Below are 144,179 nucleotides of genomic sequence, written 5' to 3'. Positions count from 1 at the left end.
ATGCTCTGTGTTATGCTATGTATACTTACATTGGAATAATACTATTTAATATGAATTTGATACTTATACTATTATACTATGTATATATACTACTTACATTGGAAGAATACTATTTACTATGGATATGCTACTTATATACTACTTACTATGGATATATTACTTATATACTACTTACTATGTATATACATTAAAATGATACTACTTACTATGGAAATCCTACTTACTATGTATATACATCGGAATAATACTACTTACTATGTATACATACATTTACTATGTATACACTACTTACATTGAAATAATAATACTTACTACATTGGAATAATAATACTTATTATGCATATGTTAGCATTCATCTCATGTCTGTACCTTATCGAGTGAGGGCCATTGGGGGGTTGTTTTTTCCATGGTCGGCCTATAGGACTTGGCTAACCAAGAGGGGCCATTTTTGATCGGCTGACCAAGTCATATTTGGTCCTGTTGGTCATGGACTGGCTGACTAGGATAGACGTAGTCATGGGCCCATTTTGGGGCCTGCCAACATGTTTCTACTGGCCAACTGCATGCCCCTTGCGCATATATATTGGGGCTCTTGCCCCCCCCACATGTACCGACTATCTTGTGTATATAGCAAAGTTTACACCACTTCTCCTATCTTGCACCTTTGTGTCTTTATGCTCTCAAATTTTTGTTTCATTTATGCTACACATTCCGATATGGTATTAAAGCCCAAGGTGAGGCTTTGGAGATGTTGAGAGCTTTCGGGGCTCCTGTATACTTGGTGCTGATTGGAGTGTGTTTGGCCCGTGCGGGATGTGGAGAAGTGGGTAGAAGGCGAGTAGCATTGCTTGACAGCCACCTTGCAAGAAAGTGCAGCCTCTTCTTCAAAACATTTTCCCACCCGTCTCTCCCTTCACAAGACCACGTGAACCCCTGAGATGACAGATTTACTCGAGATTACAGAAAAACCTATGAAGATCCCCACCCTCTTGACGTTCTTGGTGGACCGACAATTGGATAGGAAAAACTATGGCATTTGGAAGGTGATGATGGAATCGATTTTAGAATCTTATGATTTGGCTGACTTTGTCAACGGTTGGAGTTTCGAGGCCAGATTCGATAGAGTAGGACTCTTCACAATTAGTAAAAGAGCGGGAGGCCCAAGCACAATTGTGGGAGCATGTCAATGCCCATGTGCAATCAATCATCTTTATCAATTGCACACCCCAAGTGATCAATCATATCAAACACATGACATTGGCTCGAGGGATTTGGCAACACTTGGCCTCTCTCTATAATCGGGTATCACCCATGAAGAGAGTTTCCTTGGAAGTGCAGATGCGAGTGATGAATCTTGCAAAGTCTTCGAGACGGTGCAGTAGCATATCAACAAACTTTAGGCTCTTCACTAAGAGGTTCTTAAAGCTAAGACGGTTATATCATCAAAGGACATGGCCATCACCCTACTGTCTCATCTGTCCTCTCAATACTCATCTTTCTATTCGTCTTCGATCACCAGTATATAAATTGATTACTTTTCACATTGGGTTGGCCAAACTTAAAAATGATCATGTCTCTATTACTAGTCTTAAGCGAGTATATACATGGAGTGTGCAGACTTTCCCTATTTGACATTAAGCATTGGGTAAGGCCACTTTATATGCTCATGCAATGTTTTATAAAATAATAGTGTTCGTTTGAGGTTGTAAGATGGCTTATGATAGGTCGGGCAGGTTAAACCATGTTAACCTACAAAGTGGTTTACAAAGCTTATGCAAACACTATGGTGGTAAAAAAAAGGTGAAAGGGTGCCTTGAAAACTCCCTTGTGCATGCGTTTATTGCAATTTTTGTAATAAACCCGTGTTAATGGCAAAAGAAAGGGGGTTGCTAATACACATGTATAATTTTGTTAAAAACATTAATTAAAAAAGAGATTATTAATCTTACAATCATGTTCTTAAGTTTAAACATATTATTATTGAATATATTGATTTATTCTAATTTTCATCTACTTTAAACATTTAACTACTACTATATGTTAGTTTTTTGAAATTGTAATAATATGTAATATATACAAAGTTTTATCTATCTCCAACTACTATATAAACTATATAGTAGATTGGGTTCAATGAATTGCTATGTAGTATTGATGTTTGTATTTATCTATCTCCAACTACTATATAGTAGATTGGGTTCAATGAATTGCTATGTAGTATTGATGTTTGTATTTATAGTATTTAATTTTGAGATTTTAACTTTAATTTAAAACTCATTATATTTATTATTTTTTATATAACCATTATTTACCTTGAAATTCATGCTAGCTTTTATATACTTATTTGAGTGTGTTTATTTTAATTACATATAATTTATTTTGTGATACTACCTATGCTACTTATTATGCTCTGTTGTTATGCTATGTATACTTACATGGGAATAATACTATTTACTATGAATTTGATACTTATACTATTATACTATGTATATACTACTTACATTGGAGGAATACTATTTAGTATGAATATGCTACTTATATTCTAGACATGGTATTAAAGCCCAAGGTGAAGCTTTGGAGACGATGAGAGCTTGCGGGGCTCCTCTATACTTGGTGCTGATTGGAGTGTGTTTGGCCTGTGCGGGACGTGGAGAAGTGGGTAGAAGGCGGGTAGCATTGCTTGACAGCCACCTTGCAAAGTAAGTGCAGCCTCTTCTTCAAAACATTTTCCCACCGTTCCTCCCTTCACAAGACCACGTGAACCCCTGAGATGACAAATTTACTCGAGATGGCAGAAAAACCTATGAAGATCCCCACCCTCTTGACGTTCTCGGTGGACCAACAATTGGATGGGAAAAACTATGGCATTTGGAAGGTAATGATGGAATCGATTTTAGAATCTTATGATTTGGTTGACTTTGTCAACAACGGTTGGACTTTCGAGGCCAGATTCGATAGAGGAGGACTCTTCACTGTTAGTAAAAGAGCGGGAGGCTCAAGCACAATTGTCGAATCGTGTCAATGCCCATGTGCGATCTTTCATCTTTATCAACTGCACACCCCAAGTGGTCAATCATATCAAACACATGACGTTGGCTCGAGGGATTTGGCAACACCTGGCCTCTCTGTATATAATGGGGTATCACCCATGAAGAGAGTTTCCTTGGAAGTGCAGATGCCAGTGATGAATCTTGCAAAGTCTTCGAGACAATGCAGGAGCACATCAACAAAATCTAAGAGGTTCTTCAAGCTAGAAAGGTGATATCATCAAAGGACATGGCCATCACCCTACTGTCTCATCTGTCCTCTCAATACTCATCTTTCTATTCGTCTTTGATCACCAATATATAAATTGATTACTTTTCACATTGGGTTGGCCAAACATTAAAATGATCATGTCTCTATTACTAGTCTTAAACAAGTATATACATGGAGTGTGCAGACTTTCCCTATTTGACATTAAGCATAGGGTAAGGCCACTTTATATGCTCATGCACCATTTTATAAAATAATAGTGTTCGTTTGAGGTTGTAAGATGGCTTATGATAGGTCGGCGGGCAGGTAAAACCATGTTGACCTACAAAGTGGTTTACAAAGCTTATGCAAACACTATGGTAAAAAAGGTGGAAGGGTGCCTTGAAAACTCCCTTGTGCATGTGTTTATGGCAATTTTAGATGGAAAAAGAAAGGGGGTTGCTAATACACATGTATAATTTTGTTAAAAACATTATAAAAGAGATTATTAATCTTACAATCATGTTCTTAAAATTTAACATATTATTATTGAATATATTGATTTATTCTAATTTTCATCTACTTTTAAAAACTTTTAAACATTTAACTACTATATGATGTTAGTTTTCTAAAATTATAATAATATATAATACATATAAAGTTTTTATCTATCTCCAACTACTATATAAACTATATAGGTTATTGGGTTCAATGAATTGCTATGTAGTATTGATGTTTGTATTTATAGTATTTAATTGAGATTTTAATTTTAATTTAAAACTAATTATATTTATTATTTTTTATAGGTTATTGGGTTCAATGAATTGCTATGTAGTATTGATGTTTGTATTTATAGTATTTAATTGAGATTTTAACTTTAATTTAAAACTAATTATATTTATTATTTTTTATATAACCATTATTTACCTTGAAATTCATGCTAGCTTTTGTATACTTATTTGAGTGTGTTTATTTTAATTACATATAATTTATTTTATGATACTACCTATGCTACTTATTATGCTCTGTTATGCTATGTATACTTACATTGGAATAATACTATTTACTATGAATTTGATACTTATACTATTATACTATGTATATACTACTTACAATGGAAGAATACTATTTACTATGGATATGCTACTTATATACTACTTACTATGCATATACATTGGAATGATACTACTTATTATGGAAATACTACTTACTATGTATATACATTGGAATAATACTACTTACTATTACGGATATACTACTTACTATGTATACTACTTACTATTATGGATATACTACTTACTATGTATACTACTTACTTTTATGGATATACTACTTACTATGTCAAAAATCCATTTTTTCAGAATTCCTTTGGTTCTTAGTCCACTCTTCATCTTATGTGAGTATTTACTCATTTTTGGGGGGATTTTCTTTTTTTCTTCTATTTATCTTCTCCATACATTTGGATGAATCTGATTGGCCCCTTAAAACCTTAATTTAAAATTTTCTGAAAATCTGGACCCCTAGGGTAAGGCCTCTTGAACAGATTTACTTGATTTCTAATGCACCTTCCGTTTGAACTTCTGTTTCGGGGGAACTTATTTTAATAAGAAGAGATATTTTTTCGTCCAAAAATATTCAAAATCTGAATAATCTCTCTCTAGAATATTTTCTCTCTCTAGGCCAAAACAGTTAGAAACAAGATCTTTTATATTTTTGAAGAGGGATTTGATTACAGGGGAAGATGCTGGACATCTTGAGAGGCTGGGGGAGGAATCTTACATTCTCTCCCACTTGAAAAATGCGAGATGTCCTCATCTCGCAAACTGGGGGTCGGCTTCTTTCTCCCAGGTGGCATCTTCAAAAGTATAGAACTTCCATTTGACCAATAATTCTCTCAGAATTGTGTTCCTGAGAACCTTTTCTCAAATATCAAGGATTTCTTCAGGTTGGAGTTCCATCTTCCCTTGGGTTGAAGAAGTTAAGATTTCATCACATCAAGTACATGATTCGGGCTTGGTACATACTTTTTAAGAAGGCTGACATGAAATACATTATGTACTTTGAGATGAGGAGGTAGAAGAAGCTCGTAGGCGAAGTCACCTACTTTCTTTGTAATTAGATATGGCCCACAATATCTGGGGGATAACTTCTTGTACTTCCCAAGAGATAGAGAACTTCTTTTGGGGCGTACTCGAATGAAGACCATATCTGCTTCTTTGAATTCTCTGTCTGTCCTCTTCTTATCTCCATACTGCTTCTGTCTATCCTGGGTAGCTTTTATATCTTTGCGAATTAACTGCATCTGGTGCTCCATGTCATCAAGCATCTGTCTAGACATCTCGACCCTAATCAATGGGTCGGACCAAGTTAATGGAGTTAAGCAATCTTGTCCATACAAAGATTTGAAAGGGCTCATCCCAATACTTCTGTGATAAGAAGCATTGTAGGCAAACTCGACTAGGTGCAGATAGCTTAGCCACTTCTTGGGTTCCCTGCCACCACAGCATGACCGAAGTATATCTTTGATTACTTGGTTTACCCTTTCTGTTTGACCATCGCTCTCAGGGTAAGCTATGCTGGGATCCAAGAAAGTTCCTACTGCTTCAAAAAATGCAGTCCAGAATCTTGATGTGAATTTGGGATCTCGATCACTTACTATTCTTCTGGGTAGGCCATGCAATCTGAAGATTTCCTTGAGGAACACTCTGGCCACATCCACTGCAGTGTAGGTTTCTTTTACTGGAATCAGATGGGCAATTTTGGTTAGTCTATCAACTACCACAAAGATGGAGTTGTAACCTGATTGCACTGAAGGTAATCCAGTAATAAAGTCCATACTGCAGTGTAGGTTTCTTTTACTGGAATCAGATGGGCAATTTTGGTTAGTCTATCAACTACCACAAAGATGGAGTTGTAACCTGATTGCACTGAAGGTAATCCAGTAATAAAGTCCATACTGATGCATTCCCACTTCCTCTAAGGGATGTCTAATGGATGCAATTTCCTAGGCATTTTTACTCTCTCGGCCTTGACTTTCTGACAGGTCAGACATTGACGTACATGATTAAGCACATCCTTTTTTAGACCAGGCCAAAAGAAGCTTTTCTTCACAGCCATGTAGGTTTTGATGAAACTTGGATGTCCTGCCAATAAGGCTGTCATGGGCTTCATTCAGAATTTGACCCTTAGTTCCGTCATCATTGGGAATGCATAGCCTGCGATTATAATACATAATTCCATCATCCAGGCTGTACCCTTGAACTCGGTTCAACTCCTATGGAGTTTTGCTTTCCTGCATAAGTAGGGTAGCAATAGGGCCAAAGAATCTGTCTTGCATGATCTTCTCTCTTGCTTCAATAATCAAAGGATTTGACACTACAGTAATTGCAAGCAAGGAGGCTTTTCTGCTGAGAGGGCATCTGCTACCACATTTTCTTTGCTTGGGCAGTACTTGATTTCAAAATCAAATTTCTGTAGGGTTTGCATCCACCTTCTCTGGTGCATGTTGAGATCCTTCTGAGTGGATCCACTTTAAGCTCTGATGATCTGTCATCAAAGTGAATCTTTGACCCAGTAGGTAATGTCTCCATAGCTTCAAGGCATAAACTACTGAAAGTAGTTCCAGGCCGTGGACAGCATAATTCCTCTCATGCATTCTGAGTTTTCAGGATTCATAGGCTACTGCATGACCTTCTTGCCTGAGTGCACCTCCCAGGGCAAAACCACTAGCATCAGTTACTACCTCAAAGGGTAGAGAGAAATCTAGCAACTTCAGAACGAGATTGGTTACCAAGGCGGTCTTTAGTTTATCAAAAGCACTCTAGCACCTGGCAGACCATTGAAACGGGATATTCTTCTTGAGAAGATTAGTCAGGGGGGAAGCTATGAGAGCATACTTTGGTATAAAAATTCTATACCAACCAGTCAATCCCAAGAATCCTCTGACTTCTTGAACTTTTGCAGAGTCTGGAGAAATTCCATCTTTGGATACCAGAAAGCCCAAGTATTCAACATGGTCGGCAGAAAAAGTGCATTTTGCTCTTTTTTGCAAAGAGAATCTCAAGAACTTTTCTGACATGAGCTTCATGGTCAGCTGCGTTCTTTGAGTAGATCAGAATATCATCAAAGAAAACAAGAACGAAGTCATCCAGGTATTCTCTGAGAATGTCTTGCAATAAGTAATTGAATGTAGCTGGGGCATTTGTCAACCCAAACGGCATGACAGTGAATTCATAATGCCCATACCGAGTATTGATGGCTGTCTTCGACATATCTTGCTCATTAATCCTGATTTGATAATACCCTGATTTGAGATCTATCTTTGTGAAGATCTGGGCTCCACACTTAGCCTGTCTAGAAGCTCATCAATTATGGGATAGGATACTTATTCTTAACTGCCAGCTGATTGAGACCTCTATAGTCCACACAGAGTCTTAGCGTTCCATCTTTCTTTTTCTAGGCTCCACACTTAGCCTGTCTAGAAGCTCATCAATTCTGGGATAGGATACTTATTCTTAACTGTCAGCTGATTGAGACCTCTATAGTCCACACAGAGTCTTAGCGTTCCATCTTTCTTTTTCTGAAAGAGAACTCGTGCACCCCAAGGTGAAACACTGGGTCTTACAAACCCTTGTTTCAGCAGTTGTCTAAGCTGTTCCTTGAGCTCAGTGGCTTCAGGAACTGGCATTTTGTATGTGCACAAGGCTACTGGCTGAGCTCTGGGGGTCAATTCTATGACATGATTTACTTCCCGAATTGGAGGCATCTATGTTAGCTCTGTTGGGAATAAATCATGATATTCACTTAACCATTCAGGTTCTTTAGCTTTTAACTTTGAGTCTACCGGACTCATTTTGACAAGATAAATGCGCTGCTTCTTTCTAAGTCCTTTTAGTAATTTAGAAGCCTTTACTAACTGCAGATTTGGGGATCCTGAATTTTTGGTTCCTTGAACCTTGTTTCCGTGAAGGTCATGGAAGGAAATGGTTCCATTGTGACAGTGAATGTCAGCTTGATTTTTGTGGAGCCAATCCACTCCAAGGATCCCGTCAAAAACTCCCAAAGGTATAACTCTGAACTGACAGTCAGTTAAATTCCCATCTAGATTGAACTGAATACGATCTGTCTCAAGGTGAGTGAAAAGAATCTTCCCACTTGCTAATTCAACCTGCATAGGTTTCCCTGATTTTTGATCTAAGACTAGCTTATGCAAGCATCCAGGGGAAATGAAAGAATGAGTACTGCTTGAATCAATCAAAAGCTTAAAAGGCTTACCCTGATACTCAGCTGGAGTATGAATGACAGAGAATTGACGGTTTGGCCCTTGGTTTTCAATTGTGACTGCTCTGGCTACTACAGTCTGAGGTGAACTCTTTCTCTTTGGTTGCCCCATTTCTGGGAAGGAGTTCTGAGGCTACTCTGGATAGAGGCAGATGGCTGAGCTAGAGTTCTCTTGGGATTTCCCTGATTTGGGCGAGATGGACCTTGATTTGACTGATAGGAAGGGGTTGGTCTTTGCACTCTCGGTCTTTGGCTTTCCTGTTCGCTTGACATGGCAGGAGTCGGGCAGTCTTTCAGTTGGTGACCAAAACCCTAGCATCCAAAACACCAGTTCGCACTTCTGAGCTCATCCCTCTAAATCCTTGAAATAGGTGGGGCTCCTGAGAAAGTGTTATGGGGGAAGGGTCTTCCTTCACTTCTGAATCTTCCCGCATCCTGATTCTGAATTGGGCCCTTGCTGCCTCTTTGGGGAAGGAAAGTTTGAAGTACTTCCGGGGTTTGGAATCTTTTAAAATTTGAGGGTGCAGGCTTTGGCGGGACCTTAACAACAAAGGATTTAGCAAAGTCCTTTGCCATTCTTACTGCTTCAGCCATTGAGACAAGTTTGGCATTCTTCACTAAGGTGTCCAATGGCTCGTTAGTTCCTCGAATGAACTTGGCCACCATCAGCTGCTCTTCATCCAACTAAGGGGAATATTTGAGGAGAAGGGCAAAAGCTTGATGGTACTCTTCAATTGTCTGGCTATCCTCCTTTAGTTCCAAGAACTCATTCATCTTAGTTTCAAGGAAGCCCGGAGGACAAAACCTCTTTCTGAGGTAAGCTTCAAGATCGGTCTAGGTCTGGGTATTACAATCGAGATGGTTAGTTCGTAGTGATTCCTCCAAGCGACCCTGGCCGTTTCCACAATCTTTAACCTGGTGAGAGCCATCTTGCTTCTCTCATTGTAGCCAGTTACATCAAAGTATTCCTCCATTGCTTCAATCCACTTTTCCACTACTTCACCTAACTGTTTCCCTTCACCCTTGAAGGGACCAGGTTGGGATCTGTGCAGGGCTTTTCGAACATCCGGATCTAACTCTTCGTCACATCGGTTAGAGGATTCGGTTGCCTTGCACGAGCTGCGTGCCTCATGATTCTCACAAAACGAGATTTTCGTCAACTTAACTTTGACAACAGATTTATGATTATTTAATTTTTACGATTTATTCTTTAAACAGATAATTATTTCATCATACTTTATGAAACAAGATTAACCATATTCACAATCATGAAAACAATTTAGATTTTTTTTTTTTGCAAAACATCATTTACTATCAAAAGTTTTCGATATATACATAGAGCATCACGGCTCCCAAAAATCACTGCCTCAATCATATTCACATAAAGAAGCGAAACTGTGAAGGAGACATACCATGGTACACACGATTCATTACAGAAAGAGGTCTGTAATTCTATCTCTAGGGATAAAGCGGCTAAGAAGCCTAAAAACTCGGCGTGAAGTTCTGAAGTTCCTGGGTGAATAATCAAAGAGTTGCACATGCTGAACAAGCCCTAGCCTTATCAGAATCATGGCTAAAGAAATATTCTACCTGAGCCTCTGACACTGACTGGTACTGACATTAATACATTGCCCTCCACACAGAACCACATATACCGACGTCGCTCAAGAGGATCAGGAAAGTAAAGACTCTCAAAATGACGTGCGAGTCTCACTCTACTTACTCGGGTCGTAGCAGAGTTAATGAGGTGGTCGAATGCAAAGGCTATCATATCCTGACTCTGGGAGAGTTCAGGAATGCCAGATAGATTCGGGGTATTCATCTATAAATTCCCAATTCAATTTATGAGTTTTCCATTTTTTAAGTTCATTCAACATAATATAAACAAGTGAAAACATTATTTCTTAGATTTACTTTAAAATTCTTAAGCAATTTCTGTTGTTGTTACGTAGATTATAACAGCGCTCTGATACCAACTGTGAGATCCCACTGCCCCCTCTGTGCACCGGCGGATTCCCAGCGGAAGCAGCTCCCTCTTGCGCGGGGCAGGGTTTCCCACTCGGGGCCTTGCCCTCGAATGTCCGGGCACAAGACTAAGCTGGCGGTCATTCCAAAAACCGAAACCGGGAAAATTTCCCATGCCCGGAAAGCGGGGACGATTCCACCATTTTGACTTTCTTAACGAATTTTTCTAACAAAGTCAAGGCTGATCTAACCTTTATTAGAATAAACCAGATAGAAGGGAAACTATAACAGACTTAACTTGAAGGAATCAACACTTTTTTCCTAATTGAACTAGGCATAGCCGTTGATCTATTCATTTGAGAAGTCTTCAGGCTTTAATTAACTAGTCGAGTTCTAAGCGTAATCCTATTAATCAATTTTATTATTAAAACTCTACCGATTCCAGCCTACCCCATCCGGCCCATGGGTTAGCCACCGCCCAACCACTGGAATAGTAGAACCAGACAAGTACTCACCCACCCATAATTGAAAGCTTTTCTTAACTTATGCTTTAGAAAACAAATACTCACACACTCCTCTTTAAACTTTAATTTATAAAACAATCCATTGACAAAGGTACAGATGTCACAACTAAAAATTTCCATTCAATCCTTGATTCTCACAAAACAGTATCACTCTGGACTCTCCATTGAGACCAGCAGGTCAACAACGAGATCCAGTAATAGATTACAATAAATTTCTCATCATCATACATATATATCTTCCACGACATACGCATGGGTGTCCTCGGCACCGCAAGCCCATGCATTGCCTGGTCAGAACCCTCTAGGATCCTCCTTAGGTGTCCTGGCACTTCACTCAGGGACCACTTCGTCGGCCCTCGTCCATCGTACTGGAAGCACACCAGTTTAACCATACCAAGGCTAGTCAAGACCTGGGCCAAGGCTTTGTCGCGTGAGCCGTCCTTTGAACACTCCCCGCCAGCTGTTGCAACCAAACTTCCCTTAGAACACACATATACCAAATGCTCCCTCCAGCATTCTAGCGTAAGATAGTCCTTTAAGAAAACAGGGTTTCTATGCAAGTTTTCAGTTTTGATTTTCTTTTGAATACAATGAGTATATCTTAATTCTGTATCCCAAGACTTCTAGATCACAGGTCTGGATTCCCAAGCAGAATTCCTTGTATTTTGAATTCTTGATCCTCAAATCAAAATCAAAGGTCTCAACTTAGTTTCAAATTTGGTTGGTGATCTAAGTGTAGATTACTGAACTGGTCACATCGTCATTTCTTGAAACTGACGAAGGAGTTACGTCTTGGTCATAGTCTGATTCAGGGTTTGAGTCTAGAAAGGTTCTCCCTGAACTATCTTTCTCGAAGGTAATATTTCAATTACTACTTTATTGAATTCAAAACTAAACACAAATTCCTATGAGGAATAAATTAGTCATTTATCTAAAATCCGACTTCGATAGTTTTTCTAAATTTTCTCATTACCATCCTAGAGAATATAAAACGGTATAATTTTCCTCATTGAGTATTTACTTATTCATTTTTTCAATATTCATGGGATTTAAACATAGGATTAAAGTGAACTCTTATTTTGATTAAAAAATTTCTTTTATGCATAAAAAATCAATAATGATGAAAGTAACACTTTTATAATAAAAAATATTCTTTTATGCAACTATTTATGCATAAAAATCCATAATGATGAAAGTAACACTTTTATAATTAAAAATTTTCTTTTATGCACCCTTTTATGCATAAAAATCAATAATGATGAAAGTAACACTTTTATAATAAAAATTTTTATTCTTTCATGCATCTATTTATGCATAAAATCCATAATGATGAAAGTAACACTTTTATAAATTAAAAAATTATTCTTTTATGCATAAAAATCCATTTTGATAAAAGTAACACTTTTATAATTAAAAAAATTCTTTTATGCATAATAATCAATAATGATGAAAGTAACACTGTTATAATAAAAAAAATATTCTTTCATGCATCTATTTATGCATAAAAATCCATAATGATGAAAGTAACACTTTTATAATAAAATAATATTCTTTTATGCAACTATTTATGCATAAAAATCCATAATGATGAAAGTAACACTTTTATAATAAAAAAAATATTCTTTTATGCATCTATTTAAGCATAAAAATCCATAATGATGAAAGTAACACTTTAATAATTAAAAAATATTCTTTTATGCAACTATTTATGCATAAAAATCCATAGTGATAAAAGTAACACTTTTATCATTAAAAAATTATTCTTTTATGCATCTATTTATGCATAAAAATCCATTTTGATGAAAGTAACACTTTTATAATTAAAAAATTTCTTTTATGCATCCTTTTATCTATAAAAATCAATAATGATGAAATTAATATTTTTATAATAATAAAAATATTCTTTTAGAATTAAAAATAATAATCAGTATGCATCTTTCTATGCATAGAATTCAATTCTATTAAAAATCACTCTTTTATAATTAAAAAAATAATCAATATGCATCTTTCTATGCATAGAATTCAATTCTATTAAAAATCGCTCTTTTATAATAAATAAATAATCAATATGCATCTTTCTATGCATAGAATTCAATTCTATTAAAAATCGCTCTTTTATAATAAATAAATAATCAATATGCATCTTTCTATGCATAGAATTCAATTCTATTAAAAATTACTCTTTTATATAAAAATAATAATCAATATGCATCTTTCTATGCATAAATGAAAATGACACTTTTAGAATACACTAACGATGGGGATTACTCTTTTTTATTAATAAAAGATAAATTTTATTTCACAATTTTTTAGAAAATTTTACCATAACCTCCTTTGTATATGGCTGACCATTTTTCGATTTTTCTAACCTTAATCTACTTAGGAATTATCCCCAATTGGTTTAAATCATTCTAAATCATCAATTTTTATTTTTAAGAGAGAAACAATATGAAAAGATTAATTCCAATAATTAGATCACTTAACTAGGATAAAGAAGGGCTGATTTTAAGAATGAGAGAGGGGGAAAGCCTTTCCAAGAAGGCATAGCATTTGTTTATCATTTTAAGATAACAAACAATTTAGAAAACCATTAAAAGAATAAAGAAAAATATAATATTTCTAACTTACATGAATTCTGGGAGCTTTCCTTTGGCTTGATGGTTTGAGGGTTCTACTCTTGTTTGCAACAAGAGTGGCCACCAATTCTTTAGAAGAGGGAATGGTCAAAAACTAGTGAATTATTAAGAAATTCACAGTTCTTGGCTCTTGGGAGGAGTAGAGTAACAGTGCATAAAACACTATTAAGCTTCAACAAAGGGGGAGGCTTCTATTTGTAGGAAAAAGTGAGCTCCTAACCAAGCAAACTGATTCTAGAATTTTTCAGTTCAATTTGGTCAATTTTTGACCATTTTTAGGTCAGTTTAGCTTACTTCTTGGAACTAGACTTGAATTAGGGCAATTTTTGACCATTTTTAGGTCAGTTTAGCTTACTTTTTGGAACTAGACTTGAATTAGGAGAGAGGAGAGATGAATTATCTCAATTTTTGATGATTTAAAACTCCACCACATGTGTGAAGTAGGCGCCTCATTGATGAGGGGGGGAATCCCTATTGTGAGGTGTCAAAATTTCATTTTTTAGAATTCCTTTGGTCCTTACTCCACTCTTCATCTTATGAGAGTATTTACTCATTTTTGGGGGGATTTTCTTTATTTCTTCTATTTATCTTCTCCATACATTTGGATGAATATAATTGGCCCCTCAAAACCTTAATTTAAAATTTTTTAAAAATCTGGACCCCTAGGGTAAGGCCTCTTGAACAGATTATACTTCATTTCTAATGCAAGCATACTTTGGTATAAAAATTCTATACCAACCAGTCAATCCCAAGAATCCTCTGACTTCTTTCACTGTCTTTAGTTCAGGCCAATCTATGACTGCCTGGACTTTTGCGGAGTCTGGAGAAATTCCATCTTTGGATACCAAAAAGCCCAAGTATTCAACATGGTCGGCAGAGAAAGTTCATTTGCTCTTTTTTGCTGCTTCCTTAAAATCTCAATAACTTTTCTAACATGAGCTTCATGGTCAGCTGCATTCTTTGAGTAGATCAAAATATCATCAAAGAAAACAAGAACGAAATCATCCAAGTATTCTCTAAGAATGTCTTGCATTAAGCGATTGAATGTAGCTGGGGCATTTGTCAACCCAAACTGCATGACAGTGAATTCATAATGCCCATACCGAGTATTGATGGCTGTCTTCGGGATATCTTGCTCATTAATCTTGATCTGATAATAGCCTGATTTGAGATCTATCTTTGTGAAGATATGGGCTCCACTGAGCCTCTCTAGAAGCTCATCAATTTTGGGGATAGGATACTTATTCTTAACTGTGAGCTGATTGAGACCTCTATAGTCCACACAGAGTCTTAGCGTTCCATCTATCTTTTTCTCAAAGAGAACTGGCACACCCCAAGGTGAAACACTAGGTCTTACAAACCCTTGTTCTAGTAGTTGTCTAAGTTGTTCCTTGAGTTTGATGGCTTTAGGAACTGGCATTTTGTACGTACGCAAGGCTACTGGCTGAGCTCCGGGGGTCAATTCTATGACATGATCTACTTCATTGGAGGCATCTCTATTAGCTCTGCTGGGAATAAATCATCATATTCACTCTACCATTCAGGTTCTTTAGATTTTAACTTTGAGTCTACCGGATTCATTTTGACAAGATAAATGCGCTGCTTCTGTCTAAGTCCTTTTAGTAACTTAGAAGCCTTTACTAACTATAGACTTGGGGATCCTAAATTTTCGATTCCTTGAACCTTGTTTCCATGAAGATCACTGAAGGAAATGGTTCCATTGTGACAATGAATGTCAGCCTGATTTTTGTGGAGCCAATCCATTACAAGGATCCCGTCGAAAACTCCTAAAGGTATAACTCTGAACTGACAGTCAGTTAAATTCCCATCTAGATTGAACTGAATATGATCTGTCTCTCAAGGTGAGTGAAAAGAATCTTCCCACTTGCCAATTCAACTTGCATAGGTTTCCCTGATTTCTGATCTAAGACTAGCTTACGCAAGCATCTAGGGGAAATGAAAGAATGAGTATTGCCTGAATCAATCAAAAGCTTAAAAGGCTTACCCCGATACTCATGTGGAGTATGAATGACAGAGAATTGACAGTTTGGCCCTTGGTTTTCAATTGCAGCATAAATCTGTCCTCTTTCCTCTTCCACTACTTTTGCAATCGTGACTGCTCTGGCTGCTGCAGTTTGAGGCTGAACTCTTTCTCTTTGGTTGCCCCAATTCTGGGAAGGAGTTCTGAGGCTACTCTGGACAAAGGTAGATGGTTGAGCTAGAGTTCTCTTGGGATTTCCCTGATTTGGGCGAGATGGACCTTGATTTGACTGATAGGAAGGGGTTGGTCTTTGCACTCTTGGTCCTTGGCTTCCCTGTCCCCTTGACATGGCAGGAGTCAGGCAATCTTTCAGCTGGTGACCAAAACCCTAGCATCCAAAACACCGGTTCTCACTTCTGAGCTCATCCCTCTGAATCCTTGAAATAGGTGGGGCTCCTGAGAAAGTGTTATGGGGGAAGGATCTTCCTTCACTTCTGAATCTTCTCGCATCCTGATTCTGAATTGGGCCTTGCTGCCTCTTTGGGGGAGGAAAGTTTGAAGTACTTCTCGGGGTTTGGAATCTTTTAAAATTTGAGGGTGCAGGCTTTGGCGGGACCTTAACAACAAAGGCTTTAGCAAAGTCCTTTGTTTTACACCACTTCTCCTATCTTGCACCTTTGTGTCTTTCTGCTCTCGGATTTTTGTCTCATTTATGCTACACATTCCGACATGGTATTAAAGCCCAAGGTGAAGAATTGGAGATGATGAGAGCTTGCGGGGCTCCTGTATACTTGGTGCTGATTGGAGTGTGTTTGGCCCATGCGGGACGTGGAGAAGTGGGTAGAAGGCGGGTAGCATTGCTTAACAGCCAACTTGCAAAGAAAGTGCAACCTTTTCTTCAAGAAATTTCCCACCGTCCCTCCCTTCACAAGACCACGTGAACCCCTGAGATGACAGATTTACTCGAGATGGCAGAAAAACCTATGAAGATCCCCACCCTCTTGACGTTCTCGATGGACCGACAATTGGATGGGAAAAACTATGGCATTTGGAAGGTGATGATGGAATCGATTTTAAAATCTTATGATTTGGCTGACTTTGTCAACGGTTGGAGTTTCGAGGCCAAATTCGATAGAGGAGGACTCTTCACTCACTGTTAGTAAAAAAACGGGAGGCCCAAGCACAATTGTGGAATTGTGTCAATGCCCATGTGTGATCTTTAATCTTTATCAATTGCACACCCCAAGTGATCAATCATATCAAACACATGACGTTGGCTCGAGGGATTTGGCAACACCTGGCCTCTCTGTATAATCGGGTATCACCCATGAAGAGAGTTTCCTTGGAAGTGCATATGCGAATGATAAATCTAGCAAAGTCTTCGAGATGGTAAAGGAGCACATCAACAAACTCTAGGCTCTTCACTAAGAGGTTCTTCAAGCTGAGAAGGTGATATCATCAAAGGACATGGCCATCACCCTACTATCTCATCTCTCCTCTCAATACTCATCTTTCTATTCGTCTTTGATCACCAGTATATAAATTGATTACTTTTCACATTGGGTTGGCCAAACTTAAAAATGATCATGTCTCTATTACTAGTCTTAAGCAAGTATATACATGGAGTGTGCAGACTTTCCCTATTTGACATTAAGCATAGGGTAAGGCCACTTTATATGCTCTTGCACTGTTTTATAAAATAATAGTGTTTGTTTGAGATTGTAAGATGGCTTATGATAGGTCGGGCAGGTAAAACCATGATTACCTACAAAGTGGTTTACAAAGCTTATGCAAACACTATGGTAAAAAAGGTGGAAGGGTGCCTTGAAACTCCCTTGTGCATGTGTTTATGGCAATTTTAGTAATAAACCCGTGTTGATGGCAAAAGAAAGGGGGTTGCTAATACACATGTAAAATTTTGTTAAAAACATTAATTAAAAAATAAATTATTAATCTTACAATCATGTTCTTAAGTTTAAACATATTATTATTGAATATATTGATTTAATCTAATTTTCATCTACTTTTAAAAACTTTTAAACATTTTTCTTCTACTATATGTTAGTTTTTTTAAATTGTAATAATATATAATATATATATAGTTTTTATCTATCTACAACTACTATGTAAACTATCTAGTTGATTGGGTTCAATAAATTGTTATGTAGTATTGATGTTTGTATATTTATAGTATTTAGTTGAGATTTTAACTTTAATTTAAAACTCATTATATTTATTATTTTTATATAACCATTATTTACCTTGAAATTCATGCTAGCTTTTATATACTTATTTGAGTGTGTTTATTTTAATTACATATAATTTATTTTGTGATACTACCTATGCTACTTATTATGCTCTATTATGCTATGTATACTTACATTGGAATAATACTATTTACTATGAATTTGATACTTATACTATTATACTATGTATATACTACTTACATTGGAAGAATACTATTTACTATTGATATGCTACTTATATACTACTTACTATGTATATACATTGGAATGATACTACTTATTATGGAAATACTACTTACTATGTATATACATTGGAATAATACTACTTACTATGTATACACTACTTACATTGGAATAATAATACTTACTACATTGGAATAATAATACTTATTATGCATATGTTAGCATTCATCTCATGTCTGTACCTTATCGAGTGAGGGCCTTTGGGGGGTTGTTTTTTCCATGGTCGGCCTATAGGAGTTGGCTGGCCAAAAGGGACCCACTTTTGACCGGTGACCAAGTCATATTTGGGGCTACGGGCAGCACATGGTTGACCAGGCCATTTGCTGGCCGACTAGGATAGATGTAGTTGTGGGCCCATTTTGGGGCCTGTCGGGCCAGTTTCTACTAGCCGATTGCATGCCCCTTGCCCATATAAATTGGGGCTCTTGCCCCCCCCCCACAGTTTGTACAGACTATCTTGTGTATATAGCAAAGTTTACACCACTTCTCCTATCTTGCACCTTTGTGTCTTTCTGCTCTCAGATTTTTGTCTCATTTATGCTACACATTCCGACATGGTATTAAAGCCCAAGGTGAAGCTTTGGAGACGGTGAGAGCTTGTAGGGCTCCTGTATACTTGGTGCTCATTGGAGTGTGTTTGGCCCCTGCGGGACGTGGAGAAGTGGGTAGAAGGCGGGTAGCATTGCTTGACAGCCACCTTGCAAGAAAGTGCAGCCTCTTCTTAAAAACATTTTCCCACCGTCCCTCCCTTCACAAGACCACGTGAACCCCTGAGATGACAGAATTACTCGAGATGGCAGAAAAACCTATGAAGATCCCCACCCTCTTGACATTCTCGGTGGACCGACAACTAGATGGGAGAAACTCTGGCATTTGGAAGGTGATGATGGAATCGATTTTAGAATCTTATGATTTGGCTGACTTTGTCAATAGTTGGAGTTTCGAGGCAAAATTCGATAGAGGAGACCTCTTCACTGTTAGTAAAAGAGCGGGAGGCCCAAGCACAATTGTGGGATCGTGTCAATGCCCATGTGCGATCGTTCATCTTTATCAATTGCACACCCCAAGTGATCAATCATATCAAACACATGACATTGGTTCGGGTGATTTTGCAACACCTGGCCTCTCGGTATAATCGCGAATCACCCATGAAGAGAGTTTCCTTGGAAGTGCAGATGCGAGTGATGAATCTTGCAAAGTCTTCAAGACGGTGCAGGAGCACATCAACAAACTCTAGGCTCTTCACTAAGAGGTTCTTCAAGCTGGGAAGGTGATATCATTAAAGGACATGGCCATCACCCTACTGTCTCATCTGTCCTCTCAATACTCATCTTTCTGTTCGTCTTTGATCACCAGAATATAAATTGATTACTTTTCACATTGGGTTGGCCAAACTTAAAAATGATCATGTCTCTATTACTAGTCTTAAGCAAGTATATACATGAAGTGTGCAGACTTTCCCTATTTGATATTAAGCATAGGGTAAGGCCACTTTATATGCTCATGCACCATTTTACAAAATAATAGTGTTCGTTTGAGGTTGTAAGATGGCTTATGATAGGTCGGGCGGGTAAAACCATGTTAACCCACAAAGTGGTTTACAAGCTTATGCAAACACTATGGTAAAAAAGGTGGAAGGGTGCCTTGAAAACTCCCTTGTGCATGTGTTTATGGCAATTTTAGTAATAAACCCGTGTTGATGGCAAAAGAAAGGGGGGTGCTAATACACATGTATAATTTTGTTAAAAACGTTAATTAAAAAAGAGATTATTAATCTTAGAATCATCCTCTTAAGGTTAAACATATTATTATTGAATATATTGATTTATTCTAATTTTCATCTACTTTTAAAAACTTTTAAACATTTAACTTCTTTATGTTAGTTTTTTTAAATTGTAATAATATATAATATAAACAAAGTTTTTATCTATCTCCAACTACTAGATAAACTATATAGTTGATTGGGTTCAATGAATTGCTATGTAGTATTGATGTTTGTATTTATAGTATTTAATTGAGATTTTAACTTTAATTTAAAACTCATTATATTTATGATTTTTTATATAACCATTATTTACCTTGAAATTCATGCTAGCTTTTATATACTTATTTGAGTGTGTTTATTTTAATTACATATAATATATTTTGTGATATTACCTATGCTACTTATTATGCTCTGTTATGCTATGTATACTTACATTGGAATAATACTATTTACTATGAATTTGATACTTATACTATTATACTATATGTATATACTACTTACATTGGAAGAATACTATTTACTATGGATATGCTACTCATATACTACTTACTATGTATATACATTGGAATGATACTACTTATTAAGAAATACTACTTACTATGTATATACATTGGAATAATTCTACTTACTATGTATACATACTTCTACTATGTATACACTACTTACATTGGAATAATAATACTTACTACAATGGAATAATAAAACTTATGATGCATATGTTAGCATTCATCTCAAGTCGATACCTTATCGAGTGAGGGCCTTTGCGAGGTTGTTTTTTCCATGGTCGGCCTATAGGAGTTGATTGGCCAAGAGGGGTCCACTTTTGATCGGCTGACCAAGTCATATTTGGTCATGGGCTGGGGCTGGCCGACTAGGATAGACGTAGTCGTGGGCCCATTTTGGGGCCTATCGGCCTGTTTCTAGTGGCCGCCTGCATGCCCCTTGCCCATATATATTGGGGCTTTTGCCCCCCCCCCCCCCCCCCCCCCCCCCCAGTTTGACTATCTTGTGTATATAGCAAAGTTTACACCACTTCTCCTATCTTGCACCTTTGTGTCTTTCTGCTCTCAGATTTTTGTCTCATTTATGCTACACATTTCGACATGGTATCAAAGCCCAAGGTGAAGCTTTGGAGACGATGAGAGCTTGCAGGGCTCCTATATACTTGGTGCTAATTGGTGTGTGTTTGGCCCGTGCGAGACGTGGAGAAGTGGGTAGAAGGCGGGTAGCATTGCTTGACAGCCACCTTGCAAGAAAGTGCAGCCTCTTCTTCAAAACATTTTCCCACCGTCCCTCCCTTCACAAGACCACCTGTTGAACCCCTGAGATGACAGATTTACTCGAGATGGCAGAAAAACCTATGAAGATCCCCACCCTCTTGACGTTCTCGGTGGACCAACAAGTGGATGGGAAAAACTATGGCATTTGGAAGGTGATGATGGAATCGATTTTAGAATCTTATGATTTGGCTGACTTTGTCAACGGTTGGAGTTTCGAGGCCAGATTCGATAGAGGAGGACTCTTCACTCTGTTAGTAAAAGAGCGAGAGGCCCAAGCACAATTGTGGGATCGTGTCAATGCCCATGTGCGATCTTTCATCTTTATCACTTGCACACCCCAAGTGATCAATCATATCAAACATATAATGTTGGCTCAAGGGATTGGCAACACTTGGCCTCTCTGTATAATCGAGTATCACCCATAAAGTGAGTTTCCTTGGAAGTAAAGATGCAAGTGATGAATCTTGCAAAGTCTTCGAGACGATGCAGGAGCACATCAACAAACTCTAGGCTCTTCACTAAGAGGTTCTTCAAGCTGGGAAGGTGATATCATCAAAGGACATGGCCATCACCCTACTGTCTCATCTGTCCTCTCAATACTCATCTTTCTATTCGTCTTTGATCACCAGTGTATAAATTGATTACTTTTCACATTGGGTTGGGAAACTTAAAAATGATCATGTCTCTATTACTAGTCTCAAGCAAGTATATACATGGAGTGTGCAAACTTTCCCCATTTGACATTAAGCATAGGGTAAGGCCACTTTATATGCTCATGCAGCGTTTTATAAAATAATAGTGTTCGTTTGAGGTTGTAAGATGGCTTATGATAGGTTGGGCGGGTGAAACCATGTTAACCTACAAAGTGGTTTACAAAGCTTATGCAAACACTATGGTAAAAAAGGTGGAAGGGTGCCTTGAAAACTCCCTTGTGCATGTGTTTATGGCAATTTTAGTAATAAACCGGTTTTGATGGCAAAAGAAAGAGGGTTGCTAATACACATGTATAATTTTGTTAAAAACATTAATTAAAAAAGAGATTATTAATCTTACAATCATGTTCCTAAGTTTAAACATATTCTTATTGAATATATTGATTTAATCTAATTTTCATCTTTTTAAAAAAACATTTAACTACTATATGTTAGTTTTTTTAAATTATAATAATATATAATAGAAACAAAGTTTTTATCTATCTCCAACTACTATATAAACTATATAGTTGATTGGGTTCAATGAACTGCTATGTAGTATTGATGTTTGTATTTATAGTATTTAACTGAGATTTTAACTTTAATTTTAAAGTCATTATATTTATTATTTTTTATATAGCCATTATTTACCTTGAAATTCATGCTAGCTTTCATATACTTATCTGAGTGTGTTTATTTTAATTACATATAATTTATTTTGTGATACTACCTATGCTACTTATTATGCTCTGTTATGCTATGTATACTTACATTGGAATAATACTATTTACTATGAATTTAATACTTATACGATTATACTTTGTATATACTACTTACATTGGAAGAATACTATTTACTTTGGATATGCTACTTCTATACTACTTACTATGTATATACATTGGAATGATACTACTTATTATGGAAATACTACTTACTATGTATATACATTAGAATAATACTACTTACTATGTATACATACATTTACTATGTATACACTACTTACATTGGAATAAAAATATACACTACTATGTATACATACATTTACTATGTATACACTACTTACATTGGAATAATAATACTTATTATACATATGTTAGCATTCATCTCATGTCTGTACCTTATCGAGTGAGGGCCTTTGGGGGGTTGTTTTTTCCATGGTCGGCATCCTATAAGAGGGGCCCACTTTTGATCACTGACCAAGTCATATTTGGTCATGGTGGGCTGCTGGCCGACCAGGCCATGTACTGATTAGGATAGACGTAGTCATATTTGGTCATGGTGGGGACTAGGCCATGTGCTGGCCGATTAGGATAGACGTAGTTGTGGGCCCATTTTGGGGCCTGTCGGCCTGTTTCTACTGGCCGACTGCATGCCCCTTGCCCATATAAATTGAGGCTCTTGCCCCCCCCCCCAGTTTGTACCGACTATCTTGTGTATATAGCAAAGTTTACACCACTTCTCCTATCTTGCACCTTTGTGTCTTTCTGCTCTCAGATTTTTGTCTCATTTATGCTACACATTCCGACATGGTATTAAAGCCCAAGGTGAAGCTTTGGAGACGATGAGAGCTTGCGGGGCTCCTGTATACTTGGTGCTGATTGGACGTGCGGGACGTGGAGAAGTGGGTAGAAGGCGGGTAGCATTGCTTGACAGCCACCTTGCAAGAAAGTGCAGCCTCTTCTTCAAAACATTCTCCCACTGTCCCTCCCTTCACAAGACCACGTGAACCCTGAGATAACAGATTTACTAGAGATGGCAGAAAAACATATGAAGATCCCCACCCTCTTTACGTTCTTGATGGACTGACAATTGGATGGAATAACTTATGGCATTTGGAAGGTGATGATGGAATCGATTATAGAATCTTATGATTTTGCTGACTTTGTCGACGGTTGGAGTTTCAAGGCCAGATTCGATAGAGGAGGACTCTTCACTCTGTTAGTAAAAGAGCGGGAGGCCCAAGCACAATTGTGGGATCGTGCCAATGCCCATGTGCGATCTTTCATCTTTATCAATTGCACACCCAAGTGATCAATCATATCAAACACATGACGTTGGCTCGAGAGATTTGGCAACACCTGGCCTCTCCGTATAATCAGGTATCACCCATGAAGAGAGTTTCCTTGGAAGTGCAGATGTGAGTGATGAATCTTGCAAAGTCTTTGAGACGGTGCAAGAGCACATCAACAAACTCTAGGCTCTTCACTAAGTGGTTCTTTAAGCTAAGAAGGTGATATCATCAAAGGACATGGCCATCACCCTATTGTCTCATCTGTCCTCTCAATACTCATATTTCTATTCGTCTTTGATCACCAGTATATAAATTGATTACTTTTCACATTGGGTTGGCCAAACTTAAAAATGATCATGTCTCTATTACTAGTCTTAAGCAAGTATATACATGAAGTGTGCAGACTTTCCCTATTTTGACACTACGCATAGGGTAAGGCCACTTTATATGCTCATGCACCGTTTTATAAAATAATACCGTTCGTTTGAGGTTGTAAGATGGCTTATGATAGGTCGGGCGGGTAAAACCATGTTAACCTACAAAGTGGTTTACAAAGCTTATGCAAACAGTATGGTAAAAAAGGTGGAAGGGTGCCTTGAAAACTCCCTTGTGCATGTGTTTATGGCAATTTTAGTAATAAACCCGTGTTGATGGCAAAAGAAAGGAGGTTGCTAATAACTATGTATAATTTTGTTAAAAACATTAATTAAAAAAGAGATTATTAATCTTACAACCATTTTCTTTAAGTTTAAACATATTATTATTGAATATATTGATTTAATCTAATTTTCATCTACTTTTAAACATTTAACTACTATATGTTAGTTTTTTTAAATGGTATTAATATTAATGTATACAAAGTTTTTATCTATCTCCAACTACTATATAAACTATATAGTTGATTGGGTTTAATGAATTGCTATGTAGTATTGATGTTTGTATTTATAGTATTTAATTGAGATTTTAACTTTAATTTAAAACTCATTATATTTATGATTTTTTATATAACCAATATTTACCTTGAAATTCATGCTAGCTTTTATATACTTATTTGAGTGTGTTTATTTTAATTACATATAATTTATTTTGTGATACTACCTATGCTACTTATTATGCTCTGTTATGCTATGTATACTTACATTGGAATAATACTATTTACTATGAATTTGATACTTATACTATTATACCATGCTAGCTATACTTATTTGAGTGTGTTTATTTTAATTACATATAATTTATTTTGTGATACTACCTATGCTACTTATTATGCTCTGTTATGCTATGTATACTTACATTGGAAGAATACTATTTACTATGAATTTGATACTTATACTATTATACTATGTATATACTACTTACATTGGAAGAATACTATTTACTATGGATATGCTACTTATATACTACTTACTATGTATATACATTGGAATGATACTACTTATTATGGAAATACTACTCACTATGTATATACATTGGAATAATACTACTTACTATGTATACATACATTTACTATGTATACACTACTTACATTGCAAAGTCTTCAAGACAGTGCTCTTCACTAAGAGGTTCTTCAAGCTGGGAAGGTGATATCATCAAAGAACATGGCCATCACCCAACTGTCTCATCTGTCCTCTCAATACTCATCTTTCTATTCGTCTTTGATCACCAGTATATAAATTGATTACTTTTCACGTTGGGTTGGCCAAACTTAAAAATGATCATGTCTCTATTACTAGTCTTAAGCAAGTATATAAATGAAGTGTGCAGACTTTCCCTATTTGACATTATGCATAGGGTAAGGCCACTTTATATGCTCATGCACCGTTTTATAAAATAATAGTGTTCCTTTGAGGTTGTAAGATGGCTTATGTGATAGGTCAGGCGGATAAAACCATGTTAAGCTACAAAGTGGTTTACAAAGCTTATGCAAACACTATGGTAAAAAAGGTGGAAGCGTGCCTTGAAAACTCCCTTGTGCATGTGTTTATGGCAATTTTAGTAATAAACCTATGTTGATGGCAAAAGAAGAGGGTTGTTAATACACATGTATAATTTTGTTAAAAATATTAATTAAAAATGAGATCAATAATCTTACAATCATCTTCTTAGGTTGAAACATATTATTATTGAATATATTGACTAAATCTAATTTTCATCTACTTTTAAACATTTAACTACTATATGTTAGTTTTTTTAAATTGTAATAATATATAATATAAACAAAGTTTTTATCTATCTACAACTACTATATAAACTATATAGTTGATTAGGTTCAATGAATTGCTATGTAGTATTAATGTTTGTATTTATAGTATTTAATTGAGATTTTAACTTTAATTTAAAACTCATTATATTTATGATTTTTTATATAACCATTATTTACCTTGAAATTCATGCTAGCTTTTATATACTTATTTGAGTGTGTTTCTTTTAATTACATATAAATTTTTTTATGATACTACCTATGCTACTTATTATGCTCTGTTATGCTATGTATACTTACATTGGAATAATACTATTTACTATGAATTTGATACTTATACTATTATACTATGTATATACTACTTACATTGGAAGAATACTATTTACTATGGATATGCTACTTATATACTACTTACTATGTATATACATTGGAATGATACTACTTATTATGGAAATACTACTCACTATGTATATACATTGGAATAATACTACTTACTATGTATACATACATTTACTATGTATACACTACTTACATTGGAATAATAATACTTACTACATTGGAATAAAAATACTTATTATGCATATGTTAGCATTCATCTCATGTCTGTACCTTATCGAGTGAGGGCCTTTGGGGGGTTGTTTTATCCATGGTCGGCCTATAGGATTTGGCTGGCCAAGAGGGGCCCACTTTTGATCGGCTGACCAAGTCATATTTGGTCTTGGGCTGCTGGCAGCACATGGCCGACTAGGATAGACGTAGTCATGGGCCCATTTTGGGGCTTGTTGGCCTATTTCTACTGGCCGACTGCATGCCCCTTGCCCATATATATTGGGGCTCTTGCCCCCGCCCCCCACAGTTTGTACCAACTATCTTATGTATATAGCAAAGTTTACATCACTTCTTCTATCTTGCACCTTTGTGTCTTTCTGCTCTCAGATTTTTGTCTCATTTCTGCTACACATTCCGACATGGTATTTAAGCCCAAGGTGAAGCTTTGGAGACGGTGAGAGCTTGCAAGGCTCCTGTATACTAGGTGGTGCTGATTGGAGTGTGTTTGGCCCGTGCGGGACATGGAGAAGTGGGTAGAAGGCGAGTAGCATTGCTTGAAAGCCACCTTGCAAGAAAGTGCGCCCTCTTCTTCAAAACATTTTTCCACCGTCCCTTTCTTCACAAGACCACGTGAACCCCTGAGATAACAGATTTACTCGAGATGGCAGAAAGACCTATGAAGATTCCCACCCTCTTGACGTTCTCGGTGGACCGACAATTGGATGGAAGAAACTATGGCATTTGGAAGGTGATGATGGAATCGATTTTAGAATCTTATGATTTGGCTGACTTTAACGGTTGGAGTTTCAAGGCCAGATTCGATAGAGGAGGACTCTTTAGTAAAAGAGCGGGAGGCCCAAGCACATTTGTGGGATCGTGTCAATGCCCATGTGCGATCTTTCATCTTTATCAATTGCACATCCCAAGTGATCAATCATATCAAACACATAACGTTGGCTCGAGGGATTTGGCAACACCTGGCCTCTCTGTATAATCGCGAATCACCCATGAAGAGAGTTTCCTTGGAAGTGCAGATGCGAGCGATGAATCTTGCAAAGTCTTCAAGACGGTGCAGGAGCACATCAACAAACTCTAGGCTCTTCACTAAGAGGTTCTTCAAGTTGGGAAGGTGATATCATCAAAGGACATGGCCATCACCCTACTGTCTCATCTATCCTCTCAATACTCATCTTTCTATTCGTCTTTGATCACCAGTATTTAAATTGATTACTTTTCACATTGGGTTGGCCAAACTTAAAAATGATCATGTCTCTATTACTAGTCTTAAGCAAGTATATACATGAAGTGTGCAGACTTTCCCTATTTTGACACTAAGCATAGGGTAAGGCCACTTTATATGCTCATGCAGCGTTTTATAAAATAATACCGTTCGTTTGAGGTTGTAAGATGGCTTATGATAGGTCGGGCGGGTAAAACCATGTTAACCTACAAAGTGGTTTACAAAGCTTATGCAAACAGTATGGTAAAAAAGGTGGAAGGGTGCCTTGAAAACTCCCTTGTGTTATGCTATGTATACTTGCATTGGAATAATACTATTTACTATGAATTTGATACTTATACTATTATACTATGTATATACTACTTACATTGGAAGAATACTATTTACTATGGATATGCTACTTATATACTACTTACTATGTATATACATTGGAATGATACTACTTATTATGGAAATACTACTCACTATGTATATACATTGGAATAATACTACTTACTATGTATACATACATTTACTATGTATACACTACTTACATTGGAATAATAATACTTACTACATTGGAATAAAAATACTTATTATGCATATGTTAGCATTCATCTCATGTCTGTACCTTATCGAGTGAGGGCCTTTGGGGGGTTGTTTTATCCATGGTCGGCCTATAGGATTTGGCTGGCCAAGAGGGGCCCACTTTTGATCGGCTGACCAAGTCATATTTGGTCTTGGGCTGCTGGCAGCACATGGCCGACTAGGATAGACGTAGTCATGGGCCCATTTTGGGGCTTGTCGGCCTATTTCTACTGGCCGACTGCATGCCCCTTGCCCATATATATTGGGGCTCTTGCCCCCGCCCCCCACAGTTTGTACCAACTATCTTATGTATATAGCAAAGTTTACATCACTTCTTCTATCTTGCACCTTTGTGTCTTTCTGCTCTCAGATTTTTGTCTCATTTCTGCTACACATTCCGACATGGTATTTAAGCCCAAGGTGAAGCTTTGGAGACGGTAAGAGCTTGCAGGGCTCCTGTATACTAGGTGCTGATTGGAGTGTGTTGGCTCGTGCGGGATGTGGAGAAGTGGGTAGAAGGCGGGTAGCATTGCTTGAAAGCCACCTTGCAAGAAAGTGCGCCCTCTTCTTCAAAACATTTTTCCACCGTCCCTTTCTTCACAAGACCACGTGAACCCCTGAGATAACAGATTTACTCGAGATGGCAGAAAGACCTATGAAGATTCCCACCCTCTTGACGTTCTCGGTGGACCGACAATTGGATGGAAGAAACTATGGCATTTGGAAGGTGATGATGGAATCGATTTTAGAATCTTATGATTTGGCTGACTTTAACGGTTGGAGTTTCAAGGCCAGATTCGATAGAGGAGGACTCTTTAGTAAAAGAGCGGGAGGCCCAAGCACATTTGTGGGATCGTGTCAATGCCCATGTGCGATCTTTCATCTTTATCAATTGCACATCCCAAGTGATCAATCATATCAAACACATAACGTTGGCTCGAGGGATTTGGCAACACCTTGCCTCTCTGTATAATCGCGAATCACCCATGAAGAGAGTTTCCTTGGAAGTGCAGATGCGAGTGATGAATCTTGCAAAGTCTTCAAGACGGTGCAGGAGCACATCAACAAACTCTAGGCTCTTCACTAAGAGGTTCTTCAAGCTGGGAAGGTGATATCATCAAAGGACATGGCCATCACCCTACTGTCTCATCTATCCTCTCAATACTCATCTTTCTATTCGTCTTTGATCACCAGTATATAAATTGATTACTTTTCACATTGGGTTGGCCAAACTTAAAAATGATCATGTCTCTATTACTAGTCTTAAACAAGTATATACATGAAGTGTGCAGACTTTCCCTATTTGACATTAAGCATAGGGTAAGGCCACTTTATATGCAGACTTTCCCTATTTGACATTAAGCATAGGGTAAGGCCACTTTATATGCTCATGCACCGTTTTATAAAATAATAGGGTTCGTTTGAGGTTGTAAGATGGCTTATGATAGGTCGAGCGGGTAAAACCATGTTAACCTACAAAGTGGTGTACAAAGCTTATGCAAACACTATGGTAAAAAAGGTGGAAGGGTGCCTTGAAAACTCCCTTGTTTATATAGCAAAGTCTACATTACTTCTCCTATCTTGCACCTTTGTGTCTTTCTGTGCTCTCAGATTTTTGTCCGATTTTTGCTACACATTCTGACATGGTATTAAAGCCCAAGGTGAAGCTTTGGAGACGATGAGAGCTTGCGGGGCTCCTATATACTTGGTGCTGACTGGACATGTGGGACGTGGAGAAGTGGGTAGAAGGCGGGTAGCATTGCTTGATAGCCACCTTGCAAGAAAGTGCAGCCTCTTCTTCAAAACATTTTCCCACCGTCCCTCCCTTCACAAGACCACGTGAACCCCTGCGGGCGATGAGACAGATTTACTCGAGATGGCAAAAAAACATATGATCCCCACCCTCTTGACGTTCTCGATGGACCGACAATTCGATGGGAAAACTTATGGCATTTGGAAGGTGATGATGGAATCGATTTTAGAATCTTATGATTTGGGTGACTGTCAATGGTTGGAGTTTCGAGGCCAGATTCGATAGAGAAGGACTCTTCACTGTTAGTAAAAGAGCGGGAGGCCCAAGCACAATTGTGGGATCATGTCAATGCCCATGTGCGATCTTTCATCTTTATCAATTGCACACCCCAAAGTGATCAATCATATCAAACACATGACGTTGGCTCGAGAGATTTGGCAACACCTAGCCTCTCTGTATAATCGGGTATCCCCACCATGAAGAGAGTTTACTTGGAAGTGCAGATGTGAGTGATGAATCTTGCAAAGTCTTCGAGACGGTGTAGGAGCACAACAACAAACTCTAGGCTCTTCACTAAGAGGTTCTTCAAGCTGAGAAGGTGATATCATCAAAGGACATGGCCATCACCCTACTATCTCATCTCTCCTCTCAATACTCATCTTTCTATTCATCTTTGATCACCAATATATAAATTGATTACTTTTCACATTGGGTTGACCAAACTTAAAAATGATAATGTCTCTATTACTAGTCTTAAGCAAGTATATACATGGAGTGTGCAGACTTTCCCTATTTGACATTAAGCATAGGGTAAGGCCACTTTATATGCTCATGCACCGTTTTATAAAATAATACCATTCGTTTGAGGTTGTAAGATGGCTTATGATAGGTTGGGCGAGTAAAACCATGTTAACCTACAAGGTGGTTTACAAAGCTTATGCAAACACTATGGTAAAAAAGGTGGAAGGGTGCCTTGAAAACTCCCTTGTGCATGTGTTTATGGCAATTTTAGTAATAAACCCGTGTTGATGGCAAAAGAAAGGCGGTTGCTAATACACATGTATAACTTTGTTTAAAACATTAATTAAAAAAGAGATTATTAATCTTACAACCATGTTCTTAAGTTTAAACATATTATTATTGAATATATTGATTTAATCTAATTTTCATCTACTTTTAAAAACTTTTAAACCTTTAACTACTATATGTTAGTTTTTTTAAATGGTATTAATATTAATGTATACAAAGTTTTTATCTATCTACAACTACTATATAAACTATATAGTTGATTGGGTTCAATGAATTGATATGTAGTATTGATGTTTGTGTCTATAGTATTTAATTGAGATTTTAACTTTAATTTAAAACTCATTATATATTTTTTATAACCATTATTTACCTTGAAATTCATGCTAGCTTTTATATACTTATTTGAGTGTCTTTATTTTAATTACATATAATTTATTTTGTGATACTACCTATGCTACCTATTATGCTCTGTTATGCTATGTATAATTACATTGGAATAATACTATTTATGATGAATTTGATACTTATACTATTATACTATGTATATACTACTTACATTGGAAGAATACTATTTACTATGGATATGCTACTTATAAACTACTTACTATGTATATACATTGGAATGATACTACTTATTATGGAAATACTACTTACTATGTATATACATTGGAATGATACTACTTATTATGGAAATACTACTTACTATGTATATACATTGGAATAGTACTACTTACTATGTATACTACTATGTATACACTACTTACATTGGAATAATAATACTTATTACTACATTGGAATATTAATACTTTTTATGCATATGTTAGCATTCATCTCAGGTCTGTACCTTATCGCGAGTGAGGGCCTTTGGGGGGTTGTTTTTTCCATGGTCAGCCTATAGGAGTTGGCTGGCCAAGAGGGGCCCACTTTTGATCGACTGACCAAGTCATATTTGGTCATGGGCTGGCCGACTAGGATAGACGTAGTCGTAGGCCCATTTTGGGGCCTGTCGACTTGTTTCTTCTAGACGACTGCATGCCCCTTACCCATATATATTGGGGCTCTTGTCCCCCCCAGTTTGTATCGACTATCTTGTGTATATAGCAAAGTTTACACCACTTCTCCTATCTTGCACCTTTGTGTCTTTTTGCTCTCATATTTTTATCTCATTAGTGCTACACATTCCGACATGGTATTAAAGCCCAAGGTGAAGCTTTGGAGACGATGAGAGCTTGCGGGGCTCCTGTATACTTGGTGTTCATTGGAGTGTGTTTGGCATGTGCGGGACATGGAGAAGTGGGTAGAAGGCGGGTAGCATTGCTTGACAGCCACCTTGCAAGAAAGTGCACCCTCTTCTTCAAAACATTTTCCCACCGTCCCTCCCTTCACAAGACCACGTGAACCCCTGAGATGACAGATTTACTCGAGATGGTAGAAAAACCTATGAAGATCCCCACCCTCTTGACATTCTCGGTGGACCGACAATTGGATGGGAAAAACTATGGCATTTGGAAGATGATGATGGAATCGATTTTAGAATCTTATGATTTGGCTGACTTTGTCAACAACGGTTGGAGTTTCGAGGCCAAATTCGATAGAGGAGGACTCTTCATCACTGTTAGTAAAAGAGCGGGAGGCCCAAGCACAATTGTGGGATCGTGTCAATGCCCATGTGCGATCTTTCATCTTTATCAATTGCACACCCCAAGTGATCAATCATATCAAACACATGACATTAACTCGAGGGATTTGGCAACACCTCGCCTCTCTGTATAATCGGGTATCACCCATGAGGAGAGTTTCCTTGGAAGTGCAGATGCGAGTGATGAATCTTCCAAAGTCTTCAAGACGGTGCAGGAGCACATCAACAAACTCTAGGCTCTTCACTAAGAGGTTCTTCAAGCTGGGAAGGTGATATCATCAAAGGACATGGCCATCACCCTACTGTCTCATCTGTCCTCTCAATACTCATCTTTCTATTCGTCTTTGATCACGAGTATATAAATTGATTACTTTTCACATTGGGTTGGCCAAACTTAAAAATGATCATGTCTCTAGTACTAGTCTTAAGCAAGTATATACATGGAGTGTGTAGACTTTCTCTATTTGACATTAAGCATAGGGTAAGGCCACTTTATATGCTCATGCACCATTTTATAAAATAATAGTGTTCGTTTGAGGCCACTTTATATGCTCATGCACCATTTTATAAAATAATAGTGTTCGTTTGAGGTTGTAAGATGGCTTATGATAGGTTGGGCGGGTAAAACCATGTTAACCTACAAATTGGTTTACAAAGCTTATGCAAACACTATGGTCAAAAAGGTGGAAGGGTGCCTTGAAAACTCCCTTGTGCATGTGTTTATGGCAATTTTAGTAATAAACCCGTGTTGATGGCAAAAGAAAGGGGGTTGCTAATACACATGTATAATTTTGTTAAAACATTAATTAAAAAAAGAGATTATTAATCTTACAATCATGTTCTTAAGTTTAAACATATTATTATTGAATATATCGATTCAATCTAATTTTCATCTACTTTTAAAAACTTTTAAACATTTAACTACTATATGTTAGTTTTTTTAAATTGTAATAATATATAATATTAACAAATTTTTTTTATCTATCTCCAACTACTATATAAACTATATAGTTGATTGGGTTGAATGAATTGCTATGTAGTATTGATGTTTGTATTTATAGTATTTAATTGAGATTTTAACTTTAATTTAAAACTCATTATATTTATGATTTTTTATATAACCAATATTTACCTTGAAATTCATGCTAGCTTTTATATACTTATTTAAGTGTGTTTATTTTAATTACATATAATTTATTTTGTGATACTACCTATGCTACTTATGATGCTATGTTATGCTATGTATACTTACATTGGAATAATACTATTTACTATGAATTTGATACTTATACTATTATACTATACTTACATTGGAAGAATACTATTTACTATGGATATGCTACTTATATACTACTTACTATGTATATACATTGGAATGATACTACTTATTATGGAAATACTACTTACTATGTATATACATTGGAATAATACTACTTACTATAAATACATACATTTACTATGTATACACTACTTACATTGGAATAATAATACTTATTATCCATAGGTTAGCATTCATCTCAAGTCTGTACCTTAACGAGTGAGGGCCTTTGGGGGGTTGTTTTTTCCATGGTCGGCCTATAGGAGTTGGCTGGCCAAGAGGGGCCCACTTTTGATCGGCTGACCATATCATATTTGGACGTAGTCGTGGGCCCATTTTGGGGCCTATCGGCCTGTTTCTACTGGCCGACTGCATGCCCTTTGCCCATATATATTGGGGCTCTTGCCCCCCCTCCTCCCCCCAAAGTTTGTACCGACTATCTTGTGTATATAGCAAAGTTTACACCACTTCTCCTATCTTGCACCTTTGTGTCTTTCTACTCTCAGATTTTTGTCTCATTTATGCTACACATTCCGACATGGTATTAAAGCCCAAGGTGAAGCTTTGGAGACGATGAGAGCTTGCGAGGATCCTGTATACTTGGTGCTGATTGGAGTGTGTTTGGCCCGTGTGGGACATGGAGAAGTGGGTAGAAGGCGGGTAGCATTGCTTGACAGCCACCTTGCAAGAAAGTGCACCCTCTTCTTCAAAACATTTTCCCACCGTCCCTCCCTTCACAAGACCACGTGAACCCCTGAGATGACAGATTTACTCGAGATGGCAGAAAAACCTATGAAGACAATTGGATGGGAAAAACTATGGCATTTGGAAGGTGATGATGGAATCGATTATAGAATCTTATGATTTGGCTGACTTTGTCAACGGTTGGAGTTTCGAGGCCAGATTCGATAGAGGAGGACTCTTTACTGTTAGTAAAAGAGCGGGAGGCCCAAGCACAATTGTGGGATCGTGTCAATGCCCATGTGCGATCTTTCATCTTTATCAATTGCACACCCCGAGTGATCAATCATATCAAACACATGACGTTGGCTCGAGGGATTTGGCAACACCTGGCCTCTCTGAATAATCGAGTATCACCCATAAAGAGAGTTTCCTTGGAAGTGCAGATGCGAGTGATGAATCTTGCAAAGTCTCCGAGACGGTGCAGGAGCACATCAACAAACTCTAGGCTCTTCACTAAGAGAATCTTCAAGCTGGGAAGGTGATATCATCAAAGGACATGGCCATCACCCTACTGTCTCATCTATCCTCTCAATACTCATCTTTCTATTCGTCTTTGATCACCAGTATATAAATTGATTACTTTTCACATTGGGTTGGCCAAACTTAAAAATGATCATGTCTCTATTACTAGTCTTAAGCAATCATATACATGAAGTGTGCAGACTTTCCCTATTTGACATTAAGCATAGGGTAAGGCCACTTTATATGCTCATGCACTGTTTTATAAAATAATAGGGTTCGTTTGAGGTTGTAAGATGGCTTATGATAGGTCGGGCGGGTAAAACCATGTTAACCTACAAAGTGGTTTACAAAGCTTATGCAAACAGTATGGTAAAAAAGGTGGAAGGGTGCCTTGAAAACTCCCTTGTGCATGTGTTTATGGCAATTTTACTAATAAACTTGTGTTGATGGCAAAAGAAAGGGGGTTGCTAATACACATGTATAATTTTGTTAAAAACATTAATTAAAAAAGAGATTATTAATCTTACAATCATGTTCTTAAGTTTAAACATATTATTATTGAATATATCGATTTATTCTAATTTTCATCTACTTTTAAAAACTTTTAAATATTTAACTACTATATGTTAGTTTTTTTAAATTATAATAATATGTAATATAAACAAAGTTTTATCTATCTCCAACTATTATATAAACTATATAGTTGATTGGGTTTAATGAATTGCTATGTAGTATTGATGTTTGTATTTATACTATTTCATTGAGATTTTAACTTTAATTTAAAACTCATTATATTTATTATTTTTTATATAACCATTATTTACCTTGAAATTCATGCTAGCTTTTATATACTTATTTGAGTGTGTTTATTTTAATTACCTATAATTTATTTTGTGATACTACCTATGCTACCTATTATGCTCTGTTATGCTATGTATACTTACATTGGAATAATGCTATTTACTATGAATTTGATACTTATACTATTATACTATGTATATACTACTTACATTGGAAGAATACTATTTACTATGGATATGCTACTTATATACTACTTACTATGTATATACATTGGAATGATACTACTTATTATGGAAATACTACTTACTATGTATATACATTGGAATAATAGTACTTATTATGTATACATACATTTACTATGTATACACTACTTACATTGGAATAATAATACTTACTACATTGAAATAATAATACTTATTATGCATATGTTAGCATTCATCTCAGGTCCGTACCTTAACAAGTGAGGGCCTTTGGGGGGTTGTTTTTTCTATGGTTGGCCTATAGGAGTTGGCTGCTGGCCAAGAGGGGGCCACTTTTAATTGGCTGACCAAGTCATATTTGATCATGGGCTGGCCGACTAGGATAGACGTAGTCGTGGGCCCATTTTGGGGTCTGTCGGCCTGTTTCTACTGGCCGACTGCATGCCCCTTGCCCATATATATTGGGGCTCTTGCCCCCCCTCCCCCCCCATAGTTTGTACCGACTATCTTGTGTATATAGCAAAGTTTACACCACTTCTCCTATCTTGCACCTTTGTGTCTTTCTGCTCTCAGATTTTTGTCTCATTTATGCTACACATTCCTACATGGTATTAAAGCCCAAGGTAAAGCTTTGGAGACGACGTGAGCTTGCGGGGCTCCTGTATACTTGGTGCTGATTGGCGTAGTCGTGGGCCCATTTTGGGGCCTATCGGCGTCATCGTGGGCCCATTTTGGGGCAATCAGTCGGCCTGTTTCTACTGGCCGACTGCATGCCCCTTGCCCATATATATTGGGGCTCTTGCCCCCCCTCGCCCCCCCACAGTTTGTACCGACTATCTTGTGTATATAGCAAAGTTTACACCACTTCTCCTATCTTGCACCTTTGTCTTTCTGCTCTCAGATTTTTGTCACATTTATGCTCACATTCTGACATGGTATTAAAGCCCAAGGTGAAGCTTTGGAGACTATGAGAGCTTGCGGGGCTCCTGTATACTGTGTTTGGCTCGTGCGGGACGTGGAGAAGTGGGTAGAAGGCGGGTAGCGTTGCTTGATAGCCACCTTGCAAAAAAGTGCACCCTCTTCTTCAAAACATTTTCCCACCGTCCCTCCCTTTACAAGACCACGTGAACCCCTGAGATGACAGATTTACTCGAGATGGCAGAACAACCTATGAAGATCCCCACCCTCTTGACGTTCTCGGTGGACCGACAATTGGATGGGAAAAACTATGGCATTTGGAATGTAATGATGGAATCGATTTTAGAATCTTATGATTTGGCTGACTTTGTCACAACGATTGGAGTTTCGAGGCCAGATTTGATAGAGGAGGACTCTTCACTATTAGTAAAAGAGCAGGAGGCCCAAGCACAATTGTGGGATCGTGTCAATGCCCATGTATGATCTTTCATCTTTATCAATTGCACACTCCAAGTGATCAATCATATCAAACACATGACGTTGGCTCGAGGGATTTGGCAACACCTCGCCTCTCTGTATAATCGGGTAGTAGTATCACCCATGAAGAGAGTTTCCTTGGAAGTGCAGATGCGAGTGATGAATCTTGCAAAGTCTCCGAGACGGTGCAGGAGCACATCAACAAACTCTTGGCTCTTCACTAAGAGGTTATTCAAGCTGGGAAGGTGATATCATCAAAAGAACATGGCCATCACCCTACTGTCTCATGTGTCCTCTCAATACTCATCTTTCTATTCGTCTTTGATCACCAGTATATAAATTGATTACTTTTCACATTGGGTTGGCCAAACTTAAAAATGATCATATTTCTAATACTAGTCTTAAGCAAGTATATACATGAAGTGTGCAGACTTTCCCTATTTGACATTAAGCATAGGGTGAGGCCACCTTATATGCTCATGCACCATTTCATAAAATAATAGCGTTCGTTTGAGGTTGTAAGATGGCTTATGATAGGTCGGGCGGGTAAAACCATGTTAACCTACAAAGTGGTTTACAAAGCTTATGCAAACACTATGGTAAAAAAGGTGGAAGGGTGCCTTGAAAACTCCCTTGTGCATGTGTTTATGGCAATTTTAGTAATAAACCCGTGTTGATGGCAAAAGAAAGGGGGTTGCTAATACACATGTATAATTTTGTTAAAACATTAATTAAAAAAAGAGATTATTAATCTTACAATCATGTTCTTAAGTTTAAACATATTATTATTGAATATATCGATTCAATCTAATTTTCATCTACTTTTAAAAACTTTTAAACATTTAACTACTATATGTTAGTTTTTTTAAATTGTAATAATATATAATATAAACAAAGTTTTATCTATCTCCAACTACTATATAAACTATATAGTTGATTGGGTTCAATGAATTGCTATGTAGTATTGATGTTTGTATTTATAGTATTTAATTGAGATTTTAACTTTAATTTAAAACTCATTATATTTATTATTTTTTATATGACCATTATTTACCTTGATTCATGCTAGCTTTTATATACTTATTTAAGTGTGTTTATTTTAATTACATATAATTTATTTTGTGATACTACCTATGCTACCTATTATGCTCTGTTATGCTATGTATACTTACATTGGAATAATACTATTTACTATGAATTTGATACTTATACTATTATACTATGTATATATTGGAAGAATACTATTTACTATGGATATGCTACTTATATACAACTTACCATGTATATACATTGGAATGATACTACTTATTATGGAAATACTACTTAGTATGTATATACATTGGAATAATACTACTTACTATGTATACATACATTTACTATGTATACACTACTTACATTGGAATAATAATTCTTATTATGCATATGTTAGCATTCATCTCAGGTCTGTACCTTATCGAGTGAGGGCCTTTGGTGGGGGGTTGTTTTTTCCGTGGTCGGCCTATAGGAGTTGGGTGGCCAAAAGGGGCCCACTTTTGATCGGCTGGCCAAAAGGGGCCCACTTTTGATCGGCTGACCAAGTCATATTTCGTCATAAGCTAGCGGACTAGGATAGACGTAGTCATAGGCCCATTTTGGGGCATGTCGGCCTGTTTCTACTGGCTGACTGCATGCCCCTTGCCCATGTATATTAGGGCCTGTCGGCCTGTTTCTACTAGCCGACTGCATGCCCCTTGCCCATGTATATTGGGGCTCTTCCCCCCTCCCCCCACAGTTTTTACCTATTATCTTGTGTATATAGCAAAGTTTACACCACATCTTCTATCTTGCACCTTTGTGTCTTTTTGCTCTCAGATTTTTGTCTCATTTATGCTACAGATTCCGACATGGTATTAAAGCCCAAGGTGAAGCTTTGGAGACGATGAGAGCTTGCGGGGCTCCTGTATACTTGGTGCTGATTGGAGTGTGTTTGGCCCGTGCGGGACGTGGAGAAGTGGGTATGGAGAAGTGGGTAGAAGGCGGGTAGCATTGCTTGACAGCCACCTTGCAAGAAAGTGCAGCCTCTTCTTCAAAACATTTTCCCACCGTCCCTCCCTTCACAAGACCACGTGAACCCCTGAGATGACAGATTTACTCGAGATGGCAGAAAAACCTATAAAGATCCCCACCCTCTTGACAATCTCAGTGGACCAACAATTGGATGGAAAAAACAATTGCATTTGGAAGGTGATGATGGAATCCATTTTAGAATCTTATGATTTGGCTGACTTTGTCACAACGGTTGGAGTTTTGAGGCTAGATTCGATAGAGGAGGAGTCTTCACTATCTGTTAGTAAAAGAGCGGGAGGCCCAAGCACAATTGTGAGATCATGTCAATGCCCATGTGCGATCTTTCATCTTTATCAATTGCACACCCCAAGTGATCAATCATATCAAACACATGACATTGGCTCGAGGGATTTGGCAACACCTGGCCTCTCTGTATAATCGGGTAGTAGTATCACCCACAAAGAGAGTTTCCTTGGAAGTGCAGATGCGAGTGATGAATCTTGCAAAGTCTTCGAGACGGTGCAGGAGCACATCAACAAACTCTAGGCTCTTCACTAAGAGGTTCTTCAAGCTGGGAAGGTGATATCATCAAAGGACATGGCCATCACCCTACTGTCTCATCTTTCCTCTCAATACTAATCTTTCTATTCGTCTTTGATCACCAGTATATAAATTGATTACTTTTCACATTGGGTTGGCCAAACTTAAAAATGATCATGTCTCTATTACTAGTCTTCAGCAAGTATATACATGGAGTGTGCAGACTTTCCCTATTTGACATTAAGCATAGGGTAAGGCCACTTTATATGCTCATGCACCGCTTTATAAAATAATAGTGTTCGTTTGAGGTTGTAAGATGGCTTATTATAGGTCGGGCGGGTAAAACCATGTTAACCTACAAAGTGGTTTACAATGCTAATGCCAACTCTATGGTAAAAAAGGGGGAAGGGTGCCTTGAAAACTCCCTTGTGCATGTGTTTCCGGCAATTTTAGTAATAAACCCGTGTTGATGGCAAAAAAGGGGGTTGCTAATACACATGTAAAATTTTGTTAAAAATATTAATTAAAAAAGAGATTATTAATCTTACAATCATGTTCTTAAGTTTAAACATATTATTATTGAATATATTGATTTATTCTGATTTTCATCTACTTTTAAAAACTTTTAAACATTTAACTACTATATGTTAGTTTTTTTAAATTATAATATTATATAATATATACAAAGTTTTTATCTATCTCCAACTACTATATAAACTATATAGTTGATTGGGTTCAATGAATTGCTATGTAGTATATTGATGTTTGTATTTATAGTATTTAATTGAGATTTTAACTTTAATTTAAAACTCATTATATCTATTATTTTTTATATAACCATTATTTACCTTGAAATTCATGCTAGCTTTTATATACTTATTTGAGTGTGTTTATTTTAATTACATATAATTTATTTTGTGATACTACCTATGCTACTTATTATGCTCTGTTATGCTATGTATACTTACATTATTGGAATAATACTATTTACTATGAATTTGATACTTATACTATTATACTATGTATATACTACTTACATTGGAAGAATACTATTTACTATAGATATGCTACTTATATACTACTTACTATGTATATACATACATTTACTATGTATACACTATTTACATTGGAATAATAATACTATGTATACACTATTTACACTGGAATAATAATACTATGTATACACTATTTACACTGGAATAATAATACTTACTACATTGGAATAATAATACTTATTATGCATATGTTAGCATTCATCTCATGTCTGTACCTTATCGAGTGAGGGCCTTTTGGGGGTTGTTTTTTCCATGGTCGGCCTATAGGAGTTGGCTGGCCCCAAGAGGGCCCACTTTTGATCGGCTGACCAAGTCATATTTGGTCATGGGCTGGTGGCCAACCAGGCCATGTGCTGGCCGACTAGGATAGACGCAGCCGTGGGCTCATTTTGGGGCCTATCGGCTTGTTTCTATTGGCCGATTGCATGCCCCTTGCTCATATATATTGGGGCTTTTGCCCCCCCCTCCCCCACAATTTGTATATATATATTGCTCATATATATTGGGGCTCTTGTCCCCCCCTCCCCCACAGTTTGTACCGACTATCTTGTGTATATAGCAAAGTTTACACCACTTCTCCTATCTTGCACCTTTGTGTCTTTCTGCTCTGAGATTTTTGTCTCATTTAAGCTACACATTCCGACATGGTATTAAAGCCCAAGGTGAATATTTGGAGACGATGAGAGCTTGCGGGGCTCCTGTATACGTGGTGCTGATTGGAGTGTGTTTGGCCCGTGCGGGACGTGGAGAAGTGGGTAGAAGGTGGGTAGCATTGCTCGACAGCCACCTTGTAAGAAAGCGCAGCCTCTTCTTCAAAACATTTTCCCACCGTCCCTCCCTTCACAAGACCATGTGAACCCCTGAGATGACAGGTTTACTCGAGATGGCAGAAAAACATATGAAGATCCCCACCCTCTTGACATTCTCGGTGGACCGACAATTGGATGGGAAAAACTATGGCATTTGGAAGGTGATGATGGAATCCATTTTAGAATCTTATGATTTGGTTGACTTTGTCAACGGTTGGAGTTTCGAGGCCAAATTCGATAGAGGAGGACTCTTCACTGTTAGTAAAAGAGCGGGAGGCCCAAGCACAATTGTGGGACCGTGTCAATGCCCATGTGTAATCTTTCACCTTTATCAATTGCACACCCCAAGTGATCAATCATATCAAACACATGACATTGGCTCGAGGGATTTGGCAACACCTGGCCTCTCTGTATAATCGGGTATCACCCATGAAGAGAGTTTCCTTGGAAGTGCAGATGCGAGTGATGAATCTTGCAAAGTCTTCGAGATGGTGCAAGAGCACATCAACAAACTCTAGGCTCTTCACTAGGAGGTTCTTCAATCTGGGAAGGTGATATCATCAAAGGACATGGCCATCACCCTACTCTATCATCTGTCCTCTCAATACTCATCTTTCTATTCGTCTTTGATCACCAGTAGGAAGCTTAGCAGCATTACTTGGGAGGAGCGTGTGGCGATGATCTTGGACCAGGAGGAGCAGTTTCTGAACCCACCACAGGGCGGATGTTTTGAGGCTTTAACTCACCAGGTAGGAAAGGCCACAACATTAACAACAACAAGGTCAAATGGAGGCCTTCATAGTTGAAGTCTTCTGAGAAGAAGCCCGACTCAAATCCTGACGCTTTGAAAGCCGAGCGGACCTAACCATTGTGGCTAGAAGGGTCACTACTGGAAGAAATGTCCTCAGCAGAGCACCAAGAAAGGTGCAGATTCCTCAATTGTCTGTAAAGACTCCAGCTTTTGTGCATTTCAAGATTATGGACACTGGAGCTTCATCTTCTTCGAGGAGGGAGGCGGTTGGTCTCACCATAGGGGATACTCACAGGAGTGAATTCTGGAGGTGCTTCCAGGCATATGACTCCTTCTCGAGAGTTGTTACAGGACCCTTAGAGGCAAAAAGGTCACATCTTTATTGGTGACAAGTCCACTATCCCAATTCACAGTGAGGGCAGGTTGGAGATTGTTCCTGATGGGGCAGAGGGGGGAAGCATTCCTCCCTAGTTCTTTATGTCCCATCTCTTGGCTTTCATCTTTTGTTAAAGCATGAGGTTTGCAAGACTAGCATGCAGGTGGAGTTTGATGACCATCCAATTTCTATCCAAGACAAAGCAACATGCCAATTTGTTTGGGAAGGTGGAGTGGGGAATGGGATTTATAAACTCTCAGAACTCTCTTCTCTTACAGGTACTCAGCTCGGTGATGATTTTCATTTTGGCCAATTAAATGTGGACACGCTGCGCGAGCTTTCCGGGACCAGATGGTGGATGGCTTGCTAGATGTTGGCACTAGCCAGGCAAGGACATTGCATTTCCTAGATTCGTGTGGTAAGCATCATAGGGAGTCTTTTCCAAAGCAGGCTACCAGGCGGGCTTTGAAACCATTGGAGTTAGCTCACACTGATTAGCTCACACTGACTTATGTGGGCCTATGCAGACCCCATGTTTGGGAGGAGCCTTGTATTTCATGCTGATTGTGGATGATTGTAGCAGGTTCACATGGGTGTAGTTTCTACCACATCAGGACGACTAAGCCTTTGCTTGGTTCATGGACTGGTATGCTTTGGTGGAAAAGGTGTCTAGATTGCAAGTGAATATTGTTTGGGCTGATAAAGGAGGGGAGTTCTCTTCCAATGCTTTTGTGTGGAGAATGGCATCAAGCCGGAGGTGGCCAATACTGGGTCCCCTTCAGAGAATGGAGTGGTTTAGCGTGCGAAAGAACCGGACCGTGGTGGAGATGGCAAGGACGATGTTGGAGCATCGCCACCTTCCTCGTCCGCTTTGGGGAGAGGCTGTGGTTATGACTGTCCATATTGTCAACCAATCTCCGATGACTGTAGTGCCTAAAATGACTCCATTTGAGGGTTGTTTTGGTAAGAAGCCGGATGTGTCCCATTTCCATGTTTTTGGGAGTGATGCCTATGTTCACATTCCGAACAAGCAAAGAGGGAAGCTTGACTCTAAGTCCCAAAAGCTTGTTTTTGTGGGATATAACTCTCTTGCCAACGCCTATAGGCTATATGACCCAGAGCGGAATGAGGTTGTTGTCAGTAGAGATGTTGTCTTTGATGAGCATGTTCTAGCTTCCACTGTTGAGAAGCCATCGCTTCTTGGAGAGCCAGATGAGTATGAGGATGAGTCCTGGGCTATTGTTCTAGTTAGCCAGCCTCAGATAGTAGGAGAGGTTGATCCCGAGTTTGGAGATTACCACAACAACAATAGGCGGCTCCACGTTCTATTTGGGTACCGAAGTGGTTGTTTGATACCATTCGAGAGTCTAGTGTGACGGAGTACCCCTCCGAGTGGACCACGACGGATGGACCTCAAAAATTGCATAGAGCTCGTAACAAATGTCAGTCAGAGGAGCATTTACAACAACAGGTAAATTATGCCTTGATGTCTCGTATCATTTGGGATAAGGAGCCTAGTTTAGATAAGGAAACTTTTTCCCATGGAGACTTAGAGGAAAGCCATGCAAGTGAACCTATACGCCATATAGAAGAATGGGACTTGGGAGTTGGTTTCGAGGCCATCGAAATGGTCAGTCAATGGTGTTAAGTGGGTCTACAAAACCATTTCGAGGCCATCGAAATGGTCAGTCATCAATGGTGTTAAGTGGGTCTACAAAACCAAGTACAAGTCCTATGGGTCTGTGCAGACAAGCACAAGTCCTATGGGTCTGTGCAGACAAGCACAAGGCCAGACTTGTGGCTAAGGGCTATGCTTAGCGAGACCAAGCATCGACTATGAGGAAAACCATGCAAGTGGAACTAGAGGCCTTAGAGAAGAATGGGACTTGGGAGTTGGTTATGAGGCCATCGAAAATGTTAATCATTGGTGTTAAGTGGGCCTACAAAACCAAGTATAAGTTTGATGGGTCCATGGACAAGCATAAGGCCAGACTTGTGGCTAAGGGCTATGCTCAACAAGACCAGGCATCGACTATGAGGACACTTTTGCACTGACAGCTAGGATGGCCATGATTCGGAGAGTTCTTGCCCTTGCCTCTCGTTAGTGGCAACGGTCGATGTATCAGATGGATGTTACATCTATGTTCCTGAATGGTGACTTGCAAGAGGAGGTGTATGTTGTGCAACCTCCAGGCTTTGAGGTTCTGAGCTCCAAAGGTATGGTTTACAGGTTGCAGAAGGCCTTGTATGGCCTGAAATAGGCTCCCATGGCTTGGAACCAGAAGATTGATACTTTCTTTCAAAAATTGGGTTTCCAGAGATCAGCTTACAGATTCGAACTTGTATCTCTTTTGGGAACGCGGTATGATAACATTGATTATCCTCTATGTGGATGATCTTGTCCTCACTGGCTGTCATGCAGAGCACATGGCCGTGATGACGAAGGCTACCTTGTTAGAGGAGTTTGAGATGATGGATTTAGGCTTACTCCATTTCTTTTTGGGATTGGCGATTTGGCTAACCCAGAGGGCTTCTTTGTTTCTCAACAGCGATATGTTCATGAGTTGTTGGAGGTCTTTGGGATGGAGAACTGCAAGCCTATTTTATCTCCGACGATGGACCCAAATACCAAACTTACTATACATGATCCTTGTGAGCAGGTTGATGCCTCTTTATATCGAACTTGTCAGTTCTTCTTGCAAGCCTATTTCATCTCCGATGGACCTGAATACCAAACTTACTATACATTATCCTTGTGACTAGGTTGATGTCTCTTTATATCGGGAAACTTGTCAATTCCTTGATGTGGTTGCTGAACACCATATTGGACTTGAGTTTTCCAATGGGGATGTTGAGCTCATTTATGCTTGCACACACCTTTAAAGACTCATTTTGAGATGCAGGATTGCGGATCTTGTGCAGTATTTGCAGGGTACGAAGGATGTGGGTGTGCTCGCCCATGGAGGACTCCCTGATCGTGTCCATGTTTTTTCCCTTTTTTTCAATTTTGTTATAGTTGTGGGGGGGTGTTTTTCCCCTGGTCGACTTGTAGGAGTTGGTTGGTCAGGAGGGGCCCACTTTTGATGCTGGCCGATTGCATGTCCCTTGCCAATATATATTGGGGCTCTTGCTCCCCCACAATTTGTACCAACTATCTTGTGTATATAGCAAAGTTTACACCACGTCTCCTCTCTTGCACCTCTATGTTTTTTTGCTCTCAGATTTCTATCTCATTTCCGTTGCACATTCCAACAGTATACATTACCTACATTAGAATAATACTTCTTACTATGTGTATATTCTACTACCTACAATTGGTATAATAATACTTACTATCTATACACTACCTACATTGAAATAATACCTACATTGAAATAATACCTCTTACTATGTATATACTACTACCTACATTGAAATAATACCTCTTACTATGTATATACTACTACCTACATTGGAATAATAATACTTAGTATGTATACACTACCTACATTGGAATAATACTTCTTACTATGTATACATTGCCTACATTGGAATATTACTTCTTACTATGTATACACTGCCTACATTGGAATAATACTTCTTACTATGTATACACTGTCTACATTGGAATATTACTTCTTACTATGTATATACTACTTACATTGGAATAATATTACTTTCTATGTTACATTGGAATAATAATACTTACTATGTATACACTACCTACATTGGAATAATAATACTTACTATTTATATGCTACCTACATTGGAATAATACTTTTTACTACGTATATATTACTACCTACATTGGAATAACACTTCTTACTATGTATACACTACCTACATTAGAATAATACTTCTTACTATGTATATACTACTTACATTGGAATAATACTACTTTCTATGTATATTCCAATGTGATACACTACTTACATTGGAATATTACTACTTTCTATGTACATTCCAATGTGATACACTACTTACGTTGAAATAATACTACTTTCTATGTATATTCCAATGTGATACACTACTTAAATTGGAATAATACTACTTTTCTATGTATATAGAACACAACTTACATTGGAGTAATACTACTTATAATGTATATACTGCTTTTGTGTGTATATAGAATACTACTTACATTGGAGTAATACTACTTATAATGTATATACTGCTTTTGTGTGTATATAGAATACTACTTACATTGGAGTAATACTACTTACAATGTATATACTACTAACATTGGAATAATGATACTACTTACTATGTATACGCTATTTACCATGTATATACTTACATTCGAATACAACCTACCCACTCGACCACTCGCTTTTTGTTATTTCATAGAATAAGGCATGCAACTTTTCCACTATGATGTTCCCTTTCAGAATTCATTTTTTTCTCTTGCATATGCCTTTATAAGGAGCATATTTGTAACCCATTTGATGGTACTTTTGCCAAGTTTGGGTTTCATGTTACTTATAACTCACTTATGTCATTGATCAAATGTGGTTGGATATTTAACAATGATTAAATCATGTAATTGAGGAGTCTTTATGCTCATAACTCATTCGGAACATTGATCAAAAGTGGTTGGATCGACATGGATCAATAAATTATGCAATTGAGGATTCTTTATACCTATGAGAAAGCAAGGTAACATGTGCTTGTCACTCAATTTTTATCTCTCCTCACGTTTGCTTTTCATTAAGGCATAGTCTAAAGACCGTTATCTTTGTGAAGTTACCCTACATAAGATAAGATATAGCTCATAAACAAGCCTTCATCCTCCCTCAAAAGAAAATCGGTCCATACTCCTACCTTAGAGATTATTGATGCATAAGATTCTACTCTTTCTACTATGATTACTTTGCCTTACATTGAAACACTATCCCAACCCTACTGACCTTGAGCTCTACTTAGTCTCTTTCTCCTCCCGCACGTATAAGCTCCCACACGTATAAGACATGAATATCAACAACGTCTCTCTCTCTCTCTCTCTCTCTCTCTCTCTCTCAAACTGTTGATGCATAAGATTCTACTCTTTCTACTACGATTACTTTGCCTTACATTGAAACACTATTCCAACCCTACTGACCTTGAGCTCTACTTAGTGTCTTTCTCCTCTCGCACGTATAAGACATGAATATCAACAATGTATGTATGTATGTCCCTCTCTCTCTCTCTCTCTCATAAAAAAACACTAATGTTTTGTTAAGCCTTAAGCTAGCTCTATTGTTAGAAGCTCATGAAACTTGCTCCTTGCCTACACATTCATCACCACAAAAAGTGTCTTGTTAAGCCTCAAGCTACCCAATTATTGGTAGTTTATGAAACTTTCTCCTTACCTACACATTTATCACCATGAAACTCACAAGAGTGCTAATTTAGAATGCTCATCTATTATCTTACGTGGATTAAAATACATGTCATGGTAGCCCTACATAACATTTATAACTGTGTGAATACCTTGAGGCCTAATTGCTAAGAATGTTCCTTTAAAAGAATTATAACTAAACACATGCTTGGTTATAGTAGAAAAGAATTACAACTAAACACATGCAATACATGCAATACATGCTTGGTTATAGTAGAAAAGAATTACAACTAAACACATGCTTGGTTATAGTAGAAAAGAATTATAACTAAACACATGCAATACATTGCTAATTTGCGGGAGGTAACTAAATCTAGATGGTGGTGTCGACAATCATAGTAGATCTAGCACAAAATTCAAGTTAATGCAATTGATACACAAATTTTATATCTATAAGTTTACTAATTCTTTTAATTTTTATATAATGGATCACTTAAATATCCATTATCCATTTAAAAAGAAGCATAAGAGTATGTCTTTTTGGGTGTCGTTTTCTCATGTATTCATAAAAAGTGGGCATCTTGTCACACTATGGCATGGATTGAGAACGAAGTCTACTTTTCAAATAAAAAAAACCTTTACAAGTCAAAAGCATGCTTTTGGACGTTTTTAAAGTAAAATTGTAATCACTTTTTGGTCACGTTGGGTATTTTTTTTTGGAAATTTTGACCTTGCATTTTGTAACAAATTATTTATAGTAAAGAACACTAAGGATCTCTTGAGAACACATAACTTAAGGCCAAACTAGTAAACAACTATTGTAGTGTTATTGAAAACTATACATGGTTGTGTACAAATTTAAATTATAGCCATTACTAGTTATGGTTTAGGAGGCATGGCTCACATGTACAGCAATAATTTTCCTTTGTAATGGATAAACTCAAGCATATAAATATTTAAGCTATATATTGGTTCCTTGACACACCTTCATTTCTTACAGTTGTGTTTCCTCCCTTCTTTCCTTTAACTCTTTCATTTGTTTCCAAACCTTAGTTAATTCACTGATAAATAAGCATATTTTCAATGTGTGTGTGTGTGTGTGTGTGTGTGTGAGAGAGAGAGAGAGAGAGAGAGAGAGAGAGAGAGAGAGAGAGAGAGACATCATGCATAGTGTTTTAATATAAAAAAAGCGATAGCCACGTATTACAGCTAGCAAAATAAAAATGCAACGCAAATTGTGTGTCGAGGATAAGAGATGAAAACATGGTTTGAACATACATGATGCCACTAAAGGCCCAAAGTATGTATACGAGTAAGGGGTAATCATAACTCCTTTGGTCATGAGCAGAGAAGCAAGTTTGTTTAGAACAAGGATACATTTTGGGTGGCATCATGAGCACGTCTTTTTGCCTGATGCAAGGCTCAAGACAAAGGAGTTCAACCCCTTTCTGCTTTGGATCAAGGATACACTCTTTCAAAACACATATCTCTTTACTCTTCTCCTACCACCACCACCACCACCACCACCACCACCCCACTCATCACCCCCCCCATATACACACACACACTTGTCTAAGGGTAGTATGATGGTGGGCCTACATCCCATCTGCAATGGAAAAAAATAATACATTACGCATCAAATGTTGGACTTATGCTCCGCGCCGTCTGTTGCGGAACATTCACTCCTCAGCCGTGCCGGCTTCTCGATCTCATTTTTCACGAGTGGGAGGGAGAACGCTGTAAGAATCCCTAACTCTTCTCCATCACCATCAAACAAAAACCTAGACCTACGGACAGGCCGCTCGTTATCCACGGCGAATGGCGTGAGGCGGGCCTTCACCTCCAGGTTAGCGTCATGCCTTCTGCGTCTAGTTAGGGTTTTCGTGAAAACATCAAGGATCCCTGTTTAATTGTGGTTAAATGAAAGCCTAAACAGTCGCAGAATTTCGCCACAGAAAACGTTTAATTAGGGTTTAAGCCTAAATAGTCTCAGGATCTTGTGTGCTTTATCTAATTGATTAGGGTTCACATGAAAGCTGCTGCATGTCATTTGCATCTGCTGGCCGCATAGAATAATCATATCTAACCGGCCATTTAAACACTTCTACACGTCTAAGTGGCTAAGCGTATTCACCAACATCCATTGGGTGAGCAGGCATTGGACGGAGGAGTCCTTTTCACAGCCACGGGATTGTATCTGTAAAGCCCCTAAGAAATTACACTATGAAAGCATGGGTGCTTCATGTGGAGACTCTAAAGCGCTAAGCAAGTGTAACTTAGAATACCACGAAAGGTTTTTAAGCATGCAAGAAGTTTAGTTTGCCAGGGACATAGATTCTATGCTGGAGGTGACACCACAATATGGAGGATTTATTGGATTGCTTGCTTTATTCATGGTGTTTCATAAACATGCGAAAGAAACGTCGACTTTCTCCTATCTTACTTCTTCATGCATGCTTCTGCCCCTCTCGGTGTTATCTTGGACAATTATCTCTAGCTTACTTGTTGTGGCATATATGTTTTCCTCAGATATACATCAACCACCAAAGACAATCAATTATGGGAATCTATCTCAGCACACCTAAGACAGAAAAGTTTTCAGAAGATGGAGACAATGGAAGGCTGAAGTATGGGGTCTCAGCAATGCAAGGCTGGCGCAGCACCATGGAAGATGCAGTAAAGTCTTGTTTTTATTTTCAGTTAGTAAAGGATTGTCAGTTCTGTTAGGAAGCTCTAATGACGTCTTCATGTTTTCTTAGTGCTGTCTATATGAATGGAAAATTGGGTGCATTTGATTGGTTTTGGTTTTGTGTTTTTGCTAGCCTTCATCCTTGTGTAGTCTTTTAGTCTGGTATTTGCTTGTAGAAATTCGGTATAGTTTGGGTTTTGATAATGTGAGCGGGGATGCCATTGCCTTATGGTGCTTTGCAAAGGACAACCTTGTCTCGGGTCGTAGCTCAATCGTATCTCAATCGGTGTCCCTTTGAGGCTACCCTCCCACCTGGATGGGTTGCTCTACCTGTCAGATTTTGTCAGAAAACAAGAAAATGAGGTGTTTGTTTGAAGACACCCTTAGTCTACGCTATGCATGGAATAGTTGACGGCCTCAGTGGACCATTAAGATTTGAAGATTGCAGATATTACATCAATTGCTTTTTTTTAATTGCTTCATTAATTGTGAACGACTTGCCTGCATTGAATTGTTGATATAAAGTTCTTTTTTTCTTGTGGTGAAGCTTTAGCATGGAAAGACTTGCATTTATTCTCAATTAGTGAAGGATTGTCGGTATTGTTAGGAAGCTAAAACGACGGCTTCATGTTTTCTTAGTGCTTGTCTAAGCTGAATGAAAATTTGGGTGCATTTGATTGTCTTTGCTTTTATTGCTAGCCTTCATCCTGGCTTTGCCTGAAGAAATTCAGTATACTTTGGTCCCTGATAATGTAAGTGGGGATGCATTTATGGTAGCTTCACAAAGGACAACCCTGTCTTGACTTGTAGCTCAATTGGGTGTCCCCTTTGAGCCCGCCCCCCCCTCCCCCTTCCCCCTTTCCTTTTCCTGCGTTGCAGCCAGATGCTAGATTGTGCCAGAAAAGGGAAGATGAGGTGTTAGTCTGAAGCCATCGGAAGTCCATGCGATGCATGGAGTAGTTGATGGTCTGAGTAGACCATCAAGATTTTAACTAATGCACAGCTCTGTACATTTATGCCATATTTTGGAATCTTTGGTTGGCATTCACATACATAGATACGTCACTTATTTTTGCTTTCTTAATTGTGCGCACTCTTGTATGCATTGAATTGTTGATACTAAGTTCTCTTTTTTATGGTGAAGCTCTAAAAAGGTTTTACAGAACCACATTGGAGTTATTCTGCTGCCATATTTCCTTTGTTTGTGTGGGGTGGATTAATGCCCACACAACATTGGCAGCTAGGTTTCAGCTAGTGGTCTCTTGGAGCCCATAGGACGTGGGAGTTGCAGTGAGCTGTCTCGTGAATCACAAGGCCAGATTACAGGAACTGTGAGGTTGCCATATTTTGGCTGGCACAAGTGTCTTTTTAACTGAGGGGGACTGTAGGTATTTTGTGGCCTACTGCATTTAGCATTTGATGCCAGCCACATTTGTGTATATGGAAAGTTTTTGAAAGCAGCAATCTTGTACTGTGCAAAAGCTAAGGTCCAATTGCTTTTATTTATTGAAGTGATCAAATAATAACTAGATTTATAGTGGGACCTATTGCACTCTCATAAATGATATACATAAGTGAGACATAGGCTTAGTAATGGGTGTTTTTTTCTCCAGGAAAGTAATGGGTGTTCTTCACAGTGTCAATGGCTGGAAATCAGTACTGGATCGCCTTGGCAATGCCAAATCCTTAGACCTTGATGGTGGGCTCAAATGTTATGCATACCAGGCATTGGGCAAGGATCAAAGGCCGGTGTTGGTTGAATTTCAGGCTTTAGGATATTCCTTGGGGGGTTATGACTGGAGATGAGCTAGCCAGCTCCTCCATCAAGGTCCAATTGACGAACATATGACCAAGTTTTAGGATGCTAAACGAATAAGGCATTGCTGGAACACTTGAATGTCCACAAATACATTAAAAAAAAGAATTAAACACATGAAAACATGCACATAGAGATGCTGTACCACACCTATGGTTGATGCTTTGATGTTGTTAGGAGCATCACACAATGTGAGAGAGGGGTTTTTACCAGTGGTGGAGCAAGCCATCAAGCCAATGGGTGTGTAGCCTAGCTGTGTGGGTGTGTGACCGGGAAGGGGGAGGTCCAAAGTTCAAATCCCCTTATGGTCCTCGGCAGGATCCGATCAAGACAAGGTACACCCGATTGGGTCCGAAATGCCCTCTGAAGGGCCCCCACCAAGGACTGGTGAATTTGCTTCATTGAATGATGAAAAAGACTGACTTCTTGGAGATCTGCCTTGGCTGTAAATCTGCAGTGTGACAATAACCTGATTCTTGACCTTCAAGTTCACTGTTGCGTTAGGTTTCCTTTGGCTGTCCTGGCCCTTGGAGTTCTTCAACACTTTGTGAATAATAAGATGATTGAATGACTAGACAAGCCTATGCTTTTATACTTTCTGATATGCTGGTCGGTGGGTTAATAAGCTGTTAGCCTGTTTATTTCTCTACAGCGACCTGTATTATGTGCTTTAATAGGCGCCTTTCATATGGTGGCCACCCAATGCTGGACGCCTTGAATTTGATGCTTGCCGGCTTGCTGCCTGGCTGCCTAGGGGCTGGCCGTCTACTGTGCTGGCCCTCCATGGGCTGGCCCACTGGTTGCCCATGCCAGTCAGTCAAGTTCACTGGTGAATTTGCTTCATTGAATGATGAAAAAGACTGACTTCTTGGAGATCTGCCTTGGCTGTAAATCTGCAGTGTGACGATAACCTGATTCTTGACCTTCAACTTTCAAGTTCACTGTTGCGTTAGGTTTCCTTTGGCTGTCCTGGCCCTTGGAGTTCTTCAACACTTTGTGAATAATAAGATGATTGAATGATTGCACAAGCCTATGCTTTTATACTTTCTGATATGCTGGTCGGTGGGTTAATAAGCTATCAGCCTGTTTATTTCTCTCGTGCGACCTGTATTATGTGCTTTAATAGGCACCTTTCATATGGTGGCCACTCAATGCTAGACGCCTTGAATTTGATGCTGGCCGGCTTGCTGCCTGGCTGCCTAGGGGCTGGCCACCTACTGTGCTGGCCGACTGGCTGCCCATGCCTCCTAGGACTGGCTGACTGGGTCCTACGCCTTATAGGCTGGCCAAACATGCTATGGGGCTTTATGGGCCAAAGCCATGGTCCATGGGCTGCCCCACATGGCCCAAAGTGTAGGGCAATCATGGGTAAAGCCCATGGCCCTGCACTTAATGCAATTCTATGTACATACATTCAGCCACCTTTCTGTACCATATAATACAAAGAAAAATCTTGACACCAATTCTCTCTTCTTCTCTCTCCTCTGTCTTAATCATGTTTAAATGAGTATCTTGTTCTTAATCAAGCTTAGGGTTGTGGATCAGTACAATGAGGCTTCCGTGTATGTAACATTGCTATTAGAGCATGAGGTTGGTGACCCAACTTGGCTACCTAAAGAAGTGAGAGAATCTGGTGGATGGTAATACTGTGGTTCGGAAAAAACACCTAGGCCTCCACATGAAGAAAGCCAACATGAAGTTATGGAGGCACAAAGCTTCCAAAGCGACACACCAAAAGAAAGTACGCTTTTGCCAAGCATAGAAGAGATGTTGAGAACAATGATGGAGCAAATAAATTCATTGAAGATGCAACTTGCCACTGAAAAAGAGAAGCCCAAAGAAGGCCTCTTAGATTTGGCAAAAATGTTCTCCGGTCGGGAGGAACAAAGAAGAAAAGATGACGAAAGATGTGAAGAAGCAAGAAGAAAAGTTGAAGAAGGAAAAAAAAAAAAGCAGAACAGAGACGTACGTAGGAACAAAGGGATAACTTATAAGGAATGAGGAAGACTAGCTCCGTCTAGAACGTGCTAACCGAGAGTTTCAGCAAAGACTCAACAGGGAGACTATGCAAATCTAGCATCAGTAGACGGTGGCACAGATTTTAGCATCCCTTCCCAAGTTGGCTCCAAATACCTCGTCTTCCACCGCCTCTACCACCACCGGCATACAAACCTCTCCAAACTTTAGTAAGTACAATGGTAAGTGTGATCATGCTGCTGTTGCTCAATTTGAAGCACATTTTCCATTAGCTAAAATTATAGATCCACAAGACAAAGTCCATGTGGTAGCACCCCAACTCACTGGGGAAGTTGTTACTTTGTGGCAGCATTGGTCACAACTTCACACAGACCTTCTCATAGGCCAATTCCAACTTGATTGGGCTACTTTCGTGGTAGGACGGTTTTCTTCCATTGCAATATATGACCAATCTTGAGGACGAGTTTTACAAACTCACTTAGGGTGGTTCCCTTGTTTTGACCTATTTCAACAATGTCATTACCATGGCCCAACAGTTGGGTATATCGGAAGAAGATAAGCCAAAACAGTTCATTAGAGGTTTAGACATAAACATTAGGTACCCAGTTAAGAATTTTGAGCCTCAGACTTATGCATGGGCACTAGCCCTTGCTGAGAATAAGGAACTAATCTTGAACGGAGGTAAGCCCAAGCAAGCACAATCTAATCTTAAGCCCCAGCAGCAGTCATCTACTTAGGGTAAGGGGACTCAAAACAACAAAGACGAGAAGAACCTAAAGAAAAATTTTCAGGGTCAAATCGGGCAATAAGAAAGATTCCACACCCAAGGAGACTCCTGGGGAAAAAGCTAAGGAGGGCATCATTGGAGGTTACCTCTAGCCGGATGAAGAGACACGGTACATGACAGCGAACCGTTGTTTCTTCTGCCACACTCTGAGACGATTGCACTAAGTTTCAGGTTGAAAAGTTTGCTAAGGCACCCACTTCCACAGTAGCGACCGTAGCATCCCCATCCACACCTCCGCCATGAGTCTCTAATGCCATTCAGCTCTTGTCCGCTTTGAATCAATGGTATTTGATGATAAGCAAGAGGGTGAGGCTAAGGGACAAAAGAACTTAGAAGGCTCTCATCCGTCCCTATGGCATTGCAAGGGGACAACAGTTCATTGTCCTCTTTGACATGGGCAATTCTGAGAATGCCATCTCTCCGGAGTGGGCAAAACAAACGAGCTGCACCTTGGTTCCTTACACTTGGTCCACATACACACATCTCTTAGAAAGTTGAGTAGTTCGAGTTTCAAGTTTAGAAGGCAACATTTGATCGGGATTTCATTGTTTCCCCTCTTAAGAGTTTAACATCATCCTTGGGATATAGTGGTTTAGACAATATGCACCCATTCTTGATTGGAGGCAAGACCCTTTCACTATTGTTAAAGGTTTTTATGAGCCCATCATGATTCGCGGGGATCGGAGCATTCTTGGAATACCACTCATTTTCCATATTCAGGTTCAACGAGCCATAAGAAAAGGAGCAGAGTGTGCGTTGATTTATGTCCGCTCTCAGTCTAATGCAGTTCAGACAACACCCGTAGTGGAGCAGAGGATGGTTGGTCCTTTGTCTCAATACAGCATCATCATCTACGAGACGACCTCCCACACAATCTCCCAGCCACTAGACCTGAGGACCATCGCATAGAGTTGGTTCCTGGTTCAAAGCCTCCCAGCAAGTTTCCCTACCGCCTTTCTAAGGCATTGGAGAGCGAACTGGAACAACAGTTATCCCAGCTACTCCGGTTTAAATTTATCCGGCCTTCCTTCTCTCCAATTGCCGCTCCCATTTTGTTTGTCCAAAAGAAGGATAAGATCGTATGCTTATGTGTGGATTACAAGGTGCTCAATAAGCTAATAGTTAAGAATAGATTACCCATGCCTAGAATAGAGTACATCCTAGAACGACTCAATGGTTGCCATTAGGTTTGCATCATTAAGGCCGACATTCCAAAAACCGCCTTTAGGTCTGAGCACGGTCACTATGAATTTGTGGTGAATCGTGATGCCTTTTGGACTCACCAATGCACAAGCAGCGACGTTCAACAAGATGATGTCGGGTTTTTCGGGCTCTCATTGGCAAATGTATCTTCATCTTTCTAGATGATATCCTTATCTTCTCAAGGACTGCAGAGCAGCATGAGTGAGATATGGCACAAGTTTTGCAACTCTTGCAGGACAATGAGTTGTTTATTAATGCCAAGAAGAGTGAGTTTGGAGTATTGGAAATGCATTACTTGGGATACATCATTAGTTCATCAGGTATTAGCCTCAATCCTGAAAAGGTACATGTCATTCTCATTTGGGATATTTCCAGACAGCCCTGGAAATCTGCTCATTTGTGTGTCTTTGTTAGGCCTACAACATGCACATGGACAAGTTTTCTAACCTTGTAGCATCTCTCACCGACTTGCTCAAGGGTGTGAAGATTCGTCGTCAGAAAGTGTCCGTTACGGGCAAGGCTTTAGAGGCATTCCAAGCATTGAAGAAAGTTGCCTTTGAGTCACCAGTCTTAAAGTCGGCATCATGGGATGACCCTTTCAAGGTGATTATTGATGCCAGTAACCTAGCCATTGGAGCTATTCTTCAGCAAGATGGTAGGGCAATGGCTTATTATAGTTGCATGTTGAATACCACTGAAACGAATTATTTGGTATATGACAAAGCTTTTGGGGGTGATGACCACGCTTAAACATTGGAAGTATTTCCTTTACGGGAGGGACTTCATAGTTAAGATAGATCACCAAGCACTTAAATGGTTGCAAACCATGCCCAGTGCCCAGTGGAGTGACAGGTAGTCCAGATGGAGTCAATTGTTCCAACTATTTGGGGTAATGATTGAATATGTCCTTGGTAAGAACAACCCCATTGTCGATGCTCTTAGTCGAAAAGGCACGATCCAAACATTGCAAGAGTCCACTTTGTTGGAAATTCAAGGCAAAGACCTAGAAAGCATAAAATCACAATATCTGGACTTGGAAGAATTTGAGACTTATATCAGTTAGGTCCTCAGTTCACAACTGGGCCACTATAGGATACAGTATACAGGATGGTTGGTTGTTTTTCAAGGACCGTCTTTGTGTATTCAAAGATAAGCGCCGAGTCCTTCTCCATGATGCCCATGGTTCTCTTGTCGGAGATCATAGGGGTATTAACATCATAGGGGTATTAACAGTACCCTGGAGAAGTTAGAGAGGTCATTCTATTGGCCTAAAATGCGACAGGATGTCTACCAACACTTCCAAGCATGTCAAATATGTTAAAAGGTGAAAGTTCCACGTATGAAACATGTAGGGCTACTTTAGCCTTTGCCTATTCCAGAGGGACCTTTTCACGACATCAGTATGGACTTCGTAGACTCTCTTTTCGCCTCTGTTGGATCTAGAAACACAAAGTGTATGACAATCGTGAATGATACTCATTCATCAAGTATTGGCTGGATGTCGTATGAGGCAACATTTGGTCGCTGGTTTTGATCTTTTTGACGAGACATGTAACACCATCTCTTGAGGCCAACAAGACAACCGAAACATTTTTGGAGATCATTGAGTCAGTTAAGGAGCGCCTTGCCAAAGCTGATGAAGCTTATACCTGGCAAGCCAACAAATCCAGGTGAGATGTCAACTTTAAGGAAGGGATTGGGTATATCTCCACATCATGAAGCAATGGCTTAAGCAAGTGGGCAAGTGTTGTCCCAAGCTTTCATTCCGAAGTTTTGGCTCGTTTCCTGTCATTCAAAAGTTAAGTGATGTCTCTTTAAAGTTAAAGTTTCCAAAAAGTTGGACTATGCATATAATGTCTTTCATGCTTCTTGGTTGAAGCAATATGTAGGTCCAACATTGCAGGATGTATCAGAAGAGCAACAACGAGATATGATTGATGAGGTAGAGAGACAAAACAAATTCTCCTCCACATATGGAAGCATGGGTCCGATCGAAGAATACGACAGTTTTATACGAAGCTCAAGAACCGAGGAACCCATGAAGTAGTCATAGTTGTCAGGTACGATACCATACGAAAAATAATGGTATGATAAATTTTTTTCCTTGTCGTACAATAAAAGTGTGTTTCTCTCTGTTTGCCCGCTTCTCTCTCTTCGCTTCGCTTCTCTCACTGCGCCCCCACAAGCTGTTCGCTTTGCTCTGTTCGCTTCGCTCCTCTCACTGCGCCCCCACAAGCTCTTCTCTTCTCTCTGCTCGCCCCAAAAGGACTCGGCCATCTCTCTCTCTCTCTCTCTCCTCGTAGCCCCCTCCCGCCACTCTCTCTCTCTCTCTCTCTCTCTCTCTCTCTCTCTCTCTCTCTCCCCCCCCCCCCCCCCCCCCCGCCTGCTTCCCTCTCCCGCATGCTGCCTATCTTTCTCTCTCTTCGCAACAGCCCCCTCTGGCCTCTCTCTCTCTCTTTGTGTGTGGGAAGCGCTGCAGACACGCACCTCTCTAGGCCATTTAAAATGGCCAACCCATGTGCAGTCTCCATCTCCAAGAGGTATCTCCCATACTCAGTACACTCCACCTCATCCTGTGATCTCAGGGTCAAACACATCTCCTCCACATCTCTCTCTCAACATCTCCTCCGAAGTGTCAAAGAAGGAGGTCTGGTACTGAGCCGTTCGAGCATTAAAGTCCCCAAGTATGATAACATCTCCCTCCCTGGAGAACTCCCATATGTCCTCATCTAGAATCATATATGGAGATTGCCCCTTGGGCGCTGCATAATGAGATGTGTTGGGTGGAAAGTAACATATAGCAATGTATAGGGGTCTACCCTCATCTGTCCTCACTCTGACCCACATGTACCTTGCGCTCTCATCACGGCGCATAACATGGATGAGTGGGTGAAGCTCCTCTCTAAAAAGAAATGCAACTCCTCCGGATCCGCGACCACCATGCTTCGAACGGGCCTCTTGTCTACAAGTCGTCTCCCATCTGTATCCCGCCACTCGGTAATGTGCTGCCTGGGGCCTGATGTGTCTCCAAGTAGAAGATGATGTCCCTATCTCTGAAGCTGTTCTCAAAGGCCCCCACATCCAATCTCAATGCTCCGTTGTTGCAGTTCCATACTGCAAGTCTCAGACTGGTCCCATAGGTCTCGCACCGTCAAGTGGTGCGTCTCTCTAGTATTGTTGGGGTAAAGGCGTTATGCCCACCCTTATAGTGTGTACAAGCCCATAAGTTATAGTACATAGTACACTTAGTACTTTTAATGTACTAAGTGCACTATGTGTACTAGTGCAATATACATGTGTGATAGGGGAGTCACACACTCATCTGCTTCATGAGTTGACTTATCCCCACAACTCTCTCTCTCACTCTCTCCCTTGCTTCTCTGTGTATGTCTCCCACATGACCTAACCCTAATTCTTCCTTCTCCCACACAATTGGTATCAGAGCCATTAACTGGAGCACACAGTCGAGCCAGCAATCGTGAAGGCAAGCTTGTAGCGAAGACCAGGCGCAGAGGCTGTGGTGGCAAAATTTGGAGCGAGTAAGAAGCTCCTGTGAGCGTTCGTAGAAGGCTGCGTACAAGAAAGCTTGTTGCGCTTTGTGGCCACCAGCGGCTGCTGCTGTAGGCGGGTGGCGCTCATAAGCGAGCGAACATTGCGAAGGCAGCAATACGACGTAAAAGCAGTGACGTGGAGTTCTAGCATAAGGAAAGCAACGCTGACACGTGGCTGTGAGTGCGCGAAGGTGACGACGGCTGCAGGGTCGGCTGGCTACCGGTCGGAGGCTGTGACGTCGTCACGTGCGCTAGCGAGGAGGCGAGCGAAGGCGCCAGCACAGCGAAGGCAGCTAGGCGAAGGCAGGCGAGCTGACTGCTGGGCCTGAATCGAAAGCAGAGCCAAGCGTGGAGCGTTCAAGCGCTACTTGGCGGAGGCGTAGTCGAATCGGTAGGCTAGCATGCCACCATGCGAGGCCCAGCAACTATGGCTCCAGAGGCCTCACCACCAGTCCCAGCTCTATCCGCAGATTGATGAAGGAGCCTTCCTTGCGTATCCCAGGCCTGGAAAAGATGCCCTGCACTCTCACTGAATGAAAAAGATGGTGAAGGACCCGATGGTGTAGGAGTTGCTGGAAGAGGAGCAAATCTGCACGAAGAAAGCAGGAGCTTCAGAAGTTTTGAGCCGGAAAATAATAGAGACCCAACATCAGCACCAAATTCATCAACCCGCCTGCAAATCAGAGAAAAATCAGAAAATTACAAGGTATTTTGCTTCAATTTTTTTTTGGGATTTGCAATTGAGCAAGTACAATCAACAATTGAGCAGGTACAGGTGTCGAATCGCTCAATTTTGAGCAAAATAGGCAAAATTGGGTGACATTGGTCACAATCAGGATCAATTTGCAGGAAATTGGTCACAATCAGGATCAATTTGCAGGAAATTGAATGTCGAAATTTGGGGCTTTTGATGTAATTGTGCAATTAAGCACTCATACATGCTGTATGATGTGAAAAATCGCACATTTGGGCAAAATTGCAGCAAATTGCAGTGCAAATCAAGGGGCTTTTGTGCCGATTTGGTTGATTTGCATGCAGGCAATCGCATTTGATGCTGTGGATAATGTGTTGATGCCTTACAAGCACTCAATGTGCCTGTAAATTAAGGGGGTTTCATGTATTTGATGTATATGTGGCCAGGGGGAAGCATCGTGAACACTCTGGATGCCTTCATGTGCGTCAATGTACCATGTATGATTAGAAATTGATCTTAAATCAAGGGGCTTTTCAAGTTTTTATGCTTGTTGAGCTTGGCAAAGCAGCAGGCAAGACATTTATGCCTTGAATCCTCAAAAATCAGCTTGCAGTCAAGGGGCTTTTGCCCAATTTCTGTTCGGGACTGTTGTATGCAGTGTACAGGACTGTAAAAGTCTGATTTTCACTCATTTGGACAGCCAGGAGAGCATTTATTGCTATTGTACCTGTTGGTATAGATTTGGCACAGCTTTGTGCAAGTTTTGGCATGGTTGTACACTGTTTTGAGTGACCAAAAGGTTCAATTTCAGCTGCTGTACTTGCCGGTACAGGTTTGGTACATCATTGGAGAGCACTTAGTACTGCTGTACAGTACTTTGGAAGGGCAAAAGAGCACATTTAAGGTGCTGTCCAAAATCTGCAGCAACCAGATTTTGGTGTTTTCATCACATACAGTGGGAGAAAAGTTGCATTTGTGCTTCCGCAGTGGGAGATAAAGCTTGGGAGAAAAACTGTGAGCACTTTGTGTGCTTTTGGTGCATTGTTTGCACATTTTTGCTGGGAGTCAGGCATTGACAGGTTGCATATTGCTATGGCAACCACAGGTGAGAGCTCTTCATTGCTTCACATCAAGAAGCTTGAAGGCTCGCATAATTATGATATTTGGCAAACCCAGTGCTACAATGTGTTGCTCCAGAAAAAGCAGCACAAGCCTATCAAAGAAAGGGGTGTGATGCCCGCTTCTCTTACTGCTGAAGAGTGGGAAGATATGGATGAGCTGGCAAGATCTACTATCATGTTGTCTGTGTCAGACTCATTACTTTTCAGCATTCGTGAAGAGAAGACAGCTTGGGGAATGTGGCAGAGATTGCAGGACTTGTATGCCCAACAAAGTGCCTCAAGCAAAGTGTATTGGTTGAAGAAACTCATAGGTCTTCAGATGAAGGAAGGGGCGTCTATGACAGCCCATCTAAATGAGTTTAATGGTATTGTCAGCCAGGTCATCAATCAAAAGTTGGCAATGGACGATGAGTTCAAAGCCACTTTTTTGTTATGCACTTTGCCAGAGAGTTGGGACACATTCAGGACAGCCACTAGCAATTCGAATGCTATGCTGTCATATGCAGATGTTGAGGGTGCTCTTCTTCAAGAAGAGATGAACAGGAAAAACAACTCTGTTGGAAAGTCCAATGCAATGAATGCACGTGGGAGATCCCAGCAAAGGGGGAAAAGCCAAGAAAGGGGAAGGAGCAAGTCTCGCTCCAAAAAGGATTTGGAATGCCATTATTGTGGCAAGAAGGGACACATTAAAAAGCAATGCTACAAATGGAAAAATGATCAAAAAGAAAAGGGAAAAGGCAAAGACAAAGAGAAGGATGAAGCCAAAGATGTAAAGCCAAAGGGCAAAAGTGGAGTCAAGATTGAAGAAATCAATGTGTCACATGCAGGTGGCAGTGAGGATGAGGTCCTCTTTACGTCTTCACTTGATGCCCATTCACTTCTTACAGGTGGTCATGGTATGCACTCATGGATCATTGATTCAGGTGCCTCCTTTCATGTCACAGGTTGCAGAGACTTGTTTGTCAGGTATATTGCTGGCAATGAAGGAGTGGTTTATTTGGGTGATAACCATGCATGCAAGATTCTTGGCAGAGGTGATGTGAGGCTTGTGTTTTCAGATGGCTCACAGCTTATGCTCCATGATGTCAGGCATGTGCCTGAGATCAAGAAGAATCTGCTTTCTACTGGACAGCTTGATGATGCTGATTATGTTACCACATTTGGTAGTGGAAAGTGGAAGATTTGTAAGGGCTCACTGGTTGTTGCCAGAGGCTCTAAGGTGGACACTCTTTATTTCATGCATGCAGGTGTTTGTCACCATGCTAATGTAAATGCAACCGAGCTGCCGGAAATCTCTATGTGGCATAGCCGGTTGGGACACATGAGTGTCAAAGGAATGGAGCAATTGTCTCGTTTGGGTTACTTGCCTTCTCTAAAGTTTTCAAGTTTTCAATTTTGTGAGCATTGTATATATGGTAGGCAACTACAGTGCCCCCACAAGAAAGCTCTTGGACAGAAAGATGCTCAGTTAGAGCTTGTGCATACAGATGTATGTGAGATGCCTCAGCTTTCTTTGGGAGGGGCAAAATACTTTGTGTCTTTTATAGATGATGCCACACGCAAGGTGTGGGTTTATCCTCTTTGTTTGAAGAGTGATACATTCTCAGTGTTTCAGAAGTTTGTTGCTCATGTTGAGAATCAAACTGGCAAAACACTGAAGGCTTTGCGTTCCGACAATGGTGGAGAGTACATGTCCAAACAGTTTCAGGACTTTTGTGATGCTAAAGGCATCAAGAGGGAGCTCTCTACTCCTTATGATCCTCCACAAAACGGGACAGCAGAGAGGATGAACAGGACCATACAAGAGAAGGTCCGTTCTATGTTGTCACATGCTGCATTACCTCATGGTTTTTGGGCTGAAGCTGTTATGACAGCCGTTCACCTTATAAACAGGTCACCTAACACGAGGCTTGGTGGGAAAATGCCAGAAGAAGTATGGACAGGGAAGCCTCCGTCATACAAGCACTTGAGAGTGTTTGGTTGCGTTGCGTACGTGCACATACGCAGGGAAATGCGCACCAAACTTGATCCTAAGTCTCACAAATGCATATTCCTAGGATATGGTGACAGAGGTGAAATGGGGTATAGACTTTGGGATCCCATGAATAGAAAGATCATACGCAGCAATGATGTCATTTTTGATGAAACATGCATGTATAAGGAGCCTGCAAGGCAACAGGAGCCTGGCAGAGTCATCTTTGATGATGATGGACATCATGGACAACAACAAAGGGCTGTAAATCAGCCATTACAGCAGGAAAACCAGCCCTTAAATGGTGCTGAAAATGGTCCAAATGGACAGCCAGAGATGGCAGAAGATATCCCTATGGATATACCACAGTTAGAGGATATACCGGGCATGATTTTTCAGCCTTATGGCATGGAACAGGAGCCACCAATGGGTGATATGCAGGCTGGACAGCAACCTGCAAATGATGGTCATTGGGTACGGAGGTCCACAAGACCCTCCAGAGCCCCTGACAGGTTTGTTCCAGGGGTTGACTACTTGATGCTCACTGACTGTGGGGAGCCCTCATGTTATAAAGAGGCTTTACAGAGGGCAGACAAGGCTCTATGGGAGCGTGCCATGAAGTCAGAGATGGATTCTCTGCATAAAAATGGAACTTGGAAGTTGGTGCATTTGCCTGCAGGCAAGAAGGTTTTGCCTTGCAAGTGGGTATACAGGCTCAAAGTTGCACCAGATGCAAAGCCAAGATACAAAGCCAGGTTAGTGGCTAAGGGCTTCAAGCAGGAATATGGTGTGGACTTTGAGGAAATCTTCTCTCCAGTGGTCAAAATGACCACACTTAGAGCTGTGCTAGCTTTGGTTGCGCATGATGATCTGGACTTGATTCAGATGGATGTGAAGACTGCTTTTCTTCACGGTGATCTCCATGAGGAGATATATATGCAGCAGCCAGAGGGTTATGCAGTGAGTGGAAAGGAGAAGCTTGTATGCAAGCTGAAAAAGAGTCTTTATGGACTCAAACAGGTACCAAGGGAATGGTATCATAAATTTGATACATTCATGAAATCACAGAAATTCAGGAGAAGTGACATAGATCACTGCTTGTACACCAAGAAAGCTTTGGATGGCAGTCTATTGATCCTCATCTTGTATGTTGATGATATGTTGATTGCCGGGAAATCTCGTAAAGAGATGGATGCCTTAAAGCAGAGGCTGCATCAAACCTTTGATATGAAGGATTTGGGTGATGCAAATCACATCTTGGGTATGCGGATACTTCGGGACAGAAATCAGCATGTGTTGTATTTGTCTCAGAAGGAATACATTGGCAAAGTCTTGCAGAGGTTCAATATGGACGGGGGGAAGAAGACTAGTACTCCTTTGCCTCCATATGTGAAACTCAGTGCTATGGACAGCCCACAGTCGGATAGTGACAGGGCTGATATGGCCAAGATTCCGTATGCTTCAGTTTGTGGCAGTCTCATGTATGCCATGGTTGCTACTAGGCCGGACATTGCATTTGCAGTGGGAGTGGTTTCTAGATACATGGCCAACCCTGGCAAGAAGCATTGGGAAGCAGTGAAAGGTGTCATGAGATACCTGAAGGGCACACAGGATATGTGCATTTGCTTTGGCAAACAGGATGCATTAGTGCATGGTTGCACGGATTCGGATTATGCCGGTCATCCAGATAACCGGAAGTCTACTACCGGTTATGTATTTACATTCACAGGAGGTGCTGTGTCATGGATATCCAGGATGCAGAAGTGCACTGCCTTATCTACTACAGAGGCCGAGTATATTGCAGCCACAGAGGCTTGCAAGGAGACATTATGGCTATCTCGGTTAGTGGTTGATTTGGGCTATACAGGGGATATTCCATTGTTGCATTGTGACAGTCAGAGTGCCATCCAGTTGGCAAAGAACCCTGTCTTTCATGCAAAGACGAAGCATGTGGATGTGAAGTATCACTTCATCAGAGAGGTGATAGAGAACAAGCAAATTCAGCTTGTTAAGATTCATACGGATGACAACCCGGCTGATCTGTTGACGAAGAGTTTGCCTCCGGAGCGGTTTGCTCATTGCAGACACTTGATGGGCATTGAATGAGGCCAGTTTCAGCCTTGATATGGCCTTGTATATTATCATGTACATGCTGATTTTTCTTTTCCTTTACTTAAGGGCACTTTGCCTTTAAGTGGGAGGTTGTTGGGGTAAAGGCGTTATGCCCACCCTTATAGTGTGTACAAGCCCATAAGTTATAGTACATAGTACACTTAGTACTTTTAATGTACTAAGTGCACTATGTGTACTAGTGCAATATACATGTGTGATAGGGGAGTCACACACTCATATGCCTCATGAGTTGACTTATCCCCACAACTCTCTCTCTCACTCTCTCTCTTGCTTCTCTGTGTATGTCTCCCACATGACCTAACCCTAATTCTTCTTTCTCCCACACAAGTATCACCCCTCTGCCTCCTCTGTAAAATGCTAGCTTCCCTTTTTCTCTCGCTGCCCTAATCTCCGGCATGCACTCCCTCATATGTGCTAGCTGTGCCAAGGTAAGATCATCTCCTAAAAAGATACCCGTTTTCTTAAGGGCGGAGCGCTTGGCCAAGAAATCCTTCTTGGCCTCCAAGGTGGGAAAGCGTAAAATGAGAGCTCTCTCCTTCGAGCTCTCTCCTCCATTCTTGTCTTTCTTGCCCACTCTCCAAGCCCCCGTGTGTAGGCCTCGAAATGCCCATGCGTGTGTATAAATCTTTGGCTTCCTCCTCTACATTGTCACCGTCCTTAAGACCCGTGATCCGCACATGAAGTTCCCTTGTCTTTCTTCTTTGTTCCTCCTCAATGGTTAGGTTGATAATCTTCGAGGTAGATGTGCTTTCGGCCTCCTTGTTCTTACCTTTCTTGACCACTTCTATCCATTTCTCCGCTTCATCTACTTGCTTTTGCGTCTTCGTGAGCACCTCCACCTCTAGTCTCTAGAGTCTAGACTAGTTTATGACAAATTACAACTTCTCTAGACTTTGCATATCTAAATGTGTACAAATATCTTTTTTTCAAGTGTTTTTTAAATTGGATCGTACCTCAATCGAACTTATTTGTAGAAAAGCCAACCATCGTGTATCAAGAAATGGCATGGTCTTGTGGTGTCCAATGCCTACTCCCATTGAGTACCGAATTGCATGCAATCCACGTACTTGTGCTTCATTTCATCTAGTCCTATACCAATAAATTCCATCTGTGTGGATTGGATGTGGGACACCGTTCCTTTCGTACTCAAGGCATCGGTTCCATTGGGTCAGCCTTGCTTGGAAGGTATTTGATCATTCCACCAAACTACTAGAAAATGTGGCTTTAGGTCACTCCAATTCGTGCTTGGCATTGTTTGAAGCCAACGCAATGCTTGGTGATATGTGCAGTTGCGTCCATAAAGAAAATGTTTCCAATGCTTTAGGGTCACTACGAGGAGTTTCCGGTCATAGACCGAGTAGTTCTTTTCTATAGGGATCACCTTACAGGATATGTAAGTGACTGGATGTCCATTCTGTTGCAATATCGCTCCGATAGCAATGTTACTTGCATCGGTGATCACTTGGAATGGGTGGTCCCAAGAGGCTAGCGCTAAACAAGGAGTCTCAGATAATGCAACCTTAAGGTCCTTGAAAGTCTGTAAACCCCGAGGGGTTATTTGAATCCGTTGCCCCCGAGTCTTAACACCTCTAAGAAAATCAGTGAGAGTTGTCGAGATGTGAGAAAACTTGTCAATGTGGGTTGAATATGCCTGGCAAGTACCCACAAACGATCGAATGTCATGCAGTTTTCGAACTCTCTCGATTAAGGATTTCTGTCACCTTTGCAGAGATGGCTTGACAATGATTATATATCTGAGGTAATGTACCTCGTATAGATGAAATTCTGATTTTTTCTCGTTGAACTTTTATAGCTAAAAAAATTAGTATGTCATCCAAAAAGATGAAGACACACTTGCCTATCAAGTCCTTGAGAATCCGAATCATCATGCGGTTAAATGTAGCTGGAGCATTTGTTTAGCCAAAGGGCATGACCACGAACTCGTGGTGGGCCCGTTGTGTTCGGAATGTAATTTTGGGGATGTCCTCGTCCTCAATTCGTAACTGATGGTACCCAGTTTTGATGTCAATCTTGGAAAGCACCTTCGCTCCATTCAGCCTCTCTAAGATGTAATCAACCCAAGGCATAGGGAACTCGTGCTTTATCGTTAGTTTATTGAGCGCGCGATAATCGACACAAAAATGGGAGGATCCATCTTTCTTTTTAACAAAGAGGATGGGGGTTGCGAATGGAGACATACTAGAGCGTATGAAACCGAATTGCAGCAATTTGTTGAGTTGACAATCCAACTCCATCTCCATGGCCTTGCTTAGGTGATATGGAAACTTACGTTGGGCGGGGTGGGGGGGAGCTCAATCTTGTGGTCCTTCAGTCTAGATGAGGGAAGTTTGGGAGGTAGGTTGTCCCCGAAAAAGATCTTCTGGAACCGGCCATGTAGAGCTTGGTACCCTTCGAAGCACTTGTCACTTTCTAGGTGGTCCGAACATAGATCATTGCACATTGTGCACCTTTTTGGATCTCTTGTTTAGCTTGTATATGGCTAATGACCGGAAAGTTAGGTATCCTTAGTTCACACTTAATGATCACGTGAGCCTTTCACACATTTCAGGTAATCTAGAACACGTGCCAGTCCTGATGTGAACAAGTGAAAGCACTGGATCCCTAAGATTATGTTTGCACCTACAAGAGGGGCAACCATGAAATCGCGCACAAATTGTGTGCCCTGAATGACTAATTTAGCATGACGAGCCTCAAACTTGATGCTTGTTGTCATACGTGTGCTAAATCCTTTCACTTTCTTATCTACCGAGGTCAACGAAAAACAGGCTCGTCGAGTGGCCTGCTCTGTGACCACGTCCTCTGAACTGTTGTTGTCAAACAAGATGACGACTCTCACTATCATGTGCATGCACATGTACATGCTAATCCTAGGGCTATTTCTTGAAGGACAGCAGATAAAGAACCAGTTAGAACCTGATTCAGGAGCTGAAGCAGCTAGGTGTGGCATCACGGAGGACATTGGTAGAACCCACGAGGCTGTCTGAGTATTTATGGAGATTTATCTGAGTCGGTTGCAGCATAGGACAGGGTTTGTGGAGGGACATGGTTGACTGCAGGCCGGCCAGTCTATATGGGTTTTCCATGGCTTATAAATAGCTAAGTGCTGAGCTCTTGTTGATCACTCACTCCTCTAGGAAGTAGGGTCCTTAGACTAGATGTAGTCTAGGTGTTTACCACCTTTTGATGGCAGCCCATGGCTGGCCAAGAGTTGTACACCTTTTTGTACTATATAAATATACTGAAACTCAGCTATCTCTCCCTCTTCTCTCAATCATTCTTGCTTGCGTTTTGCATCGGGTTGTTGGTGTTTAGGGCTGAAAGATGAAACTCGTGGTGCCCGGCGGACTAGGGCCTTTGACACACTTGTTGATACAATCAATGCATATTAAAACATTTAAACATGGCCACAACCTTAACACATATCCATCATCACTTTGCATAAAACATAAAAGCTGGACAAAACATCCACAAATGCTGAAAATGGAGCTTGCACATGTGAGACCGCATAGAGGCTGGAATGGGCAGACCCCCTCCTTGGAGTATTTTATTACCCAAGGAGAATAATATCACAAACAAGCATCGAGGGCCTTACTCTACCGACAAGAGATGCTGGATTATCCATATACAAATGCCATAACACAGCCCAACACAAGGCAACCATAAAATTCAGCCATCACATAGCTGTAGAATGCCGAGCCAATAATATAAACCATATACCTCCGTGTGGGTACTAATTCTTTCCCAAAAACCACGGGTCTTAATGCAATAGAGCTGGTACAGCGAGTACAACTCTCCATTCAGCTGGCACAACAAGTACAATGGTTGGGACAGCAAGTACAATGGTTGGTACAGCAGGTGCAGTGGTTGGTATAGCAAGTACAATAGGTACGGCAAGTACAAGGGCTGGTACAACAAGTACAATGCCCAAGGAGAAGTTGATTCTTTCCCAATCCCTAGTGTCACATCAAACGCATGCTATTCTCCACTGGCTTCCATGCTTACACATGCAAAGACTAGGCTGAGAAATAGAGGACCGATTGACCGTGCACGCGGATGTAGAACGTCCACTGGATTGAGTGTAGACATCAAGTCCCCAGCATACTAGATTCTAGTGTATTGACACTTGGCGTAGACACAGTCCCCTGCCAACAAGTTGTCAGTCCACATGACCCTTGGCGTAGACATAAGTCCCTTGCCAACAAGGTATTAGTCCACATGACCCTTGGCATAGACATAAGTCCCTTGCCAACCTGGCGTCATGTCCACTCTACCACTTGCACTCCGTGTTTGACCACACTCTTTGGAGGAGAGGTGGACTCAAGTGTGTAACATAAGATAAGAATCACTCGCAGGCATAGATATCTTGGTGCTCCATAAACATTTCTGCTACACATAGTTTATAGGCACTTCGGCCACCAATAGTTTGTAGGCATTTCGGCCACCAATTCACACTATCCTCTCAAGTGTCCATGTCTCCTTCCATTTTGCTCTCTATTGTTCCACCCACATATGGTAGAAACAATCTCTAAGAGAGCATGTAGGACAAGAGAACACTACACAGGGTATATTGTGCCTGACACTACCTCTGAAGTGCCCATGTTTCCTTCCATCTATTCTCTATTGTCCCACCCACACATGGTAGGAATAATCTTTAAGAGAGCACGTAGGACGAGAACACTACACAGGGTATGTTGTACTTGACACTACCCTTTGAAGTGTCCATTTTCCCTTTCATCTACTCTCTATTGTTCCACCCACACATGGTAGAAACAATCTTCAAGAGAGCACGTAGGACAAGAGAACACTACACAGGGTATGTGAACCATGAGTTCTATAAGGCCAATGCATACCAAATAAAGGGAGCCAAAAAGAATAATCCATCCCGGTAAAAGGGAGCCATAAACATAATCCATAAACCTGAGGATGGATCCAAATCCCTAGAAAAGAAGTCGAGGAATCCATAGACTTGTATGCCATAAACCTTGTATACCATAACTCTTACCACATACTCTGTGTTGACCACACACCTTGGAGTAGAGGTGGACTTTTATCCGTAAAAGCGTCATATCCAAGATATATCCAAATATCTCATCTCTGTAAACTCGGACAGATTCGTCCATAGAAATTGCTTGTGAAGCCCAATATCTATATAAATCTCGTCCAAGAAAGAAATCTCCATAGATATAATCCATCCCAATAAAGGGAGCCATAACCAATGTTTCCCTGAAACCATCTCAAGGCAAACAATAACACCTTTCTCCTTGCATGGCTATACAAGGGTTAGTGAATATGAAAAGCACTTCACAGTAAATAGCAAAAGCACCAACTTTGCAAACTTAAAGTATACTTAGCTTTTCTTTGCCAGGTTGGTTATGAAGCCAAAAGAAATATCTCCTCACTATATCCTTAAGATATCCCGAGAAATATCTCCATATAGCTTGCCTGTAAGCTTGATAATATAATCCACAATATCCATATGGAAATAGTGCTAAACACGTGCACTTAAAGCCAACTCCATACTTCCAAGATAAAATTTTGTGAATTCATAAATCCTTAGATCAACAAGTTGTCTATTGCTCATGCTCTTGCTTCATAGGCTATGAAGCAGCTGGCCTTGCTTAACAGCAATGATGGTAAGTGTGGTTCCCACTTGAGATCTTTTCTCTTCCTTATTGATAGAAGGAAGCCTCCGCTTCCAAGAAAGCCTATGCTCTGATACCAATGAAACTCGTGGTGCTTGGAGGATTAGGGCCTTGACACACTTGTTGATACCATCAATGCATATTAAAACATTTAAACATGGCCACAGCCTTAACACATATCCATCATCACTTTGCTTAAAACATAAAAGTTGGACAAAACATCCACAAATGCTGAAAATGGAGCTTGCACATGTGAGACCGCATAGAGGCCGGAATGGACCCACCCCCCCCCCTCTCTCCTTGGAGTATTTTATTACCCAAGGAGAATAATATCACGTACAAGCATTGAGGGCCTTACTCTCCCGACGGGAGTTGCCGGATTATCCATATACAAATGCCATAACACAGCCCAACATGAGGCAACCATAAAATTCAGCTGTCACATAGCTGTAGAAATGCCGAGTCAACAATATAAACCATATACCTCCGTGTGGGTACTAATTCTTCACCAAAAACCACGGGTCTTCATGCAATAGAGTTGATACATCAAGAACAACTCTCCATTTAGCCGGTACAACAAGTACCATGGTTGGTACAGTAGGTACAATGGTTGGGATAGCAAGTACAAGGGCTGGTACAGCAGGTATAGTGGTTGGTACAGCAAGTACAAGGGATGGTACAATAAGTACAATGGCTAGAAATCATAATAAAATGATTAAATATCCTTGCCTTCAGTATTTCTTCGCGATGGAAGCATCGAAAACAGTCCCCAACAGCCATTATTCTTAATGGGCAGCCTTCAAGAGAGAGAGAAAGAGAGTAGCCATCATTAGGGAAGCCTGTAATGGTGGTAGAGGCTGGTGTGCAGTAAGAGAGCCTCCTCCAAATGAAGAGAGAGGACTCCAATTTATAGGTTTGGGGCTCCCATGAGCTAAAATGGCAAGAGAAGGCTATAATGACAAGTGGAGAGCCACACAATAGCTGAGGTGACAAGTGTGAGGCCACTTGTCTCACTTTGATCCACTTTCTGACAAGTGTGAGGCCTCTTGTCTCACTTTGATCCACTTTCTTGCCACATGTCTCAATCTACGAGATGGGTTCTCCCGTAATCTTTACCTAAAAACTTCCTAACTAGTAGCCCATTTGTCATAGGTACTTTGGCAACTCTTGGTATCTGCACAGTTCCAGATGTAATGACACGAACAGAATTTTCATTGGAGTCGGGCCCAAAATAGTCAAACTCTCCTAAATTTTAGGAGTGTGATCCTTTGTATCCCAGGATAATCTCCCATTCCCAAAGCTGGTACTTTCCAAATATTTAGACATCCTCGAGTCCACCAGACCCCTTTTCATACTCGGAAATGTCTAGGCTGGTGACAAAAGAAGACTCCCAAACCTTTTCGCATGTAACATCGGTATTAGAGCATCAGGCTTATTAAGGCTAAACATTGATTTAGTCCTAGGTGAAGGTGCACAGTCCAAGGAGAGGAACATAAGACATGCAAGAAGTTCCTAGCTGGTTGGTTGGTGGTGTTCCACAAGACCCAAGGGGAGTGGCAGTCCTATGAGTCGGGTGCCACTTGGGGCACACTAGGAAAGGCTTTCAGGCAACGGTTCTAAGGGAGGATGAGCCTCCAAGGGGTGCAATGAGAGTGGTAGACTCAATACTCAAGAAAAGAAGACGAGAGAAAGTGTTCAAGGACAGGGCATGAAGGGATAGGGGAGAGGATGGAACAGATGCATGAATCTTCAGCCGATTTGGAGTTGGATTTGGAGACCGGGCAAGGTTTTTCAGTGAAAAGGTTGCCAAGGAAGGAAGGATGACAGGTTTGGGACTCTTGGAAGAGACAAAGGGATGATGACAATCATCCAAGAATAGAAGTTGAAATCAAGTTTAGGAGAGGGGGATGTCATGTGCATGCACATGTACATGCTAATCCTAGGGCTATTTCCTGAAGGGCAGCAGATAAAGAACCATTTAGAATGTGAATCAAGAGCTACAACAGCTAGGTGTGGGTAGGGAAGACACTGATAGAACCCAAGAGGCTGTCGGTGAGTATTTATGGAGATTTATGCGAGTCGGCTGCAGCATAAAAGGGGGTTTGTCCAAGGACCTCGCCGACAGCAGGTCGGCCAGTCCATATGGGTTTTCCCTGCTGTCGGCTAGTCCATATGGGTTTTCCATGGCTTATAAATAGCAAAGTCCTGAGTTCTTGTCGATCACTCACTCCTCTAGGGAGTAGGGTCCTTAGACTGGATGTAGACTAGGTGTTTACCACCTTTTGATGGCAGCCCAAGTTTGGCCAAGAGTTGTACGTCTTTTTGTACTATATGAATATAGTGTTTAGGGCTGAAAGAAGGCTCCAGAGCTTCCATATGTAATACTTGCACCACCTATGTAGCCAAATGTTCTGAGCAATTCATTTTGCTCATACTCCTGGTCATTGTTGCCCTTTTGCATATCTTCGAGCTCCTGGCTGACAATGGCGCCAACTGCAGGAGTTGGAACTGGAGGACTAACGACAACCTGGGGGGTCGGTGTGGGAGGCTGGCTCACCACCACGGAAGGTGTCGAGGTCGGGGTGGTAGTTTGAGCAAGGGTCTTCTTAGGGCATGCCTTAGAAGTATGTCCTTTTGTATGACAAAAGAAAACATTGCCCCTCCTTGTATTGTTCATGCTCTTCGGGATTGAGCTTACCACTTGTCTTACCGGCCAGAGCCTTTTGGTCTGGAATAAGGCGAGGTCCATTGTTTGAGTTCTTGGAGCGACAGGCTTGCGGGGTAGATCATGTGACTGGGTCTGCTTTTGGCCCTTGCCAACGGTAGTGGTTGCCTTGGCTACTCCAGCCTGGGAGGTCTTTGGTTTTCCTCGGTGTATTTTATCTCGGCACTTTGCCTAAGCAAAAGTACCCGATCAAAAGTCTGGGGTTCAAACATGCGCACATCCCACTGGATTTGGGTGTCCAAACCGTAGAGGAGTTGACCTCGTTTGTCCTCATTTGATTTTTGCAATTGTAAAGCCAGCTGAGGGACTTTATTTGCAAACTGAAGGACTAATAGTGCGTTTTGGCGCAATCCCCTATACTCGTCCTTGAGTCGCTCAAGATAACGAAGTGGTAGAAACCGCTTCTTGAGGTCAGTGACAAGTTGGTCACATGCGTAGGTAGCAACTCCATAATTCGAATTGGCCTGGGCCCAATGAGTCCACCAAGAGATGGCCTCCCCTTCGATGTGGCAACTAGCTAACACCACCTTCTCTATGTTTGACTTCCTACTAGTAGCAAAGTAGGCTTCAAATTGATGAATCAAGGAATACAAAGGTGTGGGATCGAGTTTACCGTTATACTTGTAAGTTAAGTCTTACACCTTCTCGTGAAGGGGAGTCGGAAGAATCGCGGGGTACTATCCTTTCGTTGAGAGCTGCAAGGTATCGCTCGTGCTCCACGTGTTGACATTGTTCCTCTTATGTGGCAGCGCTGGCTGCCGCTTGTGTTCGAAGCTCTACCTCTTATACCTGCAAATCATGTAATGTACGGGATTGTTGTGTTAACTCTGCAAGGGAGATAGCCCCCCCCCCCCCCCCCCCCCCCCCCCCCCGCGCAGCCGCGTGGGGCCCCTCTTTGTTTTCTTCCTTTCCTAAATTAAACACACGCATATACACACCAAAATTAAACACACACATATACACACCAACCCAAGTCTCACACAGCTACACTTATCTTTGAAATTGAAATAGATTTGACTTGAGTGAAATAATTTTTGATACTCTGCAATATTTAGAGTGTAGCAGCACCATACTTATTGAGTGTAATGATGCCAACTAAGGAGAGGAAGTTTATATATATAGGTTTTCAAAAAAATGCCGTTTTGCCATGGTACTAGTTTGAAGATTGCTGGATGGAAGAGCACTCCAAAGAGATCAGTGCTTTTTTTTTTTCTCTTCTTCAGAAGATTGAAGTTTTGCCCATTGAAACAATGACATAATGACATGAACAAACAAATATCTTTTGTGCTGATTGCTTGCTTTGTGTGTTTGCAGCATGCTGCAATTTTGGACCTTGACGAGAACACCTCTTTCTTTGGTGTGTATGATGGTCATGGAGGTAAGCTTAGAATTTCTGTGTTTGTGACGTTTAGTTAAATTCAAGTGCATGTTTTCTCTATGGTGTTTTTGTAGCCTTGTTGTGAAGTGCCAATTTTGGCTCTGAAGAACAACATACACAGGAATTAAGAGCTATTTAAAGAACGGTTTTTTTGTACAGTAATGAGTATAATGGGGTTTTAGCTCAATTGAGTCTAGTAAATTACAAGCTGCCATAGGTAATGGCTGAAACAGAAAAGGTATTTTTTTGGTCAATACCTGCCATACTTGCCTTTTGGCAAACTAGCCACTCTCTTACATGTTCTTCCCTAGCCTACTCTAAACTTGTTAACTGGCAGCTTGTATTTGAGATGTATGAATCATTTACTTAATTAACATTACAATTATCCACAATGAATACACCACATAAAAATAGATCATAGTACACCACACTAGGGGTCAAAGATACCCCCTCCCCTCCCCCTTAAATATTTTATTACCAAAAGAATTATAAAAGCTTTGTGGGTGTGCGAGGAATTCCCCAGCTGGCACACCGAGCGTTCAAGGCCAAATATGCAATGAGTACAATTGTCAAACAAGATTTGCCGATGTTGATGTTGATTCTTCCAATGGATCCCTTTTGCCGGTGACCTAACAAGCAAGAGACTTGAACTCGAGACGCAAATGGGAACAAACTGCCAGCCAGCTAGAGTAAGTTGTAGGTTTACGTCTGCAAATAGGAATACCCTGGTAGAGTAAGTCATAGGTTTACCTCTGCAAATGGGCAACCTACCCAAGTGCTAGACTATCACAGGCTCGCCCACTAGGCAGCAAGTTTCTTTCACAAAACCAGTCACAGGCTTGTGTCCCCAATTCTAAATCTTCCCATGCGAGAAACAGCTTGGGCTTTGTCTTAGGTGTGTTCCACACATTGGGCAATTTGACCTCAGTCTAGACAGTATGGTTCTTCGCTTTAAGATCTTCAAAGTCTTCAAATAAGCTCTCTGATCAACTTGGACAACTTCCACCTTTTGAGCAAATACCAAGAGTTGCCAAAGTACCTATGATGAATGGGCTACTAGTTGGGATATTTTAAGAGAAAAGTTTATGGAAGGACCCATCTCTTAGATTGGGACATGTGGCAAGAAAGTGGACCAAAGTGTGACAAGTGGCCCGACACTTGTTAGAAAGTGGATCAAAGTGAGACAAGTGGTCTCACACTTTTCACTTCAGCTATTGTGTGGTTCTCCACTTGTCATTATAGCCTTCTCTTTCCATCTTCACTCATGGGAGCCCCAAATCTATAAATTGGAGCCCCCTCTCTTTATTTGGGGAGGCTCTCTTGCTGCACACTAGCTTCTACGACCGTTACATGTTGCTCTAATGATGGCTACTCTCTTTCTTGAAGGTTGTCCATGAAGTATACTGGCGGTTGGGGACTGTTTTGGAGGCTTCCATCACGAAGAAATACTAAAGGCAAGGGTATTTAATCATTTTATTATGATTTTCATCCATTGTACTTGTTGTACAAACCACTGTACCAGCCATTGTACTTGATGTACTAGCCACTGTACTTGCTATACTAGCCACAATACTTGCTATACCAACCCTTGTTCTTGTTGTAACAGTCCTTGTACTTGCTATAGCAGCCCTTGTACTTGTTGTACCAGCCATTGTACTTGCTGTATCAACTGAATGGAGAATTGTATTGGGCCTTGGCTGAATAGAGAGTTGTACCGACTGTACTAGCGCTATTGCATGAAGACTTGTGGTTTTTGGGGAAGAATCAGTACCCACACGGAGATATATGGATTATATTGTTGGCTTGGCATTTCTACAGCCTGTGTACTGTGTACCTGTTGAATTTTATGGTTGCGTCATGTTGGGATGCGTTGTGGAATTTGTGTATGGATAATCCGGCATCTTCCGTGGAGAGAGTAAGGTCCTGAAAGCTTGTACATGTTATATTTCTCCTTGGGTAATCAAATACTCCAAGGAGGAGGGGGGGGGGAGTGGTGTGGGTCGGTCCATTCTGGCCTCTATGCGGTGTCAGCTATGCATCTCTCTCTTTTATAGTTCTGTGGATTAAGTGGCATATGTTTAAGGCTATGGCCGATTTTAGTGTTTAATTGCATTAATGGTTAAATGTTTTACAAAACCCCCGGTCCCCCCAGAAGCTACATTGGTATCAGAGTATAGGTTTTCTTGGAAGCGGAGGCTTCCTTCTATCAATGAGGAAGAGAAAAGATCTCAAGTGGGGACCGCACTTACCATCATTGCTGTTAAGCATGGCCAAGTGCTTCATAGCCTATGAAGCAAGAGCATGAGCATGAGCAGTAGATAGCTTGGTCTAAGGATTTATGAATTCATAGAATTTATCTTTTAAGTATGGAGTTGGCTTTATGTGCATGTGCTTAGCACTCCTTCCATATGGATATTGTGGATTATATTATCAAGCTTACATGCAAGCTATATGGAGATACATCTTGGGATATCTTAAGGATATGGTGAGGAGATATTTCTTTTGGCTTCATAAGCAACCAAGTAAAGAAAAGCTAAGTATACTTTGAGTTTGCCAAGTTGGTGCTTCTGCTATTTACTATGAAGTGTTTTTGATGTTCACTAACCCTTGTATAGCCATGTAAGGAGAAAGGTGGTGTTGTTTGTCTTGAGATGGTTTCAGAGAAACATTGTTTATGGCTCTCTTTATTTGGAATGCATTGGACTTATGGAACTCATGGTTCACACACCTTGTGTAGTGTTCTCTTGTCCTACGTGCTCTCTCTTGAAGATTGTTTCTATCATGTGTGGGTGTAATAATAGAGAGCAGATGGGAGGGAACATGGGCACTTCAGAGAGTAGTATCAAGCACAACGTACTCTATGTAGTGTTCTCGTCCTACATGCTTTCTTGAAGATTGTTTCTACCATGTGTGGATGGAACAATAGAGAGCAGATGGAAGGGAACATGGGCACTTGAAAGGGTAGTGTGAGTTGGTGGGCGAAATGCTTGCAAACTATTGGTGGTTGAAATGCCTAAAAATTATGTATTGCAGAAATGCTTATAGAACAGCAGACCAGCTTTGCCTCTGAGTGATTGTTTATCCTTATTACTTGAGTCCACCTCTCATCCAAGGTGTATGAGTACCAACATGGAGTGCAAGTGGTAGAGTGGACATGATGCCTGGTTGGTAAGGGGCTTATGTCAAGGGTCATGTGGATTGGCACCTCTTTGTGTGCCTTGAGCTTGTTTTTGCTTTGGACTGGCAGTTGTTTGTGTGTGTTGAGTTATTGTTATTGGATTATGTATTTGTCTTTTATATCCCATGTTTGGACATATATTGTTTGCAGATACGGTTGGCTCTTATGCCCATATCTAGTATATTCTTTATGGAGACATGGTTGGCTTTTATCGCCATGTGTAGGATATACTCATTTGACTCATTTGAGACATAGTTGGCTCTTGTGCCTATGTCTAGTATATCTTCTACCGAATTCTTGCTTATCTATTTTGGGACATGATTATGATATCCGGACTTATGGGACTGTTTTGTCTGGCCCATTTATTTGGGACATGATTTTCATATTGGTATCACGGAGACTTATTTAGTCTCGCTCATTTATTTGGGACATGGATTCTTTCAAATATATTGGATTTTTGAGACTGTCTCAACTTGCCGCCTTGATGGGACATGATTATATCTTAGGATATATGGCTTGAAGCTTAAAGTTGCGGACAACTTTTAAGAAGCTGGGGAGGATGTCACTAGCCTAGACATTTTCCAGTATAAAAGGGGTCTGGTAGACTCCAAGACATCTAACTATTTGGAAAGTACAAGCTTTGGGAATTGGGGATTATCCTCAAATATAACAGATCACACCTAAAATTTAGGAGAGCTGTTATTTTTGGCTTGACTCCGATAGAAATTTTGTTCGCGTTATTACGTCTGGAATGGAGCAAATACCAAGAGTTGCCAAAGTACCTATGACAAATGGGTTACCAGTTGGGATATTTTAAGAGAGAAAGTTTATGGAAGGACCCGTCTCTTTGATTGGGACATGTTGCAAGAAAGTGGACCAAAGTGAGACAAGTGGCCTGACACTTGTTAGAAAGTGGATCAAAGTGAGACAAGTGGCCTCACACTTCACTTGAGCTATTGTGGCTCTCCACTTGTCATCATAGCCTTCTTTTTTCATCTTCACTCATGGGAGCCCCAAATCTATAAATTGGAGCCCTCTCACTTAATTTGGGGAGGTTCTCTTGCTGTACACCAGCTTCTATCACCGTCACAGGCTACCCTAATGATGGCAGCCACTGTACTTGTTATACCAACCGTTGTACTTGCTGTACCAGCCATGGTACTTGCTATACCAACTATACCAGCCACTGTACTTGTTGTACCAGGCCTTCTACTTCTTGTACTAGCCATTGTACTTGTTGTACCGACTGAATGGAGAGTCGTATTGGCTGTACCAGCTTTATTGCATGAAGAACTGTGGTTTTTGGGAAAGAATTAGTACCCATACGGAGATTATATTGCTGGCTTGGCATTTCTACAGCCTGTGTACCAGCCGATTTTTATGGTTGCCTCGTGTTGGGCTGCGTTGTGGAATTTGTATATTGATAATCCGGCATCTTCCGTGGGGAGAGTAAGGCCCTCAAAGCTTGTACATGCTATCTCACTCCTTGGTAATCAAATAATTCTATAATTAAACTCGAGCTCACGGGATTTACAACAGAATTAGTGTAGATACTTGTATGTGATTGTGTTTGTGAAGTCTTCGGTTGTCCATTCTTCTCTTTTAGCACCTTCATGACAGTAGTAATCTTACACGCTTTTTTTCGTTTTTGTTCGTCTCCCGAGTCACGAGTGGCATAGAAACCGTTCCTTTTGACACATTACAAATTGCTTGATCCTACTTTTTCATGGGAGCAAATGATTTCTAGAAAGGATTTGTGTTTCAAAGTTTATTGATTTATTCTTTGGAAGTCATTGCACCATTTGTAAAATTGAAGTGTTGCAAATTTAAGACTTAGAAATCATGTGGGTGGAAACTTTGTTGGTTTTAGATGCTCCTATTTAGGATTATGTTTGAAAAGAACATGTATTCAAAGGTTTTAGCCATCTTTGCAGCTTTACAAGATTGATTATTCTAGTCTATTGTTATCCAATTTTATGCATTTAAGTCACTATTGTGGATACCTTGTTGAGCTTTTGTTAAAAAGCAATCAACTAGTTTTATGTGGCACTTAGTGACTTATGTTACGCTTTTGCTCATGCAGGGAAGGCAGTATCAAGGTTTTGTGCAAAGCATCTTCATGCTCAAGTTTTGCGAAATGACTCATATATTAAAGGCAACCTAGCTCAATGTCTTGAAAATGCATTTTTAAGGTTTTTCTTTGATCAGACATACTCTATTTTTAGATGTCAGCTGTTTAGAGGGGCATATCTGATACTTTGCAGAAGTAATAAATTGGTGTGAATCCACAATGTAAGAGCATTTTATGTTGTATATTCACCTAACATTGTAATAGGTGTATTAACCCAGTCGGCCATTTAACATGGCCTCTTTAGGTTTACGCACCTCAATCAACTTTGAGTGAAATACAGCTTAGATAGGTGCTGCCTCTGCCCCTGGTCAGCTTGCCTCCTGCCAGATCCACTGCATTCCCCACCCCCTTCCCGTCCTGTGTGTGTCCCTGCTGCCCCCTGCTGCATGGGCTGCACAGAGAGGCAGAGTGAGGGCTCTTTGCACATGGAGAGAGAGACAGCTGTGAGAATTGTGCAAGCTCTCTTGGGCAGCCGGCCTCTCTGAGACAGAGATGGCAGAGGGGGATGGAGCAATGGTTCCCTCTGCAAAGAGAGGGATTTAGTGATGGCTTCATAGTAGAAAGAAAGAAAGAAAATCATATTAATGTCTATATAAAAGACCAAAATGACTTATTAGACAAATTACATGTCATAAAGACCATGCCACTCTAGCATAGCAAAGAAAATAGGATCCTTACTTATCAACTAGTAAATCCAGGATGCCAAGCATCAAAGATCTTCCGGATGGGGTTTTTGAGTTTTTCAGGTTTGGGTTTTGGTTCGGATTTCCAGAAATCCTCAATGAGGCTCTTCCTTTAAGGTAGGCTGCCCATTTGCCTGCTTGCTGAGCTGCTGTGACTTTGCCTAGTTCTACATTCTTTTGCTTAAGTTTCATTGGGGTTATTTCCTTTGCAATCGATATCTTTGTGCCTTTAAATTTGTTTGACTGTTGTAGGCTTATGGAATTTGGTATGATAAGTGGTTACTGCATGATTACTTGTGAGACATAGGTGGCACAAAGTAGCTTCCAGTTGATCATACGCACAGGTTCGTGTAGTTGAACATCTGAGTATCCCTCCTCATCACCATCCATGTACCATCCGTGGGGCTAACCACCCCCTTGAATCTGAAGGGCCTTTGACTGCCGCAGTTCACTTTCCTGGACTTTGAGTGTGACTTCTAACTTGATGTGTTCCTTCAAGTCTTCTTGATCACTGTGGGGGGTTTTCCTTGGTGTTGCCAAGCAGTTGCAAAATTCTGCTTTTTTGGCAAGCTCACTTCTTGCAGATGAACAGCCTCCTGGTTAAAGCCTTAAAAGATAAGGTATTTGTGTTGGTACTTACATGCTCTCGCCATTGCATTACTGCATTGTGTTTGTTGGGGGCGACAAAGTGTTGGGTTTGTTGGGTGGAGTAGTTACTGGGCGAATCTGCTTGGGCAGCAAAGCTGTTATGCAGCGCAAGTGTGCCTTGCTGGGAAAACCTGTTGGGGCCGGTGAGCTGGGGCCAGGTTTGGTTGAGCTGGGCAGCTATCGATTGCCCTAAGGCTGTCTTAAACCCCCCCAAGCTGAGCATCAGGAATATGGCCAAGGAAATACTGGAACGTTGGGAGAGAGAGAGAGAGAAAGAAAGAAACATTTACAGATGAATAGCCTCCTGGTTAAAGCCTTAAAAGATAAGGTATTTGTGTGGTACTTATGTGCTCTCACCATTGTGTTTGTTGGGGGCAACAAAGTGTCTGGTTTGTTGGGTGGAGGAGCTACTGGGTGAATCTACTCAGCAAAGGTGTTGTGCTGGCCAAATGTGCCGTGCTGGAAAAATATGTTGGGGCCGGGTTGGGTTGAGCTAGGTGGGGCTATCGATTGCCATCAGGCTGTGTCTTAAACCCCCCCAAGCTGAGCGCCAGGAATATGGCCCAGGAAATAGTGGATTGCTGTGAGAGAAAGAAATATTAACATCCACAAAAGATCCAAAGGGTCTATGAGACCAAAAAGTGATACAATAGTTCCATGAGAGTACTGATCCATGTGTATGTATGTGTGTGTGTGTGAGAGAGAGAGAGAGAGAGAGAGGGAGAGAGTTATATCGATGTCTACAAAAGGCCAAAATGATCTATGAGACCAAAAGATTACATTATGTCCATGGAGTATATCATCATGGGTACTAAAAATAAAAGAAAGGAACAAGAGCTGGAATGCCAAAGCTGATCTCAATACAAAGAGCATCAAGCTCTTACATCACCCTAAAATTGTTGGATGGTGAAGCTAACCTGCACACACAGACATACACACAGAGCAAACTCGTACAGAAAAACGTGAAGGAGCAAGAGCTTTTGGAAAATTTACTTGATAATAATGTTGAAAGTACAAGCTAAAATACCTAGGGCTAAGAGCCCAACTCACATGAGTGAGCAAGAGCTTTTGGAAAATGTACTTGATAATAATGTTGAAAGTACAAGCTAAAATACCTAGGGCTAAGAGCCCAACTCACATGAGTGAGTTTCACACGGGAAAAAACCCGCGCCAACACAGTGGGAAAAAAGTGCCTGTGTGTAGGCCTGTTCACACTCGAACTTCTCAGGAATGGGCGTTGGACATGACCAACAAACCCCCCTGAAGTGAATGGCGTGAATTGTAAGCAGGGTGATAAAGCTGTGAATGCTGCCTTGCATTCTGCTCCACAGCAAGAGTGATCAATAGGGATCACGATGGGATAGATGAACTGCAGTGCCAATGGGAGAAGCAAGCACTATATGATGGGGAAGATGAGAGACCCCAATGTCATAGTGCTAAAGCTAGAGCACAGTAGTACATAATCGCATCACCTGAAATGCATGTCAAAGATCATGTGGACATCAACTGCATCAAATCAAGGAGCATCGCATAAGGTGCAATAGGAGAAGGTGTGTTATAAAATCCTCCAGTAAGGAAAGTAAATATAATACCCCCCTCAAGGTAGCATCCAAATGCCAAACTGAACTGCATGTGATCCACATCAATGACAACTAGAGAGCAACGAATAGCTCTCTAACAGAACCAGTGATGTAAAGGCAATAGGATCGAGAAGTCATGCCTGTGATACATGCAATGTAAGCTGCAAGAGATAAACTCATCAATGGAGGGTCCGATGAGGAAAAATCAGCAATGGTAGGGCTGATAAAAAAAAAAAATCAGGAATGGGGAAAAGCTGAAAATCAGGAGAAAAAGTGGGGGCTCTGGGCGGGCATCAGCCAATGCAATGAGAGGATGGGTAAACTCTCAGTGATGCCATGATCAGTGGCATGTATTGCAAGTGTAAAGCGTTCGCAGTCATCTCCTGTCTGTATGTATGACTTAGTAGGGAGTGAGGGCCATTGTTGTGGGTGTGCTTGCCCATGTAGGAGTTTCTCCATTTTTTCCTCTTTGTCCATTTTCCGAGTTTAGTAGGACTGTGGGGGGGCGTGTATGTTTCTACTGATCTTGTCGGTTGTAGTTTGTGGCATACCAAGAGGGGCCCATTGAGAGGCTGGCCGACCAGCCTTTATTGGTCGTGGACCAACTGACCAAGCCTGTAGCTGGCGGTCGTGAGCATTTTCAGGGGATGTCGGCCCAGTTCCCATTGGCCGACCAGTTCCCATTGGCCGGCCAGCAGGCCCTGTTAGTATATATAGGCACTCTTCCCTCCACATCATATTGTATCGTATCATATGGGATCTTGTATATAGTAGAGTTCATACAGCTTCTCTCTCTCTCTCTTCTACGTTTGTTCTTCCACACCTAGTTCTGCCTTTTTAGGCTGGTGGTGCTCTCTTGTGTTTGCTCATCGTCATCCTGGAGTCTTGCCACGTGTGCTCTCAGCTGTTGTCTCATATCCACTGCGTATTCCAACATGGTATCAGAGCTCGAGGTGGCTTGTTGGAGACATTGGAGAGCTTACGGGACTGTTTCTTGAAGACCTTGGAGAGCTTGTGGGACTCCTGGTTTTTTGCTGCTGATTAGAGATGTTGTGGGTTGTTCGAGACTTGGAGATTGGGTAGAAGGCGGCCATCACCGTTGGACAGCCACCTTGCATATTAGTTGTAGCCTCTTCTTCATTTTTTTTTCCATCCACCCTCCCTTCACAAGACCAAAGTAACCCCCCCCCCCCCCCCCCCCCCCGAGATGGCAGACTTGCTTGAGATGGCTAAGAAGCATGCGAAGATTCCTACTCTCCCCACGTTCGCGGTGGGTTGATAGTTGGACGGGACCAACTATGGCATCTGGAAGGTAATGATGGAGTCTGTATTGGAGTCTTATCTTATGACTTGGCTGATTTCATTATTGTTGGTGCTTCATGGCCAGAGTTGGGAGGACGAGGAGCTTTTACCCTCTACTCGGAAAGAACGGGAGGCTCAGGCACAGTTGTGGGATCGTGTCAATGTTCGTGTGCGTTCTTTCATCTTCCTTAATTTAATTGCACACTATAGGTGATTAATCATATCAAACATATGACGTTGGCCAGAGGGATTTGGTAGCATTTGGTTTCTCTATATAACAAGGTATCACCCATGAAGCTGATCTCCTTGGAAGTGCAAATGCAGGTGATGGATCCTGCAAAGTCGTCGACGATGCGGGAGCAAATCAACAAGTTGAAGGCTCTTCGGTAGGAGGTTCTTGAGGTTGGGAAGGAGATATCTTCGGAGGACATGGCCATCACTTTGCTGTCTCATCTTTCCTCTCAGTGCTGAGCTTTCTACTCCTCTTTGATGACTAGTGGCAGGCTTAGCACCATTACATGGGAGGAGCTTGTGCCTATGGTCTTGAACCATGAAGAGTGTAATAGAAACCCTCCACAAGGCGGAGATTCTGAGGCCTTGATTGGCCAGCGATCGCAAGGCCGCAGTAAGGGCAAAGGGAAGTCTTCACAGGAGAAGTCTTCTGAGCAAGAGCCTGACTTGGATTGTGACGCCTTGAAGGCAAAGAGGACCTGAAACAAGTGTGGCGAGAAAGACCATTATTGGAGAAAATGTCCTAAGCGGAGCACCCAAGAAGGGTGCAGATTCCTCAGCAGTTACCGTGAAGACTCTAGCTTTTGCGCACTTGGAGATTATGGACACCGGCGTTTCATCTTCTTGGAGCATGGAGGGCGGTTAGACTCATTGTTGGGAACACTTCAGAGTTGATTCTTGATAGTGGTGCTTCAAGGCACAGACTCCTTCCCGTGAGTTATTACAGGATCTTCGAAGGCACGCTGGTCACATCTTGATTGGTGACGAGTCCACTATACCTATTCATAGTGAGGGCATGTTAGAGATCGTTCTCGATGGCAGAGGGGGGACGCATTCCTCCCAGGTTCTTTTTGTCCCATCTCTTGGTTTTCATCTGTTGTCAGTGCATGAGGTTTGCAAGATGATCTATAAACTCTCAGCACTCTCTTTTAGGTTCTCAGTTAGGTGCTGTGTGGCAGTTTCGTCATGACCACTTGTGTGGATACGTTGCGGTAGGCTTTTCGGGACCAGATGGTGGATGGCTTGCCAGATGATAGCAGCACGCAAGAACATTCCAGTTCTTGCATTCGTCCGTTAGAGTAGCCTTTATAGGGAAACTATGCTCTGATGTCTTGTATCATTCGAGAAAAAGAGCCTCCTACAATTGAGGAAGCTCTTTCCTAGAGGACTTGTAGGAAAGCCATGCAAGTGGCAGATGGTGACTTTTAGGATGAGGTGTATGTTGAGTAGCCTCCAGGCTTTTGAGGTTCCTGGTTTAGAGGGGGTGGTTTACACGTTAAGGAAGGCCTTGTATGGTTCGGCAGGTTCCCAGGACTTGGCATACCAAAGTTACAGTTGATGAGCCTTGTGAGCAGGTTGATGCCTCTTTGTTGTCTCCTATGACCTCTCAGTACTTAGCATTTTACTCCTCTTTGATCACTAGTGGTAGACTCAACACCATCACATGGGAGGAGCTTGTGCCTATAGTCTTGGACCAGGAAGAGCGTTTTACGAACCCTCCACAGGGTGGAGGTTTTGAGGCATTGACTGGCCAGCGGTCGCAGCAAAGGGAAGTCTTTACAGGAGAAGTCTTTCGAGTAGGAGCTCGACGTGGATCGTGACGCCTTGAAGGCAAAGAGGACCTGTAATAATTGTGGTGAGAAAGCCTATTATTGGAGAAAATGTCCTAAGCAGAACACCGAGAAGGGTGAAGATTCCTCGGCAGTAACCGTGAAGACTCCAGCTTTTGTGCACTTGGAGATTATGGACACCGGCGTTTCATCTTCTTCAAGCAGGGAGGCGGTTGGTCTTGCCGCTAGGGACACTCGGGATTCGATTCTTGATAGTGGTGCTTCCAAGCACATGACTCCTTCCCGAGAGTTATTACAAGATCTGTGGAGGCACGCAGGTCACATCTTGATTGGTGACGAATCCACTATACTATTCACAGTGAGGGTAGGTTAGAGATTGTTCCCGATGGTTGAGGGGGGAGGCATTCCTCCCAGGTTCTTTTTGTCCCATCTCTTGGTTTTCATCTATTGTCAGTGCATGAGGTTTGCAAGACTGGTGTACGGGTGGAGTTTGAGGAGCATTTTGTTGCTCTCCGGGACAAAGCTACAAGGTAGGTTGTATGGAAAGGCGGAGTGGAGAATGGGATTTACAAACTCTCAGCACTCTCTCTTACAGGTTCTCAGTTCGGTGATGGGTGGCAGTTTCGTCATGACCACTTGAATGTGGATACGTTGTAGCAAGCTTTTTGAGACCAGATGGTCGATGGCTTGCCAGATGCTGGCAACAATAGGCAGGAACATTCCTGTTCTTGTGTTGCAGTCAGAGGAGCCTTTACAGGTGAACTATGCTCTGATGTCTCGAATCAATCGGGACAAAGAGTCTCCTGCAGTTGAGGAAGCTCTTTCCAAGGGGACTTGTAGGAAAGCCAAGCAAGTGGCAGATGGCGACTTGCAGGTGGAGGTGGATCCAGGCTTTGATGTCGGGGTTCAGAGGGGGTGGTTTACAGGTTCCGGAAGGCCTTGAATGGTCTTTAGTTGGTTCCTAGGACTTGGCATTCCAAAGTTATAGTTGATGATCTTTGTGAGTAGGTTGATGCCTCTTTGTTTCGGAAGCGGTTGTGTTCATCGATCTGGTAGCTGAACACCAGATTAGACTTGAGCTTATTGGTGGGGCTGTCGAGCTCATTCATGCAGACGCCTTTGAAGACTCATTGGGACGTAGGATTGCGGATCTTGCGGTATCTGCAGGGTACGAAGGATCTTGGACTCTTCTATGACACTAGAGGGGGAATGATGGATGGAGTCAGCCTCCATGGTTGGAGTGACTCAGATTGGGGAGGAGATCCAGACACAAGGAGATCTACATCAAGCTACAGATTTACCCTTGGCTGAGGAGCTATTTCATGGAGCAGCAAGAGGTAGCCAACTACTGCCTTGTCGTCTATAGAGGCAGAGTACCGGGTTGCTTGTGGTGCTGCTTGCGAGGTGGTGAGGTTGCAGAGGCTACTTGGCGGGATTGGGTTTCCATTGGTGGAACCCAAGGTCATCCAGAGTCACTTTGTCGTGAGAAGTTTTTTGCTGATGACATCTTGCTAGAGTTTTGTTGATGGAGGACAATGCGGTGGACCTCTTCACGAAGTCTCTACCTTAGGCTATGCTTCGGCAACAGTCCAGCTGACTGGGGTTGGTTCCACATCCAGGAGTTGAGAGGGGGTGTTAGCAGTCATCTCTTGTCCCTACACATTACTCAGTAGGGAGTGAGGGCCATTGTTGTGGGTGTGCCTGACCATGTAGGAGTTTCTCCATTTTTTTCTCTGTGTCCATTTTTCGAGTTTAGTAGGATTGTGGGGGGGCGTCTATTTTTCTATTGATCTTGTCGGTTGTAGTTTGTAGCTGGCCAAGAGGGGCTGGCTGACTAGCCTGTATCGATCGTGTACCGACCAGGCTTGTAGCTGGCTGATTGGGCCAGGCCCGGTCGTGAGCATTTTCAAGAGTTGTCGGCCCAGTTCCCACTGGCCGACCAACAAGCCCCGTTATTATGTATAGGTAGTCAAGCCCCGTTATTATGTATAGGTAGTCTTCCCCCCACGTCATATTGTATCGTATCATATGGGATCTTGTATATATTAGATTTTATACAGCTTCTCTCTCTCTCTCTCTCTCTCTCTCTCTCTCTCTCTCTCCGCCAGTGTCCGATGCGGCACATATTATGAGATGGAGGTACCTCCATAGTGTACCTTCCAGTTCCAGTTTCATTTTCTAGGTGCCAGTAGTATCATCTTTATTTTTCATTTTCTGGGGTTTTTTATCCAGACATTGTATCAGATCCACCATGATGTAACTTTTGGTCTCATAGGTCATTATGGCCTTTTGAAGACGTTAATATAACATTTCATTTCATTTCATTTCATTTCTCTCGCTCTCGCTCTCATGCATTTGTTCTTCCACACCTAGTTTTGCGTTTTCTTTTTGGTGGTTCTCTCTTGCATTTGCTCATCTTCATCATGGAGTCGTGCTACGTGTGCTCTCAGCTGTTTGTCTCATATTCGCTGCGTATTCGGACATAGAGATGCATAATCCCATAATAAATAATATACATGTGACATGTCAAAACCATGAGAGCAAGCTAACACTGGCCAAGTGTGTAGAAGGCACTCGCAATAAACATCACATGCGAGAAAGTGACAATGTCAACACTGTAGAAACAATCCTGCTGCAAGGGAAAGCAGCATAATAGGCATCTCCAGTAGACATTACATAAAGAAAGCGTCTAGCATAGACAAGCATAAGGGTAAACAAGCATAAGCGACCATGAGGCATCACGAACTGCATGTGGGCAAGTGAAATCCCCCCTTGAAATGCATTTGCCAGACAAAGCATACCAAGAAGTACTGACTATATAGCATAGTCATCAAAAGCAACCACATCACAAGACATCTCTGCAGGTGAAGAAGATGAAATGGCCAAGGTTTTCATATTGGTAGCCAAATTGGCCTCATGTGCACCTGTTGAAGAAGATGCCAGCTTCTTCTTTTTGTCACTCTCTATACGCTTCTTGCATTGCTCTATGGTGTGCCTTGTTTTCCTACAACGCTTTTTCTTTTCAGGCTTGTCCTCTTTCTTGGGAGGATCCAATGGGCTAGGTTTAGGCCTAGATCGATTCCCATGAAAGGGAGCAGTCAAAGATCTGGCGTAGGGAACGTGGCTCTCTGAATAGAATGGGATATCTCTCTCTGATGGCTGTATATGCTCTGCATCTGCATACATAATGCTCCTCACTCTCCACCCCCTCTCTGCACAATCTGCATACCCTCTCCTCTCGGGGGATCCGTGCTGCTCTGCCAGTCTCAATCTCCAATCGGTGTGATGAAACTCTGAGTTGACCAATAGCCACTCGAGAGCCGTGTGGTAAAAAGCCCTCCATGTATCTAGGCCTCTCTATAAATCCATCATCAGTGATACTCATGAAGTGATCTCTGTAGTATAGCATCTTCGGTGGAAGAGGCTGTGTAGGCGATATCCATGTCTCGTGTATAGAGCTGCCATAGATCCTGTCTCAATACTCTGTTCCTCTCACTATGAGAGAGACGGATATGTGGTGCATCCCTATCATACTGGAATGGTGGTAGATGATCCATGTCTAGGCCATGCTGTGAGAACCAATGTGTGACCTGTGCATACCATGATCCTCTGTCTCCTGCCTCAGCCAGCTGTCTAGATGCCTCAAAAGCTCTGTATGACAATCTGTCCTGTGGCATCTCTCTGAATCTGTCTAGCAGGCATATAGTCTGAAATATGGCCTCTACCATCATAGGAGGCGCAGCAAACTCTGCTCGGATAATGTCATGAGGTACTGACGGTTTGCTGCGTATCATGCGTGCCATCATGAGGGCCTGTGGTCTCTCTATCTGTGTCCACCAATGGGTAGCAAGGCCTGGCGCCCATACCGCTGCTCCATACATCAATGCCGGTGTGACTAATGTGTCAAATAGCCACCCCTTCGTCCGGGGCTCCTGAAAATGCGCCTGGTGGCACTGTCTCTCTAGCATAGCCAATGCTGCATATCCCCGTGTCAATCTAGCTCTGGCTGCTGAACCCATGGTGAACCGTATGGCTGCTGCAGAGAAGGTAACCCCTAGGTACACGTATGATGTCACCACCTCCACCTGGCATCTTGCGAGAGTAAATGTCAGCTGACTCCTGCCCTGTCTCGATGTATGAAAGACCATAACCTTGGTTTTCCCAAGGTTCACAGTAAGACCCCTCTGTGTGCAGAAATCATGGAGTGCATGTAAATGCTGCTGTAGACCACCTGGAGACTCAGACACTAATACAATATCATCAGCATAGAGCATAATATGTACTGAGGTACCTGCTAAATCAACTCCATCTCCGCCTCCCCGTGTAATGAAGTCAGCCACCTCATCAATGTATAACCCAAATAGCGTGGGGGAAAGTGGGCATCCCTGCTTCACACCAATGGTGCTAGCAATAGTCTCGGACATACCTCCTGGACATCTGACTCGCCCAAAAACCTGCTCATATAATGCATAGATGCCCTGCTGGTATGCCAAGAGACTGCAGGCGCTGAAAGAGCCTCTCTCGTGGTACTGTGTCAAATGCCTTGCGGAAATCAACGACGCAGCAATAGAGCTTTCTCTTCCTCACTCTGGCCTGATCAATCATACATCTCAAAGTGAATACATGGTCAGTGGTAGAGAAAGCTCTCCTGAAGCCTGCCTGCCCTGATGAGCGTAAACCTGCTCGCTCAGCATATAAGCTAAGCTCCTGCTCCAGCACTGCACCATAGAGTTTGGCCAGCACGTGGCCAACCATAACCGTCCTGTAGTTGCTCGGATCGAGCATATCCCCTGTTTTGTGAATCGGCACAATAGTGTGCATCGTCCACTCTGCAGGCAAACCCTCTGCTAGTACCCTGTTAAACAGGTGTGCAAGAAAAGGAGCTAAAGAATCTACTGCATATATGAGATGCTCACCCTGCAGGCCCATATGGTCGGCGGCCCGTCCATGCTGTAGGCGGCGGATAGCTTCCTCTACCATCGAGTGGGTAAAGAAGCTAGCTGTGGTAGGTCGAGGCTCCTGTGGCTGAGGTATAGGTGGCTGCTGTGGGGCATGGTATAGTCCCTCTGCATATGTGTGCCATGTCTGTGGGTCTGCAATAGGTGTCGGGGTCCGGGGCTCTCTAAAGTGCCGCCATGAGACAGGGCTATCTCTACTCATGAAGAAATGAAAGATCTCTAGCTCCTGTATCTCTGCGAAGGCCCGCCTTTTGCGGCGAGTAAGTCTCCTCATCTCTCTCCTCGACTCCTGCTCTGTGATGGCTCCCAAGGCTCTCTGTATGCGGAGCCGTGAGTATAGGGCTCTGCACTCGTCATCATACCATCTGTTCTGGGGCATAGTCCCAGGTCTCGCAGGCTCTCCTGAGTGTACACGATGTGGGAAGCTCTGTAATGCAGCCGTGTGTAGGAGTGATGCGAGCTGGGCTGTAATGGTATCCATAGGTGCCAGGGGATCCATGAGTAGGAGCCCATCCTCTACTCTGGCGTCGGTATGTGGGGAGCTGGTGATACTTGTGATCCGGCTAGTGAAAATGCCAAGTATGTATGATCTGCCCCAATAGGACGAGGTGGAATGGAGAATGAGGTGACAAGCTGTGATGCCTCCAAAGACCCCATAATGTAGTCTACCACCGTGCCTCCGGTCCGTGTATGACCCCCATGTGGAAAGCATGTCAGCCCTCCTGATCCCGGCCACTGTAGCATCCCGTTATAAATAACGAGACGATGCCTGGCTCCCAACTCTAGTAAGTGGTCTCCATAATGTCCTCTATCTGGTCCAATGTCCTCTGATGCCCGACTAGCCCCTATCTCCTGTGGATCCACAGGGTGGAGGATCTCCATGTCATCATAGTCATACACCTCACACTGTCTGCTCTGTGTGTGGGCATTGAAGTCGCCCGTAAGAAATACTTCCCCTAGTGTAGAATAATGCATAATCTCCTCTGACAGACAAGTGTATGGCGAGGCTCCTGTCTCCTCCTCCTGTGGCATGTCCTCTGTAATGACATAGGAGGATCCTGATGGAGAAAAGTAACATAAAGCTATGTATATAACCGTGTCCTGTGAGAGCTGTAAGCTGATCCACATGTATCTAGCCTCTGGATCCTGTGCTACCACTCTCAGTCTCCCCTGTAGCTCCCGTCTGAATAGGACTGCTACTCCCCCCGACCCTCTCGAGGTACCCTGGCGTGTGGTCCTCCTGTATGCTGACTCCCACTGGAATCCCTCTACTCGAGGTAGCCCTCTCTCTGGGCTCTGATGTGTCTCTGTCAGAAGTATGATGTCTCTCCCCACCATAACATGCTCCAGTCGTCCAGGCTGCACCCATAGTGAACCATTACAGTTCCATACTGCCATGTGTATCTCTGTCAGTGGCCTGGTCTGTGTCCCATAGACCCCAAACCGCTAAACCATGGGCCGGCCATCAATGATGACCCGACCATCTCGATAGAAGGCCTTCTTGCCTTCTCTCCTCGCGTGTAAGACTCGTGGCATGCAAGTTCTCCTATGCTCAAGCTGCATCCTCGTGAGATCATCATCCAAGAAAATAGGAGCTCCCTCTAAACCCCGTAGTACGACCCTCTTCCTCATCAAGGTGACCCTCTCCGTCTCTCCTGCAAACTGCAGGATGAGGGCTCGCTTGCGTGTTGAGTCTTTCCCGGCTCTCCATGCTTTGGTGAAGGGGAGAGGGTGCTCTTCATAGTAGCCGAGCTTCATGCATAGAACCTGTCCATCTTTCTCGGGGGTGGAGTCGGGTGTCTCGGCTATACCTGTGACTCGAATGTTGAGGCGGCGAGCATGCCTCATCTTCTCCTCCTCAATGGTGGTGTGAATGATTTGGTGTTCTTCCCTTTGAGTCTCCTCCCTCACTTCTTTTCGGATGTTCTTCTTCACCACCTCGACCCATCCTGACTGCTTGGCTTCGAGCTTTCCCTCCATGTCCTTTGTGATCTCCTTGGAGATCTCTTCTTTGATGGCCGTGAGAGTGTTGTCATTGATCTCCCCTTCTTCCTTCTCAGCATTCTTGATGGCTACCATTTCCACTTTCAATGCACTCACCTCCTCCTTGAGTGCTGTGTTCTCTTGTTCGAGGTTCATGACCCGTGCTTCGAGAGCTATGATGTGCCGATGTAGTTTGTTTTCCACCTCATTGAGGTTGGAATCGGCTGTCTTCTTGTTCTCATTGAGAGAGAGAGAGAGAGAGAGAGAGAGAGAGAGAGAGAGAGAGAGAGAGAAATGAAATGAAATGTTATATTAACGTCTTCAAAAGGCCATAATGACCTATGAGACCAAAGTGATATATAGAGAGAGAGATTAATCGTCTACTAAAAGACCCAATGGGCCTAAGAGACCAAAGTGATACAATAATGTCCATGGCACATCTCATCATGGAATGGAAAATAAAACAAAAACAAAATTAATCCACATACAATTCATTATTCCACCATGATCTCGACCATATCTATGAAGCTCATCTCAATCATTCCACGTACACTAACAAGCTGAGTGTGCCATTGAAAATGCGGCTTATAATTTTGAAGATCTATGGAGGCTCAAAGCTTATTATTAATTCCATGATTAAGAGAGAATAAAATCACACTAATTAATTATTTAATTAAGCACAGTAATGAACACAAGATGGACTATCCAATTCAAATTTATATTTGACGTGCTCAAAATTTAAATGATTTAAGTATTGTTATCATCCATCTTACACACACACACCACACACACACGTATATATAGATTGAGGTGAAACAAAACTGTCCATGGAAACTCATCATGGAATACTAGGAACATAGAAACATGAGAGCAGCACCAACCCCCAGTAGATGGTGTAATACTCTCTAAAATATCAAGCATGGGGCTAATGAGTATGGCCGAGAGCTCTCCCTTAGCTACGTCACGTGGAAAGGTAGCTCGATGGTGGTGGAGCATGTCTTGGATCTGGAGATGATGAGAGGATTGTGGCCATCGTTCGAGTGGCCGAGGGCGTCGGTTACGCTGGAATGCGGAAGCCCGGTCTGAGGTAACTCCTCTCGGGTGAGGTGGGTCCGGTGCAGCTTGAGGGGGGTCCACAAGATCCACTGTATTGGTGTCCTCCACCTCATGGGTCCAAAAGAAATTGGTGATGGTTGGCTGGTGAGGGAGGGGACGGGGTGGCTAGGGTTGAAGCTGTCTCAAGAAAGTGTCCCTGTGTTTGTGGAGCTCAAGCAGGAAGTGGCCTAGGCAACGCTGGTTTGGGAAGTCAAAGATCTTGGAGAGTGGACCAAATCCCTCAAGAAACAGATAGTGAAACCTCCCGCGGATCTCATAGTATATTGGGTAGCGGCATGTATAATGCTCCTCCATCTCAACCTCTGTGTGGCATAATGAGAGATCCTCTACTCTCTGGATCTCTGTATGAGCTTCCCAGCTCTGAAGACGAAATTAGCTTTACTTGTCTCCACTCTGAGGTGGTGGGATGAAACCCGTATCCGGCCAATCGCAATCCGCATGGCATGGGACATGTGAACGCTCATGTAGCCCGGTTGTTGGATGAATCCATTCACAGTGAGCGTGAGGAAGTGATCTATGTAGAAGTGAGCATGAGGAAGTGATCTCTGTAGAAGTGCATTTTCGTTGGGAGCTTCGGAGGTGTGATCCATGTGCAATGGGTGTAGAGGTTGAGAAGATCTATCTGGATAACCCGGTTGGTATCCTCATGAGGGAGCTGGAGAAAAGAGAAGTCCAAACTGTACGTAAGGGGTGGTAGGTGGTCCATGTGGAGCCCACATACAGAGAACCAAGTGGAAACCAAGGCATACCATACTCCAGAGTGGCCCTGCAGTGCTAGCTGTCTCAAGGGCTCTAGGGCAAGCCTCGGGTACCTGTGCAGATCCATGTGAGTGATGCGATGGAGGTATGTGATTGTCTAGAAGAGTTCATCCACTACCATCGGGGCTGCAACAAACTCTACCTGGATAATCTGGCGTGGGATTGATGGTTTATTTAGAGAGAGAGAGAGAGAGAGAGAGAGAGAGAGAGAGAGAGAGAGAGAGAGAGAGAGAGATGAATGAAATGATATGATATGATATGATATGATATATTAACGTCTTCAGATATTAACGTCTTCAGAAGGCCAAAATGACCTATGAGACCAAAAAGGTTACAACAATTGGTGGATCTGATACAATGTCTGTGTAAGAAAAGCTAAAAACAACTAAACAACTAACTGAAATTGAAACAACTATGAGGAAAAGTACGGTACTAGGAGCTCCTAATGGATAACATCTGGGAGGAAAACTCCAGCAACAAAGGTAAGCATCATACACATCACTATCCAAAGATGTCTCATCGGTTGATGGCGGATATCCTCAATGTCTTCCATGGTGAGTACTCTGACTGGACGTCTCCCATGCCGTGCTAGTATGGTCCTGATCCTCTGTTGTAGTCTCCGCCGGTGTCGAGATGGGCCTCTCATCTTGGGGCGCCTGGACCGCCCCAACTCTATAGCCCGATCAATTAGTGTACCTCTAGTGCGGCTATACTCTGGGCTAGCTGCAATGCCTGCTGGCCTGACTGCTCAAATCTGCCTCTGTAGGTGTCTCTCCCTCTCTGATCCCCTCCCTCTCAAGAGACCCTCTCTATGTCTACGAAGCTCCAGCAAGTATAATCCGAGGCATCTCTGATCCTGGTATCTCATGACTCTAGAAAGTGGTCCGAAACCCTCTCTAAACAGGCAGTGAAAACGGCCTCGTATCTCATAATATACTGGACAGTGACATATGTAATGTAACTCTGTCTCTGGCTCCATCTGGCACAGCTGACAAATCCTGGCCTCAGCTGGTACTCCTCTGAATCTGCCAGTCTCAATCTCTAGCTGGTGTGAGGATGTGCGCATCTGACCAATAGCACACTGTACCCCATGAGAAAGATGAGTCCATGTAGTTGGGTCTAATCACAAACCCATCCTGCGTGAGCTGGAGAAGATGATCTCTCTAGAGAGAGAGAGAGAGAGAGAGAGAGAGAGAGAGAGAGAGAGAGAGAGATTAATCGTCTTCAAAAGACCCATAGGGTCTATGAGAGCCAAAGATTACATCATAGTCCATGTTATATCTCCCCATGGAACAAAATAAAAAGAAAATAAAAATCAAATTGAAAATATAACCGACTAATGAAAAATGAGAAACAACTTGTGCCTAGAAACAGCCATGAAAATACATCATCATCAGAGCTAGTATGATCATCTCCCCGGGGTGGGTAGAGGGCCGTCTAGGATATCTAGCATGGGTGATACAAGTAGATCATATATCCATGACATATCCATTGGGCCGCAAGGGGCTCATCAATGTCGGTGGAGCACATCCTGTATTTGCAGTAGCTGACAGGTAGATGGTGGGCGTCTAGCTTGCCGGCTCGAGCGAGGATGACTCCCTGAGGTGGTGTGGGATCTGTTTTAGGAAGCGCTCGAGTTGGTGGGTGTGTGGTGGTATCCAATCCTTAGCCTATCTCTTTAAGAAACTGGTAATGGGTTGTTGCTGAGGTCCAGGGGGTGCTCGTGGGCGAGGCTATGTGAGAAGGGACTCTCTCTGTCTGCGAAGCTCAAGTAGAAAGAGCCACAAGCATTGCTGGTTAGAGTAATTGATGATCCAAGTTAGTGGGCTGAATCCCTCTCTGAAGAGGCAATGGATTCTCCCTCGTATCTCATAATAAACTGGACAATGGCAGATATGGTGCTCCTCAATCTCGACTCCATTGAGGCAAAGTTTGCACATCCGGCTCTCCCTAGGTATGCCCTCATGTTTACCAGTCTCCACTCTGAGGCGGTGGGAAGAGGCACGTAGCTGGCCAATTGTTATCCTCATAGTAGAGCTTAGAGGTGAGGTCGGCTAGTGGGAGATTGGGGTCTACATGTGTTAGATGTCGGTAGAGATGGTTGGAGTAAGTCAAGTCCCTATCATGGTGGGTGGTGGTGGTGGTGAGGATAATTGACAAAAGTTGAGGTCGGCTAGAGAGAGAGAGAGAGAGAGAGAGAGAGAGAGAGAGAGAGAGAGAGAGAGAGAGAGAGAGAAGAAAGAAAGCTGTATTAACGTCTGCTAGAGGCCGAACTCGACCTATGAGACAAATCAATGTACAACTGTCAATGTCTTCTGGATGTCCAAAAAAAAAAGAGGACAAAATGAACATGAAATAAACTATGAAAGTACTGAGCTAGTGGGGGGGTGTGATGGATGGAGCACTACTGCTAAGAGGCTCAGTATGCTACCTATATGCGTAGGGTATACAAGAATGCAATGCAGATCTGTCTAGCTCCAACCAGTACCATAATGGGGGTGTAATATGTGATACATAGGTGATGGCGAGGCAAAAATACCTCGGAGCATGATCTCCGGGTGTGAGTGTAAGTGAGCTAGCCGCTCCTGGATATGGTGCTGATGTCGAGCCCGTATCTTTGTGATCTCCCTCTGATGTAGTTTGAGAGAGAGAGAGAGAGAGAGAGAGAGAGAGAGAGAGAGAGAGATGTATTAACGTCTACTAGAGGCCAAACTTGCCTATGAGACAAATCAATGTACAACTGTCAATGTCTTCTGGATGTAAGAAGGACAAAATGAACATGAAATAAACTATGAAAGTACTGAGCTAGTGGGGCAGGTTGGAGCACTACTGCTAGAGGCTTAGTATGCAACCTATATGTGCAAGGTATACAAGAATGCAATGCAGATCTGTCTAGCTCCAACCAGTACCATAATGGGGGTGCAATATGTGATACATAGGCGTTGGCGACGCAAAAATACCTCGGAGCATGATCTCTGGGTGTGAGTGTAAGTGAGCTAGCCGCTCCTGGATATGGTGCTGATGTCGAGCCCGTATCTTTGTGATCTCCCTCTAATGTAGTCTCAGAGAGAGAGAGAGAGAGAGAGAGAGAGAGAGAGAGAGAGAGAGAGAGAGAGAGAGAGAGAGAGAGAGAGAGAGAGAGAGAGAGTGTGCACGATTCTGTGGGTGGGTGGGGAAACGGGGGCAGAGGGCCTAGCGGAAATGCAGACGGGCCAACATAGCGAGCCAGCCCAGGCGGGAGAGAGGCGAAGAGAGAGAGAGAGAGAGGCGAGCTAGGCCAGGCGGGAGAGAGGCGAAGAGAGAGAGAGAGAGAGAGAGAGAGAGAGAGAGAGAGAGTAACAATGCACGATTCAATGGGTATTTTATTGACTAATATCTTTGAAGTACACCAAGTACATGCTTTTATAGGTTGCAAACCTTATTTTTTGACTCACACAAATCACATTCACATTTGGGGACATGACACATGGCATACACTTCTTATCCAGATAAGAGGGTGTTCGCACACATGTAGGCACACTTACACATATATGAGGTTTTCACATTTAGATGGTTACACACATATTGAGACAGGTACATGGGTGGACATACAAGACACAAGAGACTGCGAAATACCCAACAACTGCCCAACAACTGCCCAACAACTACCCAACAACTGCCACCCATCCTTCGTACAAAGGATGAGATCTTTGTCGCTGTCAAATTTATCAGGGACATTGATATTACCTTTGCACAAGTTCGGATAGCCATTGAACATTCCCAAGAGAAGCACACATATTAAAGAAAATGATTGGGTTGTCACTAGTTGGGCATTCTCTACGCTTCTGGACCTATGGACGGGCTCCATAGTGTTGACATGACACCTTGTGGCAGGGGACATATGTCTACGCCAAGGGTCATGTGGAGTGGCACCTCATGGTAGGGGATTGATGTCCACACCAGGGGCCAGCAGGTTGGATATGAGAGGCTGGGGATTTTGGTCTGCACCCAAGTTCAAACTACGGTAATTCGGTTGGCCTGGGGATGTAATATCTACGCTCGGGATGACCATTTCTTACAAGCTAAATGAAAGGGAGATTGCCCAATACATTCTTATTCATGGCATACTTGCATGTATGAAACTGTTCTCGCCACGTGAAGGTTCATGTGGACTCGCACCTGATGGTAGGGGACTGATGTCTACACTAAGGGCCAATAGAATGGGAATGCGAGGCTGGGGATTTTGATCTGCGCCCATATCGAGATTACGGTATTCTTGTTGACCTTGGGACGTAATGTCTACTCTCAGAACCATCGCCTGCTAGAAGCTTAGTGAAAGGGAGATTGTCCAATACATTCTTATGCACAACATACTTGCATCCCTCGAATTGTTTTCACCTGAAATTTTTTTATTGCCTACAAGATCTACGTTTAATTACGGGCAAGGGATACCCTTTCGTGAACCGCGCGTTTGAAATTGTATTCTGACCTTACTTGTGGGCTGTAAACAGGTGGTGGGTGTGACTCTAAACTCTTTGTTTGAGCTTATTTGTCATTGAGCTGCTGTGCAAGTCCACACTTCATTGAAGTACGTCCGGACAACTTATAAGTGAGTTTGGACATCCACACTTCATTAAAGATTGGGCAGACATGTTATAAGTGCGTTTGGGCACTTATTGGATGGCGGCTTTCTAAACTCTCATAAATCAGGCACTCTTTTAAATAAAAGAGTGTGGACAAGTTATAGGGCACCCTCTCCACTTATGTCACATGCACTCTGCATTGTAGTGCATGGTGACAAGATGGCTCATCATCAGTGCTCCATTATACAATAGTAGAATCCTTTAGGATTTGATATTGTCGTACACCGTGATCCCATTGTAATCCTCAGTCCAAGATATGTTAGGCACGAGCTACCTAAGTCATTCCTCAGTCTTAGAGAGTCAGTCGGTTAGTCAAGTCCCTTAACCCACTTGGAGAGAATCATTCATGCATATAGAGTTAGTAGAAGCCTTAGGGTTTGCACCAGATCATGGTTGCATATTACATATCATTCATCCCATATGCACATAGACCACATAGACCATTGCAGAAGCTTGGGAATAGTATCCAATATTTTTATCATATTTTATATCATTTTTTCCACATTATTTCAGCATTATTACCATTATTTTCATCATATGCAAGTCGTGTAGCATACTATGCTACAGTCGGTGAGTTTCACAGCCTGCCAACTAGTACTTTGCTCATATAAATAGTATTGCTTTGCATCATTCCATCATCATCATCATAAGAGCCAAGCGATTCCGTCCCACAGCCCTGGGAGCATCATCGTTTGGAGCACATAGGCACACATCTGCAAAACACATCATCCCCAGCATTCAGCCAAGGAAAGTGCTACAGAACCTTGCGTTTTTCAGCATACAACAGAATTCAGCAGTCCTTCACATCATCGTTTTGCTGCAGCCACTTCGGTGAAGGTAAAACGCATCATATTCATTCATTCACAGTGCATATCACAGCCTAGAACAGTCCCAAACAGCCCCTTCTCTCAGCCTCGTATTTGCAACCTTCCTACATTCCATTGGAAGTGTGCAAAGGCATTGAGATTGGTCATCATTGGTGCTTCTACAATCATGTACAGTTCAGCCCGACTCTTGGTCTTTCAAAGGTCTTGTGCTTGGCTTATCTACGGTCCCAAGTTAGTCATAAAGTCATTCTCTTCAAAGATAATAAAGCAAATACTCCTAGCAATAGGGGAGGGGGGAAGGGGGGGGGGGGTTCAATGGGTAATTTGGGACTCAATAAGCTGTACAGATCTCTCTCTCTCTCTCATCTTTTATAGTTTGAAGTGATAAAAGTGGATTGCTAAAGATTCGTGAAACTCAAGATAAAGAAGGCGGTGTGAGACTTTGTGTGACAGGATCTTTCATTACGCACAATTCCGTTGCATGTTACAACTTATGGGAGAGGTGTGGTCTCCCTTCTAGGGAATTAGGCGCCTTCTTCATGAGGAGGTGAAGGAAGACAATTTTCAGAATAACCAATTCACACACATACTTCTGGCATGGTTTCTTGCTTGTCCAACTCTTGGATCAGTCATCAAATAAGTGCTACATTGCTGTCCAGCCCTTGAGAGTCCTTTTCAGCTGCTATCTCTTGGATATGTACCTGTTAAAAATGTTTTGGAGCAGTTCTCTCTCCGACAATTTGATCAAACGCTGATTTCTTCTCTCAAAATCAGTAAATTCAGTGGTAAGAGCTTCTTTAAGTTCTCTTTACCTACTTTACATCCACGTGCTTGTGGTTCTCTGGCTCAGCGCACACATGCTTGTGTTTGGATGCCAGTAGAGCATAGTTGCTTGTGTCAAGACACTGGGGATTGGGGAGTGAGGTGGTTGTGGAATCAACCCGGACTTCAACGAAACATGTTTGCAAAATGTTTTCATTGCATGGATGTCATTGGAAATCTGGCATGTGATGCCCATGAAGCTTGTATGTTGAGAAATCCCTGATAATATAATTATATTACAAGGGGGGTCGGCCCTTTCCGGCCCTCTTGTAGTGTCATTTAAATTTCAGCATTGCTATCCCATTTGGTTTTGTGCCATTTCATCTTGTTTAATAGTATTAATAGTTTAAGTGTGTGTTAAGATTGTGCTCAACCCATTGTGAGGCAATTATACTGGTATCGGAGCGTAGGATCTTTCTTCTTTTTGTGTGGAAGACGAGCCTATCTTGCATACACTAATTGTTAGTGCTTTTAAACATTATGGCAAGCCATACACGTAGTGGAGTGAATGTATACTCAAGAGAATAGGTTGTTGAAGATGTACACCATGGAACCCATGTAAATGATGAACACTACTGAAAATGTATCTCATGCATTCCGTGGTGATTATGCACATGAGGGACAGCCGCTGCGTAGTAAAGGGAAGGACCGTGGTGACTCTATAAATGAGGGACAACTGTCCTGTGGTAAAGAGAATGTCCATGGCACTAATGAGGTTGATGCTATGCATGTTGAGATGGAAAATTTCAAGAGGTAGCTACGTAATGCACTACAATCATCATAGTAGATAGCCGTTGGAGGAGAGCATTCATCTTGGTATGGCACAGCACTCACTTGGTTTCACGCACATGGATTACAAGTGGACCGGTTCCCTCCATTTCAGTATGATCCAAGTTCCCCATACATTAGGCTTACACACGAGGATAGGAACCGGGTGATCCGATACGATCTACTGCGGCTATACACACATAATGCATGGATCACACTGGTAGGTCCATTGCCTACCAAGATGTAGTACTACAGAGATCATTTTTTGAGATTCCCACTAGACGATTTCATACAGAGACCAAGTTATCTCGATGCCTTCATGTGCCATGCTATGAGGAGAGCCATTTGCTAGCTTAGGGTATCATCCCATGGACTGATAATAGAGATTGGCAAAGCTGATCAGATACCTAGAGGACATGACATTTAGACTCTATTAGACAGGGGTTGAGTCGGAGGAACACTATGTTTGCCTGTGCGCAGCCTACTATGAGATCAAAGGGAAATTCACTCTCTATTTAGAGAGGGTTTTGGACCCTTATGCTGGATCATGGAGTACCCAGATCAGAGGTGCCTTGGACTCTTCCTACTAGAGCGCAGTCGACACAGAATCACTACTTAGAGATCCTTGCCCCCAACAACCCTCCTCTTAGCTTACCATCACCAGGTTTTTCTAGCGTAGAGGGGTATAGGGAGGCACTAGAGCCCATCATAGTGGATACGGGAGCCTAAACCACACTACCCCCTCATAGGAGGCCCATGGGCGTCACATCAGATCGGGCACACACTTTAGAGAGCTAAATGCCCTCATATCGTTCGACCCCGAGCACCCCCTCCTCGTCATCCTCGGATTCAAAAGATTGTGGCTTGCCATCAAGCAACCTCATCTTTATAGTTGACTATGAACATCTCTAGCCTTGTTGTATCACCGATGATGGACATCTTGGGTGTCGAGATGCTGTAAGCATTGTAGGAGATGGGATGGAGGCACTGTATTAGAAGCTTTACGGAGTCCAAAAAGCATCAATATAGTTGGCCGCCATCTGCCTTCACCTGTTCGATAATGGCCCAAAGTGTGAATACGTGATCCAACATGGAGAATGGTACTCTTGAATCTTGTGCCTTGGTGCCCTACATCCCTCTCTCTCTCTCTACCAGTGTGCGGAGTCAGTCTCAGGTATAGATCCATAGAGCTTGGCCAAGATTTGGACGATCATGATGGTTCTGTAGTTATTAGGATCCAGGGGGTCTCCCGCCTTATGGATAGGCGCAATAATGTGTGACGATCGGGCAAGGGGAAAGCCCTCCAAGAGGGCCCTATTAAACATATGGGCTAGGAGGGGTGCCAAGGTGTCGAGTGCACAAGAGAGGTGCTTGGCTATAAGCCCCTTGTGATCTTGCGGTCGGCCGTTTTAAAGCCTGCGTATAGCCTTCACCACCATGTCTCTTGTGAAGAAGGTGGATGTGGTGGGACGTGCGTGAGGTGGATGTGGGAGGGGAGGTTGTTGGGCTATGTGGTATAATGAGTGTGCATATGAGTGCCAGATGTGTGAGTTTGTGATGGGGGTGGGTAAGTGCCGTTTCCGGATCCTACGCCAAGCCTTGTCAGAATTCCCAGTCAGGAAGAGTAAGTAAAAGTGCTCATGGTGTTTATGACAATGTGCTTGTTTCTTGTGGAGCGAGTAAGGTACCCGCTGGCTCGTTCAGCTTCACGCTTCTGGATTTAGCTAACTCACACAAAAGACGTGCACATGTGATGCAACATTTGTCGTCATACCAACAATTCTGAGGCACGGTACCTATGTGGGATTTGGCGGTGGACCGGTAGGTTTGTGGAAAATTGTTGATGGTGGATGTGTGGATGATTGTTGTGAGCTGTGAGGTGAGGGTGGTGAGGGGTGCAGATGCGTCTACATCCAAGAGATGACGGTAGAGCTGATCTGCATAGATAAGATCACGGTGAAATGGATCTAGGTGTAGTTTGAGATGGGCGGTGCTTGTGGTGGGGTAGGTGTGTGCTGATGAGGGTGAAGGCAAGGTAGCTATGGTTGGCACCAAGTGGGCATGGTGGGATGGTAAAGTCAGGTATCAGCAAGGCTAGTTTTGGCGATCCCATAAGATAATCAAATGTGCTAGCGCCCCCCTTGTAGGGGAAACTAGTAAGCCCTCTTGATGGTGGCCACCACGCCATCCCATTATTGGTAGCAAGGTTGTGGCATGAGCCAAGGAAGCATATCCCATAGAAAGTGATGTCTCCATCGTCCTGCGAGATCCGTTGTAGCCCTGTGCCATCCTGGTCTATCACCTGCAACCTGATAGGGACCTCAAAATCATACATCTGTATTTGCTCACTCTTGGTTCTAGCAAGGAAGTCCCCAAGTAAGAGGACCTCGCCTAGTCCCTAGAAGTTTGTGATATCCTAAGAGAGAGCTATGTATGGAGACTCCCTCTGGTTTTGTGGGGCGTATTTTGAAGAATACGGTTTAAATAGCATACTGCCACATGGATGCATCTCGAGGCTGTAATGTGTAACTGAACCCACATGTAGTGGGCCTCCTCATCCCTGTGGTAAGTGTGTCCTGAATGATTGGGTCTCCTCCAGGTAAGCTGACTCCTCTTGGTATCCTGATACATGTGGTAGTCCCCTCTCCTGGCTCTGGTGCGTCTTTATGTAGAAGATAATGTCTTGTCCTGTGAAAGTCTCCCATGTCTGACCACAAAGCCGTGTTGCCGTTCGAGACTGCCATCCTCAGATGTGTGGTCGCATAGATCCCATGTCCCTATTTGGGACGTCTGCATGTGATGATGACCTTCCCATCACTATAAACTGCCTACTTCCCCGCCTTATGGGCTTCAAGCACCTGCGGCATGCTGATTTTCCTATGCTCGACGTGTGGGAGTGAGGTCATCACCAAGGTAAATTTTCCCACCTTTGAGGGCTGCTCGCTGATGGTGGAGGAGCACGTGTCTTCGTAGGATTTTTTGGGTCCAAAGTTGTTGAGTGGAGCATCTGCTTGGACTAGTGGTGCTCTGGTGTCTTGCTCACTACACCTTGATTGCTCTGTCCAAGGAGATATTTGAGAGGCGAGGTGGCGCATGGGCTGCTAATGTGTGCGACCTGGTCAATTGGGTAGGGGCATCTGGGTCAAAGCTTTCTCGCGGTCACGCTTGGGGGCCTCCATTTTGGATTGGATGAAAGAAACTCATTATGGAGGGCTGTGAGGTATCTGGGGCCTGCATTTGTGCCTGTGCATAGGTGATTTCTGTGGCAACATCGCTCCATCAGGCAGAGTCCAAGGCATCAGTAGTCTGGACGTCAATGGCCCGAGATAGTGGGCCAAATCCCTCCTTGAAGAGTCAATGAAACCTCCCTTGCATTTCATATACAGTGGCCCTTCCCTTTCAACCCCTAGCAGACATAATCGACAGATCCTGTGTTCTCTAGGACTGCCTGTTGCTCACACGGTCTCCACCCTTATGCAATGTGATGAGACTCTGATTTGGCCGATTGTAATCTTCATGGCATGTGACATGTATTGGTGAAGATAGCCATGCTTCTGAATGAAGCCATCCTCGGTGACCTCATGAAATGATCCCGGTAGAATTGCATCTTTGGAGGAAGCTGCGATGGATCAAGCCAGGTGACATGGGTCTCTAGTGTGAAAAAGGTTGACGGGGACAAGTTGGTTAATGTCTTGTCGATTGAGAGGTAATAGAGGCGGATTCAAAAAGTAGTGGAATGGGGGCATGCGATCCATATGAAGCTCGTGTGAGAGGAACCACTGCCCTAACATGTAGCTGCCTAGACGATTCGAATGCTAGTCGGGGAGTCAGTTGGTCAATTGCTCTCTGCATGGCATGCGACATGTGCATCTGTAAGTACCCTTGGTCCTCAATCAACCCATCCTGAGAATGTCTTAAAAAATGCTGTGTAAAACTGAGGTTTTGTGGTCAGTGCTGGTGGGGTTGACCATGTTTGACTTGTCTGGAGCCGTAGTGGGTCCAGCCGAATGAGACGGGTGATCTCTTGCCGTGAGAGATCCAAGACGGAGAATCTAGGCTGTACTCAAAGGGAGGAAGGTGGTCCATATTGAGGCTGTGCCTATCAAACCAATCAACCACCTGAGAGTACCATGATCTGCTATGTCCATTCCGGCTAATCTTGGGAGGCCTCACTGTCAAGTGTGCAGACATGACAAATATAAGTAATGGTCTGAAAGAGGGCATCTCTGACAAAGGGACCAGCTCCAAACTTGCTAGCACAATCTCATGTGGCACAAAGATAGGAAGAGGGGCGGCTGCAAACTTGCTAGCACAATCTCATGTGGCACAAAGATAGGGAGAGAGCTGAAAATATCTCCTCTTCATGCTTCAGAGCTTCAAGAGAAAGCGAGGGCATACATGAACTCTACTCAGCAATGGTAGGATAGAAAGATGTACTGCAGGTCCAGCAGCGCAGATCCCTATAGATTGCCGTTGCTCGATTCAAGTGGATCCATAGCCATAACTAGGAACACCTGCAAGCTTAGATCACCCTTATGCACAATGTCCTATAGTGCCGTACGGTTTCTGTTGAGGAGGGGATTGAAACTGGGCTCTGTAGTGAGAATACCCCTTTTCCTTTTCGGCTAGACTAATAGGTTTTTTTTCTTTAAACTGTAGTTTCTTATCTGCTATAATCATTTAAATGTTTTTTTCATGCTGCTAAAAACTGTAATGTTGTGTAGGATGGATGACATGATGCGGGGCCATCGAGGCTGGAGGGAGCTATCCGTGCTAAATGGAGACAAGCTTACCAAAATAAACCATTTCATTGGAGGCCTCATGTCTCCAAAAGGATCTGAGATCAAGGGCTTTACAGCGACTAAAGATGCGGATGATGAGGAGTGGGGATTTGAACAGGTACAAACGTTAAAGGAGGGGAGCAATCAAGCTTTTCTTCCTTTTGTTCTGTCCATCATGTGTCTTAATGTTGAGCCTTCCATGTACAGCTTGTATGTGCTCTGTGCTTACTTTATTTACCTGTAATCTTTTACTTACATTTGTGGCTAATTTATAGTGTACATTTCAAGGAAAAGCCTTCTCTATGATGAAGACGTTAGTAATAAGCACAACCATGGTTGTGTGATAATAGAGGAGGATTTTAGGCCAAGGACTGCCCTTGTAAATGGAGGTGTTTGTGTTGTGATAGTTCAAAGTGACTGCCATAGGGCAACCTAAACAATGTGGGAAGTATAATAAAAGGAGAGAGAAACTATAATACATAGGAAAGAGGTTATACACTTGCCTCTTACACCTGGTGGTCTAGATTTAAGAGGACCCATACTGAATAGGAACACCTGAGATTTTCACTTTGGACAATCCTACAGAAGACTATCTAATGTTTATTCTTTTCCTTTAAATTTTTGCATCTCCCATCACAGTATTCACACATAGTGCAAAGCCATTAGTCTCATGAGCTGTTTCGCCTCCCCAAAGGCGTCCATCGAAACACCTGAGATTTTCTTTTTGGACAATTTATCTAACGTTTGTGTCTTTTCCTTTCAATTTTTGCATCTCCCATCACAGTACTCACACATAATGCAAAAACAGTAGTCTCATGAGTTGTTTTGCCCCCCCAAAGACGTTGATAGCAGCCCCTCCCCCAAGGGGGGCTTTCGCCCCATTCGTCCTTTGTTTCCTCCCCACACCATTCCCCTCGTTCCCTATGCAGCCTCTACTCCCCTTCCGTCTTTCTCCCTCCCCAGTTAGCCTTTGATCCCCTCCCTATTGCGCCTGTATTCCTCCCTCCCCTCTTTATTTTCCCTCAGTTTCTGCCTGCAAAATCAGAGGCAAATCAGGAATACTCAGGTCATCGACCCAAGATTAATCAACAGCGTACGATTAATGAATGCCATTTTCAACACTTTCCTGTTTCTACCTGCAAAATCAGATGGAAAAGTTTAATTAGGCCATTGTCAAGCACTAATCAACGTTGCATGCGCAGAAATCAGCATTCAGCTGCATTTATTGGAAATCAGTCATGGATAAATTGAGAATAATCAAAACTAATGACCACCATAACCTGGTACAACCAATGGAAAGGGAAAATAGGAAACCTGAAGGATGCCCTCACATAGATAAAGAATTTCTCCGCAGATGAAACGGAGAAACCCCCTTCAATGGGGGTGTTCATTCTGGATGGAGAATGAGGCATCCCTAAAGGCTGCATGGGATTTGGAAGTGGAGCAACAAAAGGCGGAGAACATAGTATTACATCAAAAGCTGCAAGCAGCGAAAATGGCGCTCAACGAAGAGTTTTGCCAGTTGATGGAAGAAACCAAGAAAGAAAGTGCACGGCTTTGACAGGGGCATTGATACAACCTGTAAATGGTTGGAGGTTGCGAAGGAAGATATTGAGAAGGCCTCACAATAGGTAGACATCACAAAGAATCATGAAGCCCCAAACACCAACACCATCATGAATGCTACATTCGAAGAGGGGAACCATAGGCAAGTTGGTACTGTCCATGTGAGAGTAACCACAGGCCTCACTCTAAGGACCTTGCCTAGAGAGGAAGGGAAGACATTATGCAAACAAACGGGCGTTGATGGGACACCATTCATTGACGCATGGGGGGGTGGAAGGACTTGACAAAGGAAAAGCCTCTCTTAGTCAAATTTTAGGACTTGCACTCTCGCCTTGCCTTATTGAAGGAAAGCGCAGGACTTTGGGGATGATTTCACACCACTGCAGCAGGGAGAACAAGGAAAATAGGGAATGGTTGGCTGCCTCTTGCTGCTTCATGAAATAGCTCTCGAGCCAAGGGTAAATCCGTAGCCTGATGTAGATCTCCTCGTGTTTGGATCTCCCCCCCAATCGGAGTCACTCCAACCTTGAAGTTTGACTCGTTCCGTCGTTCCCCCTCTAGTGTCATAGAAGAGCTTGCGGCCAGTTGATATTGTGCTAATTATTTCTATCTTTAGCGGTGCATTTACCCTATCAACTACTTATTTGCTGTACTAATTCTTTCTATTTGATACTTCCCTTAGTGCTAGGCGACGATACATTTTAATGTTTTTTGCATAAAAGCATGGGCTAAGCTTAGTTTTCAACAAAGACAACATCTCTACTCAACAAAATCTACCTTGTGGATAGATAGCAAAGTTGATATCATTTTCTTTTTGAGTTGTATCCCATAAAATTCCACCTTGTGGCCAAATGGTACACTTTATATCCTTTTCTTTCTAAGTTGTATCCCACAAAAATGCATTTTAACATCTAATCATCTAACCTATTACAGTGTTGCTTAGCAATAAGGGTATAAGTAAGACATAGTTACCGCGGAACGGCGTTCCGCCTTCCTGCAACGCCGGAACGCCGCTCCGAAGCGCAAGGCGTGCCCGGAACGTGGAAACGGGAGCCGGAATGGAGCACTTGCCGGGGAACGTGGCGGAACGCGTGTCGGAACGCCGGAACGCTAGGGCAGAACGCACGTTCCGGGCGTTCCGGAAAAAGTGTACTTTCGCTAAGTCGCCGGCAGCCGTTTTTTTCCAGCGTACGGCTCTTTTTCGCTTCTGCGCCTGCTTCGTTGGCTGCGCCTGCTGCTTGAGTGCTCTCCCTACCACTCCACCCTTCCTCTTGGCTGCCCCCTTGGCTGCCCCACACTCTCCATTCCACCTACTACCCCACCCTTCCTCTTGGCTGCCCCACACTCTCCCTACCTTGAGCCTTGGCTGCCCCACAGTACACACTCTCCCTACCTCCTCTTGGCCCCTCCTCTAGGCTCTTGGGCCTTGGCAAGTTGGCCCCTTCTTTTGCTCGGGTGGCACTCATGACTCGAGTCTTGAGCACTCAGCAGGTAAGATTTAAAATTTACGCAATGAACATTGGATTTTGGAGATTCTAGTTTGCTGCGTTTTTTCCCACTTTGTGGATACTTTACTTATGTCTCATGCAAGGGCATTTTGCATGTTTTTTTAATTTTCAGCCATTTATCAATTTCAATGGCACCTCCTCGTGGCATAGATGCAGAAAACAGATCCCCTTGGTGGAATGAGGTGGATCTTGTGTCCAGATATGATAGTGCAAGAGGAGGAGGGTCACGCAAGTGGAAGTGCCACTTTTGTGGATCCATTAAGACTGGAGGCACGGATCGTGTGCGAGCCCATTTGGTGGGGGTTAGAGGCAAAGGCATTTCTGTTTGCCCTACAGTGTCAGGAGCAGATATCATACGATTGCAGGCACTTGCAGATAGACTTGATGCAGCAGGGAGTCGGCCCTCTGTTCTTGATCCTCGAGGTACATCATCATCAGCTACACCTGCAGGCGTCTTCAGCGAGTGCATCTACCCCATTATTTGGGGCTGCTCCACAGCCATCCGCACATGGAACAAATGCTTCCCACTAGACCCAGGCTTCACGAGGTCCAGTGCAGGCTAGTCTTGTGGCATCATGGCACCCTGGGAGGAGGGCACAAGTAGATGCATCAGTGGCACGGTTTTTTTATGCTGCAGATGTTCCTTTGGTAAAGGCCCGCAACCCATACTTTGCAGATATGGTGAAGGAGATTGCTTCTTTCGGACCTGGCTATGCTCCACCTTCATCCGAGGCATTGCGCACTACACTTCTAGCCACAGAGAGGACGGCCATAGAGGATGCCTTGGGACCCATTCAGGATGTATGGCGTAGATGTGGTGTCACTATCATGGGTGATGGTTGGAGTGACACCAGGAGCCGCTCCATTCAGGGTATCCTTGCCTACTCCAGAGGATGTAGCTTTTTTATTAAAGCTATTGACAATTCAGAGGCGGGCAAAACTGCAGAGAGATTGGCAAATATTTGGAGTGAAGCCATTGAGTACGTGGGTCCCAATAATGTCATCCAATTTGTTTCTGATGGAGAGAACTCAAACAGGGCAGCATTAGCTTTACCTATCATGTTGGGCATCCCCGCATCCGAAAATTACCTCTTTGTTGCGGTAGTTAGACAGCTGGTCCCTCACCTTGCGTCGCCCTTCTGTAGTAGTGACCATCTTTTGCAAAGTGGCGTTCCAAGCACACACTACCTCGCTATCTGCTTGTTGCTGTCTCCATTTGTGTTGAAATTCAGGGTCAAGAATGTAGGCTGCAGCACGTAACGGTGAATCATATTGATTCCATCTACTCACTGCGAGATCCTCCACCTCCTGCAACCTATCCGGAACTGATAGATCTTGCCATTGTATGACACATCTCCGTCAACATGCTTCATAACTTTTACAATTGGCCAACAAAGCTTGAGAAGGTGTTCTGTCTCAGGCCAAAATTCATCCCCTACTATAGTGGTATGACAAAGTTGACCAAGAGCTGTTCTATGAGTAGGCCATGACTCCCACTCAGGACATGCAACCATTTGTTTCAGGGCTGGCCTGACATGGTAGAGATGACGAAGCATCATGAAATTGTAGGCGAATTTGGTCTCGGAGTACTTTAGCATCTCCTTTCTTGCATACCTCCGGTACAATGCAAGAGAGTAATGGTGGCGGGTGATAAAAGATATCACTTCCTTGCCAGTGTCAATTGTGGCCTTCACCCTATCCAACTTACCAATATCCTTGAGTAAGTTGTTGAGACAATGTGCCATGCATGGGCTCCAGAAGATGTGTGGATATCTTTGCTCTAACAAGGCTCCTGTTGCCTTGTTAGTGCTCTCACCATCGGAGACAAACTGGACAACATTTTGAGCACCAACATACTCGACAGCTTCACTCCACATTTCACAAAGGATAGGGGCAGTTTTTTGTCTTACCCCACATGCTCTAGACTTGATGTAGAAAGGCCTTCCTCGACATGAAGCAAGGACACCCTCCAGTGAATGGCTCCGTATGTCGCTCCAGCCATCGCCCATCAAAGTGACTCCATAAGAGCTCCATTGTTGCTTCACGGGTGTGAGGGTTTCATTGATGGAAGTAATCTTATTCTCCAACAGTTTTGTTATGAAAAATGGGGAAGAGACAATACAAAACTGAAACTGAAATGAGAGCATAACTAGAAGGAAACACAAACCATAGACATACCTTGAGATGAGTGTAGACAAGACACAAGATTGATTTATTCATTGATGTGACACCTACAATTTATAGGTGAGAAGTACAAGATTGAGTAGACTCACTTATGGGATAAATGTAGAGGTGCCACATGGCACTAGACTCAAGACACAAAGACTGAACTGAAACTAGACTAGAGAAATAGTACACCTAGTGTGCACTTATTTCCAACACTTTCCTTAAGTGGACACTAGGAGGAAGACAAAAGGACAAGACTATAACATGACAAAAGATAAGACCAAGACAGAGAGACTAGACAAGGATTGAGAGACAAGCTAGAAGACAAGATGGACAAGACTAGAAGACAGACATAAAGACTGATAGACTGAGAGACAAGACATGAGAGACAAAAGATCCTGAGACACCCCTCCTCAAGTGATATCCTCATATGGGTCCACAAGGGTAGGGACAAGAGTGGATCATAGACAGACAGAGAGAGAGACAATCAGCCAGTAGAGTGGTCCCACAGAGAGAGAGACTTTCAGATAGACATGAGAGAGACTGACAAATAGAAGATAAATGGGACATAGACAAAAAATGCCAAGAGAATGTGGGTAGCTAATCCACAAAAGAGAGGCATATAGAATGATAGACAGAGTGTCAAAGACATGTGACAGGATAGACACACAGGATAGACACATAGACAGAGAGACTGACTGATTGTAGATAGACAGAGAGATGGACCTTGATAGATAATCCCTCCTCAAGGGCAATCTTCCTGCCAGAGTGAGTAATGCAGGGGTGCCTCTTGGATAGGGACAAAGATAAGTCCATGTAGACAAATAGACATGACATTACCCCCCATGATCTACATCATTGGTGATCAATGGTGGTAGATAGCATGAAAGCATAGACAAATATGAGAGAGATGGGAAGGTCTTACCATATTTGGCAGTGTCTAATCCCGTACATGAGAGACAGATAGATGAAGGGAAGGTCTTACCACTTGCTGAAATGCAAGGGCAGTGTCTAATCCCGTACAAGATAGAGAAGTAAATGAAATTCAGAACTGAGATTGTTGATTTTTCAAGAAATAGAGAGTAGACTGAAAATAGAAAACAACATACACTGATTTCTGCTTTAAATTTGCTGCTGCAGGTCTGGCTGGTCCAATGGACAGCTAACCCACATGTGAAGATGAAGAGAAAATGGGAAATAACAAAGGGGGAAATGCCCTTTGCACAGATGTTGCAAATCAGGTCCAAAATCAGCATTGGAGTTTACCTTCACAAAAGGAGGTGTCGAGCTGATGTCGAGAAGACCAGAGATCCAAAAATGACGAGTTGTTGCATGAGTTGAATATCCAGGAGGTCCACGACTTGAGAAGGCATGTTGATGAAGAAGAGAGTGCGGGGGTAGCTGCTACATGTGCAGTACTAGAGGACAGGCCGGTAAGCTCGAGTAGAGAGGCGGCAGCACCATGATGAACCCCCGCAACAGCAAGAAGGAGAAGACGGGCAATTGTTGGCGCAGATCTGGAGTTGCAAGCTGGAGCAGAATCAACAGGCCGAGCAGAGACAAACGGGGCAGGTTGGTATGGTAGGCAGAAAAAAACGCAGCTATGGCTGCAGCAGACATTCGTGTATTTGGAGGTCGATGAGTTGAGGTTAAGATACAAAGCAAAGAAGCAAACTTGCCGCCACATGTTGTTGGACCAAGCGAGCAGACATAGAAGATTAGAAACTGCGTAAATTTTGACTTGTATGTATCATGTTTGGCACGGGCAAGAAAGCTCGCAAGATAGGCTGCAGCAAACTGTGGGGGATAGGCTGAGGGAAGAGGCGGCGGGTAGTTTGGAAGGCAGTGTTGGCAGATGCCCACGCTGCAATCCACGCAGAAGATATTCCTCTCATTTCTCTTCAGATGAAGGTGATCGTTAGCGCAAGTTGCAAAGAACTTCTCGGAAAGCAAAGCTTCTAGCCACTCTGGCTTCTGCGGCAAGGCGGCTGCCGTGAGCGTGTATCCCACCATGGCGTGATGAAGAGCAATTCAAAAAAGTGGTACCGAGAATGAGGATGGCTATGGCGACGAGGAGCTCAGACGAGAGAGAGAGAGAGAGAGAATTGAACCAAGCAAACACCAGCGTGCTGCGCTGAATTGAGTGGGACAGCTTGGAGAGAATGGCGAAAGCTCAGAGGAAAAACAGGGAAACCCTAAAACCATGGCTCTGATACCATGTTATGAAAAATGGGGAAGAGACAAGACAAAACTGAAACTGAAATGAGAGCATAACTAGAAGGAAACACAAACCATAGACATACCTTGAGATCAGTGTAGACAAGACACAAGATTGATTTATTCATTGATGTGACACCTACAATTTATAGGTGAGAAGTACAAGATTGAGTAGACTCACTTATGGGATAAATGTAGAGGTGCCACATGGCACTAGACTCAAGACACAAAGACTGAACTGAAACTAGACTAGAGAAATAGTACACCTAGTGTGCACTTATTTCCAACAAGTTTCTCTCTCAAAGCATCATAAACTGGAGGAGTGTAGGAGGGTCCAAAAGCAGCAATTTCAGCCACCATTTCCCTGAAGTATGGAGAACGGGCGACATTGAAGGGGATGCCACAAGAATAGAAGAAGCGTGCAACAACACTATCAACCCGGGCTTCCTTTGTGGGTGCCATGCCGTGTGAAGCGTACTTTGCTTGACGCTTTCTTTCACTTGCACCTGATGATCCACTGCTAACATGAGTTGAAGTAAAGGGTGCTTGCCCAAAGGTTGTACTTACAGGATTCGTGGAGCAAGTTGAAGTGTGTATTGAAGTGGCACTTATTGGTTGCTTTCGTCGGGTATTTGGTGGAGGGGGGAGAATTGCTACTTCTTGTTCCATTCTAGTTTTATTTTCACTTGAGATCTTGGAACATTTGGCGATGCCAAATCCGTCCAAGCCAAGCAAATGTGCCCTTACCCGATCCACACATCTGCCTCTCTCCAAGCTCCAAAACCAGCATTTGAATTTCTTTGAACCACCTTTCTTTGTATTGTAGATGTTAACAATGTCAACTTGCTGCCACCAATAATCACTTTGGTTGAACTCCTTCATGCACTCTTGCTCGAGATGAGCCCGAGTCCTAGGTGCCATAGATGATATGTGTGTGTGAGAGAGAGAGAGAGAGAGAGAGAGAGAGAGAGAGAGAGAGAGAGAGAGAGAGAGAGAGAGAGAGAGAGAGAGAGAGAGAGAGAGAGAGAGAGAGAGAGAGATTTTATTAACGTCTTCCAAAAGACCGAACTCGGCCTATGAGACAAATCGGAGTACCAGAGAGAGAGAGAGAGAGAGAGAGAGAGAGAGAGAGAGAGAGAGAGAGAGAGAGAGAGAGAGAGAGAGAGAAATGAAATGAAATGAAATGTTATATTAACGTCTTCAAAAGGCCATAATGACCTATGAGACCAAAAGTTACATCATGGTGGATCTGATACAATGTCTGGATAAAAAAACCCAGAAAATGAAAAATAAAGATGATACTACTGGCACCTAGAAAATGAAACTGGAACTGGAAGGTACACTATGGAGGTACCTCCATCTCATAATATGTGCCGCATCGACACTGGCGGATCTCCTCAATATCCTCTGTGGTCAGCACCCTGACTGGGTGGTCCCGCATGCCTTCGCAAGAATAATCCGAATCTGCCGCTGCAACCTCCGTCTATGCTGGGATGCCCTCCTCCGTGGTCGTGGGCGTCTGGACCACCCAAGCTCAATCGCACGATCAATCAGTGTACCCCTGGTGTGGGCGGTATCCATGTCCTGCTGCTGCTGTGGTCCATCTGGCGCAGTGATGGCCGGACTAAAGAAGTCTGTAATGTGCCTCTGAGTCTGGCTCTCTGTGCGCCTAAGCAGGCTATCTCTATGTCTCCGCAGCTCAAGCAAGAACAATCCCAAACACCTCTGGTCCTGGTACCCCATGACTCTGGAAAGTGGTCCAAAACCCTCTCTGAATGAGAGAGAGAGCCTCTGTCATCCCAACAAAATGAAAAAGTACTGAATAAAAAAGCTGAATCTGGGTGTGCAGAGAGAGAGAGAGAGAGAGAGAGAGAGAGAGAGAGAGAGAGAGAGAGAGAGAGAGAGAGAGAGAGAGAGAGAGAGAGAGAGAGAGAGTAGGGGGGTGTGTGTGTGTGTGAGAAAGAAAGAAAGTTATATTAACGTCTACGGAAGACCTCAAGGGCCTATGAGACCAAAAGTAATACAATGGTACCATGGATACACTGAGGCATGGAAAGCTGAAAGAAAAAGTAAAATGAAAAACATTTGACAGTACATGTGATCAGCAGATGATCTTGTGTACAGTGAGATATGCTGTGATTAGCTAATGACAATACCTGCCTCGGCCCGAACCGATCTTATGGTGGAGTGAATGTTAGCCCTTTGTGATGGGAGCGTGACATGTCGGCCGGAGAACCTCACGAATCTGTCTCTGTGTGGTGGAGGGTCTTGATGCTCTGGGTCGGGGACGTCTGGCTCGCAAAATGGATCGAGCTCTCTCACTAAGAACTCCACTTGGGCGTGGGAGTTGGAGCGTGGGTACGGGTGGTGGGCTTTGATGTCATAGTAGAGGAACTATTGTGGGCAGTGGATTCCAACGTGGATGTATGTACCACAAAGAAATCTGTGATGACTCTTTGTGAGGTGTCCTGTCGGAGCCGGGGCTGTCTCTCAGCATGTTGTCTCAACACTACATCCCTGTGTCGTCTCAGTTCCATCAAGTACATGCCCAAGCACCTCTGATCCGCAAACTGTATCACCTGTGTGAGTGGTCCGACCGAATCCCTCTCGGAAGAGGCAGTGGAATCTCCCACTTATCTCATAGTAAGCCGGGCAACTGAGCATATAATGGGCCTCATCCTCTACTGCTCCTGAGATGCACACTCTATATGTCCTCTCCGAGAGAGAGAGAGAGAGAGAGAGAGAGAGAGAGAGAGAGAGAGAGAGAGAGAGAAATGAAATGAAATGATATATTAACGTCTTCAGAAGGCCAAAATGACCTATGAGACCAAAAAGGTTACAACAATTGGTGGATCTGATACAATGTCTGTGTAAGAAAAGCTAAAACACAACTAACTGAAACTGAAATAACTATGAGGAAAAGTACGGTACTAGGAGCTCCTAATGGATAACATCTGGGAGGAAAACTCCAGCAACAAAGGTAAGCATCATACACATCACTATCCAAAGAAGTCTCTCATCGGTCGATGGCGGATATCCTCAATGTCCTCCATGGTGAGTACTCTGACTGGACGTCTCCCATGGCCGTGCTAGTATGGTCCTGATCCTCTGTTGTAGTCTCCGCCGGTGTCGAGATGGGCCTCTCATCTTGGGGCGCCTGGACCGCCCCAGCTCTATAGCCCGATCAATCAGTGTACCTCTAGTGCGGCTATACTCTGGGGCTAGCTGCAATGCCTGCTGGCCTGACTGCTCAATCTCTGGTTGAAAGAATTCTGTAATCTGCCTCTGTAGGTGTCTCTCCCTCTCTGATCCCCTCCCTCTCAAGAGACCCTCTCTATGTCTACGAAGCTCCAGCAAGTATAATCCGAGGCATCTCTGATCCTGGTATCTCATGACTCTAGAAAGTGGTCCGAAACCCTCTCTAAAACAGGCAGTGAAAATGGCCTCGTATCTCATAATATACTGGACAGTGACATATGTAATGTAACTCTGTCTCTGGCTCCATCTGGCATAGCTGACAAATCCTGGCCTCAGCTGGTACTCCTCTGAATCTGCCAGTCTCAATCTCTAGCTGGTGTGAGGATGTGCGCATCTGACCAATAGCACACCGTACCCCATGAGAAAGATGAGTATCCATGAGAGAGAAAGAAAGAAAGATTTTATTAACGTCTTCCAAAAGGCCGAACTCGGCCTATGAGACAAATCAGTGTACCTGTGTGGGGTATCCTCTGTCATCCCAACAAAATGAAAAAGTACTGAACTAAAAAGCTGAAGCTGGGTGTGCAATAAGTACAATGAGTGGGGGAGGGGATGGAGCAGAGAGAGAGAGAGAGAGAGAGAGAGAGTGTAGGTGTGTGTGTGTGGGAGAGAGAGAGAGAGAGCCCAATGGTAGGGTGAGAGTCCACTAGTAGGCTTAAGGGCCTGGGCTGTGTTCATTGTTGAGTGGATGAGCTTGATGTTTATGCATGTATTTATAGGATTTTTGAGGTATAATATAATTGTTTTCTGGGTTTTTTCTTTTGCAGTCTGCAGATGAGTTGGATAATTGGTTATTGGATGGGATTCTTGTAATTGGATGTACATGGGATTCTTAAATTTTTACACGATTTTCTTTTATGCTCTTGGGTGGCAGCTTGCATGAGTAATTGAGTTGGTTGGCAGCTTGCATGAGTTGTGTAACGGTGTGTGTGAGAGAGAGAGAGAGAGAGAGAGAGAGAGAGAGAGAGAGAGAGAGAAATGAAATGAAATGATACATTAACGTCCTCAAAAGGCCAAAATGACCTATGAGACCAAAAAGGTTACAACAATTGGTGGATCTGATACAATGTCTGTGTAAGAAAAGCTAAAACAACTAAACAACTAACTGAAACTGAAACAACAACTATGAGGAAAAGTAAGGTACTAGGAGCTCCTAATGGATAACATCTGGGAAGGAAAACCCCAGCAACAAAGGTAAGCATCATATACATCACTATCCAAAGATGTCTCTCATCGGTCGATGGCGGATATCCTCAATGTCCTCCATGGTGTGTGAGAGAGAGAGAGAGAGAGATTTCTGGAATCTGGCTGGCAGCCTGGCAGGTGTGGCCACTGGCTGCAGGCAATAGAATATGCATTGGGTCCATGCTGGCAGCTCATATGCAGCTGTCCACTGGTTAATGTTAGGCGACGTTAGGTGGGCTAGGCGACATGAGACGGGTTAGGTGACATTAGGCATTTTGAGGGCTGCGTGTTTAAGGCAATAGATGTGGATGTGGCGTGTCTGCTACGCGCCATGGAAATGGGGGCACATGGCGCCCTGGAGTCGAGAGACGTGGCGATGTGGAGTCCAAAGATGGGGACAGTGTACGTGGCACAATCGACTCCATTTGAGTTGTGACGGGTTGGGCCCAAAAAAGGCTTCTTGATAAGCTTTAAAAAATCGACTTTTACATGGCTTAAAAAAGCCCTTGATTAAAATGTTGCTGAAGAAACGTTTCTGCGTGGCCTTCCTTCATAAGGAAACGCCACGTGCCAGCCGCTTCCCCTTTCCCCAACAGCGAAACGTTTCATCAATAGAAACATGTTTCGGAAGCTTCTGTCCACGTTTGGGCGTTTCTTGATCCCTGCACCTGTGTTTTTGGCCGTTTCTTGCTTCTATGATAGAATGAGAATTATCAAAGTGCCATGATCATCTTTCACATAGAGGGTGCTTTATGTCGGACTACTGCGAAATCCCAAGCTGGTTAAATAAGTATGTATCTTCTCATACCAAGCTTGGGGAGCTTGTTTGAGACCATAAAGTACTTTTCGAAGTCTGCATACTTTGCTCTCATGACTAGACATCTCAAAACCAATGGGCTGATTTACATAAACCTCTTGTTACAAATCCCCAGCACATCTTACCGTGGCCATATGAGAACTAGGTGTGAAAGTCTCATCATGATTAATGCCTTTTTTCTAGGCATACCCTTTGGCCACAAGCCTGGTCTCGTACCTATCAATGGTACCGTCAGGGTTTCTTTTTAACTTATACACCCACTTTGTGCCAATTGATTTTTTGCCAAGAGGCAAGTCTACCAAGTCCCATGTGTTGTTTTTGTGGATAGAATCCATCTCATTTGGCATGGCTTGCACCCAATGCTCATCCTCATGAGCCTCTTCAAATGAATTTGGCTCATCTGCATCACAAAGAGTACTCATGCAATCAATATTTGCATGTTCTCTTGCATTACGTGAACGAGCTGGTGCCTTGCTACCAAGTGGAGCTGAAAGCTTGCTCTCCTATAAGGTACGGAGCAGCCAACGAGGCACAACTGTAGCCTCTTCTGTTGCTGTCCGCTTTTCCTCCACTGCTTCCTCTACATTTTGAGGTGTAATGGGCTGAATTATGGGCTTGAGCACCCATATGCTGTCCATTAGGCATAGCCGGTCTGCTGTGCCATCAATTGCAAATGGACGTAGTCCTTTTTGGTCTCATGGTTTTGAATGCTTTGGTAGGGCATTTATTTAAAACATGTGTAGCACACACTATTGCCTCCATCCAGAATTTGTGAGGCATGCGTTTGCCTTTGACCATGCATCTAGCCATTTCCATCAATGAGCTACTCTTTCTCTCAGCAACATCATTTCGCTGAGGAGAGTATGGCATTGTGCATTGATACTTTATGCCCTTTTTTGTCAAAAGGCTTTGAAAGCAATAGACATGTATCTCCCCCCCCCCCCCCCCCACCCCCCCCCACCCCTTCATTTGTAGGGAGGGTTTGCACTTTGCAACTTGTTTGATTTTTAGATTCCCCCCCCCTCCCCCCCTCCCCCGAGAAAAGATCCTTTCATTAGTTATAAAAAAACACCCGCTGGGCTACAAAAAAAAAACTCTCCTGCTCATAAGAAGGCAGAGCAGAGATCCAATTAAGGCAGCTAGGGAGACTCTCCCTAGGTGCAAAAAGGTACAAATATCAGTACAAATAACTGAGAGCTATATCATACAATAGGAGGGGGGAAAAGCCAAATAGGTGGCCTGTAATGCCAGCGGGGGTACCCGCGTGTAATGTATAGAAGGGGCTGCTGCTGCGCCAAGTGGTGTGGAGGGCCTGGCGTCGCAAGATCGCCGCATCCCGAGTCGCCCCGGATGCGGTCATATTGTCCTCGCAGGGTGTGGACCAGCTCCGGCCAAATCCCCCGAACAGTCTCTGTTGGTGGCTCTAGTCTCCCCTCAAAGGCCCTGAAACACCGGGTCTCCAGGTGAACCAGATGGTGAGGCTGTTGAGGAGCTCCCATCGTAGATCCCTCTCCTGTGTCCAGTCGGCGGACGAGAAATCCGTTGAAGGAACAAGGCGAGGCTGGCCCCTAATGAATCTGATGGCTTGGCTGTCCTGCTCCGTCTTGTATCCCAGAGCAAGCCCTGACGAAGTCGACCAAGCAGCGGCACCCCACGTATACATGCCCTTTGGAGAGAGGGGGGCCAGAATGCGTAGCATCCTCAGCCAAATCTGCTGCGCTTGTGGACAGTCCCATAGGCAGTGTCTCTGTGTCTTCAATGGGTGGCCGCATCGGACGCAGGCCGCCGGAAGATCACTGTAGACAAGCCAGGTGCCAACTGCAGAGCCCCTGTGGGCAACCAGCCATTGGAAAGTCGAGATCCTGCGTGCCTGTCGACTAGCCCAGAGCCTGGCCCAAAAATCCTCCAGCAACTCCTGTGAGAGTCCCTGTAGTCACCAATGCTCCGATGCGGCTGGAGAGACCATCCTCCTCGTAGTCAAAATATGCCTCCCCAACCGAACAGTGTACCGGAAAAAGGTAATCTCTGTGGCCTCGAGGGACGCATAAGGATCATGCCACTCGTACTCGCCAGGGTCCCACTGGAGCCGAGCCAAGGGGCGTGCAACATATGCCCGAATGCGCCAATCAGAGTCCACATCTGCAGGGTCTGGATCAATATGCCACTTCCGAGAAGCGGCGGCCACTACCCGTATCCTCTGAAAGATGCACTCTGCAACCAAAGGCGACTCCGCCTCCACTCTCTGAAGTCTGCCCTCATCCTGGATCTCATAGTAGAGGCATCACCATCCTCAATGCAAGCTCTGACAGCAATCAGGATCTCCAACTGTGTGTTTGATTTTTAGATTGTGCCACATAATGCCAAAAACATGCAAATACATTAGATTTTGCCTTCAGAGAGTATATACCGAAGCAAATGTGTAGTAGTCACATCGATGAAGGTTACAAAGTATAAATGCTTCCCAATCGATGGTGTCCTCATAGGACTGACCACACACATCGTTATGCACAAGCTGAAATTTTCGGACAGTTCTTGTTGATCAATCTTTTGGAAATGCATTTCTGTGCATTTTACCCCATATACACCCTTCACATACGTGTTTTGGTGGCAACTCTACTTGAGGCATGTCCTGCACCATTTGATGCTTTTGCAATAGCATCAAATTGCCATAATGCACATGCCCAAGCCTGGCATGCCACAATTCTGCCAGGTCTGAAGAGTGGAAACTACATGAGCATCATCCTCTCGCATGTCAAACCTAACAAGCTGGTATAACCCATGGTACAATGTGCCAGATGTGACTAATGCATAGCCACTCTCACGGTCCTTAACTAACTGTGCACTTGTCCTCAAAGTTCATTGCATATCCTCTTTTAGCAAAAGAGGAGACAAACATTAAATTCTTCTTAATCACAAGCACACACAATACATCTATAAGATGATTAGCCATGCTATTCCAGTCTTCCATGGATACATTTTCCAACTCCCTTTTAAGAAAGGCAACTCTGGCCTCATTCTTAGCCTAGTACACGGTCCAATACATCCCAAGCTCGTCGTGAGGTTCTGCAAGACCTGATATGCGGTATAATCGATCGCTTTATTGACAAAGCAATCAAAGCCATCACTTGGGCATCATGAGTTTCCCATGTTTTTTTTTCCTGTGTGAGTAGGTGTTGCAACTTGCTATGCTCCACGGCCAGGTGTGTTAGGTGCTATGTGTGTAGGGCGTACATCATCATGTGATACATAACCCCATAAACCTTTGGCCACAAGAAGGTTTTGAACCCCATAAACCTTTGGCCACAAGAAGGTTTTGAACCATGAAATTCCATAGGGAGTAATTACTACCATCTTGGGACCAAACCCCCAATGAATCCGTTCTATGGAGTAATTATTGCCATCCTGTTTGACCTATTGGGACAAAACCCCGAATAGATCAGTTGCATTCGTAGCCATAATCTTGAAATCTCTCTACTAAGAGATATGCAAACACTTGCAATCAAGTTTATGTAAAAAACACGTGCAGGCAAAATCCCAACGCTATGCCAAGCAATCACAAGTTCCTGAGCAAACGTTTTGCCGAATTACAAGGCTGCAGTAAGTGTTTGGAGTGTCCAAACGACACTTGCAATGCAAATCCCTGCGCATTTGCTTCACAAATATCCAAACAAGGTCTCTAGAATGAAAAGCCCAAAATTTTTGTGCGCCAATGAGTTCAATTTTGTGCCAATTCCACATAAATCACAAAAGCCCCAAAATTGTGTGTACCCTGTAGCTCCAATCGTGCAGTTAAGCACGAATTTCAAAAAAGTCCCAAATTTTACTCAATCTTGCACATGGAATTTTGCATCGAAGTGCTGAATCCTACACTTGGGAATTTTGCATTGAAGCATGTAATTCACAAAAGTCCCAAAAACTGTATCGGAAGGGCAGTTGTAACATAGAAATCTTAACTATCACGAAACCTGATCAAACACATAATCATGCTAGAAATAGAAAGATGAAAGACAGCTGTGCACAATACACCACACTAGGGGCCAGAAGATGGGCTGAACCCCCCCCCCCCCCCCCCCCCCCCCCCCGGCGGCGGCCCACCCCCCCATGGCTAGATTACCTAAAAGGAGTCTGCTTCAAATACCACCTTGCGGGTGCCCAGGGATTCTCCACTGGCATGCACCTGAACCTTCCAGTACAAGATGAAAATAGAAACAAAACATTTGCTGAATTCAACTTTCCTCAACAGACCAGGAGAGCTTTTCTGGCTTTAAGCATATGTAGGACAGCTATGGACAGCCCACAACATTCCCACATCAGCCCGGGACAGCCTTGTATGGTTGTTCCAACCCTGCCACGTGCAAAGAGGAAGTCGACCAGCTTCAAGAGGGCTGTATCAGCTATAGTCACGAGAAACGAGAAACGGGAACGGAAACGTTCGAGGAATGGAAACATGGAAATGAGTTTTAGGGGTGGAAACGGTTGTTTCCTATGACAATATCACTTGGAAACGAGAAACGGCCATGGAAATGGATGGGGTCTTGAAAGAGAGACGTTTCTAGGGTCTGAAATGGCCGTTTCCTGCGACTATGGTACTAGCCACCGACCAGCCCTCAGTTGCCCCCATAAGGAGTCGGCCAGCAGATTTTGCATGCCTGGAGAAGTCGGCCAGCAGGTAGAGAACTGTCAAACAAGTCGACCAGCGCTCTAGCACAAATAGGATGAGTCCACCATTAGTTTCTCACACTTGGAAGCAGTCGACCAGCACAAAGGGAAGCCCAGATCCAATTGACCAGCAATTATGCTCTCCAAAACAGGTCGGCCAGCTCCACCAAGCACTTGGAAAGCACACAACTCCCCAAACTCGACTTCTCTCCCCCTGTAATGTTTTTTCCGAGAGAAATATCAGCTCGTGTGCTTTTTTAGGTCCAGTAGGGGGTGCCTACAAGCAATAGGTCCAAATGATGTCCAATGCCCAATACTTGGGCCACCATGTGTATTAAAATAGTCCTGCCGAGTATGTACAGCTTATAATCTTGTCCGGTCACTTATAAGTGAGTGTGGACCTGCATCAATAATTATTAGCATGTGAAAACATAAGGCTGTAAATTGAGTTTCAAAAGCAGTTAGCACTTGCTAAACACATGTTGACCACCTGTTAGGCCAGAACAAGTGTGCACACACGTCCACAGGGTCCCTGACTCCATGGACAACACAAGTGGTAAACTCAGGCATTGTCTAGGCAAACAAAACAAGTCATCCAAAAATAAAATTAAGGACATGCACACACATGAGTGCAGCTAAATTGGAAGAAACACCGATCTGCCTAGTTGTATCGATCAGGTAAAATGTTAAGGGATCCAAAATCCTTCCAGAATCTTCCAAAAACATAAATACAAGTGAACACGAGGATAGCTAGTCCTGGGAACTAGGCTCCATATGCCATAGGTGTATTGTGATGTCAAGCTCCATATGCCACATCATAGAGATGGTGATGGTGGATAGAGATGCAAAGTTGTGGATTGCATTGGAATGTGTGGAGCTGAGAAGTCAACACACATATAATATGAAAATACAATAGTAATGAAAAGGTGGGTGTCCTTCCACACCATGTGCGCTAGAGGGAGAAACCCAAAGGGAAAAAGTGCCCCTAGTTATGCCTTGTTCACATGTGGCACTACAACCATGTAATATATGCTATTATGGATGGGCGCCGTAGTGTGGACATGACACCTCATGGAAGGTGACTTACATCCAGGCTTAGTTCCGTACGTCGTACGGATCAGATCGTACGTACAATTCGTACCGTACGGTACCGTACGTATCCGTACGATCAGGTACGATTTTGCCATGTTTCTGCCCGTTGGAAGTAGTCGTTTTTTTTGCCCGTTTTTTCTGACCGTTTTCTACCCGTTTTTTTGGCTGTTTTCCTTTTATCTCTCCTGAGTCCTTCTATAAAAGCCTCAAGGACCAAGCCTCTCCTCCATCTACTCCAGGCCTCTCCTCCACCACTCTCTTGATGGACACTCTAGTAGTGATCATGTTGATGATCATGCAGATGTTGGTGATGATGTAGACTTTTGATATGTTATAGCTCTCTAGGCATTGGGCATCTATCTCCTTCTAGCCCATTGATGATGTATTGTAGTATGTAGTATCATGTATGGGCGTCTGACAAATCCATCCTCTGTGAATCTAAGGAAATTATCTTTGTAGTACTGCATCTTGGTGGGAAGATCACCCGACCAAGTCTCCTTGGTGTGCATCTAGATCAAATCCTGTCTCAGAACTCTATTCCTTTCCTCTCGGGAGAGTGAAAAGTAAATGCCATAATCCCACTCCCACATAAATACAACACGCCTTGCCTGCGGGGAACGAGAGGACCCCTAAATATGAGCCCAAGTTGCCATGAGAGTATGGACGATATCACCCCATATAGTACTAATGCACTAAGACCCAAAAATTTGGACACCCTCAACAGCCTCCGTGCATCTAGCTCTCTAGATTTGCCATGCTGTAATACTGGCAACAATCTTCCTACTGGTGTCAATTCTCTGTCATGGGGGGTGTATAATCAGAGTGACAGAAAACCATGCTAGGCAATACATCTATTATGAATGAAAATAATAGAGTCCGTTCCAGTGCCTTGGTAGAAAATCTGTAGACCAGATTGGGAAAGCCAAGCAATTGCCCCCCAAGTAACATGCATGGCGCGGCCACTCAATTTGCCCATAAGTTGGGCTATAGAACCCTAAATATGGTGTGCAGTGCTCCATCCCTATAAACAATGCTTTACAGTCTCAGAATTTGCCGCACATCTCGGGCAGGTAGGTGCTACATCGAAAACCGATCTCCACTGATTGGTGGGCAGACCACCATGTAAAAATAACCAAAAGAAATGAGAGATCTGGCTTCTTCTGTATGAATGCCAAAGCCTATGCCAATATCTGCGTTGTATCACTGGAGAGATATCATAACTCTCCCAATGAGGCCTGAGAGTAGGGATTCTATGCATCTGTCAAGTGAGCAGAAGTCTCGCATTCCGGACCGTGAAACTGAAAAAGGGAAGGCTTTTCAATGGATCGATCCACTTCCACTCTCCTAGATCCCGCTGAAGATATCTAATAGCAGTGCCACCACCATATAACCACAAACAACAAGAGCCATGAGTCACTATCTAAGGAGAAGGTTCAATGATCCAATGCTTACCCAAACGACCAACAATCCTCACTGGACTAAGCCTAGTATCTGGGATGATCCCCTCAATGCTACATCTCCTCAATCTCCCTCCATGCATGATATAATAGATGATGCAATCTGTAGCCTCCTGGCTTGGGAGAGCAATGACCTGTAGAGGTATGGCTATTCTCGTAAAGACTCCCAGTCAACTCGGATGATAGTCTCCATGAAAGGTCCCAGAGAGCCACTCGTGTGGAATAGCTACATCAATTTGATCAATATGTATGCGAGAGTCACTAAGATGCTGAATGGATGCAGTTCTCCCATCCCCAGAAGACTCTTAAAGGTCTTCCAAGCAAGAACTATGTATGCACATCTCTCCCATCTTGACCACTGCATGTAACGAGATGCACCAAGTGCCGACCGGCCTCGTCCCTGATGAACTCATTCCACATAGTAGGTTGTCGGTCAGTCTCATCCAAAGACCTAGGAAGCCTTTGTCGCAAAAATGGTCTCATACTTCTCCATGCTCTGACAATGGCTTCAATAAGAGGGGAAGATGGTCCCTTGATATCAATCTCCGTGAACAAAAACCATGTGTTGGGCAGCTAATCTCCGACACGAGGTGTACATCCGGAAATCTGAGACAAAAAAAAATTCTTCCAAGGCTCAGTGCTTGGTAGGAAACCTCTGACCACAAGTTTGCAGAGCAACGCCTTGCATTAAACATTTGGATCAATAATATTGAGCTCCCCCTCTTGTCTTGGCTGAATAACCGTGAGCCAAGTTACTCTAGCACGTGTGTCTGTGGTGCCAACCAAACCCTACCAAGGAAAATTGTGGGCAATTGACCAATGCACGCACGAGAGAAGCACCAACAAGAGGCAATAAACCAAGCCGAGGCAAGCAATACCTGATTAGCCACCAAAGCTCTGGAGGCTAAATATAATCTCCTAGAGCTTCAATGAAGAAGCTTCTTCCAGATACTCTTAAGTATCGTAGCAAATTGCTGTGTAGGAGAAATATCAACCCTAACGTGGCATCTCAAATATCTAGTAGTGCATCCTCTACTGATCCAAGTAAACCCAAGCTTTGCACCCCAAGCAACTCTCGGTGAGTCACTAATCCAAAACCCAATAGATTTGTGGCAATTAATGAGTGCCCTTGCTGCCAAACAAAACTCTTCCAGTGCTACCCAGACAAACATAAGCATATGTGCAAGTGCCAAGGCCTCCAAGAACATGGCTTTGTCATCAGCTAACTCAGAGTCAACGAGCTTCTCTTGACTACGAAGAGGCAACCTCAATCCAGAAATACCAGCAGTGGAGCGGAGGAAGATGCTCATGGTCTCTACAACTATGATAGATAATAATGGGGCTAAAAGGCAACGCTGCCGTACTGAGCGATAGATCTGAAACTGCTCTCCTCTATCACCACAAGCAAGCCCACTATTGTGGGCATCATGATACATGCATGAAACTCCCTTGATCCATCTCTAAGAGAAACCGATATGGCTAAGAGTACCCTCAAGGAAGTCCCAATCCACTCTATTATAGGCCTTCTCAAAATCCAAGAGCAGAATGGCTAAGGCTTGATTACTTGCTTTGGCCCATTCCACTGCCTCCCAAAACGAGAAAATGTTATCAAAGATGCTCCTTCCGTGTAAGAATCCATTGTGAGTATCATGAATGACATCCTTCAAAATTGGCTGTACTCTAATGCTCATTGCCTTAGCAAGAATCTTATATGCAATCCCAAGTAAGGTGATAGGTCTCCTCTGGCCAATCAATGTCTTATCCCACTCTTAGGGATAAGATAGATAAGCCCCTCAGTGAGAGAAGAAGGCATAGAACTTGTGTCCCACATCTCCTGGAGAGCCGATGTGATCTCAGCCCTAATCTCATCCCAAAAAAGTAATGATAAAGACATGGGAGAGGCCATCCTCCCCTGGACACTTACCCTGAGGTAAGGCATGAAGAGCATGATTGAACTCCTGCATAGAAGAAGGGGCATCGAGAACAGCACACATCTCCTCAGTAATCAAATGTGGCAATGCATTCCAAACCTTCCTCTCTGCCCCGTGTCTCAATTCAGAGTGAGGCTCAACACTAAGGAGGCAATAGAAAGTAGTGGCAATTTGTCTTACCACAAGGGGATATGAATGAAGAGTGCCATGTGACACTATCTCTAGCATGAGATGGGCCGTGTGTACCAATGACATGTTTGTTGCATCTACCCCCCATCTAGGTCCAAAAGGATTCTTAGGCATGGTAATGGTACTTTGCACGCTGCTCAAGAGAGCGATGAAGCTTTGCCCTAACAGTACATAAAGAATCTGCAACCCATTGAGCATGAGGATGTTTTCTGTAAGGCGGCCAAGTCTACGTCTAACAGCCCCTTCTTAATCCAAGGCCTCTTGCCTCTTAGAAAGGGCACATGTGTGATAAAAGTCACTAATATCACAGAGAGAAGAGGCTAGGTTTGTGAGGCCTGCGAGAAATCATGAGATCTCCAAATATCAAGCATGCGACGTGATAGCTCTTCATCTGAGAACAAATGATTAGGGATGCGTCTCTAATGCATAAAACCACTAGGCAATGATCCGATTTAGAGGTGCCTGCCGCAATAAAAGTATGCCCCCATTTGTCAAGCACCCAATCATCCACATAAAATCGGTCTAACCGTGCATAAATACATCTTGCATTCCTTCTCGTGTTAGACCATGAGTAAAGAAGAGTGGATGGTCTCCTCGAAATGTCTCCATTGGCATCTCAACCATGTTAAAATCCCCACGAGTAATCCAATGGTCAGCATGAGGCATCAACGTAGTGAGAGATTTCCAAAAGACAATGCTCTCATCTCTATGGCTAGGAGCATAGAGGTTGAGAATACCAATGCGTGTAGTACCCTACATCCACTGCTCTCTCGCAGGCAAAATGACACCATGTCCAATGATGCTAGGCAAGACAAAAGCTGAAACATAGATACAGACACCAGCTTTGGTACCAATAGCTAGTGACCAAAAGGTGTGTCCCAAGAGAAGCTTGCCTAGTCTCCCGCATTGGCTAGCATCTAGTTTATGCTCTTGCAAGAGCAATACATCCATAGGTCCACCTGTAACTGCACAATGAAGTTGAGTTTTGACAATTTGTTTCCGCAGACGCGGAAAAAGCTTCCCAAGACCTGGAATGTTCCATGAGACAATTCTCATAAGGACTCAGAGTAGGAATGACCAGATCTTGTGGTCAACGAAGGACCTCCTTTAGAGACGGAGGTACGTCTCGCATATGTAAGGGAGGAAAAATCCGACGATGAAAACCTTACCTCTTGTTCCCTCTCCGGTGAAAAGCCAGGGCTGCTCCTTAAAACTGGAGAGGTACCATGATAGTGCGGCTGTGCAACATCATTCTCGAGAGTGCAATCATCCTATAAAACTGTAATGCAACATCCTCCTGTGAGGGATCCAAATCTTGTGCCTGCGGAGCCTCATCCTCCAAAAAAGGGTCAACATCCCATGAGGCAAGAGTTGCATAAGGGTTGGGGTGCTCCACTAGGGGTGCGGGTAAAGGTGCAGGTGCGGGGTCCGAGGACGCTTGCCATCTCTAACCACAACCCAACTTTGTGTGGTCTATTGGGGCAAGGGGCAGCTAGAGTCTGGGCAATTGCAGAAGGCATCCGATGGGTAGGACCGTGCCGCCTCCTAGCATGGCCTCTCGATCCAGGACAATCTCTAGCAATGTGGCCCTGCTGACGACAAATCCAATACTAGTCAGGTCTGCCTCCAATCTCCATCCTTTGGTGGAAATGAGAACTTATGGTGTCTGAAGCATGACATGGTCATCCGTAATCGATGGATCAGGAACAAGCACAAAGACCCGGGGTACACCATCAGAATTGGCGGTAAGAGCCACGAAAGCAGAGGCGGGAGAGCCCAGAAGGGCCAATACCTCTAAAACCTTGCCAAAGGATGCCACTATGGAAGCTAAGAGCTTCCAATAAGACCGAGGAAGAGCAAGGAACCACGGTGAGGCTGGGGTTGGTGCTAATCCTCCGCCACTGGATGAAAGCCCACTTGGTACGGATTCCGGAAAGAAGAAAATCTTCCTAGGACCAAGAAGGAAGGGGCTGCTAGCCAAAACCTGAGAAGTGGCTTTTGGAGAATGAAAGCCCACCTAGAAGAAACCTCGACCAAGCAAACGAGTATCCTGGAAGTGCACAATAAGCTCCGAAGGGAGAGCTGCTAGAAGCTATTCACGGGCTTGCGAACGAGAGGGGTGGGAGCCATAAACCTTCGCAACTAGAGTGGTCTGGGCCTCAATGTCAATGTCGTGCTGAAGATGTCTTGCAAGAAATTGATGATTCTCCCGGCCTGTGGGGGTGACGAAAGATTGGCTGTGGCAGAAGCCATAGAGCCAATCGACAATAGGCGGCTGACTCGAATCCAAATGAAAGAATGCTGCTGAAGGAATGAGGCGGCGGGGGGGAGGAAGAAGCGGGTGAGAGCAAGTAAGAGGAAGCGGCGGGGGGCGAAAGCAAGGCAGGTGAGGAGGCGGGGATGGAGGCAGGGGACAAGGCGGGTTCAGCAGAGGGGGAGGGCAGAGGAAGAGGCAGCTGGGAGCAGAGGGGTGGGGGGTGGGGGGGGGGCAGGAGGGGACAAGGCGGGAACAGATGGTGGGTGGCAAGGCAAGAGCAGATGGGCAGAGAGGAGCAGAAGGGGCAGGCGGGAGCAGAAGGGCGCAGAAGCGGGAGCAGCAGATGGGACAGAGGTGGGAGCAGATGGTGGGGGGCAGAGGCGGGAGCAGATGGGAAAGAGGCAGGGGCAGTGAAGAAGGCGGCAGGTTGGTTCAGATCAGCAGCAGGAATGTACAAGATCCATATTTTCCTTTTGACTCACAAGGTGTCAAGATCTGTACAGTGTAAGCATGCTTGAACCACCACGGCTAGAGAGAATGAACCACTGTTTGCAAAATTCGACTTGTTCCCTGCTCATTCTTGCCTTTTGAACCCATCCCACCACAAATTGTTGCTTCCTTCCTCCGGGTTGTTTGTCTGTTCAAGCAATGGTTGAAGACATGTATGTTGTTGATTCATATCACCTTGTCCAAGATCCTGTCACTTGGTCCTTGAAGATACTACATGATGGGGTGTATTATTTTTGTTGTTCACTTTACATGCAGGGCTCATGTAGTTTGTGGGACCTGTTTTCAAAATACTTAGCTGTTTTACCTTCATGTTTTGTTGACATTCATGGGTCATGCGTACTACTTTTTGGTCTCATAGACCCTTTGGGTCTTTAGTATGTGTTAAATAATCATTCTTTTTCAGTTTCTTTTTTTCGTTCTTCTTGTTTTATGGAGTCATCGGAGTGAGCCTGTGGGTGAGGCTTGTAATCTGGGAAGCGTTCTTTGTTGTAACTTTTTCCTTCTTGTATACACTCTCTTCTTCTTGTGTACACACTCCTATCTCATTCTCACACTTCGTTACATGCTGTGAATTTTGACTCACAAGACAGGATAGATGAGATTCAGTTTATAGGTTGAGGGGTTTTAAGCTTGACAAAGATCAAGCAGTCTAACAACTGTTGTTCGATTGTCATGTATTTTGATATTTTATTCTTTCTTCTGATCATGAATGTTCTATCTCTTGCAGGGTGCACATTCAGACTTTGCTGGGCCTACTTCTGGTAGCACTGCTGTGGTGGCACTTATACAAGCTGACAAGATTGTAGTAGCCAATGCTGGGGATTCCCGTTGTGTTCTTGCAAGGGGTGGCAAAGTATGTAAATTTGCAAATGGTTTATGTTTATGCCTCCAACAACTTTGTTGTTACACAAAACAACTGCTACCATGTTTTTAGTGTTGTTGGTTTATTGAAAAGATTTCTGTAACACAATTTGTGGGCAGGCCTTTGACTTGTCAATGGATCACAAACCTGAACTCGAAATTGAAAGGGATAGGATAACTCAAGCTGGTGGATTTATTTATGGTGGCAGAGTTAATGGCAGCTTAAACTTGGCAAGAGCTATAGGTAAGGTATTGCAGAATATGGTTACCACATTTGAGATTTTTAAATGCATACCATACCGCCTACCCTCTTGTATTATCTCATATAGCTGCACAGTCTTCTGAAATTTATATGCTTAGGTGATGTGGAGTTCAAGCAAAACAAATACTTGTCCCCTGATAAACAAATAGTGACTGCCTGGCCAGACATTAAGACAGTAAGTGTGTTTCAAGCGTTCTAATTGCGTTTGTCACCCTTCTGTCTTCCCAAATAACATGTCCATGATGTGTTGAATGTCGTCTGATTATATTTGCAGATAGAACGGACTGTGGATGATGAGTTTCTTATATTGGCGTGCGATGGTGTATGGTAAGAATTTATTTGCTGATTGAAGTACAGGAAATTTCCATGCAAGCTGGATTTAAGGTGCGTGGGAGGAGGGTTAAGTGGAGTGCAAGGTGTGGAAGGTTTGGATCAGAAAACAGTCGCTCGCTGAACCTCCCGCCCCTCTATGCTCGCGCTACCTGCACACCTGCGCCCCCTGCCTACCTGCCTGCTCGTCCCCTTGCGCCGCCCTCACCCCTCGCGCCTCTCCTTGCCACCCCCCCGCCTGCCTTCGCTGCTGCGCCCCCCTCCCTCGCTGCACTGCCCGCCGCCCCTCCTCGCCTTCGCGCCCCCTCCTTCCTTCGCGCCCACCTCCCCTCTGCAGCGCCCCGTCCCCCCCCCCCCCCCCTTCGCCAGCTCTGTCTCCACCCCACCCCTCTTGCGCGCAGCTCCCGCCCCCCCCCCCCCCCCCAGGGCTTCTCCTTCGCCACTCCACCCCCTTCCTTTTCTTGCTGACTTCCGCCCCTGGGGGGTTTTTTCCTTTTTCTCCGGCCTTCGTCTTCCGCCTCTCTGTGTGCAGCTCGTTTCTTGCAGGATTTCCGCTTTCGCCTTGCCTTCGCCATAGATTCAGACTCTGATGGAGGCTCCTCCCGCCCCGCCTCAGAGGGACTCATCCGCAGCCCCCTCGCCCGCCCCTGAGGACACCCCCATCAGGCTTTCTCTTTCGCCAGAAGAGGAAGCGAGCCTCACCGCAGAGGTGGAACGCCTCCAGGCTCATTCCACCATCTGCCGTATAGTCGGCACTCGCCCGAGCAGAGGGGAGATCCGGGATCTTCTCTAGGCCCGCCTTCTTGCAGATGTGGGCAAGATCCTGGACGTACAGCTACTGGGCCGTGGACATTACCAGATCGAGTTCGAGACCGCCCAGAGTGTGGCCAAGGTCCTTGCCATGAGTCCCCTTGACATCAGGGGTGCTCGGGCTTTCTTCAGACCTTGGCAGCATGGCTTTGACCCAGTAGCGGCTGAGCAGGGAGAGCGCCTTTTCCATGTTACAGTTTGCTTCCCTGGACTCCGCCGGGAGTATCTTCCGCTCCTCTCTAGGCTAGGAGCATTGGTGGGCTCGGTACTAGAAACTAGCCCCACAGCAGCTTCAGTGGTGGCCAGAGCAGCTGGGCTACCGTCGGTCAGAGTTTTGGTGTCTAACATCTCCTCCCTTCCTAAGGTCATTCAGCTACCTAGGATAGGGGGGGATGGATTGATCAGAGAGTGGAGTTCTTGGGGCTCTCGAACCAGTGCTTCATTTGCAGGCAGGTCGGTCATCTGGCCAAGGCTTGCCCTCGCAGGAGACCCCGACCCTCACCATAGCAGCAGGCCCCTGATGGCCCGCCCACAGATGCGGCTCGGCAGGCTGCCTCCGAGACACCTGCTCAGGCCACAGAGACCTCGGAGTGGCAGCCTGGACAGGGGCGCCGCCGAGGGAGACAGCCACAGCAGCACGCCCAGAGACCGCTGCAGCAGCAGCCACAGTCTCAGCCTCACTGGGTTCCCGTGAGGAACAGCTTTGCTCCTCTCCAGGAGGAGACCCCTGCGGCGACGATTGAGGACCAGGAGATGCCAGCACCCCCTCCTTCTCCCCCCCTACCCCCGTCCCCTCCCACCGCCTCGCTTCCACCTTCGCCTCCTCTCGTCCCCGCTCCGGTTTCGGCAGCGGCTCCCTCTCCACCCCCCTCGCCCCCCCTCCTCCCTCCCTGCCCGCCTCACCTTCCCGAGAGGCCCTGGCAGTCCCCTGGCGTTCACCTGCAGTCCGGAGGGCGCTGAGCACGAACCTCGCTCGAGCACCACAGAGGAGACCTACCATGCCGATTCGGGCTTCATGGATATCATCTATCCGCAGTCGGCTGAGTCGCCTCGGCATTAGACAGCGCTCGGAGGCTTTTGATTACGCCTTCACACGCCTTTTTGGAGCAGAGGGCCCCCATGAGCCAGCACCCATCCGAGTTCATGTAGTGATACCTCCGGCCCGCCGGGAGGAGGCACTTGATTCAGCGGTGGCCTTCTCGTTCCCTCTATGTGGCCCTTGCGACCGGGAGTGGACTCTAGAGCTCGCTCTTAGCACTTTGAAGACTTAGGCAGTTGAGTTTTCTCATCATGTGAGCGATCTGGAGGTGACAGATGTGATAGGCCGACTATGGGAGTTGGCTCATTTTTTCTTGGATCCCGGGAGTGTGGATGCCTCAGGGATTCGTCATTGGTCGTTCGCATAGTGGCAGACTTAGCACGCGACCCTGGATATGTATGTATACACGAGGTTGCTCTGTCAGAGCGGGAGGCAGTCGCCATGGGCCACAGCCAGTGGCGCCTGATCCGTGATTCTTGCAGTACACTGGGTGGGCAGATTCGCAGCCGCTCGGATGGGGACTGCTCTCCATCCAAGCCGCTTGCGAAGGCCCGCCGTACGGCTGAGACAGCATCCACCTCAGCAGGTCATCCATGAGGATCATCTCATGGAATGTATAGGGCCTTGGCGGAGCACATTTTATACGCTATCATGGTTGCTTGAGGCAGGAGCTTCAGAGATGCCTGGTTGGTGGCAGCATTGATATTTTGATGATGCAGGAGCACCACTTGGGTGAGAGCAGGATCCGGAGATATGGTTCGGTGATGCCTGGTAGATGGGACACCTTTTGGTCTGCAGGGTTTGGTCCTTTGGGTGGACAGGGAGGAGTATGCATGGTCATTGTAGATGTATGGCGGCAGGCCATTGTGGATCGAGGGATCATTGTGCCTGGTAGAGCACAGTATGTCATTCTGAGGATGCATGATGAGCTATTGGGCGTGCTCAACGTCTATGCGCCCAATCATGCTAGTGCCAGCGCAGAGTTCTGGACCCAGGTTACGGATGCATTGCCAGAGACCGCACATTGGTGTGTCGGGGGAGACTTCAACATGCTTGAGGACCCGGCCGATAGGGTGGGAGGCAGTCATGTTACAGTGCATGGCACGGAGCTTGCAGCTTGGGACCGGTTTTGCATGTCACTAAGGATCACTGATGCATGGCAGCATGGGGCCTTCTCCCGCTCTCAGGACAGTCTTAGTTTCTCTTGGTCGGATCGCCGACAGGGAGGGGCTAATCTATCACGGATTGATCGCTTTTATGTGGGCGACTGGTTAGGGGAGCGAGGGTGCTCCGTCGGCATTCTCGCTGGCACCTCATTTTCAGATCATGCGCCAGTTATCTTGACATTGGAGGAGAGGACACGAGAGCCCAGCTTGCAGTTGAGGATCCCAGAGAGGGTACTTATAGATCCCAGTCTCGCTGAGGACATTGAGAGGATCTGGCATGATAGTCAGTGCTCTGACCAGGATGCAGCAGGCCAGTGTGCCCAGGGACTCATCGAGCTTAGCTCTTTTCTGCATGCTGCAGCTTTGACACGGCTGGGAGAGATTCGCAAGCGGGAGCATCGGCTGAGACGCAGTCTTGCTTCACTACAACGCCTTCAGGAGCAGCAGCTTGCATGTGAGTGGGTGGCGTCACAGCTGAGCCAGGCACGCCAGGAGATTAGAGAGGCAGAGGAGCAGAGACATGAGTTTTACTATCGTCGTCAGGCCTCTCAGTGGACGCAGCATGGTGATAGAGTGACTGGGGAGTTTTTTGAGATCACTGGACCCCGCCATGCTCGAGCAGGAGTCTGTCAGCTTGGTAGACCGGATGGATCGGTAGCTACTGAGCCCAGGGAGATCAGAGCCATTGCCACTGCATTCTATAGAGACCTGCTTTCAGCGGAGCCAGCCACTGAGGATCGAGATGCTTGCAGACAGACTGTGTGGGTCCATGTGTTGAGGAGGGTCACAAATCGTATGCGTACAGTTCTTGGTGCGCCTCTTTCAGAGATTGAGCTTGCCGAGGCCTTGAGGGTCCTGCCGCGACATAGTTGCCCCAGGGGAGGACGGACTGACACTGGCCTTTTTTATGCGCTATTGGGACCTTTTGGGGCCAGGCCTCCGCAGGGGCTTTCAGTATGTTTTGGACAGTGGGGTGATGCCACAGAGCTTTTCAGAGGGCTTGATCTTTCTTATCCCCAAGGGGGAGGGAGTATCAGATGATATTCGGCATTGTTGGCCTATTACGATCCTCAATACTGTTTACAAGGTCTTAGCAAAGGCCTTGAGTTTGAGGATCCAGCCCTTCCTGGGGGAGTTGATTCATGCTACCCAGACAGGATTCGTCAAGGAGCGCAGTATCCTTGACAACATCTTTACTTTCTGGGAGGCGACGGCCCGAGCTAGATTTCTTGGCGAGGACTTGGTCGTGATGCTTCTCGATTTTGAGAAGGCATACGATAGAGTTGATTGGGTTTCTTAGAGGGCACTATGCTTCGCCTGGGCTTTGAGCCAGGATGGATCAGAGGGGTGGCGGCTCTGTATTCCACAGCTCGTAGCCAGGTGTTGATTGCAGGAGGACGGGGGCCGAGTTTTGAGCTGACCAGATCAATCCGTCAGGGGTGTCCCCTCGCCCCTTTTCTTTTTCTCTTCTTTGCGGAGGCTATGAGCATGTATTTGACGGCAGAGGAGGTTGGTTTGAGAGGACTCCAGCTCCCAGTCCGGGGGGAGGACCTGCTCGATGCTGAGTTTGCAGACGACACGGGCTTATTTTTGCATGGCCAAGAGGCCAATCTTCTTCGGGCAAAGTAGTCGCTCCAGGTTTTTAGTGCAGCTTCGGGAGCATTGATCAATTGGCGCAAGACAGTGGCCTTTTGGATCAGTAGTGCTCCCACTCCGGCATGGAGCCCGGACCCCGGTTTTAGATGGATTCCTCCTGGCACAGCAGTGCGGTATTTGGGATGCCAGATTGGACTAGATTTGTCACCTGAGCAGCAGATTGCCCCGCTTCTTCTGAGCATTCGGAAGAAGCTTTTGTATTGGAGTACAGCTCGACTATCCTTGGCTGGGAGGGTGGTGGTGGCAAATCAGGTGCTGTTAGCGACCTTGTGGTACATTACGTCTTGCTGGATCTTCTCGAGCTCTTGCATCAGCCAGGTACAGAGGCTGATCAGGAACTTTCTTTGGTCTGGGCGGGACGGTCAGCTTGCCCGGGCAAAGGTTGCATGGGCAGTTATTACACTTCCGCTGGCTCAGGGAGGCTTGGGCATTATAGATCCAGTCGATCAGAGTAGAGCCTTATTGGAGAAGCTTAATGTTCGAGGGCTGCTTCCAGGCGCTGAGCCTTGGAAAGAGCTTCTCTTGCAGCGGCTGCAAGCTCGGGCTCCCCCAGCAGGGGGCACTTGGGCACCAGAGATTCGCTGGATCTTCATAGAGATGAGGAGGACAGGCCTCAGTAGAGGATGGGAGGACAGATTTGCTTTGAGCATCGTGAGAGCTTGGGAGCTGCTGAGACCGGGGCTCTCTTAGTGACCTCCTTCTTGTGTTGAGGAGCGGGCCAGACAGCCGCTCATCTGGAGCCCAGCGGTTCGCACAGAGCAGGGTCATATGCTGGGCTCTCGGCCTCGTCTAGCTTGGGGATCTTTAGCGGCAGGCCCAGCACGTAGTTTTGGAGACTGGCAGGCCTTTTGCAGTCTCCCAGAGGAGATCCAGGTGGAGAGGCTGAGTCACTTCAGAGGGGGATTGATTATGAGGGATGACATTCAGGAGGCACTCACAGAGGAGTGGTTCACGCCTTTCGAGCTAGTGGCCCCACGGTGGATGGGAGCCTTTACACAGTTGGAGATCCTGATTGTTGTCAGAGCTTGCACTGAGGATGGCAGAATCCAGATGCCTCTACTATGAGATTCAGGATGAGGGCAGACTTCAGAGAGTGGAGGTGGAGTCGCCTTTGGTTGCAGAGTGCACCTTTCAGAGGATACGGGTAGTGGCCGCCGCTTCTCGGAAGTGGCATATCGACCCCGACCCTGCAGATGTGCTCCCGGATTGGCGCATATGGGCATATGCAGCGCGCCCCTTGGCCCGGCTACAGTGGGACCCTGGGGAGTACGAGTGGCACGATCCTTATGCATCCCTTGAGGCCACAGAGATCACCTTTTTCCAGTATACTGTTCGGCTGGGGCGGCATATTTTGACGGCGAGGAGGATGGTCTCTCCTGCTGCAGCGGGGCATTGGCGGCTACAGGGACTCTCACAGGAGTTCTTGGAGGATTTTTGGGCTCGGCTCTGGGCTAGTCGACAGGCCCGCAGGATCTCGGTCGCCCACAGGGGCTCAGCAGTTGGCACCTGGCTTGTTTACAGCGGTCTTCCGGCGGCCTACGTCCGATGCGGCCACCCTATGGAGACACAGAGACATTGCCTTTGGGATTGCCCTCAGGCGCAGCAGATTTGGCTGCAGATGCTGCGTATTCTGGCCCCCCTCTCTCCAGAGGGTATGTTTACGTGGGGTGCCGCTGCTTGGTCGACTTCGTTAGGGCATGCTATGGGCTATGAGATGGAGCAGGACAGTCAGGCCATCAGATTCATTAGGGGCCAGCCTCGCCTGGTTCCGGCACCGGATTTCTCGTCCGCCAGCTGGACACAGGAGAGGGATTTACGATGGGAGCTCCTCAGCAGCCTCACCATCTGGTTCACCTGGAGGGCCCGGTGTTTCACGGCCTTTGAGGGGAGACTGGAGCCACCAGCAGAGACTGTATGGGGGATTTGGCAGGAGTTGATCCACACCCTGCGAGGACAGTATGACCGCATCTGGGGCGACTCGGATGAGGCGATCTTGCGGCGCCAGGCCTTTCACACCACCTGGCGCAGCGGCCCCTTCTATACCTTACACACGGGATCCCCCCGTTGGCATTACAAGCCACCTGCTTGGCTCCCCCCCCCCCCCCCCCCCCCCCCCCCCCCTATTGTATGATTTAGCCCCCCAGTCCTTTGTACTGATGCTTGTATTTTGCAGCGCCTAGGGAGTGTCTCCCGGGCTGCCTTGCTGTATTCACTGCTCTGTTTCTCTTATGAGCAGGAGAGATCTTTTGTAGCCCTACGGGCGTTTTTATATAACTAATGAAAGGATCTTTTCTCGGAAAAAAAAAGGTGCGTGGGAGGAAAGCTTTGGAAGCCATAGATAGTGCTTGTATACTTGAGATTGCGGGCTGCCCTAAGGGAGCAAGAAGGTCTGAGCTGAAGGTTATGGATCGGTGCTTGACTGAAAGACTTGGGTGAAAGTGTAATTATCAACAATCTTGAGCATTAGCATTAGTTCATGGGCATTATTTTGAGTTTTTGACATTCATGAGAACTTACTGGAGTTCAGAAAACTAATGAGCAAACAATGGTTATTTCTGGACCACTATGCCAGGGGTCTAATGGTAGTGTCAATGTGACACTCCTCTTCAGTCTGCCCTTTGCTGCAGCTAACACTGGGGCAACCAGCTGATCTGCTGTAGGGAGCCTATAGAAGGGGTCGTCTCCCCACCTCATTCTTTATCTTCAAAATTGCTGCCTCCAGTGCTTTAGAGGACCCTAAAGCAGTGGCCAACCAGTAGCTAAATGCACATACTTAAAAAGCTGCTAGAACATGTGCTTAATAATCCCATAAATCAGGCCGAACCCTTCTTGAAATCATTAGTGTTATCCCTTGCATGCCTGGAGCTCATGTTAATCTTGTATAACATTAGTCCGTCCAGTCTATGCATGTAGGCGGTGTGATAGTTGAAGTAAGGACATGGGTATTGCTCGCCCTTTTCACAAGTGCAGAACAATTATTACAGGACTGGAGATGGTCTTTGTTAGATGCACATTCTAGATGTGTGTATGGTAGCTAGATAGACAGGCCTTCTGGGGGTTAAGCTGCTCTCTTGTGACCAGCATTTGGCCTGCTTATTTCTAGTGCACTAGTAGGTCAAAGGCTTCAGAAGTGGAGAGGGCAACCAGCTTACTTCCTAACGTACCAACATTCCCTCTCCCTTGTAAAGGTAATTGTATGGAAAAGCCTCTAGTCCACCTTCGAAGGTAGATAAGTCTGTTGTCTGTTTTGGCAACTGCGTCAACTAATTTAAACCTAGTTAACAATGCTGAACTGGATTCCATCTGAACTACTAGGCAGTAAAAGTACGGTTTTGACAATGATATCATGCTTGCTTATATCAGGGATGTCATGACAAGTCAAGGCGTAGTGGACTTCATTCACGAGCACATTCAAAAGGTATGCTATGTCAACAAAGGATGAATCTGCTGGCCAAAAGAGCCTTAGCCTTTAAGTTTCCAAGGTACTCACATTCTGAAGCTTGCTATGTGCATCGCAGGTGTCATGTCTATCAGGGGTCTGTGAGAGGCTTCTTGACCATTGCTTGGCTCCAAGTACTACACTGGGTGAAGGTTGTGACAACATGACTTTTATTGTTGTACAATTAAGGAATCTGAGGCCTTAAGAGATAGAGAGAGAGCAGTAGACTGAAAAGCAACTCAACGGAACAACAGGCACAGTTGTAGCTACTGGTTATGAAAGTGTCTTTTCTTCTATGCCTTCAATGACAATGTCACGTTTAGTTTGTAAATCTGCTGTATATACACAATTTTTAATTTTGTTGGGACAATTTTTAGTGAAACCTGATTGGATTAGGGTCCTAAACCTGATTGGATTAGGGTCCTTGAGTTATGGAACTTGTGGCAGGTTCGGAAACGACCTCTTCATTACAGAGTAATATTTTAGTTTTGGTGCAAAATAATCTGTGTTCTGTAGTGCCAGTGGGCTCTAGTTGAGCGGGTGCTGGATTTGATCCCCAGCTGCAGTTCTCAGAGCTGTAAACTTAAGATTTTTTTTTTCTCTGTAGTAACATGTGAGCAGGGTGATGGCTTTTGATGAATTTGTTTGACGACCTTTAGTTCTTCTTTTAGATTTTGAAGCAATGTAGGAGTAGGATATTGATTTTTGACAATGTAGACACACATTCTGTAAATTTCGAGATGGTAAAAGTAGCCTTTAATGGAATTTTTTTGTTTCGTAAGTGGTTTTGTTCCATTTCCAGAGATCCCTTTGTTGAACTTGAATGCTTGCATTTTTAAAACCCCAGCATCATACATGGGTCACATAGCTGTTAAACATGGTAAAAACTAACTTGCCTTTTTGTAGTTGCAGTCAATGGATTTAGAATTTCTTATCGGGACCTGTTTGTCTCGGCTGTTCTGCGACATGTACAACTAGCTTCATTGTCTGTTGCATTCGTAGGCAGTCTTTACATTTGTTGGCTGTGGGAAAGACAACAATATGGATGGGAGCTTTTGGGATTGATTGAGTTGTTTCTTACATTGTACGCTGTTTCATAGGTTTAGTGTCTTTACATTTGCTAACTGTGGGGAAGACTAACAATATGGGTGGGAGCTTTTGGGATTGAATGATTTGTTTCTTACATTCTAGGCTGTTTTGAGATAGATTGATGTGTTTCTTTTTCCATCCGTGCTTAACTTCTGAATGATGTGCATTTGAGATTCACATTCAGCTAACTGTTTGTGAGTATGTTCTGAAAACTGGAACCTTGCTACACTAAAATCCCCTTCTCCATCCCCACATCATCAGTACGCATAGTGACTCACATCCTCATAACCAGGTGGCTGCAACATATACACTTCTTCCTGCAAATCCCCATGCAAGAATGCATTCTTTACATCCATCTGATGTAAAGACCATTGCTTTGACGCAACCACTGCTATCACAACTCTCACTGTTGCCATCTTGGC

At 43.4% G+C, this 144,179-nt stretch overlaps 1 protein-coding gene across 2 annotated transcripts; it reads left to right on the top strand.

The window, feature by feature from the left end:
• Positions 1 to 49,868: 49,868 nt before the first annotated feature.
• Positions 49,869 to 143,308, top strand: LOC147639818 (putative protein phosphatase 2C 11). 2 transcript variants are annotated; one of them, XM_086774390.1, is made up of 11 exons: positions 49,869 to 50,470; positions 51,154 to 51,300; positions 76,270 to 76,333; positions 81,595 to 81,703; positions 108,237 to 108,411; positions 133,833 to 133,958; positions 134,087 to 134,210; positions 134,327 to 134,403; positions 134,503 to 134,612; positions 141,537 to 142,647; positions 142,748 to 143,308. In XM_086774390.1, exons 2-9 carry the CDS (start codon positions 51,184 to 51,186, stop codon positions 134,557 to 134,559), a joined length of 849 nt encoding a protein of 282 aa, XP_086630516.1. In that variant the 5' UTR covers positions 49,869 to 50,470; positions 51,154 to 51,183; the 3' UTR covers positions 134,560 to 134,612; positions 141,537 to 142,647; positions 142,748 to 143,308. The 2 variants fall into 2 exon arrangements, with proteins under 2 accessions (XP_086630516.1, XP_086630512.1); XM_086774386.1 differs by having other exon boundaries at positions 49,894 to 50,470; positions 134,503 to 134,555; positions 142,593 to 142,647.
• Positions 143,309 to 144,179: the final 871 nt, after the last annotated feature.

This window comes from Cibotium barometz, chromosome 3 (genome assembly GCF_041138505.1).
Source record: "Cibotium barometz isolate CiBa-2024 chromosome 3, ASM4113850v1, whole genome shotgun sequence".
NCBI classification, from domain to species: Eukaryota; Viridiplantae; Streptophyta; class Polypodiopsida; order Cyatheales; family Cibotiaceae; genus Cibotium; species Cibotium barometz.
Note: the sequence above shows the minus strand (reverse complement) of the source record. Positions and strands in the feature narration are given on the sequence as shown.

Bases quoted from the DNA above. Each gene is read 5' to 3' on its own strand.
- LOC147639818 (XM_086774386.1), top strand. From the start codon at position 51,184: ATGGGAATCTATCTCAGCACACCTAAGACAGAAAAGTTTTCAGAAGAT. The intron at 76,334-81,594 runs GTAAGCTTAGAA...TTGCTCATGCAG, and splicing joins TGTGTATGATGGTCATGGAG to GGAAGGCAGTATCAAGGTTT. The intron at 81,704-108,236 runs GTTTTTCTTTGA...AATGTTGTGTAG, and splicing joins CTTGAAAATGCATTTTTAAG to GATGGATGACATGATGCGGG.